This window comes from Atractosteus spatula (assembly GCF_055471065.1).
Source record: "Atractosteus spatula isolate fAtrSpa1 chromosome 10 unlocalized genomic scaffold, fAtrSpa1.hap1 SUPER_10_unloc_1, whole genome shotgun sequence".
NCBI lineage: Eukaryota > Metazoa > Chordata > Actinopteri > Semionotiformes > Lepisosteidae > Atractosteus > Atractosteus spatula.
The window spans coordinates 4,782,272-4,916,931 of NW_028296612.1; the positions used below are offsets into that span (position 1 = coordinate 4,782,272).

At 53.6% G+C, this 134,660-nt stretch overlaps 11 protein-coding genes, 1 long non-coding RNA gene and 1 pseudogene across 15 annotated transcripts; 9 read left to right on the top strand and 4 right to left on the bottom strand.

Annotated features, from left to right (window-relative positions):
• Nucleotides 1–4,591: 4,591 nt before the first annotated feature.
• LOC148813564 (uncharacterized) lies at nucleotides 4,592–7,240 on the bottom strand. The gene is made up of 4 exons (XM_088908052.1): nucleotides 7,174–7,240; nucleotides 6,357–6,659; nucleotides 5,231–5,530; nucleotides 4,592–4,701 (listed from the first exon to the last, which is right to left on the bottom strand). The coding sequence occupies exons 1-4, from the start codon at nucleotides 7,238–7,240 to the stop codon at nucleotides 4,592–4,594; spliced, it is 780 nt and encodes a 259-aa protein (XP_088764178.1).
• Nucleotides 7,241–8,203: 963 nt separating this feature from the next.
• Nucleotides 8,204–14,067, bottom strand: LOC148813565 (uncharacterized). Its single transcript, XM_088908053.1, has 5 exons — nucleotides 14,001–14,067; nucleotides 12,397–12,699; nucleotides 11,385–11,684; nucleotides 10,410–10,511; nucleotides 8,204–8,340 (listed from the first exon to the last, which is right to left on the bottom strand). Exons 1-5 carry the CDS (start codon nucleotides 14,065–14,067, stop codon nucleotides 8,204–8,206), a joined length of 909 nt encoding a protein of 302 aa, XP_088764179.1.
• Nucleotides 14,068–14,465: 398 nt separating this feature from the next.
• Nucleotides 14,466–20,187, bottom strand: LOC148813566 (uncharacterized). The gene is made up of 8 exons (XM_088908054.1): nucleotides 20,121–20,187; nucleotides 19,277–19,579; nucleotides 18,272–18,571; nucleotides 17,556–17,747; nucleotides 17,362–17,463; nucleotides 16,814–16,842; nucleotides 14,705–15,138; nucleotides 14,466–14,481 (listed from the first exon to the last, which is right to left on the bottom strand). The coding sequence occupies exons 1-8, from the start codon at nucleotides 20,185–20,187 to the stop codon at nucleotides 14,466–14,468; spliced, it is 1,443 nt and encodes a 480-aa protein (XP_088764180.1).
• Nucleotides 20,188–20,551: 364 nt separating this feature from the next.
• On the bottom strand, nucleotides 20,552–26,273 carry LOC148813567 (uncharacterized). Its single transcript, XM_088908056.1, has 8 exons — nucleotides 26,207–26,273; nucleotides 25,363–25,665; nucleotides 24,358–24,657; nucleotides 23,642–23,833; nucleotides 23,448–23,549; nucleotides 22,900–22,928; nucleotides 20,791–21,224; nucleotides 20,552–20,567 (listed from the first exon to the last, which is right to left on the bottom strand). Exons 1-8 carry the CDS (start codon nucleotides 26,271–26,273, stop codon nucleotides 20,552–20,554), a joined length of 1,443 nt encoding a protein of 480 aa, XP_088764182.1.
• Nucleotides 26,274–38,966: 12,693 nt separating this feature from the next.
• Nucleotides 38,967–48,494, top strand: LOC148813568 (allograft inflammatory factor 1-like). Its single transcript, XM_088908151.1, has 6 exons — nucleotides 38,967–39,022; nucleotides 43,318–43,379; nucleotides 43,828–43,894; nucleotides 45,161–45,202; nucleotides 47,043–47,205; nucleotides 47,884–48,494. The coding sequence occupies exons 1-6, from the start codon at nucleotides 39,004–39,006 to the stop codon at nucleotides 47,969–47,971; spliced, it is 441 nt and encodes a 146-aa protein (XP_088764277.1). The 5' UTR covers nucleotides 38,967–39,003; the 3' UTR covers nucleotides 47,972–48,494.
• A 1,294-nt stretch (nucleotides 48,495–49,788) lies between these two features.
• On the top strand, nucleotides 49,789–78,970 carry prrc2a (proline-rich coiled-coil 2A). 3 transcript variants are annotated; one of them, XM_088908153.1, is made up of 17 exons: nucleotides 49,789–50,217; nucleotides 59,527–59,702; nucleotides 61,853–62,030; nucleotides 62,126–62,222; nucleotides 62,899–62,973; nucleotides 63,880–64,033; nucleotides 66,380–66,603; nucleotides 67,355–67,437; nucleotides 67,531–67,682; nucleotides 69,855–69,960; nucleotides 70,564–70,726; nucleotides 71,163–71,276; nucleotides 71,990–72,593; nucleotides 73,354–73,544; nucleotides 73,956–74,262; nucleotides 74,352–74,556; nucleotides 75,104–78,970. In XM_088908153.1, the coding sequence occupies exons 2-17, from the start codon at nucleotides 59,588–59,590 to the stop codon at nucleotides 77,934–77,936; spliced, it is 5,601 nt and encodes a 1,866-aa protein (XP_088764279.1). In that variant the 5' UTR covers nucleotides 49,789–50,217; nucleotides 59,527–59,587; the 3' UTR covers nucleotides 77,937–78,970. The 3 variants fall into 3 exon arrangements, with proteins under 3 accessions (XP_088764279.1, XP_088764278.1, XP_088764280.1); XM_088908152.1 differs by having other exon boundaries at nucleotides 49,790–50,409; XM_088908154.1 differs by having other exon boundaries at nucleotides 49,791–50,409; nucleotides 62,899–62,974; nucleotides 63,890–64,033.
• Nucleotides 78,971–82,003: 3,033 nt separating this feature from the next.
• LOC148813570 (uncharacterized) lies at nucleotides 82,004–89,226 on the top strand. Its single transcript, XM_088908057.1, has 7 exons — nucleotides 82,004–82,070; nucleotides 83,265–83,570; nucleotides 84,843–85,148; nucleotides 85,860–86,153; nucleotides 86,564–86,638; nucleotides 87,297–87,407; nucleotides 89,035–89,226. Exons 1-7 carry the CDS (start codon nucleotides 82,004–82,006, stop codon nucleotides 89,079–89,081), a joined length of 1,206 nt encoding a protein of 401 aa, XP_088764183.1. The 3' UTR covers nucleotides 89,082–89,226.
• A 2,053-nt stretch (nucleotides 89,227–91,279) lies between these two features.
• LOC148813571 (uncharacterized) lies at nucleotides 91,280–96,405 on the top strand. The gene is made up of 4 exons (XM_088908058.1): nucleotides 91,280–93,060; nucleotides 94,300–94,626; nucleotides 96,045–96,336; nucleotides 96,387–96,405. The coding sequence occupies exons 1-4, from the start codon at nucleotides 92,658–92,660 to the stop codon at nucleotides 96,403–96,405; spliced, it is 1,041 nt and encodes a 346-aa protein (XP_088764184.1). The 5' UTR covers nucleotides 91,280–92,657.
• A 47-nt stretch (nucleotides 96,406–96,452) lies between these two features.
• Nucleotides 96,453–98,081, top strand: LOC148813572 (uncharacterized). The gene is made up of 3 exons (XR_016086217.1): nucleotides 96,453–96,563; nucleotides 97,065–97,090; nucleotides 97,798–98,081. It is a non-coding gene; the product is annotated as an uncharacterized LOC148813572 (long non-coding RNA).
• Nucleotides 98,082–99,735: 1,654 nt separating this feature from the next.
• On the top strand, nucleotides 99,736–110,204 carry LOC148813573 (uncharacterized). 2 transcript variants are annotated; one of them, XM_088908169.1, is made up of 8 exons: nucleotides 99,736–99,882; nucleotides 104,763–105,074; nucleotides 105,311–105,592; nucleotides 106,039–106,077; nucleotides 106,193–106,225; nucleotides 107,355–107,492; nucleotides 108,208–108,272; nucleotides 108,780–110,204. In XM_088908169.1, the coding sequence occupies exons 1-8, from the start codon at nucleotides 99,810–99,812 to the stop codon at nucleotides 108,915–108,917; spliced, it is 1,080 nt and encodes a 359-aa protein (XP_088764295.1). In that variant the 5' UTR covers nucleotides 99,736–99,809; the 3' UTR covers nucleotides 108,918–110,204. The 2 variants fall into 2 exon arrangements, with proteins under 2 accessions (XP_088764295.1, XP_088764297.1); XM_088908171.1 differs by lacking the exon at nucleotides 106,193–106,225.
• A 3,441-nt stretch (nucleotides 110,205–113,645) lies between these two features.
• Nucleotides 113,646–126,265, top strand: LOC148813574 (uncharacterized). Its single transcript, XM_088908166.1, has 8 exons — nucleotides 113,646–113,740; nucleotides 118,217–118,525; nucleotides 119,057–119,359; nucleotides 119,885–120,196; nucleotides 121,504–121,782; nucleotides 122,408–122,524; nucleotides 123,888–123,949; nucleotides 124,416–126,265. Exons 1-8 carry the CDS (start codon nucleotides 113,677–113,679, stop codon nucleotides 124,554–124,556), a joined length of 1,587 nt encoding a protein of 528 aa, XP_088764292.1. The 5' UTR covers nucleotides 113,646–113,676; the 3' UTR covers nucleotides 124,557–126,265.
• A 1,231-nt stretch (nucleotides 126,266–127,496) lies between these two features.
• LOC148813575 (uncharacterized) lies at nucleotides 127,497–133,303 on the top strand. The gene is made up of 7 exons (XM_088908383.1): nucleotides 127,497–127,654; nucleotides 128,658–128,963; nucleotides 129,362–129,664; nucleotides 129,988–130,299; nucleotides 130,581–130,859; nucleotides 131,335–131,448; nucleotides 132,063–133,303. Exons 1-7 carry the CDS (start codon nucleotides 127,576–127,578, stop codon nucleotides 132,101–132,103), a joined length of 1,434 nt encoding a protein of 477 aa, XP_088764509.1. The 5' UTR covers nucleotides 127,497–127,575; the 3' UTR covers nucleotides 132,104–133,303.
• A 1,292-nt stretch (nucleotides 133,304–134,595) lies between these two features.
• The window catches only part of LOC148813576 (uncharacterized), a 3,212-nt pseudogene continuing 3,147 nt past the window's right edge, over nucleotides 134,596–134,660 (top strand).

The window sequence follows — 134,660 nt, forward strand, 5'->3', positions numbered from 1 at the left end:
CAAACGCATGTAATTCAACTTTATTTGTCATCATGCCTCCACTGGTGCATTGTATAGTGAAAAGTGTCTCTCAGGAGTCTCGCAGGTGCAGTACAGAAACAGGACAGCAGACAGTAACACAATAACAATAACAGTGTAAACAGCAGTACAGCATTGCACAAGCAGCAGCATGATTCTCACGTTTTTCGACACGACGAGCTTCACTCAACGTGAAAAGACCGACTTGTTGAACTGGCTTAGAAAGACCATCACACCCTGCACCGTCGGGTGACAGGTTCTGTCAGGTCCCCTGATGACCAGCTCACATCGATCGCTCCACACGCTGGGGACAGGACTTCAAATAGCACTTCCTGCGCCGAGCTGCTGCGCACCGCGGTTCCACATTCTCTCAGCGCCGGTTCTCACGCAGGAGGGAGGCTCTTACCTGTGCTGAGGTGAGCAGTGTTGAGTAGCAGCACCAGCAGCAGTCCTCTCTCAGTGTCCACACTCATTCTCACCCTGTCCCTGTGATCACTCTCTGCTCTGTATCTCTCCAGGACAAGCACAGCGCCTCAGAGTGAGAGTCAGTGTCTTATACTGAGAGCTGTGACGTGATTTCCCTTACACTGCTGGGCCTGAGTCTCTTTTAAATTGAGTGTGAAGCATGTTCAGACAAATATGGTAAAGACAGCACACTTCCGTGTTCTACACACCCAGCCTCTGTCTCACACTTGGTTAATAGGTTCATTGTCGCTGGTCTTTTAATGAGATTAGTGATCATGTTCACCACTGAATCTCAGAGTCACTGACTTATCACTGTCAGTACTGGGACACAGAATCACTGAACACCATCAGTACCGAGACACAGAGTCACTAAACACTATCAGCACTGAGACACAGAGTCACTGAACACAGGCCATCAGCACTGAGACACAGAGTCAGGGAACACATCTCTACTGAGACACAGAGTCACTGAACACTATCAGCACTTAGACATAGAGTCACTGAACACTATCAGCACTGTGACACAGAGTCACTGAACACCATCTCCACTGAGACACAGAGTCATTGAACACCATCAGCACTGAGACACAGGGTCACTAAACACTATCAGCACTGAGACACAGAGTCACTGATCACATGCCATCAGCACTGGGACACAGAGTCAGGGAACACATCTCTACTGAGACACAGAGTCACTAAACACTATCAGCACTTAGACATAGAGTCACTGAACACCATCTCCACTGAGACACAGAGTCACTGAACACACACCATCAGCACTGAGACACAGGGTCACTGAACACATATCCACTGAGATACAGTCACTGTACACACCATCAATAAGCATCGTCTCACTTGAGATAGAGTCAACTAAACACAGCAACCACTGGAACAGTGACTGAACACAGTTTATCCCCCTGGGAAAGAGTCAGTGTGTCTGAAATACAGCAGCAAGAGGTTCTGTACATCTCCAGGTACAACAGCTCCATCTGAGCTGAAGACAGTCTCTGGGCTTCATTTTCACAAAGAAACCAGACGAATTCTCTCTCCTCTCTCCAGGGTGTGGAATCCAGGCCCGTCTCGCTCCTCCTGTTGCTGCTGTCTGACTGATCCAGGGTCTTGTCCAGCCTCTTCCCCGGGGAGACGGGTGACAGTGAGTGTTTCAGCCCCTCGTCCCCTCTCGTCTCTGGTCCTGCTGGCGGGTCACTGGGAAGGACTCTGCTGGTGAGGAGAGGGAGCAGGGCTGCTGTCCAGAGCTGCTGAGAGACACTTCTCCCCCTGAGCTGGACCAGCAGAACCAGGCTCTAGGGCCGCCGGGCCCCGCTGGGAGCCCAGGAGCTCTGGGGAGACAGTGTTTGTGGAGTTTGGGGCATTTAACCTGTTTCTGTTTCTGTCCGTCCTGTGAGAGTCGGTGAGGAGCTGAACCCACAGGAAACGACCTCAGTGGCCCCGTGACCAGTCTGCACACATCCTGCGTCTATAAATACCCTTTAATAACACTGATGTCTCTCATCGCTGACGCACCTTTCCAAAGAGCAGGAGGCTGTGCAGAAAAAGTACGAGAAAAACTCAACCAAGAGCCCCCAGGTTTATACGGGTCGGGTGAAGGGCGATCAGACACAGGCCCTGGTGCAACAGGTGGGAAAGGTTTTGAGTTTGGATTTGAAGAGAGTCAGAGAGTTTGTCTCAGAGTCTGAGGATGGAAGAGAGAGATCAGATCACTTTATCAGCCCTGTACAATGTCTTGCATGAGGAACGTGTCTTCTCCCAGACCCCAGCCTGCTCTCCATGAGACACACAGACAGGGAGAGAAGCTGGGGGTCCGAGCGCAGGGTTGGGCATTTATACAGCACCCCTGGAGCAGCTGGGGTGAAGGGCCTTGCTCAGGGGCCCAACGGAGTAGGATTCCTCTGCTGGCCGCAGGATTTGAACCTGCAACCTCCCAGCCACAGGCGCAGATCCTGAGCCACAGAGCCACCACACCACCCTCTCTTTTTAAGGACACCCCTCTCCCAGAGCTCCTCTTGACAGACTGTGAAACAGCGACAGAAAGCTCGTATTCCTGCCGGCACAACAGCCTCTACCTGTTCACACTCTACAGCACCGGTCACATCGAACCCACAGGAAGGGGAGGGAGATCAAACAGACCTTTATTGTTTTAACATCACTCTGTTTCAGTCTCACCAGTCCTGAGTTCCAGTGCTGCTGCTCACAGGGCTGAGCTGTGGGGGTGCGAGAGCTCCTCTCTGCTCACAGCCCCGACTCCGATCTGTATCAGGGAGCCCCTCAAGTCCTGTCCTCACACAGACATCGGACCTCTGTCTCTCCTCGTCTGTTCAGACGTTACAGCCCTTGAAAACGCTCTCCGCTGTGAGATCACTGTCAGTTCCTGCTTCCTGTGGTCGGTCTATCTAAACATGTGAGAGGTCAGCATTTCTCCTGTGACACTGACCTCTGTCTTTACTATTGAAGTTCTCTGTCACTCCTCACCGGAAGTCTGATTTAAGAGCTGCAGAAACCACTGCAGTATCTACTCCCCCTGGAGAGGAGGGCAGAGAGGCTGTGTGTGTGTGTGTGTGTAAGTGTGTGTAAACACTGTGACTCGGTGTCAGCTAGCTGTGTGTGTCCTTGGGCCCTACTGCTGTATGAGGGCTGGGGGCGACAGTATACATCCACAGCTACAGCCTGACCAAGTGACACCAGCTGACACACGTTCCTGGTCAAGGTCGTGGTTTAATCAGAGTGTGAACAGAGCAGAGACCCAGCCCAGAATTCAAGTGAAAACACAAGGCTCAGACCTCCCACGCCAACATCCCTTCATGAGACTCCCGAGTCTGAACACAGTCTAGTTAAAGACACTGAGGGGTCACTGATACTGTCTGCTGTTCACTGGTATCTGACTGATTAGTCACCTAGTGCCCCCTAGTGTCCAAGAGAAGAATAAGGTGTCACAACACTGCCTGTGCTGACTTCATATTTTAGTTTACATATTGCTATTTAAAATGCACTTGACAGGAATTCAGCTCAGCTCAGAGGGAACACGGGCCTCTAACATCCTTTCTCTTCGTTTATCACAGTCGGGACCGGACCTCCAGTTCCACCTCAGGAGACGAGTCTTCTGTAGGGAGAATCAGATCAGACTGTAGTCAGCAGGAGGATCACCACCACCTGACAAACTGAAGCTGATGGACTGAGACTGAGAGTCCCCGGTGAGAAATTCAAGCACAATTTGCTCTGTTACTGGAGTTTACAGGCTGTGAACAGACCTGCTCTAGACTGACTCCACTGATCTGTTACTGGAGTTTACAGCCTGTTAACAGACCTGCTCTAGACTGACTCCACTGCTCCGTTACTGGAGTTTACAGCCTGTGGACAGACCTGCTCTCGACTGACTCCACTGCTTTGTTACTGGAGTTTACAGGCTGTGAACAGACCTGCTCTAGACTGACTCCACTGCTCTCTTACTGGAGTTTACAGCCTGCGGACGGACCTTCTCTGGACTGACTCCACTGCTCTGTTATTGGAGTTTACAGCCTGTGGACGGACCTGCTCTAGACTGACTCCACTGCTCTGTTACTGGAGTTTACAGCCTGTGGACGGACCTGCTCTAGACTGACTCTACTGCTCCGTTACTGGAGTTTACAGCCTGTGGACAGACCTGCTCTAGACTGACTCCACTGCTCTGTTACTGGAGTTTAAAGCCTGTGGACGGACCTGCTCTAGACTGACTCCACTGCTGTGTTACTGGAGTTTACAGCCTGTGGACAGACCTGCTCTAGACTGACTCCGCTGCTCTGTTACTGGAGTTTACAGCCTGTGAACGGACCTGCTCCAGACTGACTCCACTGCTCTGTTACTTGCCTGTGAGTTTGCTGTTCCTCCTCTTGGTATAGATAGTGACTCCAATGACCAGAGGGATGATCAGGACAATGAGGAAAGTGGTCAGTCTCAGTGCCAGCTCGACTACAGATGATATAATAGAGCACAGATAAGACTAATGAATCAGAGCATTCAGAGCTGTCCTCTGTCTGGGATTAAGAATGAGGGGTCATTACCTACTGTAGAGGGAGGTTTTCCTGGAGTTGTAGGAGTTGTGGTTGGAGTTGTTCTAGAAGTTGAGGTTGGAGTTATTGTAGGAGATGTGGCTTGAATTGTTGTTGCAGTTGTAGGAGTTGTGGTTGGAGTTGTTGTAGAATTTGGTGCAGTCGTTTTCGTTGCCTTGTCTGTGAAGAAACACAGGTGTAGTGAGAACCACACAGAACAGACTCTTTTCTCTTGATGGTGTGTGCTTGTCAAATTGTTCTAGAGTCTAAACCCTGCTGTGTGTCCTCCAGCACTTGAGAATGAAGCCCACGTTCCTGCACCCCTCTCAAGACAACGCCCACATCATTCTCCTCGTGTCAGTGTGCTCTGGTATGAGACAGGCTCACTCTCAGGGACTGAAGGAAATCTGTTTCTCCAGCAGAGGATTAAGGGCTGCGTGGGTTCTGCAGTGTGAAAAATGATAGCAGACCTGTATTGTGTTTTAGAGGTACAGTAAGTGAATTCTTTGTGAATCCCTTACTATACCACAGGAACACAATGTTAATTGTCAAATGATTGACGGTGTTGTTATCTTTAATACTTCTTGTATTCTGCACTTTAGAAATCAACAATTTTGGCAACTCATTTTGGCATATTTTGTTGTATGTTAACAAGAATTAAATAGTTATTTCTGCACTCTGTCCAGGAGTCATACAATCTGTACCTGTGAGCAGAGTGGAGTATCTGTGTGTGAACTTCACTGCTCCCTCCTGTGTTACATCACATCTCCACTGCCTGCTGTGGTCTGAGGGCTGCAGTCTCAAAGTCAGATAGGAGCTGCAGGGAGAGGAGCTGATCTGGTATCTGTCTCCCTGCAGCTCAGCTCCTGTCTTAGTCACCCAGATCACTTTAAGTGGTCTTTGTAGGTATGAGAGACAGAGTGCAGGACCCCGATAAATGTCCAGGAGACAGTGCAGAGTCACAGTGCTGCCGGTCCTCAGCTCCACCCCTGGAGAGACTTGAACTGGGAAACAGAGAGACAAGATCACAGGTCACAGAGCAGGACTGACTCAGGGCTGAGCAGAGAGGACAGAGCAGCTTGTCTGTCAAATATGGCAACTTTTGGTGACTTAAATTCTTAATAAAAAACAACTCAGAGGAACAGAAAAGGGCTTTGGAGCTAAAAACTTGAAAAACTCTCTGTGGTTTTGAGTTTTGCTCCTTTGCTGGTGTGTGTGAACTGTCCCAGTTTGCGGACTGACTGTCTTGTTGTGTCACCAATCGCACACGCCTCGGTACAAAGACACACCACCAGGAATTCCTGCACTGTCTGTGTGTTTACTGAACGTGTTTGCTGTAAGAGGAGTTTTAAAATAAGAATAAAATAAAACCAATGTTTGTTTGAACGCAGCTTGGAGCAAACATGGTGTCTGAGGAGGGACACAGGCTGGCTGAGAAGTCTCTGCTCCCCTGTGTCAGCGTTTGTCATATCCCTGTTAAAAAGACACAGTAATGAAGCTTGTGCTTCACTGCCTCCACTGATGTTTTCAGGATAGTTCACAGTTTCTGATAATTTCCCAGCAGAGACACTGGCAGTAAATTACTGTGCAGAAGAGCCAGAGAGTACAGATCGTACAGGCTCTCTCCTTGCTCCTGTCCACTGACCCACTGTCCAAAGAGTCTTCTCATACTGACTTATTTTACTTCTTGGAAAGTGTCTGATTGTGTGTTAATGCTCTCTGGACGCTGGGTAACCAGTAGAATATTGTTTTGTTTTCAAAGACACAAAACCTGGAACTATAGTACAAATATTTTTGAGATTCAGCAGTATGAAACTGACAGAGACTTACTGGTGAGGAGGGACAGATAGACAGGAGAATTCTCTCCTTGTTTCTGTCCCTTGACATACTGCTGACAGACATACTGTCCAGTGTCCTGTGTGCTGAGAGTGTGGACGTGCAGAGAGCAGCCAGACCCCAGACTCACTCTCCCTGGCTTCTGGTCTCTGATCCTCCCCAGATAAACCAGTTCAACAGCTGCTCTCTGAGGTCTGGACATGAAGACCCATGTAGTTGTGGAACAGTCTGTCCTGATCACTCCTCTACAGGGCAGAGTGACACTCCCTCCCACAGTGGAGAAAAACACAGTAACACCTGGGGGAAAAGATTCGTGAAAAGACCCATTAAAAGAGAAATGGTACAGTGAGTCATTCTGGTCAGTAGAGGTCTCTGTTGAATACCAAGCTCTATAAAAATAATACACGTTCAAGTACTGTACTCTGAGGGGATTTTACAAGCAGTAGCCCGATTCTCTCTTTATCCTCAACTCTTTCCAAAACAGAGAGCTTCATGAAACACACAATTCTATGACAAGACCTGCTGTTTGATGAGCTGAGATACAGCATCACAATCTTTACCAGCAGACTACAGCTTCTGACTGTCTGTACCACAGAGATGGTCAGCTCATGTTCCTCCACAGTTGCAATGACGAATTAGCCAGTAAAATAATAATGTTCAGCACCTCTCGAGTCTGGTACTGATCTGCTCACATCGATCGCTGCACACGCTGGGGACAGGACTTCAAATAGCACTTCCTGCGCCGAGCTGCTGCACACCGCGGTTCCTCATTCTCTCAGCGCCGGTACTCACGCAGGAGGGAGGCTCTTACCTGTGCTGAGGTGAGCAGTGTTGAGTAGCAGCAGCAGCAGCAGTCCTCTCTCAGTGTCCACACTCATTCTCACCCTGTCCCTGTGATCACTCTCTGCTCTGTATCTCTCCAGGACAAGCACAGCGCCTCAGAGTGAGAGTCAGTGTCTTATACTGAGAGCTGTGACGTGATTTCCCTTACACTGCTGGGCCTGAGTCTCTTTTAAATTGAGTGTGAAGCATGTTCAGACAAATATGGTAAAGACAGCACACTTCCGTGTTCTACACACCCAGCCTCTATCTCACACTTGGTTAATAGGTTCATTGTCGCTGGTCTTTTAATGAGATTAGTGATCACGTTCACCACTGAATCTCAGAGTCACTGACTTATCACTGTCAGCACTGGGACACAGAATCACTGAACACCATCAGTACCGAGACACAGAGTCACTAAACACTATCAGCACTGAGACACAGAGTCACTGAACACAGGCCATCAGCACTGAGACACAGAGTCAGGGAACACATCTCTACTGAGACACAGAGTCACTGAACACTATCAGCACTTAGACACAGAGTCACTGAACACATCTCTACTGAGACACAGAGTCATTGAACACCATCAGCACTGAGACACAGGGTCACTGAACACGTATCCACCGAGATACAGTCACTGTACACACTATCAATAAGCATCGTCTCACTTGAGATAGAGTCAACTAAACACAGCAACCACTGAAACAGTCACTGAACACAGTTTATCCCCCTGGGAAAGAGTCAGTGTGTCTGAAATACAGCAGCAAGAGGTTCTGTACATCTCCAGGTACAACAGCTCCAGCTGAGCTGAAGACGGTCTCTGGGCTTCATTTTCACAAAGAAAGCAGACGAATTCTCTCTCCTCTCTCCAGGGTGTGGAATCCAGGCCCGTCTCGCTCCTCCTGTTGCTGCTGTCTGACTGATCCAGGGTCTTGTCCAGCCTCTTCCCCGGGGAGACGGGTGACAGTGAGTGTTTCAGCCCCTCGTCCCCTCTCGTCTCTGGTCCTGCTGGCGGGTCACTGGGAAGGACTCTGCTGGTGAGGAGAGGGAGCAGGGCTGCTGTCCAGAGCTGCTGAGAGACACTTCTCCCCCTGAGCTGGACCAGCAGAACCAGGCTCTCGGGCCGCCGGGCCCCGCTGGGAGCCCAGGAGCTCTGGGGAGACAGTGTTTGTGGAGTTTGGGGCATTTCAACCTGTTTCTGTTTCTGTCCGTCCTGTGAGAGTCGGTGAGGAGCTGAACCCACAGGAAACGACCTCAGTGGCCCCGTGACCAGTCTGCACACATCCTGCGTCTATAAATACACTTTAATAACAGTGATGTCTCTCATCGCTGACGCACCTTTCCAAAGAGCAGGAGGCTGTGCAGAAAAAGTACGAGAAAAACTCAACCAAGAGCCCCCAGGTTTATACGGGTCGGGTGAAGGGCGATCAGACACAGGCCCTGGTGCAACAGGTGGGAAAGGTTTTGAGTTTGGATTTGAAGAGAGTCAAAGAGTTTGTCTCAGAGTCTGAGGATGGAAGAGAGAGATCAGATCTCTTTATCGGCCCTGTACAATGTCTTGCATGAGGAATGTGTCTTCTCCCAGACCCCAGCCTGAGCCCCAGAGTCACCACACCACCCTCTCTTTTTAAGGACACCCCTCTCCCAGAGCTGCTCTTGACAGACTGTGAAACAGCGACAGGAAGCTCGTATTCCTGCCGGCACAACAGCCTCTACCTGTTCACACTCTACAGCACCGGTCACATCGAACCCACAGGAAGGGGAGGGAGATCAAACAGACCTTTATTGTTTTAACATCACTCTGTTTCAGTCTCACCAGTCCTGAGTTCCAGTGCTGCTGCTCACAGGGCTGAGCTGTGGGGGTGTGAGAGCTCCTATCTGCTCACAGCCCTGATTCCGATCTGTATCAGGGAGCCCCTCAAGTCCTGTCCTCACACAGACATCGGACCTCTGTCTCTCCTCGTCTGTTCAGACGTTACAGCCCTTGAAAACGCTCTCCGCTGTGAGATCACTGTCAGTTCCTGCTTCCTGTGGTCGGTCTATCTAAACATGTGAGGGGTCAGCATGTCTCCTGTGACACTGACCTCTGTCTTTATTATTGAAGTTCTCTGTCACTCCTCACCGGAAGTCCGATTTAAGAGCTACAGAAACCACTGCAGTATCTACTCCCCCTGGAGAGGAGGGCAGAGAGGCTGTGTGTATGTGTGTGCAGACACTGTGACTCGGGGTTAACTAGCTGTGTGTGTCCTTGGGGCCTGCTGCTGTTTGAGGGCTGGGGCTGACAGTATACATCCACAGCTACAGCCTGACATAGTGACACCAGCTGACACACGTTCCTGGTCGAGGTCGTGGTTTAATCAGAGTGTGAACAGAGACTCCGAGTCTGAACACAGTCTAGTTAAAGACACTGAGGGGTCACCGATACTGTCTGCTGTTCACTGGGACCGGACCTCAAGTTCCACCTCAGGAGACGAGTCTTCTGTAGGGAGAATCAGATCAGACTCTAGTCAGCAGGAGTATCACCATCACCTGACAAACTGAAGCTGATGGACCGAGACTGAGCATCCCTGGTGAGAATTTCAAGCACAATTTGCTCTGTTACTGGAGTTTACAGCCTGTGGACGGACCTGCTCTAGACTGACTCCACTGCTCTGTTACTGGAGTTTACAGCCTGTAAACAGACCTGCTCTAGACTGACTCCACTACTCCGTTACTGGAGTTTACAGCCTGTGGACGGACCTGCTCTAGACTGACTCCACTGCTCCGTTACTGGAGTTTACAGCCTGTGAACGGACCTGCTCTAGACTGACTCCACTGCTCTGTTACTGGAGTTTACAGCCTCTGAACAGACCTGCTCTAGACTGACTCCACTGCTCCGTTACTGGAGTTTACAGCCTGTGGACAGACCTGCTCTAGACTGACTCCACTGCTCCGTTACTGGAGTTTACAGCCGGTGGACGGACCTGCTCTAGACTGACTCCACTGCTCCGTTACTGGAGTTTACAGCCGGTGGACGGACCTGTTCTAGACTGACTCCACTGCTCGGTTACTGGAGTTTACAGCCGGTGGACGGACCTGCTCTAGATTGACTCCACTGCTCCATTACTGGAGTTTCCAGCCTGTGGACGGACCTGCTCTAGGCTGACTCCACTGCTCTGTTACTGGAGTTTAAAGCCTGTGGACAGACCTGCTCTAGACTGACTCCACTGCTCTGTTACTTGCCTGTGAGTTTACTGTTCCTCCTCTTGGTATAGATAGTGACTCCAATGACCAGAGGGATGATCAGGACAATGAGGAAAGTGGTCAGTCTCAGTGCCAGCTCGACTACAGGTGATATAATAGAGCACAGATAAGACTAATGAATCAGAGCATTCAGAGCTGTCCTCTGTCTGGGATTAAGAATGAGGGGTCATTACCTACTGTAGATGGAGTTTTTCCTGGAGTTGTAGGAGTTGTGGTTGGAGTTGTTTTAGAAGTTGTGGTTGAAGTTGTTGTAGAAGTTGATTTAGTCGTTTTAGTTGCTTTGTCTGTGAAAATACACAGGTGTAGTGAGAACCACACAGAACAGACTCTTTTCTCTTGATGGTGTTTGTTTGTCGAGCTGTTCTAGAGTCTAAACCCTCCTGTGTGTCCTCCAGCACATGAGAATGAAGCCCACGTTCCTGCACCCCTCTCAAGGCAACGCCCACATCATTCTCCTCGTGTCAGTGTGCTCTGGTACGAGACAGGCTCACTCTCTGGGACTGAAGGAAATCTGTTTCTCCAGCAGAGGATTAAGGGCTGCGTGGGTTCTGCAGTGTGCAAAATGACAGCAGACCTGTATTGTGTTTTAGAGGTACAGTAAGTGAATTCTTTGTGAATCCCTTACTATACCACAGGAACACAATGTTGATTGTCAAATGATTGACGGTGTTGTTATCTTTAATACTTTTTGTATTCTGCACTTTAGAAATCAACAATTTTGGCAACTCATTTTGGCACATTTTGTCGTATGTTAACAAGAATTAAATAGTTATTTCTGCACTCTGTCCAGGAGTCATACAGTCTGTACCTGTGAGCAGAGTGGAGTATCTGTGTGTGAACGTCACTGCTCCCTCCTGTGTTACATCACATCTCCACTGCCTGCTGTGGTCTGAGGGCTGCAGTCTCACAGTCACACAGAGGAACAGACAGACAAGCACCAGCAGCAGACTGTACCTGTGAGCAGAGTGGAGTATCTGTGTGTGAACTTCACTGCTCCCTCCTGTGTTACATTACATCTCCACTGCCTGCTGTGGTCTGAGGGCTGGAGCTTCACAGTTAGATAGGAGCTGCAGGGAGAGGAGCTGATCTGGTATCTGTCTCCCTGCAGCTCAGCTCCTGTCTCAGTCACCCAGATCACTTTAATTGATGCTTGTAGGTATGAGAGACAGAGTGCAGGACCCCGATAAATGTCCAGGAGACAGTGCAGAGTCACAGTGCTGCCGGTCCTCAGCTCTGCCCCTGGAGAGACTTGAACTGGGAAACAGAGAGACAAGATCACAGGTCACAGAGCAGGACTGACTCAGGGCTGAGCAGAGAGGACAGAGCTGTTGGCCCCTGAGGAGCACAGGGAGGACTGAGAGCCTCTTCTGCAGACATCTGTCCTGCTGCACAGTGTTCTCCACCTCAGCACACAGTAGCACTTAGTGCAGAGTTTACAGACCACCCCGTATCTGGAGGGCCCAACAAACTGAGCACAGGCTTCTATGTTCAGAGTGAGTGAGAATAGTCCGTTTGCTGGTAGTGTAGTATCAGGGAACAGTGCAGTCAGTGAGCACCAGTTTAAAGACAGTGTTGCACAGATACTCCAGGTTACAGATCCTTTATCAGTCTGATTTCCATGTCTTGTCTGAAGCAGTGCAGAGTACTTCAGTAATTCACAGATTATCTTGCTAATGTGATCTAAAAGTGAAGCTCATGTTTCTATACTTGTGTTATCTTGGACACAGAGGTGACCTCTTAAAGGTTTGTTTTGGTTTCCATTGAGAGCTCTCACGAATTCAGGGATTTTAAGTTAGAAGGGGTTTCAGTGCAAGAGAATAATTGTATTACATTATGATCCAACTGTGTTTTTAACTCGTGTGTTAGGCTGTGTTACAATTAAAATTCTGCTTCAGAACCACAAAACCTATTTGAATGATCAGAAATGTATTTGAGATTCTGCAGTATGAAACTGACAGAGACTTACTGGTGAGGAGGGACAGATAGACAGGAGAATCCCCTCCTTGTTTCTGTCCCTTGACAAACTGCCAACAGGAGTACAGTCCAGCGTCCTGTGTGCTGAGAGTGTGGACGTGCAGAGAGCAGTCAGACCCCAGACTCACTCTTCCTGGCTTCTGGTCTCTGATCCTCCCCAGAGTAACCAGTTCAACAGCTGCTCTCTGAGGTCTGGACCTGAAGAGCCATGTAGTTGTGGAACAGTCTGTCCTGATCACTCCTCTACAGGGCAGAGTGACACTTCCTCCCACAGTGGAGAAAAACACAGTGACACCTGGGGGAAGAAAATTAAATAATTAAATTCTCAATAATGTGTTAGTGTGAGAAAGTGACACAGTCTGTGATCAGTAACTGTGGGGCTCACTTCCCTGCCACTCAGATCCCTAAGAATTAATTAGGGTCAATTAAACTCTGTCTGATCTACTGAATCACACTGACGATCAGACTGCAGTGTGTGTCTCCTCTCTGTCTGATCTACCGAATCACACTGACAATCAGACTGCAGTGTGTCTTCTCTCTGTCTGATCTACTGAATCACACTGACGATCAGACTGCAGTGTGTGTCTCCTCTCTGTCTGATCTACTGAATCACACTGACGATCAGACTGCAGTGTGTGTCTTCTCTCTGTCTGATCTGCTGAATCACACTGACGATCAGATTGCAGTGTGTCTTCTCTCTGTCTGATCTGCTGAATCACACTGACGATCAGACTGCAGTGTGTGTCTTCCCTCTGTCTGATCTACTGAATCACACTGACGATCAGACTGCAGTGTGTGTCTTCTCTCTGTCTGATCTACTGAATCACACTGACGATCAGACTGCAGTGTGTGTCTCCTCTCTGTCTGATCTACTGAATCACACTGACGATCAGACTGCAGTGTGTGTCTCCTGTCTGTCTGATCTGCTGAATCACACTGACGATCAGACTGCAGTGTGTCTTCTCTCTGTCTGATCTACTGAATCACACTGACGATCAGACTGCAGTGTGTGTCTTCTCTCTGTCTGATCTACTGAATCACACTGACGATCAGACTGCAGTGTGTGTCTTCTGTCTGATCTACTGAATCACACTGACGATCAGACTGCAGTGTGTGTCTTCTCTCTGTCTGATCTACTGAATCACACTGACGATCAGACTGCAGTGTGTGTCTTCTCTCTGTCTGATCTACTGAATCACACTGACGATCAGACTGCAGTGTGTGTCTCCTCTCTGTCTGATCTACTGAATCACACTGACGATCAGACTGCAGTGTGTGTCTTCTCTCTGTCTGATCTACTGAATCACACTGACGATCAGACTGCAGTGTGTCTTCTCTCTGTCTGATCTACTGAATCACACTGACGATCAGACTGCAGTGTGTGTCTCCTCTCTGTCTGATCTACTGAATCACACTGACGATCAGACTGCAGTGTGTGTCTCCTCTCTGTCTGATCTACTGAATCACACTGACGATCAGACTGCAGTGTGTGTCTCCTCTCTGTCTGATCTACTGAATCACACTGACGATCAGACTGCAGTGTGTGTCTTGTACCTGTCCTGTGAGGTGCAGTGTGTTGAGGAGGGAGGCTCTTACCTGTGCTGAGGTGAGCAGTGTTGAGTAGCAGCACCAGCAGCAGTCCTCTCTCAGTGTCCACACTCATTCTCACCCTGTCCCTGTGATCACTCTCTGCTCTGTATCTCTCCAGGACAAGTACAACGCCTCAGAGTGTGAGAGTCAGTGTCTTATTCTGAGAGCTGTGATGCAATTTCCCTTACACTGCTGGGCCTGAGTTTTTTTAAATTGAGTGTGAAGCATGTTCAGACAAATATGGTAAAGACAGCACACTTCCGTGTTCTACACACCCAGCCTCTATCTCACACTTGGTTAATAGGTTCATTGTCGCTGGTCTTTTACTGAGATTAGTGATCACGTTCACCACTGAATCTCAGAGTCACTGACTGATCACTGTCAGCACTGGGATACAGAATCACTGAACACCATCAGTACTGAGACACACAGTCACTAAACACTATCAGCACTGAGACATAGAGTCACTGATCACACGCCATCAGCACTGGGACACAGAGTCACTGAACACACGCCATCAGCACTGGGACACAGAGTCACTGAACACGTATCCACTGAGATACAGTCACTGTACACACCATCAATAAGCATTGTCTCACTTGAGATAGAGTCAACTAAACACAGCAACCACTGGAACAGTCACTGAACACAGTTTATCCCCCTGGGAAAGAGTCAGTGTGTCTGAAATACAGCAGCAAGAGGTTCTGTACATCTCCAGGTACAACAGCTCCAGCTGAGCTGAAGACGGTCTCTGGGCTTCATTTTCACAAAGAAACCAGACGAATTCTCTCTCCTCTCTCCAGGGTGTGGAATCCAGGCCCGTCTCGCTCCTCCTGTTGCTGCTGTCTGACTGATCCAGGGTCTTGTCCAGCCTCTTCCCCGGGGAGACGGGTGACAGTGAGTGTTTCAGCCCCTCGTCCCCTCTCGTCTCTGGTCCTGCTGGCGGGTCACTGGGAAGTACTCTGCTGGTGAGGAGAGGGAGCAGGGCTGCTGTCCAGAGCTGCTGAGAGACACTTCTCCCCCTGAGCTGGACCAGCAGAACCAGGCTCTCGGGCCGCCGGGCCCCGCTGGGAGCCCAGGAGCTCTGGGGAGACAGTGTTTGTGGAGTTTGGGGCATTTCAACCTGTTTCTGTTTCTCTCCGTCCTGTGAGAGTCGGTGAGGAGCTGAACCCACAGGAAACGACCTCAGTGGCCCCGTGACCAGTCTGCACACATCCTGCGTCTATAAATACTCTTTAATAACAGTGATGTCTCTCATCGCTGACGCACCTTTCCAAAGAGCAGGAGGCTGTGCAGAAAAAGTACGAGAAAAACTCAACCAAGAGCCCCCAGGTTTATACGGGTCGGGTGAAGGGCGATCAGACACAGGCCCTGGTGCAACAGGTGGGAAAGGTTTTGAGTTTGGATTCGAAGAGAGTCAGAGAGTTTGTCTCAGAGTCTGAGGATGGAAGAGAGAGATCAGATCTCTTTATCGGCCCTGTACAATGTCTTGCATGAGGAATGTGTCTTCTCCCAGACCCCAGCCTGCTCTCCATGAGACACACAGACAGGGAGAGAAGCTGGGGGTCAGAGCGCAGGGTCAGCCATTGATACAGCACCCCTGGAGCAGCTGGGTTGAAGGGCCTTGCTCAGGGTCCCAACGGAGTAGGATTCCTCTGCCGGCCGCAGGATTTGAACCGGCATCCTCCCAGCCACAGGCGCAGATCCTGAGCCCCAGAGTCACCACACCACCCTCTCTTTTTAAGGACACCCCTCTCCCAGAGCTCCTCTTGACAGACTGTGAAACAGCAACAGGAAGCTCGTATTCCTGCCGGCACAACAGCCTCTACCTGTTCACACTCTACAGCACCGGTCACATCGAACCCACAGGAAGGGGAGGGAGATCAAACAGACCTTTATTGTTTTAACATCACTCTGTTTCAGTCTCACCAGTCCTGAGATCTAGTGCTGCTGCTCACTTGGCTGAACTGTGGGGGTGCAAGAGCTCCTCTCTGCTCACAGCCCTGACTCCGATCTGTATCAGGGAGCCCCTCAAGTCCTGTCCTCACACAGACATCGGACCTCTGTCTCTCCTCGTCTGTTCAGACGTTACAGCCCTTGAAAACGCTCTCCGCTGTGAGATCACTGTCAGTTCCAGTGGTCAGTCTATCTAAACATGTGAGAGGTCAGCATGTCTCCTGTGACACTGACCTCTGTCTTTATTATTGAAGTTCTCTGTCACTCCTCACCGGAAGTCTGATTTAAGAGCTGCAGAAACCACTGCAGTATCTACTCCCCCTGGAGAGGACGGCAGACAGGCTGTGTGTGTGTGTATGTGTGTGCAGACACTGTGACTCGGGGTTAACTAGCTGTGTGTGTCCTTGGGCCCTGCTGCTGTTTGAGGGCTGGGGCTGACAGTATACATCCACAGCTACAGCCTGACATAGTGACACCAGCTGACACACGTTCCTGGTCGAGGTCGTGGTTTAATCAGAGTGTGAACAGAGCAGAGACCCAGCCCGGAATTCAAGTGAAAACACAGGGCTCAGACCTCACACGCCAACATCCCTTCATGAGACTCCGAGTCTGAACACAGTCTAGTTAAAGACACTGAGGGGTCACTGATACTGTCTGCTGTTCACTGGTATCTGACTGATTAGTCACCTAGTGCCCCCTGGTGTCCAAGAGAAGAATAAGGTCTCAGAACACTGCCTGAGCTGACTTCATATTTTAGTTTACATATTGCTATTTAAAATGCACTTGACAGGAATTCAGCTCAGCTCAGAGGAACACGGGCCTCTAACATCCTTTCTCTTCGTTTATCACAGTCGGGACCGGACCTCCAGTTCCACCTCAGGAGACGAGTCTTCTGTAGGGAGAATCAGATCAGACTGTAGTCAGCAGGAGGATCACCACCACCTGACAAACTGAAGCTGATGGACTGAGACTGAGAGTCCCTGGTGAGAAATTCAAGCACAATTTGCTCTGTTACTGGAGTTTACAGCCTGTGAACAGACCTGCTCTAGACTGACTCCACTGCTCCGTTACTGGAGTTTACAGCCTGTGGACAGACCTGCTCTAGACTGACTCCACTGCTCTGTTACTGGAGTTTACAGCCTGTGAACAGACCTGCTCTAGGCTGACTCCACTGCTCCGTTACTGGAGTTTACAGCCTGTGGATGGACCTTCTCTGGACCGACTCCACTGCTCCGTTACTGGAGTTTACAGCCTGTGGACGGACCTGCTCTGGACTGACTCCACTGCTCCGTTACTGGAGTTTACAGCGTGTGGACGGACCTGCTCTAGACTGACTCCACTGCTCCGTTACTGGAGTTTACAGCCTGTGGACGGACCTTCTCTGGACTGACTCCACTGCTCTGTTACTTGCCTGTGAGTTTGCTGTTCCTCCTCTTGGTATAGATAGTGACTCCAATGACCAGAGGGATGATCAGGACAAGGAGGAAAGTGGTCAGTCTCAGTGCCAGCTCGACTACAGATGATATAATAGAGCACAGATAAGACTAATGAATCAGAGCACTCAGAGCTGTCCTCTGTCTGGGATTGAGAATGAGGGGTCATTACCTACTGTAGATGGAGTTTTTCCTGGAGTTGTAGGAGTTGTGGTTGGAGTTGTTCTAGAAGTTGAGGTTGGAGTTGTTGTAGGAGATGTGGCTGGAATTGTTGTTGGAGTTGTAGGAGTTGTGGTTGGAGTTGTTTTAGAAGGTGTGGTTGGAGTTGTTGTAGAAGTTGATTCAGTCGTTTTAGTTGCTTTGTCTGTGCAAAAACACAGGTGTAGTGAGAACCACACAGAACAGACTCTTTTCTCTTGATGGTGTTTGTTTGTCGAGCTGTTCTAGAGTCTAAACCCTGCTGTGTGTCCTCCAGCACTTGAGAATGAAGCCCACGTTCCTGCACCCCTCTCAAGGCAACGCCCTCATCATTCTCCTCGTGTCAGTGTGCTCTGGTACGAGACAGGCTCACTCTCAGGGACTGAAGGAAATCTGTTTCTCCAGCAGAGGATTAAGGGCTGCGTGAGTTATGCAGTGTGCAAAATGACAGCAGACCTGTATTGTGTTTTAGAGGTACAGTAAGTGAATTCTTTGTGAATCCCTTACTATACCACAGGAACACAATGTTAATTGTTAAATGATTGACGGTGTTGTTATCTTTAATACTTGTTGTATTCTGCACTTTAGAAATCAACAATTTTGGCAACTCATTTTGGCACATTTTGTCGTATGTTAATAAGAATTAAATAGTTATTTCTGCACTCTGTCCAGGAGTCATACAATCTGTACCTGTGAGCAAAGTGGAGTATCTGTGTGTGAACGTCACTGCTCCCTCCTGTGTTACATCACATCTCCACTGCCTGCTGTGGTCTGAGGGCTGCAGTCTCACAGTCAGTGTGGAGCTGCAGGGAGAGGAGCTGATCTGGTATCTGTCTCCCTGCAGCTCAGCTCCTGTCTCAGTCACCCAGATCACTTTAATTGATCCTTGTAGGTATGAGAGACAGAGTGCAGGACCCCGATAAGTGTCCAGGAGACAGTGTAGAGTCACAGTGCTGCCGGTCCTGAGCTCTGCCCCTGGAGAGACTTGAACTGGGAAACAGAGAGACAAGATCACAGGTCACAGAGCAGGACTGACTCAGGCTGAGCAGAGAGGACAGAGCTGTTGGCCCCTGAGGAGCACAGGAAGGACTGAGAGCCTCTTCTGCAGACATCTGTCCTGCTGCACAGTGTTCTCCACCTCAGCACACAGTAGCACTTAGTGCAGAGTTTACAGACCACCCCCTATCTGGAGGGCCCAACAAACTGAGCACAGGCTTCTATGTTCAGAGTGAGTGAGAATAGTCCGTTTGCTGGTAGTGTAGTATCAGGGAACAGTGCAGTCAGTGAGCACCAGTTTAAAGACAGTGTTGCACAGATACTCCAGGTTACAGATCCTTTATCAGTGTGATTTCCATGTCTTGTCTGTAGCAGTGCAGAGTACTTCAGTAATTCACAGATTATCTTGCTAATGTGATCTAAAAGTGAAGCTCATTTTTTATACCTGTGTTATCTTAGACAGAGGTGACCTTTTAAAGGTTTGTTTTGGTTTCCATTGAGAGCTCTCACGCATTCAGGGATTTTAAGTTAGAAGGGGTTTCAGTGCAAGAGAATAATTTTATTACATTATGATCCAACTGTGTTTTTAACTCATGTGTTGGCTGTTGGCATTAAAATTCTGCTTCAAAAACACAAAACCTATTTGAATGATCAGAAATGTATTTGAGATTCGGCGGTATGAAACTGACAGAGACTTACTGGTGAGGAGGGACAGATAGACATGAGAATCTTGTCCTTGCTGCTGGTCATTGACAAACTGCTGACAGGTGTACAGTCCAGCGTCCTGTGTGCTGAGAGTGTGGACGTGCAGAGAGCAGTCAGACCCCAGACTCACTCTCCCTGGCTCCAGGTCTCTGATCTTTCCAAGATTAACCAGTTCAACAGCTGTTCTCTGAGATCTGGACCTGAAGACCCATGTAGTTGTGGAACAGTCTGTCCTGATCACTCCTCTACAGGGCAGAGTGACACTCCCTCCCACAGTGGAGAAAAACACAGTGACACCTGGAGGAAGAAAATTAAATAATTAAATTCTCAATAATCTGTTAGTGTGAGAAACTGACACAGTCTGTGGTCAGTAACTGTGGGGCTCACTTCCCTGCCACTCAGATCCCTAAGAATTAATTAGGGTCAATTAAACTCTGTCTGATCTACTGAATCACACTGACGATCAGACTGCAGTGTGTGTCTTCTCTCTGATCTACTGAATCACACTGACGATCAGACTGCAGTGTGTGTCTTCTCTCTGATCTACTGAATCACACTGACGATCAGACTGCAGTGTGTGTCTCCTCTCTTATCTGCTGAATCACACTGACGATCAGACTGCAGTGTGTGTCTTGTACCTGTCTGATCTACTGAATCACACTGACGATCAGACTGCAGAGTGTGTCTTCTCTCTGTTTGATCTACTGAATCACACTGACGATCAGACTGCAGTGTGTGTCTCCTCTCTTATCTGCTGAATCACACTGACTATCAGACTGCAGTGTGTGTCTTGTACCTGTCCTGTGAGGTGCAGTGTGTTGAGGAGGGAGGCTCTTACCTGTGCTGAGGTGAGCAGTGTTGAGTAGCAGCACCAGCAGCAGTCCTCTCTCAGTGTCCACACTCATTCTCACCCTGTCCCTGTGATCACTCTCTGCTCTGTATCTCTCCAGGACAAGCACAGCGCCTCAGAGTGAGAGTCAGTGTCTTATACTGAGAGCTGTGACGCAATTTCCCTTACACTGCTGGGCCTGAGTTTTTTTAAATTGAGTGTGAAGCATGTTCAGACAAATATGGTAAAGACAGCACACTTCCGTGTTCTACACACCCAGCCTCTATCTCACACTTGGTTAATAGGTTCATTGTCGCTGGTCTTTTAATGAGATTAGTGATCACGTTCACCACTGAATCTCAGAGTCACTGACTGATCACTGTCAGCACTGGGACACAGAATCACTGAACACCATCAGCACTGAGACACAGAGTCACTGATCACACGCCATCAGCACTGGGACACAGAGTCACTGAACACACGCCATCAGCACTGGGACACAGAGTCACTGAACACGTATCCACTGAGATACAGTCACTGTACACACCATCAATAAGCATTGTCTCACTTGAGATAGAGTCAACTAAACACAGCAACCACTGGAACAGTCACTGAACACAGTTTATCCCCCTGGGAAAGAGTCAGTGTGTCTGAAATACAGCAGCAAGAGGTTCTGTACATCTCCAGGTACAACAGCTCCAGCTGAGCTGAAGACGGTCTCTGGGCTTCATTTTCACAAAGAAACCAGACGAATTCTCTCTCCTCTCTCCAGGGTGTGGAATCCAGGCCCGTCTCGCTCCTCCTGTTGCTGCTGTCTGACTGATCCAGGGTCTTGTCCAGCCTCTTCCCCGGGGAGACGGGTGACAGTGAGTGTTTCAGCCCCTCGTCCCCTCTCGTCTCTGGTCCTGCTGGCGGGTCACTGGGAAGGACTCTGCTGGTGAGGAGAGGGAGCAGGGCTGCTGTCCAGAGCTGCTGAGAGACACTTCTCCCCCTGAGCTGGACCAGCAGAACCAGGCTCTCGGGCCGCCGGGCCCCGCTGGGAGCCCAGGAGCTCTGGGGAGACAGTGTTTGTGGAGTTTGGGGCATTTCAACCTGTTTCTGTTTCTGTCCGTCCTGTGAGAGTCGGTGAGGAGCTGAACCCACAGGAAACGACCTCAGTGGCCCCGTGACCAGTCTGCACACATCCTGCGTCTATAAATACTCTTTAATAACAGTGATGTCTCTCATCGCTGACGCACCTTTCCAAAGAGCAGGAGGCTGTGCAGAAAAAGTACGAGAAAAACTCAACCAAGAGCCCCCAGGTTTATACGGGTCGGGTGAAGGGCGATCAGACACAGGCCCTGGTGCAACAGGTGGGAAAGGTTTTGAGTTTGGATTCGAAGAGAGTCAGAGAGTTTGTCTCAGAGTCTGAGGATGGAAGAGAGAGATCAGATCTCTTTATCGGCCCTGTACAATGTCTTGCATGAGGAATGTGTCTTCTCCCAGACCCCAGCCTGCTCTCCATGAGACACACAGACAGGGAGAGAAGCTGGGGGTCAGAGCGCAGGGTCAGCCATTGATACAGCACCCCTGGAGCAGCTGGGTTGAAGGGCCTTGCTCAGGGTCCCAACGGAGTAGGATTCCTCTGCCGGCCGCAGGATTTGAACCGGCATCCTCCCAGCCACAGGCGCAGATCCTGAGCCCCAGAGTCACCACACCACCCTCTCTTTTTAAGGACACCCCTCTCCCAGAGCTCCTCTTGACAGACTGTGAAACAGCGACAGGAAGCTCGTATTCCTGCCGGCACAACAGCCTCTACCTGTTCACACTCTACAGCACCGGTCACATCGAACCCACAGGAAGGGGAGGGAGATCAAACAGACCTTTATTGTTTTAACATCACTCTGTTTCAGTCTCACCAGTCCTGAGATCTAGTGCTGCTGCTCACTTGGCTGAACTGTAGGGGTGCAAGAGCTCCTCTCTGCTCACAGCCCTGACTCCGATCTGTATCAGGGAGCCCCTCAAGTCCTGTCCTCACACAGACATCGGACCTCTGTCTCTCCTCGTCTGTTCAGACGTTACAGCCCTTGAAAACGCTCTCCGCTGTGAGATCACTGTCAGTTCCAGTGGTCAGTCTATCTAAACATGTGAGGGGTCAGCATGTCTCCTGTGACACTGACCTCTGTCTTTATTATTGAAGTTCTCTGTCACTCCTCACCGGAAGTCTGATTTAAGAGCTGCAGAAACCACTGCAGTATCTACTCCCCCTGGAGAGGACGGCAGACAGGCTGTGTGTGTGTGTATGTGTGTGCAGACACTGTGACTCGGGGTTAACTAGCTGTGTGTGTCCTTGGGCCCTGCTGCTGTTTGAGGGCTGGGGCTGACAGTATACATCCACAGCTACAGCCTGACATAGTGACACCAGCTGACACACGTTCCTGGTCGAGGTCGTGGTTTAATCAGAGTGTGAACAGAGCAGAGACCCAGCCTGGAATTCAAGTGAAAACACAGGGCTCAGACCTCACACGCCAACATCCCTTCATGAGACTCCGAGTCTGAACACAGTCTAGTTAAAGACACTGAGGGGTCACTGATACTGTCTGCTGTTCACTGGTATCTGACTGATTAGTCACCTAGTGCCCCCTGGTGTCCAAGAGAAGAATAAGGTCTCAGAACACTGCCTGAGCTGACTTCATATTTTAGTTTACATATTGCTATTTAAAATGCACTTGACAGGAATTCAGCTCAGCTCAGAGGAACACGGGCCTCTAACATCCTTTCTCTTCGTTTATCACAGTCGGGACCGGACCTCCAGTTCCACCTCAGGAGACGAGTCTTCTGTAGGGAGAATCAGATCAGACTGTAGTCAGCAGGAGGATCACCACCACCTGACAAACTGAAGCTGATGGACTGAGACTGAGAGTCCCTGGTGAGAAATTCAAGCACAATTTGCTCTGTTACTGGAGTTTACAGCCTGTGAACAGACCTGCTCTAGACTGACTCCACTGCTCCGTTACTGGAGTTTACAGCCTGTGGACAGACCTGCTCTAGACTGACTCCACTGCTCTGTTACTGGAGTTTACAGCCTGTGAACAGACCTGCTCTAGGCTGACTCCACTGCTCCGTTACTGGAGTTTACAGCCTGTGGATGGACCTTCTCTGGACCGACTCCACTGCTCCGTTACTGGAGTTTACAGCCTGTGGACGGACCTGCTCTGGACTGACTCCACTGCTCCGTTACTGGAGTTTACAGCGTGTGGACGGACCTGCTCTAGACTGACTCCACTGCTCCGTTACTGGAGTTTACAGCCTGTGGACGGACCTTCTCTGGACTGACTCCACTGCTCTGTTACTTGCCTGTGAGTTTGCTGTTCCTCCTCTTGGTATAGATAGTGACTCCAATGACCAGAGGGATGATCAGGACAAGGAGGAAAGTGGTCAGTCTCAGTGCCAGCTCGACTACAGATGATATAATAGAGCACAGATAAGACTAATGAATCAGAGCACTCAGAGCTGTCCTCTGTCTGGGATTGAGAATGAGGGGTCATTACCTACTGTAGATGGAGTTTTTCCTGGAGTTGTAGGAGTTGTGGTTGGAGTTGTTCTAGAAGTTGAGGTTGGAGTTGTTGTAGGAGATGTGGCTGGAATTGTTGTTGGAGTTGTAGGAGTTGTGGTTGGAGTTGTTTTAGAAGGTGTGGTTGGAGTTGTTGTAGAAGTTGATTCAGTCGTTTTAGTTGCTTTGTCTGTGCAAAAACACAGGTGTAGTGAGAACCACACAGAACAGACTCTTTTCTCTTGATGGTGTTTGTTTGTCGAGCTGTTCTAGAGTCTAAACCCTGCTGTGTGTCCTCCAGCACTTGAGAATGAAGCCCACGTTCCTGCACCCCTCTCAAGGCAACGCCCACATCATTCTCCTCGTGTCAGTGTGCTCTGGTACGAGACAGGCTCACTCTCAGGGACTGAAGGAAATCTGTTTCTCCAGCAGAGGATTAAGGGCTGCGTGAGTTATGCAGTGTGCAAAATGACAGCAGACCTGTATTGTGTTTTAGAGGTACAGTAAGTGAATTCTTTGTGAATCCCTTACTATACCACAGGAACACAATGTTAATTGTTAAATGATTGACGGTGTTGTTATCTTTAATACTTGTTGTATTCTGCACTTTAGAAATCAACAATTTTGGCAACTCATTTTGGCACATTTTGTCGTATGTTAATAAGAATTAAATAGTTATTTCTGCACTCTGTCCAGGAGTCATACAATCTGTACCTGTGAGCAAAGTGGAGTATGTGTGTGTGAACGTCACTGCTCCCTCCTGTGTTACATCACATCTCCACTGCCTGCTGTGGTCTGAGGGCTGCAGTCTCACAGTCAGTGTGGAGCTGCAGGGAGAGGAGCTGATCTGGTATCTGTCTCCCTGCAGCTCAGCTCCTGTCTCAGTCACCCAGATCACTTTAATTGATCCTTGTAGGTATGAGAGACAGAGTGCAGGACCCCGATAAGTGTCCAGGAGACAGTGTAGAGTCACAGTGCTGCCGGTCCTGAGCTCTGCCCCTGGAGAGACTTGAACTGGGAAACAGAGAGACAAGATCACAGGTCACAGAGCAGGACTGACTCAGGCTGAGCAGAGAGGACAGAGCTGTTGGCCCCTGAGGAGCACAGGAAGGACTGAGAGCCTCTTCTGCAGACATCTGTCCTGCTGCACAGTGTTCTCCACCTCAGCACACAGTAGCACTTAGTGCAGAGTTTACAGACCACCCCCTATCTGGAGGGCCCAACAAACTGAGCACAGGCTTCTATGTTCAGAGTGAGTGAGAATAGTCCGTTTGCTGGTAGTGTAGTATCAGGGAACAGTGCAGTCAGTGAGCACCAGTTTAAAGACAGTGTTGCACAGATACTCCAGGTTACAGATCCTTTATCAGTGTGATTTCCATGTCTTGTCTGTAGCAGTGCAGAGTACTTCAGTAATTCACAGATTATCTTGCTAATGTGATCTAAAAGTGAAGCTCATTTTTTATACCTGTGTTATCTTAGACAGAGGTGACCTTTTAAAGGTTTGTTTTGGTTTCCATTGAGAGCTCTCACGCATTCAGGGATTTTAAGTTAGAAGGGGTTTCAGTGCAAGAGAATAATTTTATTACATTATGATCCAACTGTGTTTTTAATTCATGTGTTGGCTGTTGGCATTCAAATTCTGCTTCAAAAACACAAAACCTATTTGAATGATCAGAAATGTATTTGAGATTTGGCGGTATGAAACTGACAGAGACTTACTGGTGAGGAGGGACAGATAGACATGAGAATCTTGTCCTTGCTGCTGGTCATTGACAAACTGCTGACAGGTGTACAGTCCAGCGTCCTGTGTGCTGAGAGTGTGGACGTGCAGAGAGCAGTCAGACCCCAGACTCACTCTCCCTGGCTCCAGGTCTCTGATCTTTCCAAGATTAACCAGTTCAACAGCTGTTCTCTGAGATCTGGACCTGAAGACCCATGTAGTTGTGGAACAGTCTGTCCTGATCACTCCTCTACAGGGCAGAGTGACACTCCCTCCCACAGTGGAGAAAAACACAGTGACACCTGGAGGAAGAAAATTAAATAATTAAATTCTCAATAATCTGTTAGTGTGAGAAACTGACACAGTCTGTGGTCAGTAACTGTGGGGCTCACTTCCCTGCCACTCAGATCCCTAAGAATTAATTAGGGTCAATTAAACTCTGTCTGATCTACTGAATCACACTGACGATCAGACTGCAGTGTGTGTCTTCTCTCTGATCTACTGAATCACACTGACGATCAGACTGCAGTGTGTGTCTTCTCTCTGATCTACTGAATCACACTGACGATCAGACTGCAGTGTGTGTCTCCTCTCTTATCTGCTGAATCACACTGACGATCAGACTGCAGTGTGTGTCTTGTACCTGTCTGATCTACTGAATCACACTGACGATCAGACTGCAGAGTGTGTCTTCTCTCTGTTTGATCTACTGAATCACACTGACGATCAGACTGCAGTGTGTGTCTCCTCTCTTATCTGCTGAATCACACTGACGATCAGACTGCAGTGTGTGTCTTGTACCTGTCCTGTGAGGTGCAGTGTGTTGAGGAGGGAGGCTCTTACCTGTGCTGAGGTGAGCAGTGTTGAGTAGCAGCACCAGCAGCAGTCCTCTCTCAGTGTCCACACTCATTCTCACCCTGTCCCTGTGATCACTCTCTGCTCTGTATCTCTCCAGGACAAGCACAGCGCCTCAGAGTGAGAGTCAGTGTCTTATACTGAGAGCTGTGACGCAATTTCCCTTACACTGCTGGGCCTGAGTTTTTTTAAATTGAGTGTGAAGCATGTTCAGACAAATATGGTAAAGACAGCACACTTCCGTGTTCTACACACCCAGCCTCTATCTCACACTTGGTTAATAGGTTCATTGTCGCTGGTCTTTTAATGAGATTTGTGATCACGTTCACCACTGAATCTCAGAGTCACTGACTTATCACTGTCAGCACTGGGACACAGAATCACTGAACACCATCAGTACCGAGACACAGAGTCACTAAACACTATCAGCACTGAGACATAGAGTCACTGAACATACGCCACCAGCACTGGGACACAGAGTCATTGAACACCACCAGCACTGAGACACAGAGTCAGTGAACACATCTCTACTGAGACACAGAATCACTTAACACTATCAGCACTTAGACATAGAGACACTGATCACACGCCATTAGCACTGGGACACAGAGTCACTGATCACACGCCATTAGCACTGGGACACAGAGTCAGGGAACACATCTCCACTGAGACACAGAGTCACTAAACACTATCAGCACTTAGACATAGAGTCACTGAACACTATCAGCACTGTGACACAGAGTCACTGAACACCATCTCCACTGAGACACAGAATCACTGAACACACACCATCAGCACTGAGACACAGAATCACTGAACACATATCCACTGAGATACAGTCACTGTACACACCATCAATAAGCATCATCTCACTTGAGATAGAGTCAACTGAACACAGCAACCACTGAAACAGTGACTGAACACAGTTTATCCCCCTGAGAAAGAGTCAGTGTGTCTGAAATACAGCAGCAAGAGGTTCTGTACATCTCCAGGTACAACAGCTCCAGCTGAGCTGAAGACGGTCTCTGGGCTTCATTTTCACAAAGAAACCAGACGAATTCTCTCTCCTCTCTCCAGGGTGTGGAATCCAGGCCCGTCTCGCTCCTCCTGTTGCTGCTGTCTGACTGATCCAGGGTCTTGTCCAGCCTCTTCCCCGGGGAGACGGGTGACAGGGAGTGTTTCAGCCCCTCGTCCCCTCTCGTCTCTGGTCCTGCTGGCGGGTCACTGGGAAGGACTCTGCTGGTGAGGAGAGGGAGCAGGGCTGCTGTCCAGAGCTGCTGAGAGACACTTCTCCCCCTGAGCTGGACCAGCAGAACCAGGCTCTCGGGCCGCCGGGCCCCGCTGGAGCCCAGGAGCTCTGGGGAGACAGTGTTTGTGGAGTTTGGGGCATTTCAACCTGTTTCTGTTTCTGTCCGTCCTGTGAGAGTCGGTGAGGAGCTGAACCCACAGGAAACGACCTCAGTGGCCCCGTGACCAGTCTGCACACATCCTGCGTCTATAAATACACTTTAATAACAGTGATGTCTCTCATCGCTGACGCACCTTTCCAAAGAGCAGGAGGCTGTGCAGAAAAAGTACGAGAAAAACTCAACCAAGAGCCCCCAGGTTTATACGGGTCGGGTGAAGGGCGATCAGACACAGGCCCTGGTGCAACAGGTGGGAAAGGTTTTGAGTTTGGATTTAAAGAGAGTCAGAGAGTTTGTCTCAGAGTCTGAGGATGGAAGAGAGAGATCAGATCTCTTTATCAGCCCTGTACAATGTCTTGCATGAGGAACGTGTCTTCTCCCAGACCCCAGCCTGCTCTCCATGAGACACACAGACAGGGAGAGAAGCTGGGGGTCAGAGCGCATGGTCGGCCATTTATACGGCACCCCTGGAGCAGCTGGGGTGAAGGGCCTTGCTCAGGGGCCCAACGGAGTAGGATTCCTCTGCCGGCCGCAGGATTTGAACCAGCATCCTCCCAGCCACAGGCGCAGATCCTGAGCCCCAGAGTCACCACACCACCCTCTCTTTTTAAGGACACACCTCTCCCAGAGCTCCTCTTGACAGACTGTGAAACAGCGACAGGAAGCTTGTATTCCTGCCGGCACAACAGCCTCTACCTGTTCACACTCTACAGCACCGGTCACATCGAACCCACAGGAAGGGGAGGGAGATCAAACAGACCTTTATTGTTTTAACATCACTCTGTTTCAGTCTCACCAGTCCTGAGATCCAGTGCTGCTGCTCACAGGGCTGAACTGTGGGGGTGTGAGAGCTCCTCTCTGCTCACAGCCCCGACTCCGATCTGTATCAGGGAGCCCCTCAAGTCCTGTCCTCACACAGACATCGGACCTCTGTCTCTCCTCGTCTGTTCAGACGTTACAGCCCTTGAAAACGCTCTCCGCTGTGAGATCACTGTCAGTTCATGCTTCCTGTGGTCAGTCTATCTAAACATGTGAGAGGTTAGCATGTCTCCTGTGACACTGACCTCTGTCCTTATTATTGAAGTTCTCTGTCACTCCTCACCGAAAGTCTGATTTAAGAGCTGCAGAAACCACTGCAGTATCCACTCCCCCTGGAGAGGAAGGCAGAGAGGCTGTCTGTGTGTGTGTATCTGTGTGCAGACACTGTGACTCGGGGTTAACTAGCTGTGTGTGTCCTTGGGCCCTGCTGCTGTTTGAGGGCTGGGGCTGACAGTATACATCCACAGCTACAGCCTGACCAAGTGACACCAGCTGACACACATTCCTGGTCGAGGTCGTGGTTTAATCAGAGTGTGAACAGAGCAGAGACCCAGCCCGGAATTCAAGTGAAAACACAGGGTTCAGACCTCACACGCCAACATCCCTTCATGAGACTCCGAGTCTGAACACAGTCTAGTTAAAGACACTGAGGGGTCACTGATACTGTCTGCTGTTCACTGGTATCTGACTGATTAGTCACCTAGTGCCCCCTAGTGTCCAAGAGAAGAATAAGGTCTCACAACACTGCCTGTGCTGACTTCATATTTTAGTTTACATATTGCTATTTAAAATGCACTTGACAGGAATTCAGCTCAGCTCAGAGGGAACACGGGCCTCTAACATCCTTTCTCTTCGTTTATCACAGTCGGGACCGGACCTCCAGTTCCACCTCAGGAGACGAGTCTTCTGTAGGGAGAATCAGATCAGACTGTAGTCAGCAGGAGGATCACCACCACCTGACAAACTGAAGCTGATGGACTGAGACTGAGAGTCCCTGGTGAGAATTTCAAGCACAATTTGCTCTGTTACTGGAGTTTACAGCCTGTGAACAGACCTGCTCTAGACTGACTCCACTGCTCTGTTACTGGAGTTTACAGCCTGTGGACGGACCTGCTCTACACTGACTCCACTGCTCCGTTACTGGAGTTTACAGCCTGTGAACGGACCTGCTCTAGACCGACTCCACTGCTCCGTTACTGAAGTTTACAGCCTGTGGACGGACCTGCTCTACACTGACTCCACTGCTCCGTTACTGGAGTTTACAGCCTGTGAACGGACCTGCTCTAGACTGACTCCACTGCTCCGTTACTGGAGTTTACAGCCTGTGGACGGACCTGCTCTAGACTGACTCCACTGCTCCGTTACTGGAGTTTACAGCCTGTGGACGGACCTGCTCTAGACTGACTCCACTGCTCCGTTACTGGAGTTTACAGCCTGTGGACAGACCTGCTCTAGACTGACTCCACTGCTCCGTTACTGGAGTTTACAGCCTGTGGACGGACCTGCTCTAGACTGACTCCACTGCTCCGTTACTGGAGTTTACAGCCTGTGAACGGACCTGCTCTAGACTGACTCCACTGCTCCGTTACTGGAGTTTACAGCCTGTGGACGGACCTGCTCTAGACTGACTCCACTGCTCCGTTACTGGAGTTTACAGCCTGTGGACGGACCTGCTCTAGACTGACTCCACTGCTCTGTTACTGGAGTTTACAGCCTGTGGACGGACCTGCTCTAGGCTGACTCCACTGCTCCGTTACTGGAGTTTACAGCCTGTGGACAGACCTTCTCTGGACTGACTCCACTGCTCTGTTACTTGCCTGTGAGTTTGCTGTTCCTCCTCTTGGTATAGATAGTGACTCCAATGACCAGAGGGATGATCAGGACAAGGAGGAAAGTGGTCAGTCTCAGTGCCAGCTCGACTATAGGTGATATAATAGAGCACAGATAAGACTAATGAATCAGAGCATTCAGAGCTGTCCTCTGTCTGGGATTAAGAATGAGGGGTCATTACCTACTGTAGATGGAGTTTTTCCTGGAGTTGTAGGAGTTGTGGTTGGAGTTGTTTTAGAAGGTGTAGTTGGAGGTGTTGTAGAAGTTGATTCAGTCGTTTTAGTTGCTTTGTCTGTGAAAAAAACACAGGTGTAGTGAGAACCACACAGAACAGACTCTTTTCTCTTGATGGTGTTTGTTTGTCGAGCTGTTCTAGAGTCTAAACCCTCCTGTGTGTCCTCCAGCACTTGAGAATGAAGCCCACGTTCCTGCACCCCTCTCAAGGCAACGCCCTCATCATTCTCCTCGTGTCAGTGTGCTCTGGTACGAGACAGGCTCACTCTCAGGGACTGAAGGAAATCTGTTTCTCCAGCAGAGGATTAAGGGCTGCGTGGGTTCTGCAGTGTGCAAAATGACAGCAGACCTGTATTGTGTTTTAGAGGTACAGTAAGTGAATTCTTTGTGAATCCCTTACTATACCACAGGAACACAATGTTAATTGTTAAATGATTGACGGTGTTGTTATCTTTAATACTTGTTGTATTCTGCACTTTAGAAATCAACAATTTTGGCAACTCATTTTGGCACATTTTGTCGTATGTTAACAAGAATTAAATAGTTATTTCTGCACTCTGTCCAGGAGTCATACAATCTGTACCTGTGAGCAGAGTGGAGTATCTGTGTGTGACCTTCACTGCTCCCTCCTGTGTCAGACCACATCTCCACTGCCGGCTGTGGTCTGAGGGCTGCAGTCTCACAGTCACACAGAGGAACAGACAGACAAGCACCAGCAGCAGACTGTACCTGTGAGCAGAGTGGAGTATCTGTGTGTGAACTTCACTGCTCCCTCCTGTGTTACATCACATCTCCACTGCCTGCTGTGGTCTGAGGGCTGGAGCTTCACAGTTAGATAGGAGCTGCAGGGAGAGGAGCTGATCTGGTATCTGTCTCCCTGCAGCTCAGCTCCTGTCTCAGTCACCCAGATCACTGTATAAGAGTGTAGGTATGAGAGACAGTGTCCAGGACCCCAGTAAGTGTCCAGGAGACAGTGCAGAGTCACAGTGCTGCCGGTCTTCAGCTCTGCCCCTGGAGAGACTTGAACTGGGAAACAGAGAGACAAGATCACAGGTCACAGAGCAGGACTGACTCAGGGCTGAGCAGCGAGGACAGAGCTGGTTCTCTGGCAAATATGGCAACTTTTGGTGACTTAAATTCTTACTAAAAAACAACTCAGAGGAACAGAAAAGGGCTTTAGAGATAAAAACTCTCTGTGGTTTTGAGTTTTGCCCCTTTGCTGGTGTGTGTGAACTGTCCCAGTTTGCGGACTGACTGTCTTGTTGTGTCACCGATCGCACACGCCTCAGTACAAAGACACACCACCAGGAATTCCTGCACTGTCTGTGTGTTTACTGAACGCGTTCGTTGTAAGAGGAGTTTTAAAATAAGAATAAAATAAAACCGCTGTTTGTTTGAACGCAGCTTGGAGCAACCCTAACACACCCTACCCCTAACACAGTGCACTGAGACACTGGCAGACAGGCTGGCTGAGAAGTCTCTGCTCCCCTGTGTCAGCGTTTGTCATATCCCTGTTAAAAAGACACAGTAATGAAGCTCGTGCTTCACTGCCTCCACTGATGTTTTCAGGATAGTTCACAGTTTCTGATAATTTCCCAGCAGAGACACTGGCAGTAAATTACTGTGCAGAAGAGCCAGAGAGTACAGATCGTACAGGCTCTCTCCTTGCTCCTTTCCACTGACCCACTGTCCAACGAGTCTTCTCATGCAGACTTATTTTACTTCTTGGAAAGTGTCTGATTGTGTGTTAATGCTCTCTGGATGCTGGGTAACCAGTAGAATTTTGTTTTCAAAGACACAAAACCTGGAACTATGGTACAAATATTTTTGAGATTCGGCAGTATGAAACTGACAGAGACTTACTGGTGAGGAGGGACAGATAGACAGGAGAATTCTCTCCTTGTTTCTGTCCATTGACATACTGCTGACAGGAGTACAGTCCAATGTCCTGTGTGCTGAGAGTGTGGACGTGCAGAGAGCAGTCAGACCCCAGACTCACTCTCCCTGGCTTCTGGTCTCTGATCCTCCCCAGAGTAACCAGTTCAACAGCTGTTCTCTGAGTTCTGGACCTGAAGACCCATGTAGTTGTGGAACAGTCTGTCCTGATCACTCCTCTACAGGACAGAGTGACACTCCCTCCCACAGTGGAGAACACATCGGGGACAACACCTGGGGGAAGAAAATGAAATAATTAAATTCTCAATAATCTGTCAGAGTGAGACACTGAGAGTCTGTGGTCAGTAACTGTGGGGTTCACTTCCCTGCCACTCCGATCCCTAAGAATTAATTAGGGTCAATTAAACTCTGTCTGATCTACTGAATCACACTGACGATCAGACTGCAGTGTGTGTCTTCTCTCTGTCTGATCTACTGAATCAGAGTGACGATCAGACTGCAGTGTGTCTTCTCTCTGTCTGATCTATTGAATCACACTGACGATCAGACTGCAGTGTGTGTCTTCTCTCTGTCTGATCTACTGAATCACACTGACGATCAGACTGCAGTATGTGTCTCCTCTCTGTCTGATCTACTGAATCACACTGACGATCAGACTGCAGCGTGTGTCTTCTCTCTGTCTGATCTACTGAATCACACTGACGATCAGACTGCAGTGTGTGTCTTCTCTCTGTCTGATCTACTGAATCACACTGACGATCAGACTGCAGTGTGTCTCTCCTCTCTGTCTGATCTACTGAATCACACTGACGATCAGACTGCAGTGTGTGTCTCCTCTCTGTCTGATCTACTGAATCACACTGACGATCAGACTGCAGTGTGTGTCTTCTCTCTGTCTGATCTACTGAATCACACTGACAATCAGACTGCAGTGTCTTCTCTCTGTCTGATCTACTGAATCACACTGACGATCAGACTGCAGTGTGTGTCTTCTCTCTGTCTGATCTACTGAATCACACTGACGATCAGACTGCAGTGTGTGTCTTCTCTCTGTCTGATCTACTGAATCACACTGACGATCAGACTGCAGTGTGTCTTCTCTCTGTCTGATCTACTGAATCACACTGACGATCAGACTGCAGTGTGTGTCTTCTCTCTGTCTGATCTACTGAATCACACTGACGATCAGACTGCAGTGTGTGTCTTCTCTCTGTCTGATCTACTGAATCACACTGACGATCAGACTGCAGTGTGTGTCTCCTCTCTGTCTGATCTACTGAATCACACTGACGATCAGACTGCAGTGTGTGTCTTCTCTCTGTCTGATCTACTGAATCACACTGACGATCAGACTGCAGTGTGTGCGTCTTCTCTCTGTCTGATCTACTGAATCACACTGACGATCAGACTGCAGTGTGTCTTCTCTCTGTCTGATCTACTGAATCACACTGACGATCAGACTGCAGTGTGTGTCTTCTCTCTGTCTGATCTACTGAATCACACTGACGATCAGACTGCAGTGTGTGTCTTGTACCTGTCCTGTGAGGTGCAGTGTGTTGAGGAGGGAGGCTCTTACCTGCGCTGAGGTGAGCAGTGTTGAGTAGCAGCAGCAGCAGCAGTCCTCTCTCAGTGTCCACACTCATTCTCACCCTGTCCCTGTGATCACTCTCTGCTCTGTATCTCTCCAGGACAAGCACAGCGCCTCAAAGTGTGAGAGTCGGTGTCTTATACTGAGAGCTGTGACGCAATTTCCCTTACACTGCTGGGCTGTGGAGTGGTTTTTAAACTCGGTGCGAAGGGGCTCAACTCTGCTTCCTTCTCTTTTAAGATCATGTTTTGTATGTTTCTTCTAAAAGTGTTAGTGTATTATAGTTGAATAGACGCAGGTCTGTGTTTAAAAGCTGCCTCTACAGGCAGGGGTTACAGAGGAGAGGTTGACTGCAGAGGCTAACAGTTCAGGACGAACGGCAGCGCTGTGGGTGTTGTGTCGTACTGAACACGTGTGCTGCACAGGGTTACTGAACGCACACCATCGTTACAGAGATGGAGTCACCCAGCAGCTCCATCGCCCTCCCCCCGGAGCCCAGCAGGTGTGAGCCCGGCCAGTACCTGGAGGGGAGACTCCTGGGGGAAAAACTAAGGCTGCTGCTGGGAGAGGTGTCAGTGGGGCCAGCAGGGGGCGCTCTCACCCTGCTGGTCCTGGAGGGGTCAGTGTGTGTGTCCAGTCCTGGTCTTCTTTGTGAGTCAGGGAAGAATGAGAATTGATCCCTCTCTCTCTCTCTCTCTCGCTCTGACACACAGTCACTGCCTGCCTGAAATCATAGCAGGAGTCTCGCTGCCCTGCTCTGACAGCACACCCGGCGTGCGTGCGTGTCTATAAGCAGAGGCATCCGGTGTGGTCTGGGAGCGATCGTTAGTGCGTCCGTGAATAGAGACTGAGGTGAGAATTCAGCGCCCAGGCTCACTGATAGCCTGACCTCAGGAAGCATGTCCTGAGAACGGGCAGAGTTCTCACAGACGTTTTTAGAGCGCTGCACCGGGTCTCAGACCACGCCGAGGAGGAAGACTCACAGGAACTCAGTTCAGCACTCTGGACAGCTCCACACTCGTCACTCCTCGCACGTCTGGAGCTCTTCTCTGGACCCCCCCCTCCGAGCTCTGTGCAGTAACGGGGATCCCCTCCCCCGCCCCACCAGCGTGTACCCCCACCTGCATGATGCGCCACACACAGCAGCTCTCAGAGGGATGGAGCCAGTTCAGAGAGGGGGGTGATTAGGAGGCCATGATGGGTAAAGACCAGGGGGGGGTATTTGGCCAGGACACTGGGGTGACACCCCTACTCTTCTCGAGAGACACCCCGGGATTGTTAATGAGCACAGAGAGTCAGGACCTCGGTTTGACGTCTCATCCGAAGGACGGCGCCTGTTTACAGTCCAGTGTCCCCGTCACTATACTGGGGCATCAGGACCCACACAGACCGCTGCAGACACACACTCCAGGACCAGGACTGGACAGCCCTGCTGCAGAAACACTAACTGACCCCTCCAGGACCAGGACTGGACACGCTGACTGACCCCTCCAGGACCAGGACTGGACACACTGACTGGCCCCTCCAGGACCAGGACTGGACAGCCCTGCTTTAAAGACCCCTGGAGACTCTGCAGACACACACACACTGACCCCTCCAGGACCAGGACTGGACAGCCCTGCTTTAAAGACCCCTGGAGACTCTGCAGACACACACACACTGACCCCTCCAGGACCAGGACTGGACAGCCCTGCTTTAAAGACCCCTGGAGACTCTGCAGACACACACACACACTGACCCCTCCAGGACCAGGACTGGACAGCCCTGCTTTAAAGACTCCTGGAGACTCTGCAGACACACACACACTGACCCCTCCAGGACCAGGACTGGACAGCCCTGCTTTAAAGACTCCTGGAGACTCTGCAGACACACACACACACTGACCCCTCCAGGACCAGGACTGGACAGCCCTGCTTTAAAGACCCCTGGGGACTCTGCAGACACACACACACACAGTGACCCCTCCAGGACCAGGACTGGACACACTGACTGGCCCCTCCACAGACAAGAGATCCAAAATCAGTCAGGACCTCGATGACGAGGCATGCGTTTCCCCTGTGTGTCCAGCAGGGGGCAGCGATACCACATTAAGTCGTTTTCTTTCTTCCTTCGTCTTCTGTCTCCTGTCTGTCCCTCTACGCTCAGGTCCGACATCCGCCCAGCCCGGATCCCAGCCCCCCCCCCCCCGGCCAGTCCGTCTGTCCGCGGCGCAGGGGACCGGCTCCTCGTGGACACGACTCCGCTGGGGGGCAGACGTGGACACTGGAGACAGGGGCGCCCACGCAGGAGGGGGGCGGACCTCCCCTGAGCTGACTCCGAGAGCCCCGCGCCGACGGGCCTGTTCCCCGTGTGTGCGCCGCCTGTGGCTGGGAGGTTGCCGGTTCGAATCCCGTGGCTGGCAGAGGAATCCTACTCCGTTGGGCCCCCGAGCGAGACCCTTCACCCCAGCTGCTCCAGGGGCGCCGGATAAATGGCTGACCCTGCGCTCTGACCCCCAGCTTCTCTCCCTGTCTGTGTGTCTCATGGAGAGCAGGCTGGGGTCTGTGAAAAGACACAGTCCTCATGCAAGACGTTGTACAGGGTCGATAAAGTGGTCTGATCTGACCTGACTGTGAGCCTCACTTGACTCGACCTGCAGTGGCGCTTGTGGCCACCAGGGGGCGCGCCGGAGCCCCGACATCTGAGACGGCTGCTCGTCCTGCAGCGGCGTCGGTCGCTGTGATAGCAGTTGTTGCTCTTGTTGACTTGTTCTTACATGCCAGGCAGAGATTCTGGAGTCAGGACTGTACAGATGGTGACGTCACAGTGATAATAGAGATCGTGATATTCTCTCTTCTCGGTGTGTCTGTATGAACCCCTCTCTCTCTCAGTGCAGTGTTCATGTACTGGAGTGTCCAGTCAGTGTGTGTGTATGAACCCCTCTCTCTCTCAGTGCAGTGTTCATGTACTGGAGTGTCCAGTCAGTGTGTGTGTATGAACCCCTCTCTCTCTCAGTGCAGTGTTCATGTACTGGAGTGTCCAGTCAGTGTGTGTGTGAACCCCTCTCTCTCTCAGTGCAGTGTTCATGTACTGGAGTGTCCAGTCAGTGTGTGTGTATGAACCCGTCTCTCTCTCAGTGCAGTGTTCATGTACTGGAGTGTCCAGTCAGTGTGTGTGTATGAACCCCTCTCTCTCTCAGTGCAGTGTTCATGTACTGGAGTGTCCAGTCAGTGTGTGTGTATGAACCCCTCTCTCTCTCAGTGCAGTGTTCATGTACTGGAGTGTCCAGTCAGTGTGTGTGTATGAACCCCTCTCTCTCTCAGTGCAGTGTTCATGTACTGGAGTGTCCAGTCAGTGTGTCTGTATGAACCCCTCTCTCTCTCAGTGCAGTGTTCATGTACTGGAGTGTCCAGTCAGTGTGTGTGTATGAACCCCTCTCTCTCTCAGTGCAGTGTTCATGTACTGGAGTGTCCAGTCAGTGTGTGTATGAACCCCTCTCTCTCTCAGTGCAGTGTTCATGTACTGGAGTGTCCAGTCAGTGTGTGTATGAACCCCTCTCTCTCTCAGTGCAGTGTTAATGTACTGGAGTGTCCAGTCAGTGTGTGTGTATGAACCCCTCTCTCTCTCAGTGCAGTGTTCATGTACTGGAGTGTCCAGTCAGTGTGTGTGTATGAACCCCTCTCTCTCTCAGTGCAGTGTTCATGTACTGGAGTGTCCAGTCAGTGTGTCTGTATGAACCCCTCTCTCTCTCAGTGCAGTGTTCATGTACTGGAGTGTCCAGTCAGTGTGTGTGTATGAACCCCTCTCTCTCTCAGTGCAGTGTTCATGTACTGGAGTGTCCAGTCAGTGTGTGTGTATGAACCCCTCTCTCTCTCAGTGCAGTGTTCATGTACTGGAGTGTCCAGTCAGTGTGTCTGTATGAACCCCTCTCTCTCTCTCTCAGTGCAGTGTTCATGTACTGGAGTGTCCAGTCAGTGTGTGTGTATGAACCCCTCTCTCTCTCAGTGCAGTGTTCATGTACTGGAGTGTCCAGTCAGTGTGTGTGTATGAACCCCTCTCTCTCTCAGTGCAGTGTTCATGTACTGGAGTGTCCAGTCAGTGTGTGTATGAACCCCTCTCTCTCTCAGTGCAGTGTTCATGTACTGGAGTGTCCAATCAGTGTGTGTGTATGAACCCCCCTCTCTCTCAGTGCAGTGTTAATGTACTGGAGTGTCCAGTCAGTGTGTGTGTATGAACCCCTCTCTCTCTCAGTGCAGTGTTCATGTACTGGAGTGTCCAGTCAGTGTGTGTATGAACCCCTCTCTCTCTCAGTGCAGTGTTCATGTACTGGAGTGTCCAGTCAGTGTGTGTGTATGAACCCCTCTCTCTCTCTCAGTGCAGTGTTCATGTACTGGAGTGTCCAGTCAGTGTGTGTGTATGAACCCCTCTCTCTCTCAGTGCAGTGTTCATGTACTGGAGTGTCCAGTCAGTGTGTGTATGAACCCCTCTCTCTCTCAGTGCAGTGTTCATGTACTGGAGTGTCCAGTCAGTGTGTCTGTATGAACCCCTCTCTCTCTCGGTGCAGTGTTCATGTACTGGAGTGTCCAGTCAGTGTGTGTGTATGAACCCCTCTCTCTCTCAGTGCAGTGTTCATGTACTGGAGTGTCCAGTCAGTGTGTGTGTATGAACCCCTCTCTCTCTCTCAGTGCAGTGTTCATGTACTGGAGTGTCCAGTCAGTGTGTGTGTATGAACCCCTCTCTCTCTCAGTGCAGTGTTCATGTACTGGAGTGTCCAGTCAGTGTGTGTGTATGAACCCCTCTCTCTCTGAGTGCAGTGTTCATGTACTGGAGTGTCCAGTCAGTGTGTCTGTTATTAATAACTAATTAAGGTGCACACTGAAATTCATTCCAACACACAAAATGACCTAAAAAACTGACACACACACACACAGATGATCTCAAACAGACCCATTCGCGCACGCACGCCCTGCTCGCACACTTCCTCAATCTCAGTGCTCCTCGTGAGAGGACTACTTCCTCACTCCCCGACAGCCATGAGCAGAGACGCACAGGGTGAGTGTGGCTCTCTAAACCTCCTCTGATCGCCCTGTCCGTGTCCCGCCTGCTGCTGCTGCTGCTGCTGCTGCTCGGCGGATCTGTGTCTGTGTGTCCGTGTGTCTGGAGATCTCTGTCACGTCAATGTGTGTCTGTGTGTCTGGAGCCCTGTGTCTGTGTGTCTGTATGTGACTGTAGCTCTGTGTGTCTGTGTGTCTGTAGCTCTGTGTGTCCGTGTATCTGGAGATCTCTGTCACGTTGATGTGTGTCTGTGTGTCTGGAGCCCTGTGTCTGTGTGTCTGTATGTGACTGTAGCTCTGTGTGTCTGTAGCTCTGTGTGTCTGTGGGTCTGTGTCTCTGTGTCCGTATGTGCGTATAGCTCAGTGTGTTTGTGTGTCTGTGTCTCTGTGTCTCTGTGTGTCTGTAGCTCAGTGTGTCTGTGTGTCCGTAGCTCTGTGTGTTTGTGTGTCTGTGTCTCTATGTGTCTGTAGCTCAGTGTGTCTGCATGTGTAGCTCTGTGTCTCTGTGTGTGTGTTTAGCTCTGTGTCTGTGTCCCCGTGTGTTTGTGTAGTTCTGTGTCTCTGTGTGTCCGTGTGTGTGTGTAGTGCAGTGTCTCTGTGTGTCCGTGTGTGTGTGTAGCACAGTGTCTCTGTGCTGGTAGTTCCTCCTCTCTGCTCTGTAAACCCAGCGAGCTCTTCACACTGTGCTCTTGCCCACTGCTGTCTTGACATTCCTGCTTGCCATACTGCGTGACAGTCGAGGTGCTGGGCTGATGGTACACACACACTGACTCTCTCTCACACCTACAGCCGCCAGCACTGAGCACTGCAGACCGGTACTGAACACGGCTGACCAGTACTGAACACGGCAGGCCAGTACTGAATGCTGCAGGCCAGTACTGAACACAGCAGGCCAGTACTGAATGCTGCAGGCCAGTACTGAACACAGCAGGCCAGTACTGAATGCTGCAGGTCAGTACTGAATACAGCAGGCCAGGCCAGTACTGAACACTGCAGGCCAGTACTGAATGCTGCAGACCAGCACTGAACACGGCAGGCCAGTACTAAATGCTGCAGACCACCACTGAACACGGCAGGCCAGTACTGAATGCTGCAGGCCAGTACTGAACACAGCAGGCCAGTACTGAATGCTGCAGGTCAGAACTGAATACAGCAGGCCATGCCAGTACTGAATGCTACAGACCAGGCCAGTACTGAACACTGCAGGCCAGTACTGAATGCTGCAGACCAGCACTGAACATGGCTGACCAGTACTGAATGCTGCAGGCCAGTACTGAACACAGCAGGCCAGTACTGAATGCTGCAGGCCAGTACTGAACACAGCAGGCCAGGCCAGTACTGAACGCTACAGACCAGGTCAGTACTGAACGCTGCAGGGCAGGCAGGACAGGGGCTGGGGGTGAGAGGCAGGGCCTGAGCCGTGTGTCTGCTCCGCGGGTGAGCGCGCGTCGTGATTACAGGAATGTGGCTGTTCCTCTTCCTCTTTCTCTTTGCTGTGTGGGGGTGAGCTGTGGGGAAGCTCTGCACAGCTCCCTCCTCCGCTGTGTCCAGTACTGAACACTGCAGGCCAGGCCAGTCCTGAGCACTGCAAGCTAGGACAGTCCTGATCACTGCAGGCCAGTACTGACCACTGCAGGCCAGGACAGTCCTGAACACTGCAAGCAAGTACTGACCACTGCAGGTTAGTACAGGCCAGTACTGACCACTGCAGGCCAGGATAGTCCTGAACACTGCAAGCTAGTACTGACCACTGCAGGCTAGTACAGGCCAGTACTGACCACTGCAGGCCAGGACAGTCCTGAGCACTGCAAGCTAGTACTGACCACTGCAGGCCAGTACTGACCACTGCAGGCCAGGACAGTCCTGAACACTGCAGGCCAGTACTGACCACTGCAGGCCAGGACAGTCCTGAACCCTGCAAGCTAGTACTGACCACTGCAGGCTAGTACAGGCCAGTACTGACCACTGCAGGCCAGTACTGACCACTGCAGGCCAGGACAGTCCTGAACAATGCAGGCCAGTACTGACCACTGCAGGCCAGGACAGTCCTGAACACTGCAGGCCAGTACTGACCACTGCAGGCCAGGACAGTCCTGAACAGTGCAGGCTAGTACTGACCACTGCAGGTTAGTACAGGCCAGTACTGACCACTGCAGGCCAGGACAGTCCTGAACACTGCAAGCTAGTACTGACCACTGCAGGCCAGTACTGACCACTGCAGGCCAGGACAGTCCTGAACACTGCAGGCCAGTCCTGAGCACTGCAAGCTAGGACAGTCCTGAACACTGCAGGCTAGTACTGATCACTGCAGGCCAGGACAGTCCTGAACACTGCAGGCTAGTACTGACCACTGCAGGCTAGTACAGGCCAGTACTGACCACTGCAGGCCTGGACAGTCCTGAACACTGCAGGCCAGTACTGAACGCTGCAGGCCAGGCCAGTCCTGAGCACTGCAAGCTAGGACAGTCCTGAACACTGCAGGCTTGTACTGACCACTGCAGGCTAGTACAGGCCAGTACTGACCACTGCAGGCCAGGACAGTCCTGAACACTGCAGGCCAGTACTGACCACTGCAGGCTAGTACAGGCCAGTACTGACCACTGCAGGTCAGGACAGTCCTGAACACTGCAGGCCAGTACTGACCACTGCAGGCTAGTACAGGCCAGTACTGACCACTGCAGGCCAGTTCTGAACACTGCAGGCCAGGACAGTCCAATACTGCTCACTAAAACCAATCCAGTGTAGTACTGTCTTCTACAGACCAGTCCAGGACAGCACGATTACAATAATCCACTACCTTGTATAGACACACACACACACCTGTACAGACTCTTATTGGACACACTGTATAGACACACACACACACTCCTGTACAGACTCTTATCGGACACACCGTATAGACACACACACACTCCTGTACAGACTCTTATTGGACACACTGTATAGACACACACACACTCCTGTACAGACTCTTACTGGACACACTGTATAGACACACACACACTCCTGTACAGACTCTTACTGGACACACTGTATAGACACACACACTCCTGTACAGACTCTTATTGGACACACTGTATAGACACACACACTCCTGTACAGACTCTTACTGGACACACTGTATAGACACACACACACACACACACACACACACACACACACACTCCTGTACAGACTCTTACTGGACACACTGTATAGACACACACACACTCCTGTACAGACTCTTACTGGACACACTGTATAGACACACACACTCCTGTACAGACTCTTATTGGACACACTGTATAGACACACACACTCCTGTACAGACTCTTATTGGACACACTGTATAGACACACACACACACTCCTGTACAGACTCTTATTGGACACACTGTATAGACACACACACACACACTCCTGTACAGACTCTTATTGGACACACTGTGTGTTTGCACGTGCTGGGGAGGAGGGGGTCTCTGCGCAGTGGGAGTGTTGAGCATGCTGTGAACACGAAGCCGCTGAGTCTATATACGGACTGAGACACTGAGGTGCTGCACCTCGCAGGAAGTCCCTGCATGACCACTTCTGTTTATAGCGCCGGGCGTGTGTTTCTGTATGTGTCAGAGTGCGTGCGGCTGCGTGTGTTTGACAGTGTAGTCTGGTGTGTGTCAGTGTGTGACAGATAGAGACAGTGAGAGAGACTTGGCTGTCCAGAGAGGCCCAGTTCGGTGACCACAGGAAGAGACCCATGCAAACACAGGGGAGAACACGCATGCAATTGCTATGAATTTTCCTGCCCCGTGTTCCAGCTCCGTGTTCCTGGTCCGTGCTCCTGCCCCGTGTTCCTGCTTCTGCTCCATGTTCATGCTCTGTGTTCCGTGTTCCTGCTCCGTGTTCCTGCTCTGTGTTCCTGCCCCGTGTTCCTGACCCGTGTTCCTACCCTGTGTTCCTGCTCCGTGTTCCTGCTCCTGCTCCATGTTCATGTTCTGTGTTCCGTGTTCCTGCTCCGTGTTCCTGCTCCTGCTCCGTGTTCATGCTCTGTGTTCCGTGTTCCTGCCCCGTGTTCCTGCTCCTGCTCCATGTTCATGCTCTGTGTTCCGTGTTCCTGCTCCGTGTTCCTGCTCTGTGTTCTGTGTTCCTGCAGCTCAGTAGCTCCTCGCTCTGGGCAGTAAAGATGCTTGAAGCAGAGCCCGGGACACGAGAGACTTTCTCTGGGACCCGTGTCCTGAAGTCGGCGCCGAGACTCCTCCTGGGACACGGCTGTCCCTCCAGGACCCGGGTTTTTACCGGACTGGGATTGTCTCTCCTCCAGGTGGGAAAGCCTTCGGGATCCTGAAATCCCAGCAGGAGGAGAAGCTGGAGGCCATCAACAAGGTCTGTGTGTGTGTGTGTGTGTGTGTGTGTGTGAGAGAGACAGGAGTGTCGTTCTCTGTCTGTGTGTGTGTGTGACAGTGGTGTCTGTCTCTGTGACTCTGTGACTCTGTGTCTCTGTGTCTCTGTGACTCTGTGACTCTGTGACTCTCGGTCTCAGTGTCTCAGCTGTGACAGTGGTGTCTGTCTCTGTGTCTCTGTATCTCTGTGACTCTGTGACTCTGTGTCTCTCGGTCTCAGTGTCTCAGCTGTGACAGTGGTGTCTGTCTCTGTGTCTCGGTCTTAGTGTCTCAGCTGTGACAGTGGTGTCTGTCTCTGTGTCTCTGTATCTCTGTGTCTCTGTGACTGTGTCTCTCGGTCTCAGTGTCTCAGCTGTGACAGTGGTGTCTGTCTCTGTGTCTCGGTCTCAGTGTCTCAGCTGTGACAGTGGCGTCTGTCTCTTGTTCTAAAGGAATTTCTTGACAGTCCTAAATATGCTGACGAAGAGGACCTTGAAGACAAGCTGGAGACCTTCAAGCGTGAGTAGTGGTGCGATTTGGCCGGTCAGTCAGTGTGTCAGAGCGTCAGAGCGTCAGTGTGTCAGACTGTCAGTGTGTCAGAGCGTCAGTGTGTCAGTGTGACAGTCAGGCAGTGTGCCAGAGTGTCAGAGTGTCAGTGTGTCAGAGCGTCAGTGTGTCAGTGTGACAGTCAGTCAGTGTGTCAGAGCATCAGTGTGTCAGACGGTCAGTGTGCCAGTGTGACAGTCAGGCAGAGCGTCAGTGTGTCAGTGTGCCAGACGGTCAGTGTGTCAGTATGACAGTCAGGCAGAGCGTCAGAGCGTCAGTGTGCCAGACGGTCAGTGTGTCAGTATGACAGTCAGGCAGAGCGTCAGAGCGTCAGTGTGTCAGACGGTCAGTGTGCCAGTGTGACAGTCAGGCAGAGCGTCAGTGTGTCAGTGTGACAGTCAGGCAGTGTGTCAGAGCGTCAGTGTGTCAGTGTGACAGTCAGGCAGAGCGTCAGAGTGTCAGAGTGTCAGTGTGCCAGATGGTCAGTGTGCCAGACGGTCAGTGTGACAGTCAGTCAGAGTGTCAGAGTGTCAGAGTGTCAGTGTGCCAGATGGTCAGTGTGCCAGACGGTCAGTGTGACAGTCAGTCAGAGTGTCAGAGTGTCAGAGTGTCAGAGCGTCAGTGTGCCAGTGTGACAGTCAGGCAGAGCGTCAGAGTGTCAGAGTGTCAGAGCGTCAGTGTGACAGTCAGGCAGTGTGCCAGAGTGTCAGACAGTCAGTGTGTCAGATGGTCAGTGTGCCAGACGGTCAGTGTGACAGTCAGTCAGAGTTTCAGAGCGTCAGTGTGCCAGAGCGTCAGTGTGCCAGTGTGACAGTCAGGCAGAGCGTCAGAGTGTCAGAGCGTCAGAGTGTCAGAGTGTCAGAGCGTCAGTGTGACAGTCAGGCAGAGCGTCAGAGTGTCAGAGCGTCAGAGTGTCAGTGTGTCAGTGTGTCAGAGCGTCAGTGTGACAGTCAGGCAGAGCGTCAGAGTGTCAGAGCGTCAGTGTGTCAGAGCGTCAGTGTGCCAGTGTGACAGTCAGGCAGAGCGTCAGAGCGTCAGAGTGTCAGAGTGTCAGAGCGTCAGTGTGACAGTCAGGCAGAGCGTCAGAGTGTCAGAGCGTCAGAGTGTCAGTGTGTCAGTGTGTCAGAGCGTCAGTGTGCCAGTCAGGCAGAGCGTCAGAGTGTCAGAGCGTCAGTGTGTCAGAGTGTCAGCTACCCCCCCCCCCCGCTCTCACCAGACCCTGTGTGTTTTGTCTTACAGAGAAATACATGGAGTTCGACCTGAATGACCAGGGAGAAATCGGTAACTGAGCCCCCTAATCCAGCCCCTGACCCTGTCAGCCCCCGCAGCCTTCTCCTGCACTAATCCACTAACACACATCAGAAACGAGAAAGACTACAAACGTGTCTGAATTCTGCTGCGCGTTTCAACCGCAAACGCGGGAGAGAGAGAGAGAGAGAGAGACTCTGCTGCCGCCTGCTGTTCCAGTCCCGCTACTGCAGGACGTTTTGGGTTTTTGCCGTGGTCGTGCTGCCCCCTGGCGGACAAGGTGCGGCACAGCGGCCCCGTCAGACCGCAGGCGGGGAACGGGGCAGCTGAGACTCCACGTTTCCCCGCCCTTTTGTAAAAAAAACTCTTTTTTTTAAATATTTAAAAAATTCCTCTTGCGCTTGCCTCGGTTCCTCCGGGATTTATTTAGCAGGAAACCCCGTTAATAGTTACCAGAGATGTTATTGACAGAGTGGCTTTCCTGCCAAGACTAAAGTCGCAGAAATATAAAAGTCCATTACAATATAGGCGAGATTGATAAAAAGCACAGTAAAATAGGAAACCAGAATAAAACAATATGTCTTCTTGTAAAAAAGAAAACTAATTCATGAGAGAACATTCATTAAGCTCGAGTGAGCTTAAAGTGTTCTGTATTATCTGAGTGTCTGTGTGAACCCCTCTCTCTCTCAGTGCAGTGTTCATGTACTGGAGTGTCCAGTCAGTGTGTGTGTATGAACCCCTCTCTCTCTCAGTGCAGTGTTCATGTACTGGAGTGTCCAGTCAGTGTGTGTGTATGAACCCCTCTCTCTCTCAGTGCAGTGTTCATGTACTGGAGTGTCCAGTCAGTGTGTGTGTATGAACCCCTCTCTCTCTCAGTGCAGTGTTCATGTACTGGAGTGTCCAGTCAGTGTGTGTGTATGAACCCCTCTCTCTCTCAGTGCAGTGTTCATGTACTGGAGTGTCCAGTCAGTGTGTGTGTATGAACCCCTCTCTCTCTCAGTGCAGTGTTCATGTACTGGAGTGTCCAGTCAGTGTGTGTGTATAAACCCCTCTCTCTCTCAGTGCAGTGTTCATGTACTGGAGTGTCCAGTCAGTGTGTGTGTATGAACCCCTCTCTCTCTCAGTGCAGTGTTCATGTACTGGAGTGTCCAGTCAGTGTGTGTGTATGAACCCCTCTCTCTCTCAGTGCAGTGTTCATGTACTGGAGTGTCCAGTCAGTGTGTGTGTATGAACCCCTCTCTCTCTCAGTGCAGTGTTCATGTACTGGAGTGTCCAGTCAGTGTGTGTGTATGAACCCCTCTCTCTCTCAGTGCAGTGTTCATGTACTGGAGTGTCCAGTCAGTGTGTCTGTATGAACCCCTCTCTCTCTCAGTGCAGTGTTCATGTACTGGAGTGTCCAGTCAGTGTGTGTGTATGAACCCCTCTCTCTCTCAGTGCAGTGCAGTGTTCATGTACTGGAGTGTCCAGTCAGTGTGTCTGTATGAACCCCTCTCTCTCTCAGTGCAGTGTTCATGTACTGGAGTGTCCAGTCAGTGTGTCTGTATGAACCCCTCTCTCTCTCAGTGCAGTGTTCATGTACTGGAGTGTCCAGTCAGTGTGTCTGTATGAACCCCTCTCTCTCTCAGTGCAGTGTTCATGTACTGGAGTGTCCAGTCAGTGTGTGTGTATGAACCCCTCTCTCTCTCAGTGCAGTGTTCATGTACTGGAGTGTCCAGTCAGTGTGTCTGTATGAACCCCTCTCTCTCTCAGTGCAGTGTTCATGTACTGGAGTGTCCAGTCAGTGTGTGTGTATGAACCCCTCTCTCTCTCAGTGCAGTGTTCATGTACTGGAGTGTCCAGTCAGGGTGTCTGTATGAACCCCTCTCTCTCTCAGATCTGATGGGTCTCAAGAGGATGCTGGAGAAGCTGGGTGTGGCCAAGACTCACCTGGAGCTGAAGAAGATTTTGACAGAGGTGACAGGAGGGGTCAGTGAGACCATCGATTACAAGGACTTCCTGGTGATGATGCTGGGCAAGAAATCAGCTATCCTGAGACTGTGAGTGCAGTGTGTCTGTCTGTGTGTCTGTGTGTCTGTCTGTGTGTCTGTCAGTGTGTCAGTGTGTCTGTCTGTGTGTCAGTGTGTCTGTCTGACACAAAGACAGACACATCGACACACAGTGTGTCAGAGAGTCAGTCAGAGTGTCAGGCAGAGTCAGTCAGAGTGTCAGAGTGTCAGAGAGTCAGTCAGTCAGTGTGTCAGAGTGTCAGTGTGTCAGTCAGAGTGTCAGTGAGAGTGTCAGAGAGTCAGAGTGTCAGTGTGTCAGAGTGTCAGTGAGAGTGTCAGAGAGTCAGAGTGTCAGTGTGTCAGAGAGTCAGTGAGAGTGTCAGAGTGTCAGTGTCAGTGTGTCAGAGAGTCAGTGAGAGTGTCAGAGAGTCAGTCAGTGTGCCAGAGAGTCAGTCAGAGTGTCAGAGAGTGTCAGTCAGTGTGTCAGAGAGTCAGTGAGAGTGTCAGTCAGTCAGAGTGTCAGAGAGTCAGTCAGTGTGTCAGAGTCAGTGTGTCAGAGAGTCAGTCAGAGTGTCAGAGAGTGTCAGTCAGTGTGTCAGAGAGTCAGTGAGAGTGTCAGAGTGTCAGAGAGTCAGAGAGAGTGTCAGAGTGTCAGTGTGTCAGTGAGAGTGTCAGAGTGTCAGTGTGTCAGTGAGAGTGTCAGAGTGACGCCTGTGTTTCGCTCTGCAGGATCCTGATGTTTGAGGACAAGTCCAAAGAACAGGAAGTGAAGCCCAGTGGGCCCCCACCCCGGAAGACCTTCTCTGACCTCCCCTGACCCCTGACCCCTGACCCCAACCCCTCACCCTCCAGCCATCCCCACACCCACCCCCCCCCCCCCGCTTCCAGATAACCCGCACACCCCCAGACTCAGACCTCCCAATTGCCGCTGAGCCCTCTCCTGCTCCTTGCGCCAGCCTTCCCGACCAGCGGGGGGCGCTGCTGTCCCCCCCCACCCCGACCCGCCAGGGCGCCCCGCCGGGCGTCCTCCTCCGCGCGGCCGCAGTGCCTGCCGGTCGGCGGTCCGGCGGATCTCCTGTCCCACGGCGGGGGGGGTCGGGCAGGTCACTCGATCACTGTGACCCCCCCCCCAGTCCAGACCCTGAGCCCCAGAACTCACCGCCTGCTTCGCCCCTCTGGAGACCCTGGGGGAACAGGCAGAGGACCCCCCCCCACACCGCGGCAACTCGCAGAGGGAAAACGCCATTTCGCTAGACGCGCGACGATCTGAGACGCCGAACTGAGAAGACTGTGCTGCAGCACGGAGGTCTGTGGAGAATAAAGACGGTTTGGCTGAACAAGGCTCGTTTTCCTGACTCCCAGCGGGTTGTGCTCAACATGCAGCAGCTCACACTGACACTGTCGGCTTTCACACTCACAGGCACCGGCCCCGCCTGGGTGAGATCAGAAACGTCACGCACAGGAGGAGCCCTTACTGCCTCTGTAGCTCAGTAGCTAATTAATCAACGATGCAGAAGAGAGGCCAGGGTATCGGCTTCAACCACAGGGCTGGGCAGCTTGTTCCCCACCCCCTCTGTGTACAGAACAGCCTCCTGTCCTGACTGGAGGAGCTCACCCAGCTGTGTCTGTGTGAGAGAAGCCAGGGTATCGGCTTCAACCACAGGGCTGGACAGCTTGTTCCCCACCCCCACCCCCCTCTGTGTACAGCAGAGCCTCCTGTCCTGACTGGAGGAGCTCACCCAGCTGTGTCTGTGTGAGAGAAGCCAGGGTATCGGCTTCAACCACAGGGCTGGGCAGCTTGTTCCCCACCCCTGCCCCTCTCTGTGTACAGAAGAGCCTCCTGTCCTGACTGGAGGAGCTCACCCAGCTGTGTCTGGAGAGAAGCCAGGGTATCGGCTTCAACCACAGGGCTGGGCAGCTTGTTCCCCGCCCCCACCCCCCTCTGTGTACAGCAGAGCCTCCTGTCCTGACTGGAGGAGCTCACCCAGCTGTGTCTGGAGAGAAGCCGGGGTATCAGCTTCAACCACAGGGCTGGGCAGCTTGTTCCCCACCCCCACCCCCCTCTGTGTACAGTAGAGCCTCCTGTCCTGACTGGAGGAGCTCACCCAGCTGTGTCTGGAGAGGAGCCAGGGTATCGGCTTCAACCACTGGGCTGGGTAGCTTGTTCCCCACCCCCACCCCCCTCTGTGTACAGAAGAGCCACCTCTTCCCCCTGCCTTTTGTCAAACGCACCCCCCCCGTGGAGGGCTGAACTTAATTAATCGCATTTATTTTCCTCTCAAACACGAAAGACCACCCACTCCGCTTCCTAAATGACAGAACAGAGAGAGAGAGAACGCAGGAGCGGGAGGGAGGCGTCATCTGAACGCAGCGCAAAGCCCCTCCCCCTTCGCCGCCCCGACGTGGCCCCCGATTGGCTGGCGGGCGGGCGGCCTGGCGACGGCGTCGTCCACGCCCCGGCGACGCGCCTGCCCGCCCCCGGCCCGCTGATTGGCTCGCACCGGGGCGGCGCCCCGCCCCTTCCGGCTCCCCTCCTCCCACCCCCCCCTGCGCGGCGCCGTCTCCCAGTAGCCGTTGGCGGCTCTCCTGTGCTGACGGACCCCGTCTCTCTGCTCCGAGCGCCGGTTTTTTTTTAATTTTTACCCCAATTTTTTTTTTCTCCAGTTTGAGGGGGGTCTTTTCACCTCCTTTCTCCCTCCCACCCCCCGCCCCCCACCACCACCACGTTTTCCCTCATTCCACAAAAAACACGAATCGTTTTCTCGTTGTTGTTTTATTTTTTAAAAGTGGGTTTTCTCCTCAGGAGGAGGAGGAGGAGGAGGAGGAGCAAAATAATTTTAAAAAAAAAGACGACGAAGAAACGGCCTCTCTCTCCCCCCCTGTCGGAGGTGGAAACAAAAAAAAAATAAGAGAGAGCGAAAGAGAGAGAGAGAGAGGAAAAAAGGCCGGCTTGATTTTTTTTTTTGTATGATTTCTTTCGTTACGCGAGGTGGTTTTCGGACGAGCGGTGGGAGCGGCCGGGCTCTCGGCGGCAGTATTAGCGGTATTAGTAGTATTCTTCTGGTAATTATTATCATCATTCTTATTATCTGAAATAAGAGACACGAGGAGCAGCGTCCAGCCCCGGAGACCGCAGCAGCAGCAGCAGCAGCAGCAGCAGCAGGACGACCCGCTCTCTCCCTCTCTCTCCTCACCCCGACTCTCCCTCTCGCCCCGCCGGAGGCCGGACCCACGCAGAGCCCGGGACGAGGCCAGGTGGGTGCCGCGGGGTGTCGTGTCGTGTCTCCTGGCGGGGTGTGTGTGTGTGTGTGTGTGTGGTGGTGGGGGGGTCTCCGCTCCTGCTCCTTCTCCTGCTCCTGCTGCCCGGCTGTGTTTCGATGACAGGCCCGGGGATGGAGAGATGGAGGGAGGGTGGGGGTCTCTCTCACGCTTTCTCTTTTGGGGGTGCAGGGTGAGAGAGAGAGAGAGAGAGAGGGATGGAGGGGTTGAGGATGAGGGGAAGCGAGGGATCATCCTCTCCTCTCTCCTCTCTGGCTGGCTGGCCGGCCGGTCGGTCGGTTGGTTGTTGTGGCTGCTGCTGCTGCTGCTGCTGTAGCGCCGCCATCTTGTCGCGACCCGGTGGGGGTTTCGTGTCGCCGACATGCGAGGTCGGTGGTGGTGGTGGTGGTGGGGCTGGTGGTGTTGGGGGGTACTGGGGGTTACTCGTGAGAGGAGATGGGGAGGGGGGTGGTGTGTGGGGAGGATGGTCACCCCCCCTCTCTCTCTCTCTCTCTCTCACCTCTCCGGCCGGTTTGTTGCTGCGGCTGAGCCGCCATGTTGTCGTGACCCGAGCCGGTGTGTGTGTGTGTGTTTTTTTGGGGGGGGGGGGGGGTTCATGTCGCCGACAGACGCGCGGATGGAGATGGGGTATCGGGTGACGAGTCACCCCCTCTTTGCCCTGTCCTCCTTCTCCTTTTCCGGGGTGTCGATCGCCCTGTCCGGACTGGGGGGGGGGGGGGGGGCCCTGGTTATGAAACAGCAGCCCTACTGATCCCCCCCTCCTCCTCCTCCTCCTCTCTCTCCTCCCGGGCCGGGATGGGGATGGGGGGGGTCGGAACCGGGCCGGATCCTGTTCGCCAGTGGCCGGTGGGCATCATTCACAGCGATCGGGAGGAGGAGGAGGAGGGGTGGCGGCCGGGAGGGAGGGAGGGAGGATAGGCTGGCCGGTTCGGTCCGGTCCAGTCCCGGTTCGGTGTGGTATTACCAGGGGGTGACCCCTCCCCCCCCCCCCCCCATTGGGGCTTCGGGGTGCAGTGTGTGTGTTAGTGCGAGTTTGATCTTGTTTGCACGGTGTGAAACAGGTGCGTGTAGCTCTCTCTCTGTCGTGCGGTGTCGTTATATAACCGAACCGGTACCGGCGCCGGCGGAGGAAAGACGGGTTAGTGTGTCGGGTGTGTGTGTGTGTGTGTGTGTGTTTTATTTGGATTTTTTTATTTGTAATGGCGAACCTACCGGAACCCCCCCACCCACTCTCTCTCTCTCCCTTTGGCTGGGTCCGGCTCGGTCCGGTCCGGTCCGGTCCGGCCCGGCCCGGCCCGCGGCTCGACCCCCGTCCCCCGTGACCGTGACCGCGGCGTGGCTGCTGGGATTTGTGTGTTGCTGTGTGGGTTTGTGTTCGGTTTGGTTCTTGCGACAGGCTCGGGGGGAGGGGGGGGGGTGGTGAGTTGTTGGTGGTGGGGGAGGCGGCTGCAGACGGAGTAGGCCTCATGCGAAGCACCGGCCTTTCCTGCGTCCTCTCCCCGGCTGCGGGGAGGGGCAGGGGGACAGCGGGCCTGCTCTCGCCCCGCGTCCCCTCTCTCGGTGGGGAGGTGTTTTCGCCTCTCCTCGGCCCGTGTGTGTGTGACCGGTGTCTCTCCATGCCTGGGGTTGGGTTGCGTGGGAGAAAGTGGCGCAGCGGGCCGGACGGACATGGCGCTCGGATGAGCTCTTAGACATTTACTGAACACAGTGTCTCCTGTCCCAGCCTGAGGAGCAGTGAGCCTGTCTCTCAATAATAATAATACAGTGTGTGATCTCCTGTCCCAGCCTGAGGAACAGACAGTGAGCCTGTCTCTCAATAATAATAATACAGTGTGTGATCTCCTGTCCCAGCCTGAGGAACAGTGAGCCTGTCTCTCAATAATAATAATACAGTGTGTGATCTCCTGTCCCAGCCTGAGGAACAGACAGTGAGCCTGTCTCTCAATAATAATAATACAGTATGTGATCTCCTGTCCCAGCCTGAGGAACAGACAGTGAGCCTGTCTCTCGATAATAATAATACAGCGTGTGATCTCCTGTCCCAGCCTGAGGAACAGACAGTGAGCCTGTCTCTCAATAATAATAATACAGTGTGTGATCTCCTGTCCCAGCCTGAGGAACAGTGAGCCTGTCTCTCAATAATAATAATACAGTGTGTGACCTCCTGTCCCAGCCTGAGGAACAGACAGTGAGCCTGTCTCTCAATAATAATAATACAGTGTGTGATCTCCTGTCCTAGCCTGAGGAGCAGTGAGCCTGTCTCTCAATAATAATAATAATAATAATACAGTGTGTGACCTCCTGTCCCAGCCTGAGGAACAGTGAGCCCGTCTCTCAATAATAATAATAATAATAATACTAATAATAATAATAATACAGTGTGTGACCTCCTGTCCCAGCCTGAGGAACAGTGAGCCCGTCTCTCAATAATAATAATACAGTGTGTGATCTCCTGTCCCAGCCTGAGGAACAGACAGTGAGCCTGTCTCTCAATAATAATAATACAGTGTGTGATCTCCTGTCCCAGCCTGAGGAACAGACAGTGAGCCTGTCTCTCAATAATAATAATACAGTGTGTGATCTCCTGTCCCAGCCTGAGGAACAGACAGTGAGCCCGTCTCTCAATAATAATACAGTGTGTGATCTCCTGTCCCAGCCTGAGGAACAGTGAGCCTGTCTCTCAATAATAATAATACAGTGTGTGATCTCCTGTCCCAGCCTGAGGAACAGACAGTGAGCCTGTCTCTCAATAATAATAATACAGCGTGTGATCTCCTGTCCCATCCTGAGGCACAGACAGTGAGCCTGTCTCTCAATAATAATAATAATACAGCGTGTGATCTCCTGTCCCAGCCTGAGGAACAGACAGTGAGCCTGTCTCTCAATAATAATAATACAGCGTGTGATCTCCTGTCCCAGCCTGAGGAACAGACAGTGCGCCTGTCTCTCAATAATAATAATACAGTGTGTGATCTCCTGTCCCAGCCTGAGGAGCAGTGAGCCTGTCTCTCAATAATAATAATACAGTGTGTGATCTCCTGTCCCAGCCTGAGGAACAGACAGTGAGCCTGTCTCTCAATAATAATAATACAGTGTGTGATCTCCTGTCCCAGCCTGAGGAACAGTGAGCCTGTCTCTCAATAATAATAATACAGTGTGTGATCTCCTGTCCCAGCCTGAGGAACAGTGAGCCTGTCTCTCAATAATAATAATACAGTGTGTGATCTCCTGTCCCATCCTGAGGAACAGACAGTGAGCCTGTCTCTCAATAATAATACAGTGTGTGATCTCCTGTCCCATCCTGAGGAACAGACAGTGAGCCTGTCTCTCAATAATAATAATACAGCGTGTGATCTCCTGTCCCAGCCTGAGGAACAGACAGTGAGCCTGTCTCTCAATAATAATAATACAGTGTGTGATCTCCTGTCCCAGCCTGAGGAACAGACAGTGAGCCTGTCTCTCAATAATAATAATACAGTGTGTGATCTCCTGTCCCAGCCTGAGGAACAGTGAGCCTGTCTCTCAATAATAATAATACAGTGTGTGATCTCCTGTCCCAGCCTGAGGAACAGACAGTGAGCCCGTCTCTCAATAATAATAATACAGTGTGTGATCTGTCCCAGCCTGAGGAACAGACAGTGAGCCTGTCTCTCAATAATAATAATACAGTGTGTGATCTCCTGTTCCAGCCTGAGGAACAGTGAGTCTGTCTCTCGATAATAATAATACAGTGTGTGATCTCCTGTCCCATCCTGAGGAACAGACAGTGAGCCTGTCTTTCAATAATAATAATACAGCGTGTGATCTCCTGTCCCATCCTGAGGAACAGACAGTGAGCCTGTCTTTCAATAATAATAATACAGCGTGTGATCTCCTGTCCCAGCCTGAGGAACAGACAGTGAGCCTGTCTCTCAATAATATAATAATACAGTGTGTGATCTCCTGTCCCAGCCTGAGGAACAGACAGTGAGCCTGTCTCTCAGTAATAATAATACAGTGTGTGATCTCCTGTCCCAGCCTGAGGAACAGACAGTGAGCCTGTCTCTCAATAATAATAATAATACAGTGTGTGATCTCCTGTCCCAGCCTGAGGAACAGACAGTGAGCCTGTCTCTCAATAATAATAATACAGTGTGTGATCTCCTGTCCCAGCCTGAGGAGCAGACAGTGAGCTTTTCTCTCAATAATACTGTATGGTATCTTGTCTCTGTCTGTCTGTAGTGTCTGTGAATGCCCAGTACTGTGTTTGCATTGTAAATGCCTTTAAATGTTGTGCAGATTGCATCTGCGCTGGCATCGGTCCTGCCAGCAGAGCTCTTTGAATTTGAATTTGCTGAGACTTTGTCATCTCTGCTGGGGCTGCAGGTGAAGAGTTCATGTGATGCCTTTCGCGATGGCCCACCTGCAGCCTCAGGGTGTGAGAAGGGGGGAGACTTCAGACACGCAGCGCAGCCTTTCCTTTTGAGGGCGCTGTCTGCTGTGTGGTTAGGGGTGAGGCCTTCGTCAGCTAGCAGAGTAGTGATACCGAGATTCAGCATTGAGGATTCAGCTGCTGTGCTCACAGAGCAATAAGCTGTAAGAATTTGTTGTCTCTCTTTCTGGTCTGGAGCGGTTTAGCCTCTCTCAGGTTCCCCATGACCCTACTGGTGCAGCATTTTCTCTCTGGGATCTGTGTGCGGTGGGGCTGTTAGTCTTTGTTTTGACAGACACAGCTGGGTGAGCTCCTCCAGTCAGGAAGGAGGCTCTTCTGTACACAGAGGTGGGTGGGGGTGGGGAACAGGCTGCCCAGCCCTGTGGATGAAGCCGATACCCCAGCTTCTCTCCAGACACAGCTGGGTGAGCTCCTCCAGTCAGGACAGGAGGCTCTACTGTACACAGAGGGGGGTGGGGGTGGGGAACAAGCTGCCCAGCCTATTTAAAAGAATGTATGTGCATGAGACTGTGTGTATTTGTGTAGTGTCTGGAGAGCGTGTGCGTGGACTGTGTGTGTATTTGTGTAGTGTCTGGAGATCGTGTGCGTGGACTGTGTGTGTATTTGTGTGGTGTCTGCAGATTGTGTGTGTAGTTACGGGAGTGTGTGTGTAGTTACTGGAGAGTGTGTGTGTGAGGGTGTGTTTTTATTGTGTGACCTGTGTGTGTAGTTACAGGAGTGTGTGTGACCTGTGTGTGTAGTTACAGGAGGGTGTGTTTTTATTGTGTGTGTGTGTGTGTGTGACCCGTTTGTGTAGTTACTGGAGTGTGTGTGTGAGGGTGTGTTTTTATTGTGTGTGTGTGTGTGTGTGTGTGTGTGACCTGTGTGTGTAGTTACAGGAGTGTGTGTGTGAGGGTGTGTTTTTATTGTGTGTGTGTAGTTACAGGAGTGTGTGTGACCTGTGTGTGTAGTTACAGGAGTGTGTGTGTGAGGGTGTGTTTTTATTGTGTGTGTGACCCGTGTGTGTAGTTACAGGAGTGTGTGTGACCTGTGTGTGTAGTTACAGGAGTGTGTGTGACCTGTGTGTGTAGTTACAGGAGGGTGTGTTTTTATTGTGTGTGTGTGTGTGTGACCCGTTTGTGTAGTTACTGGAGTGTGTGTGTGAGGGTGTGTTTTTATTGTGTGTGTGTGTGTGTGTGTGACCTGTGTGTGTAGTTACAGGAGTGTGTGTGTGAGGGTGTGTTTTTATTGTGTGTGTGTAGTTACAGGAGTGTGTGTGACCTGTGTGTGTAGTTACAGGAGTGTGTGTGTGAGGGTGTGTTTTTATTGTGTGTGTGACCCGTGTGTGTAGTTACAGGAGTGTGTGTGACCTGTGTGTGTAGTTACAGGAGTGTGTGTGTGAGGGTGTGTTTTTATTGTGTGTGTGTGTGTGTGTGTGTGTGACCCGTTTGTGTAGTTACTGGAGTGTGTGTGTGAGGGTGTGTTTTTATTGTGTGTGTGTGTGTGTGTGACCTGTGTGTGTAGTTACAGGAGTGTGTGTGTGAGGGTGTGTTTTTATTGTGTGTGTGTAGTTACAGGAGTGTGTGTGACCTGTGTGTGTAGTTACAGGAGTGTGTGTGTGAGGGTGTGTTTTTATTGTGTGTGTGACCCGTGTGTGTAGTTACAGGAGTGTGTGTGACCTGTGTGTGTAGTTACAGGAGTGTGTGTGTGAGGGTGTGTTTTTATTGTGTGACCTGTGTGTGTAGTTACAGGAGTGTGTGTGACCTGTGTGTGTAGTTACAGGAGGGTGTGTTTTTATTGTGTGTGTGTGTGTGTGACCCGTTTGTGTAGTTACTGGAGTGTGTGTGTGAGGGTGTGTTTTTATTGTGTGTGTGTGTGTGACCTGTGTGTGTAGTTACAGTAGTGTGTGTGTGAGGGTGTGTTTTTATTGTGTGTGTGTGTGTGTGTGTGACCTGTGTGTGTAGTTACTGGAGTGTGTGTGTGAGGGTGTGTTTTTATTGTGTGTGTGACCTGTGTGTGTAGTTACTGGAGTGTGTGTGACCTGTGTGTGTAGTTACAGGAGTGTGTGTGTGAGGGTGTGTTTTTATTGTGTGTGTGACCCGTGTGTGTAGTTACAGGAGTGTGTGTGACCTGTGTGTGTAGTTACAGGAGTGTGTGTGTGAGGGTGTGTTTTTATTGTGTGACCTGTGTGTGTAGTTACAGGAGTGTGTGTGACCTGTGTGTGTAGTTACAGGAGGGTGTGTTTTTATTGTGTGTGTGTGTGTGACCCGTTTGTGTAGTTACTGGAGTGTGTGTGTGAGGGTGTGTTTTTATTGTGTGTGTGTGTGTGTGTGTGACCTGTGTGTGTAGTTACAGGAGTGTGTGTGTGAGGGTGTGTTTTTATTGTGTGTGTGTAGTTACAGGAGTGTGTGTGACCTGTGTGTGTAGTTACAGGAGTGTGTGTGTGAGGGTGTGTTTTTATTGTGTGTGTGACCCGTGTGTGTAGTTACTGGAGTGTGTGTGACCTGTGTGTGTAGTTACAGGAGTGTGTGTGTGAGGGTGTGTTTTTATTGTGTGTGTGTGTGTGTGTGTGTGTGTGTGAGTGACCTGTGTGTGTAGTTACAGGAGTGTGTGTGACCTGTGTGTGTAGTTACAGGAGGGTGTGTTTTTATTGTGTGTGTGTGTGTGTGACCCGTTTGTGTAGTTACTGGAGTGTGTGTGTGAGGGTGTGTTTTTATTGTGTGTGTGTGTGTGACCTGTGTGTGTAGTTACAGTAGTGTGTGTGTGAGGGTGTGTTTTTATTGTGTGTGTGTGTGTGTGTGTGACCTGTGTGTGTAGTTACTGGAGTGTGTGTGTGAGGGTGTGTTTTTATTGTGTGTGTGTGTGTGACCTGTGTGTGTAGTTACAGGAGTGTGTGTGTGAGGGTGTGTTTTTATTGTGTGTGTGTAGTTACAGGAGTGTGTGTGACCTGTGTGTGTAGTTACAGGAGTGTGTGTGTGAGGGTGTGTTTTTATTGTGTGTGAGACCTGTGTGTGTAGTTACTGGAGTGTGTGTGACCTGTGTGTGTAGTTACTGGAGTGTGTGTGTGAGGGTGTGTTTTTATTGTGTGTGTGACCTGTGTGTGTAGTTACAGGAGTGTGTGTGACCTGTGTGTGTAGTTACAGGAGTGTGTGTGTGAGGGTGTGTTTTTATTGTGTGTGTGACCTGTGTGTGTAGTTACAGGAGTGTGTGTGACCTGTGTGTGTAGTTACTGGAGTGTGTGTGTGACCTGTGTGTGTAGTTACAGGAGTGTGTGTGTGAGGGTGTGTTTTTATTGTGTGTGTGACCTGTGTGTGTAGTTACAGGAGTGTGTGTGACCTGTGTGTGTAGTTACTGGAGTGTGTGTGACCTGTGTGTGTAGTTACTGGAGTGTGTGTGTGACCTGTGTGTGTAGTTACTGGAGTGTGTGTGACCTGTGTGTGTAGTTACTGGAGTGTGTGTGTGACCTGTGTGTGTAGTTACAGGAGTGTGTGTGACCTGTGTGTGTGTAGTTACAGGAGTGTGTGTGACCTGTGTGTGTAGTTACTGGAGTGTGTGTGTGACCTGTGTGTGTGTAGTTACAGGAGTGTGTGTGACCTGTGTGTGTAGTTACTGGAGTGTGTGTGTGACCTGTGTGTGTAGTTACAGGAGTGTGTGTGACCTGTGTGTGTAGTTACTGGAGTGTGTGTGACCTGTGTGTGTAGTTACAGGAGTGTGTGTGTGAGGGTGTGTTTTTATTGTGTGTGTGACCTGTGTGTGTGTAGTTACTGGAGTGTGTGTGACCTGTGTGTGTAGTTACTGGAGTGTGTGTGTGACCTGTGTGTGTAGTTACTGGAGTGTGTGTGTGAGGGTGTGTTTTTATTGTGTGTGTGACCTGTGTGTGTAGTTACTGGAGTGTGTGTGACCTGTGTGTGTAGTTACTGGAGTGTGTGTGTGAGGGTGTGTTTTTATTGTGTGACCTGTGTGTGTAGTTACAGGAGTGTGTGTGTGAGGGTGTGTTTTTATTGTGTGACCTGTGTGTGTAGTTACAGGAGTGTGTGTGACCTGTGTGTGTAGTTACTGGAGTGTGTGTGTGAGGGTGTGTTTTTATTGTGTGTGTGACCCGTGTGTGTAGTTACTGGAGTGTGTGTGACCTGTGTGTGTAGTTACTGGAGTGTGTGTGTGACCTGTGTGTGTGTAGTTACTGGAGTGTGTGTGACCTGTGTGTGTAGTTACAGGAGTGTGTGTGACCTGTGTGTGTAGTTACAGGAGTGTGTGTGTGACCTGTGTGTGTAGTTACTGGAGTGTGTGTGACCTGTGTGTGTAGTTACTGGAGTGTGTGTGTGAGGGTGTGTTTTTATTGTGTGTGTGACCTGTGTGTGTAGTTACTGGAGTGTGTGTGTGACCTGTGTGTGTAGTTACAGGAGTGTGTGTGACCTGTGTGTGTAGTTACTGGAGTGTGTACACACACCAGCGAGCGCGTCAGTGGTCGACTCCTGTCCGACGGGCCTTCCTGCTGCGGCTGCCCTGGGGACGGACCTCTCTCCTCCCTGGGGTGGGGTGGGTGCAGGAGCTGGAGAACATCGCTCCGCGAGCTGGAGGGGTGCGCTTGCTTCTCGATCCGGTGGGCCTGGGCGGCTCCGGTCCGACCCGTTTCGGGCGCCTGGTTAACATCCCCCCCCCGTCTCTCTCTCTCTCTCGCGCAGACAGAGGCAGAGTTCCCTGGTGGTCTCAGGCCTTCACCGTACTCAATGACCCTCCAGCGCGATGACAGAGCGGTCTGGGCAAACAGCAAAGGGGAAGGATGGCAAAACCAAGTACTCGTCCCTCAACCTGTTTGACACGTACAAAGGGAAGACTCTAGAGACCCAGAAACCCATCGGTGAGCCCCCCCTCTCTCACTCTCTCGCTTAGTGCAGTGTTCATGTACTGGAGTGTCCAGTCAGTGTGTGTGTATGAACCCCTCTCTCTCTCAGTGCAGTGTTCATGTACTGGAGTGTCCAGTCAGTGTGTGTGTATGAACCCCTCTCTCCCTCAGTGCAGTGTTCATGTACTGGAGTGTCCAGTCAGTGTGTGTGTATGAACCCCTCTCTCCCTCAGTGCAGTGTTCATGTACTGGAGTGTCCAGTCAGTGTGTGTGTATGAACCCCTCTCTCTCTCAGTGCAGTGTTCATGTACTGGAGTGTCCAGTCAGTGTGTGTGTATGAACCCCTCTCTCTCTCAGTGCAGTGTTCATGTACTGGAGTGTCCAGTCAGTGTGTGTGTGTATGAACCCCTCTCTCTCTCAGTGCAGTGTTCATGTACTGGAGTGTCCAGTCAGTGTGTCTGTATGAACCCCTCTCTCTCTCAGTGCAGTGTTCATGTACTGGAGTGTCCAGTCAGTGTGTGTGTATGAACCCCTCTCTCTCTCAGTGCAGTGTTAATGGACTGGAGTGTCCAGTCAGTGTGTCTGTATGAACCCCTCTCTCTCTCAGTGCAGTGTTCATGTACTGGAGTGTCCAGTCAGTGTGTCTGTATGAACCCCTCTCTCTCTCAGTGCAGTGTTCATGTACTGGAGTGTCCAGTCAGTGTGTGTGTATGAACCCCTCTCTCTCTCAGTGCAGTGTTCATGTACTGGAGTGTCCAGTCAGTGTGTGTGTATGAACCCCTCTCTCTCTCAGTGCAGTGTTCATGTACTGGAGTGTCCAGTCAGTGTGTCTGTATGAACCCCTCTCTCTCTCAGTGCAGTGTTCATGTACTGGAGTGTCCAGTCAGTGTGTGTGTATGAACCCCTCTCTCTCTCAGTGCAGTGTTCATGTACTGGAGTGTCCAGTCAGTGTGTGTGTATGAACCCCTCTCTCCCTCAGTGCAGTGTTCATGTACTGGAGTGTCCAGTCAGTGTGTGTGTATGAACCCCTCTCTCCCTCAGTGCAGTGTTCATGTACTGGAGTGTCCAGTCAGTGTGTGTGTATGAACCCCTCTCTCTCTCAGTGCAGTGTTCATGTACTGGAGTGTCCAGTCAGTGTGTGTGTATGAACCCCTCTCTCTCTCAGTGCAGTGTTCATGTACTGGAGTGTCCAGTCAGTGTGTGTGTATGAACCCCTCTCTCTCTCAGTGCAGTGTTCATGTACTGGAGTGTCCAGTCAGTGTGTGTGTATGAACCCCTCTCTCTCTCAGTGCAGTGTTCATGTACTGGAGTGTCCAGTCAGTGTGTCTGTATGAACCCCTCTCTCTCTCAGTGCAGTGTTCATGTACTGGAGTGTCCAGTCAGTGTGTGTGTATGAACCCCTCTCTCTCTCAGTGCAGTGTTAATGGACTGGAGTGTCCAGTCAGTGTGTCTGTATGAACCCCTCTCTCTCTCAGTGCAGTGTTCATGTACTGGAGTGTCCAGTCAGTGTGTGTGTATGAACCCCTCTCTCTCTCAGTGCAGTGTTCATGTACTGGAGTGTCCAGTCAGTGTGTGTGTATGAACCCCCCTCTCTCTCAGTGCAGTGTTCATGTACTGGAGTGTCCAGTCAGTGTGTCTGTATGAACCCCTCTCTCTCTCAGTGCAGTGTTCATGTACTGGAGTGTCCAGTCAGTGTGTCTGTATGAACCCCTCTCTCTCTCAGTGCAGTGTTCATGTACTGGAGTGTCCAGTCAGTGTGTGTGTATGAACCCCTCTCTCTCTCAGTGCAGTGTTCATGTACTGGAGTGTCCAGTCAGTGTGTGTGTATGAACCCCTCTCTCTCTCAGTGCAGTGTTCATGTACTGGAGTGTCCAGTCAGTGTGTGTGTATGAACCCCTCTCTCTCTCAGTGCAGTGTTCATGTACTGGAGTGTCCAGTCAGTGTGTCTGTATGAACCCCTCTCTCTCTCAGTGCAGTGTTCATGTACTGGAGTGTCCAGTCAGTGTGTGTGTATGAACCCCTCTCTCTCTCAGTGCAGTGTTCATGTACTGGAGTGTCCAGTCAGTGTGTGTGTATGAACCCCTCTCTCTCTCAGTGCAGTGTTCATGTACTGGAGTGTCCAGTCAGGGTGTCGGTGTGAACCCCTCTCTCTCTCTGCGCCCCAGTTCCCCCCCGTCATGGCCTGCAGAGTCTTGGTAAAGTTGCCTCAGCCCGGCGCATGCCCCCCCCGGCCAACCTGCCCAGTCTGAAAGCCGAGAACAAAGGGAACGACCCCAACGTCTCGCTGGTGCCCAAAGACGGATCAGGATGGGCAAGCAAGCAGGAATCTGCCGACCCAAAGAGGTGAGCCCGGCGCCGGCCCGCCTGCGGGGAGCCCCCGTGAACCCCTCCCCCCCGACACGCCCCCCCTGACACGCCCGTGCCTTCTCTGTCCGCAGTACCGATGCGTCGCCAGCTCCGCTGCCGGAGTCGCAGCTGCCTGCGGCTTCACCGACGCCTGTAGCGACCCAGCAGAAGCCACCCCCACCCCCAGAGGTACGGTCTCGCCGCCCTGTACCCCAGAGGTGCAGCAGTGCGCCACCCTCTGCTCTGCACGCTGCTCTGTATTCCAGAGGTACAGTAACGCCACCCTGTACCCCACACACACCGCCCTGTACCCCAGAGGTGCAGCAGTGCGCCACCCTCTGCTCCGCACGCTGCTCTGTATCCCAGAGGTACAGTAACGCCACCCTGTACCCCACACACACCGCCCTGTACCCCAGAGGTGCAGCAGTACGCCACCCTCTGCTCCGCACGCTGCTCTGTATTCCAGAGGTACAGTAGCATAGCCTCCTGTACCCCAGAGGTACAGTAGTACACCGCCCTCTACTACACACTCCCACCCCCAGGGGTACAGTAACGCCGCCCTGTACCCCAGAGGTACAGTAACACCGCCCTCTACTACACACTCCCACCCCCAGGGGTACAGTAACACCGCCCTCTACCCCACACACACACCGCCCTGTCCCCCAGGGGTACAGTAACACCGCCGTCTACCCCACACACACACCGCCCTGTCCCCCAGGGGTACAGTAACACCGCCCTCTACCCCACACACACACACCGCCCTGTCCCCCAGGGGTACAGTAACACCGCCCTCTACCCCACACACACCGCCCTGTCCCCCAGGGGTACAGTAGCAGCCCCCTGACTGTGCTGCTGTGTGTTCCAGGCCCAGGCTGCAGCCCTGGCAGGAGGGGGAAGGTCCTGGGCTCAGGCCAGTGTTACACCTGGAGCTCAAGGAGATGGTGAGTGGAGCTCGGCCTCATGGGAGCCAGGACTGCTGCTCCTCTTACTGGGGCAGTGTCTGTGTCCATCTCTCTCTCTCCAAGTCTGCCTGTGTCCCTCTCCCTCTCCCTCTCTCTGTCTGGGGGGGTGCCCGTCTCTCTCTCGCTCTCTCTCTCCGGGTCTGCCTGTGTCTGTCTCTCTCTCTCTCTGGCTCTGTCTGAGGGGGTGACTGTCTGTCTCTCTCTCCGGGCCTGCCTGTGTCTGTGTCTCTCTCTCTCTGGCTCTGTCTGAGGGGGTGACTGTCTGTGTCTGTGTCTCTCTCTCTCCTGGTCTGTCTGTGTCTCTCTCTCTCCTGGTCTGTCTGTGTCTCTCTCTCTCTGGCTCTGTCTGAGGGGGTGACTGTCTGTGTCTCTCTCTCTGGCTCTGTCTGAGGGGGTGCCCGTCTCTCTCTCTCCGGGTCTGCCTGTGTCTGTCTCTCTCTCTCTCTGGCTCTGTCTGAGGGGGTGACTGTCTTGTGTCTCTCTCCGGGCCTGCCTGTGTCTGTGTCTCTCTCTCTCCTGGTCTGTCTGTGTCTCTCTCTCTCTGGCTCTGTCTGAGGGGGTGACTGTCTGTCTCTCTCTCCGGGCCTGCCTGCCTGTGTCTGTGTCTCTCTCTCTCCTGGTCTGTCTGTGTCTCTCCCTCTCTGGCTCTGTCTGAGGGGGTGCCCGTCTCTCTCTCTCCGGGTCTGCCTGTGTCTGTGTCTCTCTCTCTGGCTCTGTCTGAGGGGGTGACTGTCTGTCTCTCTCTCCGGGCCTGCCTGCCTGTGTCTGTGTCATTCTCTCTCCTGGTCTGTCTGTGTCTCTCCCTCTCTGGCTCTGTCTGAGGGGGTGCCCGTCTCTCCCTCTCTGGCTCTGTCTGAGGGGGTGCCCGTCTCTCTCTCTCTCTCGGCCCGGCAGGTGGAAAGGCATCAAGCCGACCGTCGCCATTCTCTCGCGAGGAATTTCCCACCCTGCAGGCGGCTGGAGACCAGGACAGAGCTGGCAGAGAACGGGACACTACAGATCAGTGGTATGGGCCCGGACCAAGCCTCCGCCCCCAGAGTGAGTCCCCCATCCGCCTCCGTCAGCTCCAGCTCGGTTCAAGAGGCTCGCTGTTCCTCAGGCTGAGACAGGAGATCACACACTGTATTATTATTATTGAGAGACAGGCTCACTGTCTGTTCCTCAGGCTGGGACAGGAGATCACACACTGTATTATTATTATTGAGAGACAGGCTCACTGTCTGTTCCTCAGGCTGGGACAGGAGATCACACACTGTATTTTTATTATTGAGAGACAGGCTCACTGTCTGTTCCTCAGGCTGGGACAGGAGATCACACACTGTATTTTTATTATTGAGAGACAGGCTCACTGTCTGTTCCTCAGGCTGGGACAGGAGATCACACACTGTATTATTATTATTGAGAGACAGACTCACTGTTCCTCAGGCAGGGACAGGAGATCACACACTGTATTATTATTATTGAGAGACGGGCTCAGTGTCTGTTCCTCAGGCTGGGACAGGAGATCACACACTGTATTATTATTATTGAGAGACAGGCTCACTGTCTGTTCCTCAGGCTGGGACAGGAGATCACACACTGGATTATTATTATTGAGAGACAGGCTCACTGTCTGTTCCTCAGGCTGGGACAGGAGATCACACACTGTATTATTATTATTGAGAGACAGACTCACTGTTCCTCAGGCTGGGACAGGAGATCACACACTGTATTATTATTATTGAGAGACAGGCTCACTGTCTGTTCCTCAGGCTGGGACAGGAGATCACACACTGGATTATTATTATTGAGAGACAGGCTCACTGTCTGTTCCTCAGGCTGGGACAGGAGATCACACACTGTAGTATTATTATTGAGAGACAGGCTCACTGTTCCTCAGGCTGGGACAGGAGATCACACACTGTATTATTATTATTGAGAGACAGGCTCACTGTCTGTTCCTCAGGCTGGGACAGGAGATCACACGCTGTATTATTATTATTGAGAGACAGGCTCACTGTCTGTTCCTCAGGCTGGGACAGGAGATCACACACTGTATTATTATTATTGAGAGACAGGCTCACTGTCTGTTCCTCAGGCTGGGACAGGAGATCACACACTGTATTTTTATTATTGAGAGACAGGCTCACTGTCTGTTCCTCAGGCTGGGACAGGAGATCACACACTGTATTATTATTATTGAGAGACAGGCTCACTGTCTGTTCCTCAGGCTGGGACAGGAGATCACACACTGTATTATTATTATTGAGAGACAGGCTCACTGTCTGTTCCTCAGGCTGGGACAGGAGATCACACACTGTATTATTATTATTGAGAGACAGGCTCGCTGTCTGTTCCTCAGGCTGGGACAGGAGATCACACACTGTATTATTATTATTGAGAGACGGGCTTACTGTTCCTCAGGCTGGGACAGGAGATCACACGCTGTATTATTATTATTGAGAGACAGGCTCACTGTTCCTCAGGCTGGGACAGGAGATCACACACTGTATTATTATTATTGAGAGACGGGCTCACTGTCTGTTCCTCAGGCTGGGACAGGAGATCACACACTGTATTATTATTATTGAGAGACAGGCTCACTGTCTGTTCCTCAGGCTGGGACAGGAGATCACACACTATATTATTATTATTGAGAGACAGGCTCACTGTCTGCTCCTCAGGCTGGGACAGGAGATCACACACTGTATTATTATTATTGAGAGACAGGCTCACTGTCTGTTCCTCAGGCTGGGACAGGAGATCACACACTGTATTATTATTATTGAGAGACAGGCTCACTGTCTGTTTCTCAGGCTGAGACAGGAGATCACACACTGTATTATTATTATTGAGAGACGGGCTCACTGTCTGTTCCTCAGGCTGGGACAGGAGATCACACACTGTATTATTATTATTATTGAGAGACAGGCTCACTGTTCCTCAGGCTGGGACAGGAGATCTCACACTGTATTATTATTATTGATAGACGGGCTCACTGTCTGTTCCTCAGGCTGGGACAGGAGATCACACACTGTATTATTATTATTGAGAGACAGGCTCACTGTCTGTTCCTCAGGCTGGGACAGGAGATCACACACTGTATTATTATTATTGAGAGACAGGCTCACTGTCTGTTCCTCAGGCTGGGGCAGGAGACCACACACTGTATTATTATTATTGAGAGACAGGCTCACTGTCTATTCCTCAGGCTGGGACAGGAGATCACGCACTGGGCTGCCAGTTCAGTAGGATTGGGCCCTGTTGTGATTGTGGCAGCTGTGGGAATTCTGGGATGAGCTGTGTCGATCCGGGGAAGGCTGTTTCTCTGATCCCAGAGTGCGTCTCACGGTGCCGTCGGTCCAGTGTGGTCACTCCCCCTCTTGCCCTCTCTGTCTCTCTCAGATGTGACCAGTTGGCGGGAGGGTGGGGGCCGTGCTCTCAACGCCGCGGCCCTGCCCGGGGAGGGGGGCCAGGAGGGGGGCCAGGAGGGGGCCCCCCCCTCGGCTGCACAGCCGCCGCCGGCGCAACACCCCCCTAGGAACCCCCCCGCCAGCGGCGCGCTGCCCCTCCCCCAGCCGCCCGTGCCCCCGCAGTTCTCGGCCTACCGCGGGATGATGCCTCCGTTCGTAAGTGAACTGGTCTCTGCCTCTGCCTCTGTGTGTCTGCGGGTGTCTGCCTCTGTCTCTGTGTGTCTACGGGTGTCTGCCTCTGTCTCTGTGTGTCTACGGGTGTCTGCCTCTGCCTCTGTGTGTCTACGGGTGTCTGCCTCTGCCTCTGTGTGTCTACGGGTGTCTGCCTCTGCCTCTGTGTCTCTCTGTGTGTCTGCGGGTCTCTGCCTCTGCCTCTGCTCTGTGTCTCTCTGTGTCTCTGCGGGTGTCTGCCAGACACAGCTGGAGACACATGTCTCTGTGTCTCTGCGGGTGTCTGCCTCTGCCTCTGTGTCTCTGCGGGTGTCTGCCAGTGTCTCTGCGGGTATCTGCCAGTGTCTCTGCGGGTGTCTGCCTCTCTCTCTGCCTCTCTCTCTGCCTCTCTCTCTGCGTCTCTCTCTGCGTCTCTCTCTGCGTCTCTCTCTGCGTCTCTCTCTGCGTCTCTGCCTCTGTCTGCCTCTGCTCTGTGTCTCTCTGTGGGTGTCTGCCAATGTCTCTGTGTGTCTGCGGGTGTCTGCCTCTGCCTCTGTGTCTCTGCGGGTGTCTGCCTCTGCCTCTGTGCCTCTGTGTCTCTGCGGGTGTCTGCCAGTGTCTCTGTGCCTCTGTGTCTCTGCGGGTGTCTGCCAGTGTCTCTGTGTCTCTGCGGGTGTCTGTCTGTCTGCCTGCCTGTCTCTGTCTGAAACAGCTGGTATTAAACCCCTCTCTCCCCTCCCCCCCCGTCTTCTTGCAGATGTACCCCCCGTACCTGCCGTTCCCCCCGCCCTATGGTCCCCAGGGGCCCTACAGATACCCCACACCTGCTGAAGCCCCCAGGTAAGAAAGGGCAGCCGCTGATGTTGTGGTTCTGGGGGTCTCCCCGGTCACGCTGCCTGTGCTGCTGTGTTAACCCCCCCTCCCCGCCCGCAGGTTCTCCCGGGCCCAGGGCGGCGGCGGCGGCGGCGGTCCGTGCCCCCAGCCCGGGCGGGGGGCGGAGGCGGTGAAGCGCCCGTCCATCCTCAAGCAGGACGACCTCAAGGAGCTGGACGAGCTGGACCACGACGGGGACGAGGGCTGGGCCGGTAGGTGCCCCCTCCTTCTGCTTCGACTCCTTGACCCCCCCCCCCCCCCCGTGACCCCCGGCTGAGCTCCTGTCCGCTGGTCCCCATCAGCTGCCCCATAGTCCCCTGGGGCTAGAGGATATCTGCTCAGGTCACTGCAGTTACAATCGATGCATCAGTTAGGCGAGGAGATCATCACGTTTTCCTGACGTTAGTGATGAGGAACAGAGCGTTTTACCAGGAAAGAAGCTGACATTTCAGCAGCCCAGCAAGGCAGGGACTAAAAGGATAAACCTGATCTGTGTGCAGTGGGGCCGCTGGCGCAGAACGATCGCTGTGCGTCTCCCAGGTGGGGTTACTGCTCCAGAACGATCGCTGTGCGTCTCCCAGGTGGGGTTACTGCTCCAGAACGATCGCTGTGCGTCACCCAGGTGGGGTTACTGGTGCAGACTGATCGCTGTGCATCTCCCAGGTGGGGTTACTGGTGCAGACTGATCGCTGTGCGTCTCCCAGGTGGGGTTACTGGTGCAGAACGATCGCTGTGTGTCTCCCTGGTGGGGTTACTGCTCCAGAACGATCGCTGTGCGTCTCCCAGGTGGGGTTACTGCTCCAGAACGATCGATGTGCGTCTCCCAGGTGGGGTTACTGCTCCAGAACGATCGCTGTGCGTCTCCCAGGTGGGGTTACTGCTACAGAACGATTGCTGTGCGTCTCCCAGGTGGGGTTACTGCTCCAGAACGATCGCTGTGCGTCTCCCAGGTGGGGTTACTGTTCCAGAACGATCGTTGAGCGTCTCCCAGGTGGGGTTACTGCTCCAGAACGATCGCTGTGCGTCTCCCAGGTGGGGTTACTGGTGCAGAACGATCGTTGAGCGTCTCCCAGGTGGGGTTACTGCTCCAGAACGATCGCTGTGCGTCTCCCAGGTGGGGTTACTGTTCCAGAACGATCGTTGAGCGTCTCCCAGGTGGGGTTACTGCTCCAGAACGATCGCTGTGCGTCTCCCAGGTGGGGTTACTGCTCCAGAACGATCGCTGTGCGTCTCCCAGGTGGGGTTACTGCTCCAGAACGATTGCTGTGCGTCTCCCAGGTGGGGTTACTGCTCCAGAACGATCGCTGTGCGTCTCCCAGGTGGGGTTACTGCTCCAGAACGATCGCTGTGCGTCTCCCAGGTGGGGTTACTGCTCCAGAACGATCGTTGAGCGTCTCCCAGGTGGGGTTACTGCTCCAGAACGATCGCTGTGCGTCTCCCAGGTGGGGTTACTGGTGCAGAACGATCGCTGAGCGTCTCCCAGGTGGGGTTACTGGTGCAGACTGATCGCTGTGCGTCTCCCAGGTGGGGTTATTGCTCCAGAACGATTGCTGTGCGTCTCCCAGGTGGGGTTACTGCTCCAGAACGATCGCTGTGCGTCTCCCAGGTGGGGTTACTGCTCCAGAACGATCGATGAGCGTCTCCCAGGTGGGGTTACTGGTGCAGAACGATCGCTGAGCGTCTCCCAGGTGGGGTTACTGGTGCAGAACGATCGCTGAGCGTCTCCCAGGTGGGGTTACTGCTCCAGAACGATCGTTGAGCATCTCCCAGGTGGGGTTACTGCTCCAGAACGATCGCTGTGCGTCTCCCAGGTGGGGTTACTGGTGCAGAACGATCGCTGTGTGTCTCCCAGGTGGGGTTACTGGTGCAGAGTGATCGCTGTGCGTCTCCCAGGTGGGGTTACTGCTCCAGAACGATCGTTGAGCGTCTCCCAGGTGGGGTTACTGCTCCAGAACGATCGCTGTGCGTCTCCCAGGTGGGGTAACTGGTGCAGAACGATCGCTGTGTGTCTCCCAGGTGGGGTTACTGGTGCAGAGTGATCGCTGTGCGTCTCCCAGGTGGGGTTACTGGTGCACAATGATCGCTGTGCGTCTCCCAGGTGGGGTTACTGGTGCACAATGATCGCTGTGCGTCTCCCAGGTGGGGTTAGTGGTGCAGGAGAATCGCTGTTATTTTCAGTGAGTCCCCTTCAGTGTGTCAAGTGCTTTAGAGTTACGCGGTAGTTTTGAAGCCCTGTAGCTGTTTCCGTACTGCTGGTGTATTTGGTGGCGCGAACGCGGAGCGGGTGTCTCGGGGGGCTGGGGGCTGGGGGCTGGCGGCTGCTCTCGGCGGCGGCCGGTGTCGGAGGCGTGAGAGCTCACCCGAGCGCGGCTCTGTCCCCGCAGGCGCCCACGAGGAGATCGACTACTCCGCCAAGCTGAAGTTCAGCGACGACGAGGGAGACGAGGAGCCCGAGGAGGACAAGGCCGACGGCCAGAAGAACTGCACCTGGTGAGGGGGTGGGGGGGGCAGAGGGGTGAGAGTCGGAGAGAGGGAGAGGGGTCAGATAGAGAGGGAGGGAGAGGGGTGAGAGAGCGAGACAGATGGGGGGGGTTGTTAGTGGGAGGGGAGGGGTTAGAGGCAGGGAAGGGAGGGGTTAGGGTGTGAAGAGGGAGGGGTTAGAGAGGGGGGAGGGGTTAGATGCAGGGAGGGGAGGGGTTAGGGTGTAAAGAGGGAGGGGTTAGAGAGGGGGGAGGGGTTAGAGGCAGGGAGGGGAAGGGTTAGGGTGTGAAGAGGGAGGGGTTAGAGAGGGGGGTTAGGGTGTGAAGAGGAAGGGGTTAGAGAGGGGGGAGGGGTTAGGGTGTGAAGAGGGAGGGGTTAGAGAGGGGGGGGTTAGAGGGAGGGAGGAGAGGGGTGAGAGAGACGGGGGGGAGGGGTTAGGGAGTGAGGGGAGGGGTTGTTAGAGGGTGGGGAGGGGTTAGATGAGGGGATGAGTAGGTGAGAGGGGTGGTGGAGGAGGAGGAGTGTCGAGGGGGGGAGAATGAGAGAGTCACAGACACTGGTGGGCTGTGATGTTCCAGCTGTGCCTGACCCCTGACCCCTCTCCCCCTGCAGGGACTCCCAGGAGCAGCGGCCTCAGAACGGCACCCGGCCGCGGGGCTCGGACAGCGGCGGGGACACCCGGCGCACCCCGCCCTCCGAGGAGCCACCCCCCAGCAAGACGGCCTGGGCCGAGGACGGGGGAGGCGGCTGGGGCCCAGGCGGCAACAGCTACCAGGTACGGGGGGCGACGCCGGCGCTGTACCCCCCTCTCTGCACCCCCACACACCTGTACCCCACTCTCTGCACACTGCACCCCGTCTTCCTTGTATCCTGTCTCTTCTGCCCCCCTCTCCCCCAGCAGTGCCCAGCAGGTATCTCGCCTCGCACCGGGGCGAGAGAAACGCGTTTCTTCACCTGGCCCTGTGTTGGGATGTTTTTGGGGTGAGCTGCCTCTTCTGTTTCGGGGCTCCACAGCAGTAAATAAACAAGTGAAACGCGACGGACCGCTCCACTCGGCGAGCGCGCTTTCGTCTGCGTCGAGTCCTGGCCCTTGTGCGTCCTCGAAATCCGTGTGTGGGGGCGTTGTCTCGGAGGAATAGTGTCCTCCAGCCCCCTCCTGTGGTGTACCCCGCTCCCCGGCGCTCTGTAACTCTCTGTCTCTGCCCCCCCAGGGTCGGCGGCCGGCGGCCCCCGGCGCCCGCGAGCAGAACGCCACGCCCCCCCCTGCTCCGCCGGGTCCCCTGATGGGCCAGGGCCCCTGCGGCTACTACAGGCAGGCCCCGCAGGTAAGGGGTCGGGGGTCAGGGGTCAGGGGTCAGGGGCTGTGCGGCTCTCTGGGGGGTCTTGGCATCCAGTGTGATTTGAGGAGGGAGGGGTGTGTGTGTGTGATCATGTGTTGTAGGGGGTGTGTGTGTGTGTGTGATTGAGAGAGGGTGTGTGTGTGATCATGTGTTGTAGGGGGTTGGTGTGTGTGATTGAGAGAGGGTGTGTGATCTGGGAGGTGTGTGTGTGATCATGTGTTGTAGGGGGTTGTGTGTTATTGAGGGGAGGTGTGTGTGTGATCATGTGTTGTAGGGGGTTGGTGTGTGTGATTAAGAGAGGGTGTGTGTGTGATCATGTGTTGTAGGGGGTTGGTGTGTGTGATTAAGAGAGGGTGTGTGTGTGATCATGTGTTGTAGGGGGTTGGTGTGTGTGTGATCATGTGTTGTAGGGGGTGTGTGTGTGTGTTTCGAGGTGTGTGTGTGTGATCATGTGTTGTGGGGGTGTGTGTGTGTGTTTCGAGGTGTGTGTCTGTGATCATGTGTTGTAGGGGGTGTGTGTGTGTGTGTGTTTCGAGGTGTGTGTGATCATGTGTTGTAGGGGGTGTGTGTGTGTGTTTCGAGGTGTGTGTGTGTGATCTGGGGGGTAACTGTGTGTCTGCTCATGTCAGGACAGACTCCTCACTCTCTCACCCCCCTCTCCCCTCTCCTCCGTCTCCCTCGTGTTCGCTCGCCCCCAGACCGGCCCGGCGCCCCCCCAGAAGCCCCCACCGCCGCCGGCGGGGCCCCCCCAGGGGCCGCAGCAGCAGCAGCAGCAGCAGCAGCAGCAGCCGCCGCCGCCCCCCCAGCCGGGCCCGGCGGAGGACGAGGACGAGACGTGGCGCCAGCGGCGCAAGCAGTCGTCGTCGGAGATCTCGGCGGCGGTGGAGCGGGCGCGGCGGCGGCGGGAGGAGGAGGAGCGGCGCATGCAGGAGGAGCGGCGGGCGGCCTGCGCCGAGAAGCTCAAGCGGCTGGACGAGAAGGAGAAGCTGCAGCAGCAGCAGCAGCAGCAGCAGCAGCAGCAGCACCAGCAGGGCGGCGCCAAAGCGCAGCCGCCGCCGACGACCGCCCCGGCCTCCGCCCCGGCCACCCCCTCCTCCCCCCCCTCCTCCTCCTCCTCCTCCTCCTCCTCCTCCTCGGGGGCGCCCGGCCCCCCCCAGCCGCCCTCGGCCGCGGCCGCCAGCCAGCCGCCCTCCCCCGGGGCAGAAACTGAGGAGCAGCAGCAGCAGCAGCAGCAGCAGCACAACAGCGGCGGCGGCAACAGGCAGAGAGCAGGGAGCAACAGCAGCTACGACTCCAGCACTGGTGAGACCCCCACCCACCATGCCAGGCAGAGATTCTGGAGTCAGGACTGTACAGATGGTGACGTCACAGTGATAATAGAGATCGTGATATTCTCTCTTCTCGGTGTGTCTGTATGAACCCCTCTCTCTCTCAGTGCAGTGTTCATGTACTGGAGTGTCCAGTCAGTGTGTGTGTATGAACCCCTCTCTCTCTCAGTGCAGTGTTCATGTACTGGAGTGTCCAGTCAGTGTGTCTGTATGAACCCCTCTCTCTCTCAGTGCAGTGTTCATGTACTGGAGTGTCCAGTCAGTGTGTGTGTATGAACCCCTCTCTCTCTCAGTGCAGTGTTCATGTACTGGAGTGTCCAGTCAGGGTGTCTGTATGAACCCCTCTCTCTCTCAGTGCAGTGTTCATGTACTGGAGTGTCCAGTCAGTGTGTCTGTATGAACCCCTCTCTCTCTCTCAGTGCAGTGTTCATGTACTGGAGTGTCCAGTCAGTGTGTGTGTATGAACCCCTCTCTCTCTCAGTGCAGTGTTCATGTACTGGAGTGTCCAGTCAGTGTGTCTGTATGAACCCCTCTCTCTCAGTGCAGTGTTCATGTACTGGAGTGTCCAGTCAGTGTGTCTGTATGAACCCCTCTCTCTCTCAGTGCAGTGTTCATGTACTGGAGTGTCCAGTCAGTGTGTCTGTATGAACCCCTCTCTCTCTCAGTGCAGTGTTCATGTACTGGAGTGTCCAGTCAGTGTGTCTGTATGAACCCCTCTCTCTCTCTCTCTCCAGAGTCCCAGCAGGGCGCCCTGTCCTCTGTGCAGGCCGATGCCGGCGAGGTGAAGGACGAGGGGTTCGGGGTCAGGGCTGCGGAGGGGTCGAAGGTGGAGCCCCTGGGGTCAGGAGGTCGGCAGCCCCCGTCCTCGCAGGGCTTCTCCAAGTTCCAGAAGTCGCTGCCGCCCCGTTTCCAGAGGCAGCAGCAGGTGAGTTCGAACTGGGTTGATGTGGAAGAGCCCCCTTCTTACTGTGTAGAAAGCCCTGCGTGCCTTCTCCCCCAGTGCCTTCACTGCCAGCTCCAGACTCCCAGACGAGCCCATAGTCAGACCCGCGGTGCCCAGTGTGTGTGGCTGGGAGTGTGCTCCAGTGTGTTGTTGTTGAGTCTGAAGTGGTACTTGTTTCCCCGAGGTCTGGCTTTCTTCTGGAAAACCATGACTAACCTCTGTCTCCTCTCCCGTCTCTGTCTCCTCTCCCGTCTCTCTCTCCTGTCTCCCCTCTCCCCTCTCTGTCTCTCTCCCCTCTCTGTCTCTCTCCCCTCTCTGTCTCTCTCCCCTCTCCTCTCTCTGTCTCTGTCTCTGTGTCTGTCTCTGTCTCTGTCTCCCCTCTCTGTCTCTCAGGAGCAGCTCTTGAAACAGCAGCAGTGGCAGCAGCAGCAGCAGCAGCACAGCCAGGTGGCCCAGAGCCAGCTGACCCCGCCCGGCCCCTCCCCGGGGCCCCTGCCCCCGCAGGGCGCCCCCAAGCAGCAGCAGCCGCAGCAGCAGCAGCAGCCCCCCATGTACCCCCCCGGCTCCATCGGCCGCCCGCCGCCCCTGCCCATGAACTTCGACCCCCGCTGGATGATGATGACACCCTACATGGACCCCCGCATGATGCAGGGCCGCCCGCCCCCCCTGGACTACTACCCTCCCAGCATGCACCCCTCAGGTGAGCCCCTGTCCCCTGAGCCCCCCCCCCGGCGCCGCTCGTTACCCCTGCGTGTCAGTACTCACCCCCCCCCCCCCCTGTCTCTCCAGGCTTGATGGGGCGCGAGCGCTCCGACAGCGGGGGGTCGGGCTCGGACCAGTTCGATAGGCACCCCTCCCTGCTGCGCGACCGGGGGACGCCCCCCATGGACCCCAAGCTGGCCTGGGGCCCCGACGTGTTCGGGCCCCCCCAGGAGGGCCGGCCCCTGGGGTCCCCCCTGAGGCAGAAGCACGAGGAGGATGACAAAGGTCCCAGGTGAGGGGGAAGGGGGGCATGATGGGCAGAGAAGGGCATGATGGGAGGAAGAGAGGAGGCGCATACAGTGCGAGTGGGAGAGGAGAGGGGCATGATGGGAAGAGAGCAGGAGGGCTACATTGCTAGTGGGAGGAGAGAGGGGCATGATGGGAAGAGAGCAGGAGGGCTACAGTGCGAGTGGGAGAGGAGAGGGGCATGATGGGAAGAGAGCAGGAGGGCTACTTTGCTAGTGGGAGGAGAGAGGGGCATGATGGGAAGAGAGCAGGAGGGCTACAGTGCGAGTGGGAGAGGAGAGGGGCATGATGGGAGGAGAGCAGGAGGGCTACAGTGCGAGTGGGAGAGGAGAGGGGCATGATGGGAGGAGAGCAGGAGGGCTACAGTGCGAGTGGGAGAGGAGAGGGGCATGATGGGAAGAGAGCAGGAGGGCTACAGTGCGAGTGGGGAGGGAGAGGGGCATGATGGGAGGAGAGCAGGAGGGCTCCGGTGCTGCGCGAGAGGAAGATGGCGGGAGAAACGGTAGACACGGCCTCTCTCTGGTTCCTCACAGGAGCGACACCCCTCCGGTCCGCCTGAGGGACGGGGGACCCCTGCAGCAGCAGCAGCAGCAGCCGCCGCCGGCAGCGCCCCAGACCGCGGGCCCCTCCGCCCACACCCCGCCCCCCCACCACCCCGCCCACCCGCAGTCCTACCTGGGCGGCAGCCGGGGCTTCCAGCCCTTCCCCGAGAACGGGGCGCGGGGCCCCCCGCAGCGGGCGGGAGGGGGGGCGCACCGCTTCGGCCACGGCGACGAAGACCCCCGGGGGGCCACGCCGCCCGTCTGGGGCTCCGGCGGCCTCCCCCACCCCCACCCTCACGCGGGGCACTACGGGCACGACCGGAACGGGCGCCCCGCCCCCGACGTCCCGCGGGAGCCGGCCGGCCAGCCGCCGCCGCCGCCCCCCGCCCACCTTCCTCACCTCCACCATCATCCTCAGCCGGCGGCGCCGCCGCCCCACCTCCTCCCCCAGCAGCACCCCCGCAGGGCGGAGAACGGCAGGGACCCCGGGAAGAAGCCGGCCCCCGAGCCGGGCTCCGCCGCCCCGTCCTCCTCCTCCTCCTCCTCCTCCTCCTCCTCTTCCTCGGCGGCCAGAGACGACAAGGCCCCCCAGCAGCAGCAGCAGCAGCAGCAGCAGCAGCGTCATGAGGACGCGGGCGGCGGCAGCAGGAAGCAGGACAAGGCGGCGCCGGCCCGGGTCTCCCCCCCCGCCGCCGCCGCCGCCGCCCCCCCTCACCACAAGCCCCAGCGCGGGGGGGGCCGGGAGCACAAGACCGAGACCCACTGGGGGCCCCGCTCCGGGGGCCGCAAGGGCGGGGGCGGGGGCGGCGAGGAGGCGGGCGCGGAGAGGGCTCTCGCCCAGCAGCAGCAGCAGCAGCAGCAGGGCCGGCGCGCGGGCCCCATCAAGAGGCCCATCCTGAAGGAGCTGAAGAGGGAGGCGCCCGCGGAGGGGGAGCCGAGATCCGGGGACCCCCAGGCCAAGCCAGCTGCGGGCGGCGACCCCCTCCCCGGCAAGGACGAGGCCCCCCGCCCCAGGAACGGCGCCAAGGAGAAGGAGAGGCCGGGCAAGGCGCCCCGAGACGGCGGCGGCGGCGGCGGAGGGGAGCAGGGGTACCCCGCTTCCCGCCGGGAGAGGGAGCGCTCCTACGAGCAGGCGGGCTCCTACCACCCCGCCCGGGGCAGCCGGGCCTCCCGGGGCAGGAGCGGGGAGTTCTACGGCCGCGGCCGGGGGTACCGGGGCGGCTACAGCGCGGGGGGCGGCGGCGGCGGCGGCGGCGGCGGCCAGGGCCGGGCCGGGGGCAGGAGCGGCGCGTACCCGCCCGGCGGCCCGGACCCCAGCTCGCACAAGGCCGAGGGCGGCGGCGCCGGAGGAGGAGGAGGCAGGCCCAACCCGGGCCGCGCCCGCAACCGCAGCGAGACCAGGAGTGAGGGCTCGGAGTACGAGGAGGTGCCCAAGCGCCGGCGGCAGAGGGGCTCGGAGACGGGCAGCGAGAGCGCGGCCAGCGACCTGGCGCAGTCGGACAAGGAGGACCGCAAGCCGAAGGGCGGGGCGGCGGACGGCAATCCCACCGCCGCCACCAACAGCAGCAGCAACAGCGGCGCCTTTCCCGCCGGCCGGGCGCCCCAGGGCAGGGTGTTCACCCCCCGGGGCGTCCCGTCCCGCCGGGGCCGGGGGGGAGGAGGGGGAGGAGGAGGGGGCAGCTACAGGGGAGGCGCCCCCGGAAGCCGGCAGGCCTCTTCCTCCTCGGCCTCGCAGGCCGGCGGCTGGCCCTCCAAGTCCTCGTCGTCGTCGAAGACGAAGCAGCAGCAGCAGGCGGGCCCCTCCGCCGCGCCGCCGAAGGAGGGCAAGGGGGAGAGGCGGGAGAAACAGCCGGATCCGCAGCCTAGCCAGAACCCCAGCCAGGGCCCGGGCCCGCCTCCGAACCAGAACCAGAACCCGGCGCCGGCGGCGGCGGCGTCCGCCCCCCAGCCGCCCGCTCCGCCAAGCCTGGACAACGGGGAAGGGGCTCCGGCCGGCCCCGCGGCCCCCCCGCCCGCCGCGGGCTTCCCCGCCCGGCCCCTCGACAGGCCCCCGCGCCGCCGGCGCCACGGCCGGGCCCAGCACCAGCAGGACAAGCCCCCGCGCTTCCGGCGCCTGAGGCAGGAGCGCGAGAACGCGGCCCGGATGAACGGCGCCGTGGGGGGCCAGCCGCAGCCCGCGCCGCCGCCGGCACCGGCCGGGCCTCCTCACAATCCTCCTCCGCCGCCGCTGGCGCTGCCGCAGGAGAAGGCCGAGACGCCCGCGGCGCCCGCGCCCGGCCCCCACCACGGCGCCAACAACGGCCACGGGCACCTCAACAGCCACCACTACCCGCCGCCCCCCCACGGACACCCCCACCGGGAGCCCGCGGGCACCAAGTCCCCGGACCTGTCCAACCAGAACTCGGACCAGGCCAACGAGGAGTGGGAGACGGCGTCGGAGAGCAGCGACTTCGCCGAGCACCGCGAGCGGGAGGGGGGGGGAGGGGGAGGAGGGGGCAGAGCGTTCCACCCCCACCCCCACCACCACCACCACCACCCCCATCACCACCACCCCGCGGGGGGCGGCCGGGCCGGCGGGGGGGACCCCTCGTCCAGGGACGCGGCGGCGAAGCGCAGCTTCTCCAGCCAGCGGCCCGGGATGGAGCGGCAGAGCCGCAGAGGGGCTCCCGGGGGAGGGGGGGGAGGAGGAGGGGGAGGAGGAAGAGGGCCCCGGGGGACAGCTGGAGGCCCCGGCGGCGGCGGCGGCGGTAGCCGTGGAGACAAGCGTAGCAACGGCGGCGGCGGCGCCGCGAACAGCTGGCCCTCGTCGCGAAACAGGAAGTAGGGCCGGCCGGGTTTTCCCCCTTCAAAGGGCTGTGAACCTTGAGGGGGAGATGGGGGTGAACCTCCCCCCCCCCCCCCCGCCCCCGCGTATCCACCCCCTAGTGTCCGTGCTGTCGAACCCGCGGCCGTCTCGTCTCCCTTCTCTGCGGTCTCCCCGAGTTGTAAGGAGGTACCCCCCCCCCCCCAGCTCACATTCCTCGCTCTCCGTCTCGGCTCGCTCGCTCCCTCGCCCCCCGGACTGCGCCCCGCTCGGCCCCGGAGCTGGGGCGCCTCCCGAGCTCGCCTGGAGGGCCGGTCGAGAGGAGAATGACCGGGGGAGACAGTGGGAGAGTCCGGGGGAGTGGGTGGGGGGGGGTTTCTACTCTGGCTGCGTGTCTATTGGTTCAGGGAGGGGCCGTGGCCTGGGGGGGGGAGTTCTTTTTCCTCCTGGACTTCCTCCACGTCGCCGGGCCACCCGGGAAAAACGGATCCCGTCCCAAAGTTCCTCCGGACTGCTCCCCTCCTGGCGAGACCAGGCTCCCCCCCTCCTTCCCTCTGCCGAGAGAGAGAGAGAGAGAGAGGGAGGGGTTCTCCCGCGGTCCGGGTGGGTTTTTTTGAACGGCAGGATTTTGAGTTAGTCTGGCCAGCCTGCCCCCCCCCCCCCTCCACCGGGGGCAGGGGAGGGGGGTTAGTAATCGAGTACTCGGCACGGGGAAGGCCGTGCTCCGGGGGGCGCTGGGAAGCTCGTCTGTGGGGCGTGGCGAGGGGGGGGGGGCACTCGGTTTGAGAATTCCACCCGCCCCAGTGGGGGGCCGTGGTGCGGTCAAGCAGGTCCGTGACACTCTCACTCACACACACACACACACACACACACACGTGTGCGCGCGTGCGCTGAAGCGCGTTCCTGGCCCCCCCCCCCCCTGCATTCCTCTCCCCCTCCACGCAGAGTCGCTGTTATTTTTATCACGTTCAAGGGAGCAATGTATGAGCAGAGAAGTGTCTTATTGTAATAATTAAAAAGAAAGTTAAATAAAAAAAATCTTGTTTTAATGGAAAGCCCGCTTCCTCTGTGGTGTTTTTTTCTCCTCCTCCTCCTCCTCTTCCTGGTCCCTGATCCCGTGTGAGTTATCGTTTCTGTTAACGGCGGAAGAGAAGGACGGTTGTGTCCAGATGTTCCTGCCAGACACGTTGCTTCACTGATGGCCCCTGCCCAGACGTTGGGACATCGTTTCCTTCTTCTTGAGTGTAGGTTGGATGTAAGCAGAGCTGTTGCAGTAACCTCTCACCAGACCGTGGCGTGCGTGTTGGGGAGAGAGAGAGGGTGTGGGGGGGGGAGAGAATGGGTGTGGACGCTGGGAGAGGACTGCTGCTGGTGCCGCTACTCAACACTGCTCACCTCAGCACAGGCGAGAGCCTCCCTCCTGCGTGAGAAACGGCACTGAGAGATTCGAGGACCTGCGGTGTGCAGCAGCTCGGCGCAGGAAGTGCTAACTAGACTGTGTTCGGGCTCGGGAGTGTCATGAAGGGATGTTGGCGTGTGAGGTCTGAGCCCTGTGTTTTCACTTGAATTCCGGGCTGGGTCTCTGCTCTGTTCACACTCTGATTAAACCACGACCTCGACCAGGAACGTGTGTCAGCTGGTGTCACTATGTCAGGCTGTAGCTGTGGATGTATACTGTCAGCCCCAGCCCTCATACAGCAGCAGGGCCCAAGGACACACACAGCTAGTTAACCCCGAGTCACAGTGTCCACACACACACACACACACCTCTCTGCCCTCCTCTCCAGGGGGAGTAGATACTGCAGTGGTTTCTGCAGCTCTTAAATCAGACTTCCGGTGAGGAGTGACAGAGAACTTCAATAATAAAGACAGAGGTCAGTGTCACAGGAGACATGCTGACCCCTCACATGTTTAGATAGACCGACCACAGGAAGCAGGAACTGACAGTGATCTCACAGCCGAGAGCGTTTTCAAGGGCTGTAAAGTCTGAACAGACGAGGAGAGACAGAGGTCCGATGTCTGTGTGAGGACAGGACTTGAGGGGCTCCCTGATACAGATCGGAGTCAGGGCTGTGAGCAGAGAGCAGCTCTCGCACCCCCACAGTTCAGCCCTGTGAGCAGCAGCACTGGAACTCAGGACTAGTGAGACTGAAACAGAGTGATGTTAAAACAATAAAGGTCTGTTTGATCTCCCTCCCCTTCCTGTGGGTTCGATGTGACCGGTGCTGTAGTGAGTGTGAACAGGTAGAGGCTGTTGTGCCGGCAGGAATACGAGCTTCCTGTCGCTGTTTCACAGTCTGTCGAGAGGGGTGTCCTTAAAAAGAGAGGGCGGTGCAGTGGCTCTGTGGCTCAGGATCTGCGCCAGTGGCTGGGAGGTTGCAGGTTCAAATCCCGTTGCCGGCAGAGGAATCCTACTCCGTTGGGCCCCTGAGCAAGGCCCTTCACCCCAGCTGCACCAGGGGTGCTGTATAATTGTCTGACCCTGCGCTCTGACCCCCAGCTTCTCTCTCTCCCTGTCTGTGTGTCTCATGGAGAGCAGGCTGGGGTCTGGGAGAAGACACGTTCCTCATGCAGGAAATTGTACAGGGCCGATAAAGAGATCTGATCTCTCTCTTCCATCCTCAGACTCTGAGACAAACTCTCGGACTCTCTTCAAATCCAAACTCAAAACCTTTCCCACCTGTTGCACCAGGGCCTGTGTCTGATCGCCCTTCACCCGACCCGTATAAACCTGGGGGCTCTTGGTTGAGTTTTTCTCTTACTTTTTCTGCACAGCGTCCTGCTCTTTGGAAAGGTGCTTCAGCGATGAGAGACATCACTGTTATTAAAGGGTATTTATAGACGCAGGATGTGTGCAGACTGGTCACGGGGCCACTGAGGTCGTTTCCTGTGGGTTCAGCTCCTCACCGACTCTCATAGGACGGACAGAAACAGAAACAGGTTAAAATGCCCCAAACTCCACAAACACTGTCTCCCCAGAGCTCCTTGGTTCCCAGCGGGGCCCGGCGGCCCTAGAGCCTGGTTCTGCTGGTCCAGCTCAGGGGGAGAAGTGTCTCTCAGCAGCTCTGGACAGCAGCCCTGCTCCCTCTCCTCACCAGCAGAGTCCTTCCCAGTGACCCGCCAGCAGGACCAGAGACGAGAGGGGACGAGGGGCTGAAACACTCACTGTCACCCGTCTCCCCGGGGAAGAGGCTGGACAAGACCCTGGATCAGTCAGACAGCAGCAACAGGAGGAGCGAGACGGGCCTGGATTCCACACCCTGGAGAGAGGAGAGAGAATTCGTCTGGTTTCTTTGTGAAAATGAAGCCCAGAGACCGTCTTCAGCTCAGCTGGAGCTGTTGTACCTGGAGATGTACAGAACCTCTTGCTGCTGTATTTCAGACACACTGACTCTTTCCCAGGGGGATAAACTGTGTTCAGTGACTGTTTCAGTGGTTGCTGTGTTCAGTTGACTCTATCTCAAGTGAGATGATGCTTATTGATGGTGTGTACAGGGACTGTATCTCAGTGGATACGCGTTTAGTGACCCTGTGTCTCAGTGCTGATGGTGTTCACTGACTCTGTGTCCCAGTGCTGATGGCGTGTGTTCAGTGACTCTGTGTCTCAGTGCTGATAGTGTTTAGTGACTCTGTCTCAGTAGAGATGTGTTCCCTGACTCTGTTTCCCAGTGCTGATGGCGTGTGTTCAGTGACTCTGTGTCCCAGTGCTGATGGCGTGTGATCAGTGACTCTGTGTCTCAGTGCTGATGGTGTTCAGTGATTCTGTGTCCCAGTGCTGACAGTGATCAGTCAGTGACTCTGAGATTCAGTGGTGAACATGATCACTGATCTCATTAAAAGACCAGCGACAATGAACCTATTAACCAAGTGTGAGACAGAGGCTGGGTGTGTAGAACACGGAAGTGTGCTGTCTTTACCATATTTGTCTGAACATGCTTCACACTGAATCTAAAAGAGACTCAGGCCCAGCAGTGTAAGGGAAATTGCGTCACAGCTCTCAGTATAAGACACTGACTCTCACACTCTGAGGCGCTGTGCTTGTCCTGGAGAGATACAGAGCAGAGAGTGATCACAGGGACAGGGTGAGAATGAGTGTGGACACTGAGAGAGGACTGCTGCTGGTGCTGCTACTCAACACTGCTCACCTCAGCACAGGTAAGAGCCTCCCTCCTCAACACACTGCACCTCACAGGACAGGTACGGAGAAGACACACACTGCAGTCTGATCGTCAGTGTGATTCAGTAGATCAGACAGAGAGGAGACACACACTGCAGTCTGTTCGTCAGTGTGATTCAGTAGATCAGACAGAGAGGAGACACACACTGCAGTCTGATCGTCAGTGCGATTCAGTAGATCAGACAGAGAGAAGACACACACTGCAGTCTGATCGTCAGTGTGATTCAGTAGATCAGACAGAGAGGAGACACACACTGCAGTCTGATCGTCAGTGTGATTCAGTAGATCAGACAGAGAGGAGACACACTGCAGTCTGATCGTCAGTGTGATTCAGTAGATCAGACAGAGAGGAGACACACTGCAGTCTGATCGTCAGTGTGATTCAGTAGATCAGACAGAGAGAAGACACACACTGCAGTCTGATCGTCAGTGTGATTCAGTAGATCAGACAGAGAGGAGACACACTGCAGTCTGATCGTCAGTGTGATTCAGTAGATCAGACAGAGAGGAGACACACACTGCAGTCTGATCGTCAGTGTAATTCAGCAGATCAGAGAGAAGACACACACTGCAGTCTGATCGTCAGTGTGATTCAGTAGATCAGACAGAGAGAAGACACACACTGCAGTCTGATCGTCAGTGTGATTCAGTAGATCAGACAGAGAGAAGACACACACTGCAGTCTGATCGTCAGTGTGATTCAGCAGATCAGACAGAGAGAAGACACACACTGCAGTCTGATCGTCAGTGTGATTCAGCAGATCAGACAGAGAGGAGACACACACTGCAGTGTGATTGTCAGTGTGATTCAGTAGATAAGACAGAGAGGAGACACACTGCAGTCTGCTCGTCAGTGTGATTCAGTAGATCAGACAGAGAGAAGACATACTGCAGTCTGATCGTCAGTGTGATTCAGTAGATCAGACAGAGAGGAGACACACACTGCAGTCTGATCGTCAGTGTGATTCAGTAGATCAGACAGAGAGAAGACACATACTGCAGTCTGATCGTCAGTGTGGATTCAGTAGATCAGACAGAGCTTAATTGAGCCTAATTAATTCTTAGGGATCTGAGTGGCAGGGAAGTGAGCCCCACAGTTACTGACCACAGACTCTCAGTGTCTCACTCTGACAGATTATTGAGAATTGAATTTCTTCATTTCCTTCCCCCAGGTGTTGTCCCCAATGTGTTCTCCACTGTGGGAGGGAATGTCACTCTCCCCTGTAGAGGAGTGAACAGGACAGACTGTTCCACAACTACATGGCTCTTCAGCTACAGATCTCAGAGAGCAGCTGTTGAACTGGTTACTCTGGGGAGGATCAGAGACCAGGAGCCAGGGAGAGTGAGTCTGGGGTCTGACTGCTCTCTGCACGTCCACACTCTCAGCACACAGGACACTGGACTGTATATCTGTCAGCAGTTTGTCAAGGGACAGAAACAAGGAGAGGATTCTCGTGTCTATCTGTCCCTCCTCACCAGTAAGTCTCTGTCAGTTTCATACCGCCGAATCTCAAATACATTTCTGATCATTGAAATAGGTTTTGTGTTTCTGAAGCAGAATTTTAATGGTAACACAGCCAACACATGAGTTTACATGACAGAGAGGAGACACACACTGCAGTCTGATCGTCAGTGTGATTCAGTAGATCAGACAGAGAGGAGACACACACTGCAGTCTGATCGTCAGTGTGATTCAGCAGATCAGACAGAGAGAAGACACACTGCAGTCTGATCGTCACTCTGATTCAGTAGATCAGACAGAGAGAAGACACACACTACAGTCTGATCGTCAGTGTGATTCAGTAGATCAGACAGAGAGGAGACACACACTGCAGTCTGATCTTCAGTGTGATTCAGTAGATCAGACAGAGAGAAGACACACACTACAGTCTGATCGTCAGTGTGATTCAGTAGATCACACAGAGAGGAGACACACTCTGCAGTCTGATCGTCAGTGTGATTCAGTAGATCAGACAGAGAGGAGACACACACTGCAGTCTGATCGTCAGTGTGATTCAGTAGATCAGACAGAGAGGAGACACACACTGCAGTCTGATCGTCAGTGTGATTCAGTAGATCAGACAGAGAGAAGACACACACTGCAGTCTGATCGTCAGTGTGATTCAGTAGATCACACAGAGAGGAGACACACTCTGCAGTCTGATCGTCAGTGTGATTCAGTAGATCAGACAGAGAGGAGACACACACTGCAGTCTGATCGTCAGTGTGATTCAGCAGATCAGACAGAGAGAAGACACACACTGCAGTCTGATCGTCAGTGTGATTCAGTAGATCAGACAAAGAGGAGACACACACTGCAGTCTGATCGTCAGTGTGATTCAGTAGATCAGAGAGGAGACACACACTGCAGTCTGATCGTCAGTGTGATTCAGCAGATCAGAGAGAGAAGACACACTGCAGTGTGATTGTCAGTGTGATTCAGTAGATAAGACAGAGAGGAGACACACTGCAGTCTGCTCGTCAGTGTGATTCAGTAGATCAGACAGAGAGAAGACACACACTGCAGTCTGATCGTCAGTGTGGATTCAGTAGATCAGACAGAGAGGAGACACACACTGCAGTCTGATCGTCAGTGTGGATTCAGTAGATCAGACAGAGCTTAATTGAGCCTTATTAATTCTTAGGGATCTGAGTGGCAGGGAAGTGAGCCCCACAGTTACTGACCACAGACTGTGTCAGTTTCGCACACTAACAGATGAGAATTGAATTTCTTCATTTTCTTCCCCCAGGTGTTGTCCCCAATGTGTTCTCCACTGTGGGAGGGAGTGTCACTCTCCCCTGTAGAGGAGTGAACAGGACAGACTGTTCCACAACTACATGGCTCTTCGTGTCCAGATCTCTGACAGCAGCTGTTGAACTGGTTAATCTTGGAAAGATCAGAGACCAGGAGCCAGGGAGAGTGAGTCTGGGGTCTGACTGCTCTCTGCACGTCCACACTCTCAGCACACAGGACACTGGACTGTACATCTGTCAGCAGTATGTCAATGACCAGCAGCAAGGACAGGATTCTCATGTCTATCTGTCCCTCCTCACCAGTAAGTCTCTGTCAGTTTCATACCGCCGAATCTCAAATACATTTCTGATCATTCAAACAGGTTTTGTGTTTCTGAAGCAGAATTTTAATGGTAACACAGCCAACACATGAGTTTAAAACACAGTTGGATCATAATGTAATAAAATTATTCTCTTGCACTGAAACCCCTTCTAACTTAAAAGCCCTGAATTCGTGAGAGCTCTCAATGGAAACCAAAACAAACCTTTAAAAGGTCACCTCTGTGTCCAAGATAACACAGGTATAGAAACATGAGCTTCACTTTTAGATCACATTAGCAAGATAATCTGTGAATTGCTGAAGTACTCTGCACTGCTTCAGACAAGACATGGAAATCACAATGATAAAGGATCTGTAACCTGGAGTATCTGTGCAACACTGTCTTTAAACTGGTGCTCACTGACTGCACTGTTCCCTGATACTACACTACCAGCAAACGGACTATTCTCACTCACTCTGAACATAGAAGCCTGTGCTCAGTTTGTTGGGCCCTCCAGATACGGGGTGGTCTGTAAACTCTGCACTAAGTGCTACTGTGTGCTGAGGTGGAGAACACTGTGCAGCAGGACAGATGTCTGCAGAAGAGGCTCTCAGTCCTTTCTGTGCTCCTCAGGGGCCAACAGCTCTGTCCTCTCTGCTCAGCCCTGAGTCAGTCCTGCTCTGTGACCTGTGATCTTGTCTCTCTGTTTCCCAGTTCAAGTCTCTCCAGGGGCAGAGCTGAGGACCGGCAGCACTGTGACTCTGCACTGTCTCCTGGACACTTATCAGGGTCCTGAACTCTCATACCTACAAGCATCAATTAAAGTGATCTGGGTGACTGAGACAGGAGCTGAGCTGCAGGGAGACAGATACCAGATCAGCTCCTCTCCCTGCAGCTCCACACTGACTGTGAGACTGCAGCCCTCAGACCACAGCAGGCAGTGGAGATGTGATGTAACACAGGAGGGAGCAGTGAAGTTCACACACAGATACTCCACTCTGCTCACAGGTAGTCTGCTGCTGACGGGGGCTTGTCTGTCTGTTCCTCTGTGTGACTGTGAGACTGCAGCCCTCAGACCACAGCCGGCAGGGGAGATGTGATCTAACACAGGAGGGAGCAGTGAAGTTCACACAGATTGTCCTTCATATTGTGTGTAGCATTAAGCAAACCCTCATTTTCACTGTTCGTACTAAGAAACTGGGCTGCCAGTTCAGCGGAGTTCCCTCCTCCCTCTCCCAGTAGGATTGGGAGTTGTTGTGATTGTGGCAGGTGTGGGAATTCAGGGATTAGATATTCTCTCTCTGTTTTTCCTCGGTTGCTGTCTGGCCGGAGCTGCGCCAGTGTCACAGACAAGGCACCTCGAGGGTCGACATCTGTATCTAAGGGGAAACCCGTGTCCCCTGTGTGTTTCTTCCCAGACTTCGTAGCGACAACAGCTCCTGCTGCCTCTCCAACTGCTCCTGCTGCAACACCAACAGCTCCTCCTGCAGCAGGTGCTTGAGATAGAGAATATCCTGCTCTCTCTCACTCTGTCCATCCTTCTCTCCTCCTCCAGTCTCTCTCACTCTGTCTGTCCATCCTGCTCTCCCCCTCCAGTCTCTCACTGTCTGTCCATTCTCCTCTCCTCCTTCAGTCTCTCTCTCACTGTCTGTCCATCCTCCTCTCCTCCTCCAGTCTCTCTCTCACTGTCTGTCCATCCTCCTCTCCTCCTCCAGTCTCTCTCACTGTCTGTCCATTCTCCTCTCCTCCTCCAGTCTCTCTCACTGTCTGTCCATTCTCCTCTCCTCCTCCAGTCTCTCTCTCACTGTCTGCCCATCCTCCTCTCCTCCTCCAGTCTCTCTCTCTCACTGTCTGTCCATCCTCCTCTCCTCCTCCAGTGTCATTGTGGGAAAGTGTCAGCCCCTACTTTATGCAACCTTATTTGCAAACACACCAGAAAATTAAATATTTAATCTTTTTTTTAGGTTTTAGGTTTTTAATGTTATTACCTTTTCTTAAAATACATGTTTACAGTAACTCTAATAGCTACTGACGTTGCAGGTTTGGGATAACAGGATATATTGATCCTGCTTCAAGCACGTGGAAGAAATGATCATGATTATGTCAAACCAATCAAAGTAAATTATATTGTTCTCTGACACTTCTTTCCAGGCTCAGCAGTGAAGCTGGCAGTGCGAGTGGTGGTTTTCCTTGTTGTCCTGATCATCCCTCTGATCTTTGGGGTCATCATTTATACCAAGAGGAGGAACAGTAAACTCACAGGCAAGTAACAGAGCAGTGGAGTCAGTCTAGAGCAGGTCTATCCACAGGCTGTAAACTCAAGTAATGGAGCAGTGGAGTCAGTCTAGAGCAGGTCCGTCCACAGGCTGTAAACTCCAGTAACAGATCAGTGGAGTCAGTCTAGAGCAGGTCCGTCCACAGGCTGTAAACTCCAGTAACAGAGCAGTGGAGTCAGTCTAGAGCAGGTCTGTCCACAGGCTGTAAACTCCAGTAACAGAGCAGTGGAGTCAGTCTAGAGCAGGTCTATCCACAGGCTGTAAACTCAAGTAATGGAGCAGTGGAGTCAGTCTAGAGCAGGTCCGTCCACAGGCTGTAAACTCCAGTAACAGATCAGTGGAGTCAGTCTAGAGCAGGTCCGTCCACAGGCTGTAAACTCCAGTAACGGAGCAGTGGAGACAGTCTAGAGCAGGTGTGTCCAGAGGCTGTAAACTCCAGTAACAGAGCAGTGGAGTCAGTCTAGAGCAGGTCAGTCCAGTAAAGTCCAGTAACAGAGCAGTGGAGTCAGTCTAGAGCAGGTCTGTCCACAGGCTGCAAACTCCAGTAACAGAGCAGTGGAGTCAGTCTAGAGCAGGTCTGTCCACAGGCTGTAAACTCCAGTAACAGAGCAGTGGAGTCAGTCTAGAGCAGGTCTATCCACAGGCTGTAAACTCAAGTAATGGAGCAGTGGAGTCAGTCTAGAGCAGGTCTGTCCACAGGCTGTAAACTCCAGTAACAGAGCAGTGGAGTCAGTCTAGAGCAGGTCTGTCCACAGGCTGTAAACTCCAGTAACAGAGCAGTGGAGACAGTCTAGAGCAGGTGTGTCCAGAGGCTGTAAACTCCAGTAACAGAGCAGTGGAGTCAGTCTAGAGCAGGTCTGTTCACAGGCTGTAAACTCCGGTAACGGAGCAGTGGAGACAGTCTAGAGCAGGTGTGTCCAGAGGCTGTAAACTCCAGTAACAGAGCAGTGGAGTCAGTCTAGAGCAGGTTTGTCCACAGGCTGTAAACTCCAGTAACAGAGCAGTGGAGTCAGTCTAGAGCAGGTCTGTCCACAGGCTGTAAACTCCAGTAACAGAGCAGTGGAGTCAGTCTAGAGCAGGTCTGTTCACAGGCTGTAAACTCCAGTAACGGAGCAGTGGAGACAGTCTAGAGCAGGTGTGTCCAGAGGCTGTAAACTCCAGTAACGGAGCAGTGGAGACAGTCTAGAGCAGGTGTGTCCAAAGGCTGTAAACTCCAGTAACAGAGCAGTGGAGTCAGTCTAGAGCAGGTCTGTCCAGTAAAGTCCAGTAACAGAGCAGTGGAGTCAGTCTAGAGCAGGTCTGTCCACAGGCTGTAAACTCCAGTAACAGAGCAGTGGAGTCAGTCTAGAGCAGGTCTGTCCACAGGCTGTAAACTCCAGTAACAGAGCAGTGGAGTCAGTCTAGAGCAGGTCTATCCACAGGCTGTAAACTCAAGTAATGGAGCAGTGGAGTCAGTCTAGAGCAGGTCTGTCCACAGGCTGTAAACTCCAGTAACAGACCAAATTGTGCTTGAATTTCTCACCAGGGACTCTCAGTCTCAGTCCATCAGCTTCAGTTTGTCAGGTGGTGGTGATCCTCCTGCTGACTACAGTCTGATCTGATTCTCCCTACAGAAGACTCGTCTCCTGAGGTGGAACTGGAGGTCCGGTCCCGACTGTGATAAACGAAGAGAAAGGATGTTAGAGGCCCGTGTTCCCTCTGAGCTGAGCTGAATTCCTGTCAAGTGCATTTTAAATAGCAATATGTATTCTAAAATATGAAGTCAGCTCAGGCAGTGTTGTGACACCTTATTCTTCTCTTGGACACCAGGGGGCACTAGGTGACTAATCAGTCAGATACCAGTGAACAGCAGACAGTATCAGTGACCCCTCAGTGTCTTTAACTAGACTGTGTTCAGACTCGGAGTCTCTGTTCACACTCTGATTAAACCAAGACCTTGAACAGGAAGGTGTGTACCTGTTGTATACTGTCAGCCCCAGCCCTCATACAGCAGCAGGTCCCAAGGACACACACAGCTAGCTAACCCCGAGTCACAGTGTCTGCACACACATACACACAGCCTCTCTGCCCTGCTCTATAGGGGGAGTAGATACTGCAGTGGTTTCTGCCGCTCTTAAATCGGACTTCCGGTGATGTGTGACAGTGTGACAGAGATCTTCAGGCTGCACACAGGAAGCAGGCTGTGATCTCTTTAGAGAGCTGTGTGTGTTACCTGCTCTGATCTGGGCCTCCTGGTGAACAGAGCTGGACTGGACCTGCAGAACCACAGGAATGGCTGACGCCGGAGTCTCTGATGCTGCCGCGTCTCGCTGGGGTCTGGGATCTGCTGAGGAAGACTCCGCGTGTCTCTCTCTCTCTCTCTCTCGTCACGGCTCCGCGCCCCGGGAGGCGGGAACGCGGCGCACGGCGCTCACAGAACCGCTGCGTTCGTAACACGGGCCACCGCTGCGCAGGGCCGCCCAAGAAGCTCTCCTTCCCAGTGCAGGTGGTGAAGCGGGCGCGGCGGTCAGCGAGATCTGGGTTCGAAGATCTCAGGGGGGGCGCTGTCTGGGTGGAGTTTGCGTGTTCCCTCCAGGTTCGTGTGGGTTTCCCTCTGGGTGCTCCTCTCTCCGAACCTCAGGGCTGTACTGCTCCGGCCAGCTGAGGAGGTGATGGGCGTCTGAAGGACCTTTTCTAGGCTGTGACTCGGAGACCAGCGACGACCGTCACCCTTACCCACTTGGCGCTGGTCTCCCCGTCCCCTTTTAAGGCCCACGGGCGGAGTGGACACATTAAGGACAGCGCGACCAACAGGTTTGATCGTGGGGAAAAAAAACATCCCGTTTGTGTAGACGTAAAAATAGGCACATCGAAAAACAAGCACACAGAAACGCCGATTAACACCGACCTGCCTTAAAATCATTCACCGCGGTGTGTTACCAGCGATAACCTTCCACCTTGAGCCACAGGCAACAGAGTTACAGCCAGCAGCCACATCACCCTGCAACTCACAACTGGCAGCCCCACTGAAGCCCAGCAGGTGGGAGCCTGGTCAGTACCTGGAGGGGAGACTCCTGGGAAAAACTAAGGTTGCTGCTGGGAGAGGTGTGAGTGGGGCCAACAGGGGGCGCTCTCACCCTGCGGTCTGTGTGGGTCCTGATGCCCCAGTATAGTGACGGGGACACTGGACAGTAAACAGGTGCCGTCCTTCGGATGAGACGTCAAACCGAGGTCCTGACTCTCTGTGGTCATTAAAAATCCCAGGGTGTTTCTTGACAAGAGTAGGGGTGTTACCCCAGTGTCCTGGTCAAATTTCCCATTGGCCCTCATCAATCACGGCCTCCTAATCACCCCCCTCTCTGAACTGGCTCCATCCCTCTGCTCTCCTCCCCACTGAGTGAGAGCTGCTGTGTGGGGAGCGTTCTGGCGCACTGTGGCTGCCGTCGCATCATCCAGGTGGGGCTGCACACTGGTGGTGGTGGAGGGGATCCCCATGACCTGTAAAGCGCTTTGAGTGGAGTGTCCAGAAAAGCGCTATATAAGTGTAAGCAATTAATTAATTAATTAATTAATTAATTAATTAATTAATTAATTACTGCAGTCTGGCTGAGCATTAGAGGACATGGTCCCTCTCCGCTGACTCGCTGAGACAATAGCTCTTGTATCTCATCCTCTTCGACAGTTTGTTGTTGCTTCCATTTGAACAACATCACAACAGTTGCAGTTGCTATAAAAAATAAAACAACATATTGGACGAGAAAGATAAAAAAGGGACAGGATGGTGTCATTTCCTCTTCCTTCAGACAACGGAACCGTGTTCTCATAGCACAGGGGGGCCGCGGGGAGCATTTAGTGGGACGGACAGGAAGTCACAGTTCTATCCCAGCTGTCACTGCTTCTGGGATAAAAGGAGAATAAATAGCATGTGCATGGAGATGAAGATTTCATTTTTTAGCTGAACTATAATCTTAAATGTGCATACAGATATATAGAGAGTTGAGTGTGAACGCTGTGCTACAGTGTGTGTGCGTGGGAATGAATGTATATGTGTAACAGTGTGTGTTGCAGTGTGTGTAGCAGCATGTACGAGTGTGTGTAACAGTGTATGTAGATGTGTGAAGCAGCATGTACGAGTGTGTGTGTAACTGTGTGTAGCAGTGTATGTTGCAGTGTGTACGAGCGTGTGTAACAGTGTACATAGATGTGTGTAGCAGTGTATGTTGCAGTGTGTATGAGCGTGTGTAACAGTGTACATAGATGTGTGTAGCAGCGTGCATTAGTGTGTGTGTAACTGTGTGTAGCAGTGTATGTTGCAGTGTGTACGAGTGTGTGTAAAACTGTACATAGATGTGTGCAGTAGTGTATGTTGCAGTGTGTACAAGTGTGTGTAGCAGTGTATGTTGCAGTGTGTACGAGTGTGTGTAACAGTGTACATAGATGTGTGTAGCAGTGTATGTTGCAGTGTGTACGAGTGTGTGTAGCAGTGTATGTTGCAGTGTGTATGAGTGTGTGTAACAGTGTACATAGATGTGTGTTGCAGTGTGTACGAGTGTGTGTAGCAGTGTATGTTGCAGTGTGTACGAGTGTGTGTATAACAGTGTGTGTAGCAGCGTATATAGATGTGTTTAGCAGCGTGTGTAGCAGTGTATGTTGCAGTGTGTACGAGTGTGTGTAACAGTGTACATAGATGTGTGTAGCAGTGTATGTTGCAGTGTGTACGAGTGTGTGTAGCAGTGTACATAGATGTGTGTAGCAGTGTATGTTGCAGTGTGTACGAGTGTGTGTAGCAGTGTACATAGATGTGTGTAGCAGTGTATGTTGCAGTGTGTACGAGTGTGTGTAGCAGTGTACATAGATGTGTGTAGCAGTGTATGTTGCAGTGTGTACGAGTGTGTGTAGCAGTGTATGTTGCAGTGTGTACGACTGTGTGTAGCAGTGTACATAGATGTGTGTAGCAGTGTATGTTGCAGTGTGTACGACTGTGTGTAGCAGTGTACATAGATGTGTGTAGCAGTGTATGTTGCAGTGTGTACGACTGTGTGTAGCAGTGTACATAGATGTGTGTAGCAGTGTATGTTGCAGTGTGTACGACTGTGTAGCAGTGTACATAGATGTGTGTAGCAGTGTATGTTGCAGTGTGTACGACTGTGTGTAGCAGTGTACATAGATGTGTGTAGCAGTGTATGTTGCAGTGTGTACGACTGTGTGTAGCAGTGTATGTTGCAGTGTGTACGAGTGTGTGTAACAGTGTACATAGATGTGTGTAGCAGTGTATGTTGCAGTGTGTACGAGCGTGTGTAGCAGTGTATGTTGCAGTGTGTACGAGTGTGAGTGTCTGGGGGTCGATCCCTCTGTACAGAGCCTCCCTCCCCCAGGCCGAGGGGTGCAGGACGCTGCGGGGAGCCAGCAGGGCTCAGGGCTCGGGGCGCGGCCTCCTCCCGCAGGAAGTGAGCCAGCAGGGCCGTGTCACTTCCTGCGCACGAGCCCAGCCCAGAATAGCCCTGCCACGCAGCGTGGAGCGGCGACGATGGCGCGTGCGGCGGGCCCTGCCCTGCGTCTCCCTGTCTGGCTCTGGCTCTGGCTCTGGGTCGTGGTCGGGGTCGGGGCGCCGAGCTCGGGAAGGGGATCCGGCCGGGAGCTGGGAGCGGAGGATCCATCCGGTAAGCAGAGCCTGGGCTGGGCTGGGGATGGGAGCAGGGAATGGGAGCGCCAGCCAGGCTGTGTGAAGACCCCGGCTCCCGACTCGCCGGGCAGGGAGACCAGACGGCGTCTCCGGTCACGGCCGCAGGTGCGGTCACCCCCTTGTATCAGGGCGCGTCTCCCTTCTCTCCTGCAGCTGCTGCCATAGGGCCAGTGTGTCTCCCTTCTCCCCTCCTGCTCCTGTAATGCAGTGTCCCCTTTCTCAGGTGGTCCTGTGACACAGTATCTGGGTGTCTCCTTTCTCTCGAGCCGGTCCCATCCCGCAGTGCCTGTGTGTGTGTGTCTCCCCTCTCTCTCGAGCCTCTCCCATACCCCAGCGCCTGTGTGTCTCCCCTCTCTCGAGCTGCTCCCATACCCCAGCTCCTGTGTCTCCCCTCTCTCTCGAGCTGCTCCCGTCCACCAGCGCCTGTGTGTCTCCCCTCTCTCGAGCCTCTCCCATCCCCCAGCGCCTGTGTGTCTCCCATCCCCCAGCGCCTGTGTGTCTCCCATCCCCCAGCGCCTGTGTGTCTCCCATCCCCCAGCGCCTGTCTCTCTCTGCGTCCCTCGGGGCTGAAAGGGGAAGTCTCTCTGCTCTCAGGCGAGAGACTGTTTCCAGGACCGATACCTTGTGGGTTTCTCGGTTTCGGTCTTCGAAGTTCACCTTCCTTCCCCTGTGAACCACAGTCCGCCCTGCTGGCGGCTCGTGGCTCACTGGTCCGGGATCTGGGGCTCGGGAGACAGAGCCCCCCCAACTCCCCCCCTCCCCAGCTCTGTGAGGGAAACACTCCTGAAACCAGCACAGAGGAAGAGACCAGAGACTGAAACACTCATCACCGCACTGTTCAGGCAGGGCTGTGTGGAGTTACGGGGTGTGTGGAGTACAGGCTGTGTGGATTTTGGGGTGTATGGAGTACGGGCTGTGTGGAGTTTGGGGTGTATGCAGTACGGGCTGTGTGGAGTACGGGCTGTGTGGATTTTGGGGTGTATGCAGTACGGGCTGTGTGGATTGTGGAGTGTGTCGAGTTTGGGGTGTATGGACTACGGGCTGTGTGGATTTTGGGGTGTGTGGTGTTACAGGGTGTGTGGTGACCTCGCCGGCCCTGTCCCCCAGGGGTGCCTGTCCGCTCCCCTCGGCCCTGCCAGCAGTGACACCCCACAGGCCCCCCCCCACCGGACCGGAGCCGGGCGCTCACCCTCCCTCTCCCCTCTGGCCCCCGCAGGCGAGATCGAGCAGGCGTTCGGGGCGGAGGGCGGGCCCCTCTCCCTGCCCTGCTCCGCCCCCGGGACCCTGGGGCCCGGGGAGAGGCTGGAGTGGTTCTTCAGGGGAGACCCGGGGTCCCCCGGGGAGACGCTCTTCAGCCTGTCCCCCGAGGGCCGGGTCGCCGCCGTCGGGCCGAAGGGGGCGCCGGGATCCAAGATGGCGCCCGATTCCTCGCTGGCGATCGCCTCCGTCTCCGCGAGGCACGCCGGGTACTACCAGTGCTCGCGGTACAGCGGCTCCACCCTGGTGCGGGCGCACCGGCGCGTGATCCTCCGCGTCTTGCAGGGTGAGCCAGGACCGACCGTCGCCCCTGCTGCTCCCCCCCGCGGGAAGAGCCGGGAGAGGTGTCCTCATCCCCTCAGTGAGGTCTCTATTCATCTTGCCAGCAGCCATCTCACCCTGCAGCTCCCCACTGGCTGGGAGAGGTGTGAGTGGGGCCAGCAGGGGGCGCTCTCACCCAGCTCACAGCCCCACTGGAGCCCAGCAGGTGTGAGCCTGGCCAGTACCTGGAGGGGAGACTCCTGGGAGGGGAGCTGAGGCTGCTGCTGGGAGAGGTGTGAGTGGGGCCAGCAGGGGGCGCTCTCACCCAGCTCACAGCCCCACTGGAGCCCAGCAGGGGGAGCCTGGCCAGTACCTGGAGGGGAGACTCCTGGGAGGAGAGCTGAGGCTGCTGCTGGAGGAGGTGTGAGTGGGGCCAGCAGGGGGCACTCTCACCCAGCTCACAGCCCCACTGGAGCCCAGCAGGTGTGAGCCTGGCCAGTACCTGGAGGGGAGACTCCTGGGAGGGGAGCTGAGGCTGCTGCTGGGAGAGGGGTTAGTGGGGCCAGCAGGGGGCGCTCTCACCCTGTGGTCTGTGTGGGTCCTGATGCCCCAGTATAGTGAAGGGGGACACTGGACTGTAAACAGGCGCTGTCCTTCGGATGAGACGTAAAACCGAGGTCCTGACTCTCTGTGCTCATTAACAATCCTGGGGTGTCTCTCGAGAAGAGTAGGGGTGTTACCCCAGTGTCCTGGTCAAATACCCCCCTGGTCTTTAGCCATCATGGCCTCCTAATCACCCCCCTCTCTGAACTGGCCTCATCCCTCTGCTCTCCTCCCCACTGAGAGCTGCTGTGTGGGGAGCGTTCTGGTGCACTATGGCCCCAGGTGGGGCTGCACATTGGTGGTGGCGGAGGGGATCCCCATGACCTGTAAAGCGCTTTGAGTGGAGTGTCCAGAAAAGCGCTATAGAAGTGTAAGACATTATTATTATTATATTGCAATATGGGAAAGAGCCGTCACCCGTCTGTGCAGACAGTGAAGGCTGATTCAAAAGCAAGCAGGGAGAGCCCTTGTTTTAGATCTTGTTTTAAGCTGATGCAACGCTTCAAGGACAGGCGAAGCAGGCATTTTCCAGTCCTTAGAGGTTTCTGCTTTTAAGCAAAGAAGACCAGTCCTTCAAACAGCTTCTCATCCTCCCTTCTTCAAGCAGCAGAGGTAAACAGTATTAAAACACCCCGCGCCCCCGACGAGCTGGGCGCCATCACACTTTGTTCTAAGGATCCAGCTGCTTCTGCAGCACAGCTCTGCCCATAAAACGACATTTTTCGGGATAAAACGACTTTCCAGTGCACCTGTCTCCCCTCTTCACCCCCCCATCTCCCCTCTCCTCCCCGGAGGAGCTGCGAGACTCCTCATGAGCACAGTCGGTCTCGAATGTTTCAGTGAGGTCGGACCCGACCGAAGAGCTGCAGGGGGGCCCCGGTGTGGCGCTGGCCTGCTCTCTCACCTGTGACCCCGCCTGCGACGGGGGCGCCCGGCTGGTCTGGAGGGACGGCTCCGGGCGCCCCCTGCAGGGCGGCGCCAGCGAGCGGCTCGGCAACGCCCTCGTTTCCCGGCTGAGCCTCCCCGAGCCCCCGGGCTCCCGGAGCGTCCAGTGCAGCGCGGCGAGGGATGGAGAGGACCTGGTGACCGTCGAGTACGGCCTCGGAGTGACGCGCACAGGTCAGCTCGTTGTGCAAGCTCTCCGCTGGTGTCCTCTCTCCCCTCGCTCTGCCCCTGGCGCAGTGTGGAAGACCGGAGCTGAGGAGGACATCTCCCGTTGTGCCGGTTTTCCAACGTCCTCTCCCCTTGTCTGTCCAGGCTCGCCAGCGATCCCCGTAGCGGCAGGCGTGTGTGTCCTGGTTCTGCTGGTCAGTGCAGTGGGAGTGGTCATCTACATGAGGAGGACCAAGAGACAGAGGGGTCAGTGTGTGTGTGTCTCTGTGATGATCACAGTGTCCAGTGTGCTGGTCAGTGCAGTGGGACTGGTCATCTACATGAGACGGAGGGGTCAGTGTGTGTGTGTGGAGGTGTGTGAGTGTGTCTGTAGTGACCAGTGTCCAGTGTGCTGGTCAGTGCAGTGGGAGTGGTCATTATCATGAGACAGAGGGGTCAGTGTGTGTGTGTGGAGGTGTGTGAGTGTCTCTGTGATGAGCATAGTGTCCAGTGTGCTGGTCAGTGCAGTGGGAGTGGTCATTATCATGAGACAGGGGGGTCAGTGTGTGTGTGTGTCTGTAGTGACCAGTGTCCAGTGTGCTCGTGGGAGTGGTCATCTGCGTGAGCCAAGAGTAATCCATTTTTGCGAGCAGAGTGGGCGATGTGTGGGCGTGCCTGTGTGAGGAGGATGAGGAGGATCTCCTCGGACTCTGTGAGTAAGAGGAGGTGTTTCCTCGTCCAATGGCTTTCTTCCTCGCTGTGTTCCAGGTGGCTGTGAGTCTGCTGATGACGTGGTAAGAGACTCGTCTCTAACTAACTCACTCGACTGATTGACTTTGACTTTGTTAATGATCCCTTTTCATTGACCATCTATCAGTCCTCACTGATTGGCACTCGGAGCTCGAGCAAACAGGCTATCATTCCTCGCTGAGCCTCACAGACTAGCTATCGATCACAGCGAGATAGACGAGCTACCCAGCTGACTGGGGGAATAAGCACATGACCGACTGAAAGACCGACTCACTCACTCGCTAGCTCACGATGACCCTGGTCTAGCCCAGCGGCTGGGACAATTCAAGTCCGATAAAGTTCTGCGAGGAAGGTGGCATTTCGGAGGGCTTGTCCCGAGATCCGAGACGTTTCAGAAAGCTCTGTGAGGAAGATGGCATTTCGGAGAGCTTGTCCCGAAATCCGAGACGTTTCAGGAAGTTCTGTGAGGAAGATGGCAGATCAGGGAGCTTGTCCTGAGATCCCAGACGTTTCAGGAAGTTCTGTGAGCAAGATGGCAGATCAGGGAGCTTGTCCCGAGATCCCAGATGTTTCAGAAAGGTTTCAGAAAGTTCTGTGAGAAAGACGGCATTTCGGAGAGCTTATCCTGAAATCCGAGATGTTTCAGAAAGTTCTGTGAGGAAGTCGGAGAGCCCGTCAGCCCCGCGATGCTGCCCTTAGATCTCCTTGACCACCTGAAACCCATTTTCCGCAAACACCTCCTCCTCCCCAGATTCACGTCTACGATGTCTGTGGGGAGACGGAGTACGCCCTGGTGACCCCCAACAGCGGCGTGGAGGGACGGGCGGGAGGGCAGCCGGCGAGCGACCCCGTCTACTCCCTGATCTCCGCGGTCAACTAGAGCCGCCGCAGTGATACCCCCTGACCACCGGGGGGCGAACTCTCCACGATCCCAGACCACGCAGAGCGGCCCGGTATCATTCTATCACTCCATGCAATTAGTATCAATAAGTATTGTAGCCTGATGTTAATTAAATGTTAACATTACTGTCCCATGTATTATAGTGCAGTGTGGTTATTATTCAGGATTCAAAGGGAATGGTCTGTCTCACCTGGTGCGTCTCTGCCTTAATATTTTCATATCCAGATCGTTCGGTAGTTAATAGCGAATTGATCTCAGGAACTCATCCACCCTGAGCAAAGAAGACCCAGCTGTGTCTGTGTGAGAGAAGCCCCAGGGTATCAGCTTCAACCACAGGGCTGGGCAGTTTGTTCCACACCCCCACCCCCCTCTGTGTACAGCAGAGCCTCCTGTCCTGACTGGAGGAGCTCACCCAGCTGTGTCTGGAGAGAAGCCAGGGTATCGGCTTCAACCACAGGGCTGGGCAGCCTGTTCCCCACCCCCGCCCCCCTCTGTGTAAAGGAGCCCCTTCCTGTCCCCAGGGAAGCCGACAAGATGGGCGGATGAAGGACGAAAGCTGGGTGTTTTTTCCCGCCCACCCTGTGTGGAAACATCTGAGTTTCTGTCTGTTAAGCCACAGGACCGATGAGCTCAGCCTCCTGTTCCTCTTCCTCGCGCTGCACGTGAGAGTGTGGGTCTGTCAGCCTCCGGTTCCTCTCTCCGGCTCTGACGAAGCACCGCAGGGCCCTGTGTCTACGCGTTACCTGATAAACACAGCTGCAGGAACCCCGAGAGTTTAATTCAGCAGTGTGCGAGAGTGTCTTGGGTGTGCGAGTGTGCACTGATTGTGTGTCTGTGCACTGATTGTGTGAGTGTTTATTGAACAAGCGTGCACTGTTTGTGTGAGTATGCACTGACTGAGTGAGGATTGAATGTGCGAGTGTACGGATTGTGTGAGTGTGGATTTAGTGTGGAAGTGTGCACTGTTTGTGTGTGTGAATTGAGTGTGTGTATTGATTGAGTGTGCTCTGTGTGTGTGTGAATTGAGTGTGTGTGTATTGATTGAGTGTGCTCTGTGGGAGTGTGAATTGAGTGTGTGTGTGTATTGATTGAGTGTGCTCTGTGTGTGTGTGAATTGAGTGTGTGTGTGTATCGATTGAGTGTGCTCTGTGTGAGTGTGAATTGAATGTGTGTGTGTATTGATTGAGTGTGCTCTGTGTGTGTGTGAATTGAGTGTGTGTGTATTGATTGAGTGTGCTCTGTGTGAGTGTGAATTGAGTGTGTGTGTATTGATTGAGTGTGCTCTGTGTGAGTGTGAATGGAGTGTGTGTGTATTGATTGAGTGTGCTCTGTGTGAGTGTGAATGGAGTGTGTGTGTGTATTGATTGAGTGTGCTCTGTGTGAGTGTGAATGGAGTGTGTGTGTATTGATTGAGTGTGCTCTGTGTGAGTGTGAATGGAGAGTGTGTGTACTGCGTGCGTGTGTATCTTGCGTCAGTGTGCCTTGCGTGTGTGGGTGTGAATTGTGAGACCGTGTATTGCATGCGTGCAGTGTGACCCGCGTGAGCAGTGGGCAGACAGAGCGCTGTGTGTGTCCGCTCAGCTGACCGGCAGCTGGACAGCACGCAGCCCTGGTGCAAGAGAGAGGCGGAGGGGCCGGGAGAGGAGGAGAGCTCCGCGCTGACCGGACCCGACCAGCGCACGGCTTTCTGCTGCTGCTGCGGTGGTCTTCTTCTCACGCTCACTCTGCTCTGCGCAGCAAGGCAGGAAACGTGCCCTGCAACATCACCACTTCTCCTTTTCAGAAATAGATCACATCGTCACTGACGGCTCTTCCTGCCTGCCTGCAGAGAGGAAAGGACAGCGGTCCGAGGCAGAGGGGACATGGGGATCTCTGCAGTCCGTCACCTGGTGCTGGCCTGTCTCTGCGTCTGGAGCCCCCCGCTGGGAACAGAGGGTGAGTGTGTGTGAGTGAGTGTGTGTTTTTGAGTGTGCGAGCGAGTGTACTTGAGTCTGAGCGAGTTTGAGCAAGTGTACGGGAGTGTGAGTGAGTGAATGGATAAGCGAGTGTGATTGAGTGTGCCTACATGTGAGTGAGTGTGAACAAGTGTACTTTAGTGTTAGCGAGTTTGTGTGAGTGTGCTTGAGTGTATGAGTGTGCGAGCGAGTGTGCTTGAGTGTGAGCGAGTGTGCTTGAGTGTCTTTTGTGTGTGTGAGCGAGTGTACATGAGTGTGAGTGAGTGAATGGATAAGCGAGTGTGATTGAGTGTGCCTACATGTGAGTGAGTGTGAACAAGTGTACTTTAGTGTTAGTGAGTTTGTGTGAGTGTGCTTGAGTGTATGAGTGTGCGAGCGAGTGTACTTGAGTGTGAGTGAGTGTGAGCAAGTCTACACGGGTGTGAGCAAGTGTACTTTAGTGTGAGTGAGTGTGTGTCAGTGTGAGCAAGTGTGTTCGAATTTATCTTGAGTGTGAGTGTGAGCTAGTGTGTTTGTGTGTGTGTGCATGAGTGTGTAAGTGCGAGAGTGTGAGTGAATGAATAAGTGAGTGTGATTGAGTGTGCTTGCATGTGAGCGAGTGTGAGCGAGTGTACTTGAGTGTGAGCGAGTGTGTGAGTGAGTCTGATTGTGAGTGTGAACAAGTTTTCTTGAGTGTGTGTGTGTGCACGAGTGAGCGTGCTTGAGTGTGAGCGAGTGTGTTTGAATGTGCTTGAGTGTGACTGTGAGCGAGTGTGTGTGACTGTGAGCGAGTGTGTTTGAGTGTGTGAGTGTGTGCACAAGTGAATGTGCCTGAGCGTGTAAGTGCGAGAGTGCCCCAGCTCTCGCTGGCAGCCGACGCAGAGGATTCGAACCCTCTCAGGGTGTCACTGCAGTCAGGGATCAGATGTCAGGAGCTGGAGTCTGACCCACGGGCGTCGCACCTGTGTCAAGCTCAGTGACCGACAGTGATTAAAGTGTTATAGTAATAATGAGTCTCGATCAGTTCCTGGGGGGTCACCTGCTGGTCTTCAGTCCACCCTGGACTCTGAATGGCTTCATTCAAATCAGTTGTTCTCTTAACTGGTCAATATATGACAATATATAGTATCAGCATTATTACTGTACTGCTACAAATACTGCAGTAGACGACTGATCTAGACCAAGACCAGCTTGATTGAACTGTTACTAGAGATTTACTACACTGCTACAAATACTGCAGTAGACGACTGATCTAGACCAGCTTGATTGAACTGTTACTAGAGATTTACTACACTGCTACAAATACTGCAGTAGACGACTGATCTAGACCAGCTTGATTGAACTGTTACTAGAGATTTACTACACTGCTACAAATACTGCAGTAGACGACTGATCTAGACCAGCTTGATTGAACTGTTACTAGAGATTTACTACACTGCTACAAATACTGCACTAGACGACTGATCTAGACCAGCTTGATTGAACTGTTACTAGAGATTTACTACACTGCTACAAATACTGCACTAGACGACTGATCTAGACCAGCTTGATTGAACTGTTACTAGAGATTTACTACACTGCTACAAATACTGCACTAGACGACTGATCTAGACCAGCTTGATGAACTGTTACTAGAGATTTACTACACTGCTACAAATACTGCAGTAGACGACTGATCTAGACCAAGACCAGCCTGATTGAACTGTTACTAGAGATTTACTACACTGCTACAAATACTGCACTAGACGACTGATCTAGACCAAGACCAGCTTGATTGAACTGTTACTAGAGATTTACTACACTGCTACAAATACTGCACTAGACGACTGATCTAGACCAGCTTGATTGAACTGTTACTAGAGATTTACTACACTGCTACAAATACTGCACTAGACGACTGATCTAGACCAGCTTGATTGAACTGTTACTAGAGATTTACTACACTGCTACAAATACTGCAGTAGACGACTGATCTAGACCAAGACCAGCTTGATTGAACTGTTACTAGAGATTTACTACACTGCTACAAATACTGCAGTAGACGACTGATCTAGACCAGCTTGATTGAACTGTTACTAGAGATTTACTACACTGCTACAAATACTGCACTAGACGACTGATCTAGACCAAGACCAGCTTGATTGAACTGTTACTAGAGATTTACTACACTGCTACAAATACTGCACTAGACGACTGATCTAGACCAGCTTGATTGAACTGTTACTAGAGATTTACTACACTGCTACAAATACTGCAGTAGACGACTGATCTGGGTTTGTTCAAGTGGACTGTTATTTGTTAAGTGAATACTGTCAGTACTCGAGATTTAGTGAGCTGCTACAGATGATGTAATGGACACTTAACTAGTCCGCCTCACTCAAAAAGAAGAAGAGAATGAAGGAATGAGGAAGTGCGTGAAAGAACGAAATAGGATGCTGACGTTAGACAAGCAGGAGAGATATGATCGCCGGGTGAATTAGCACGGTTTCATCAAAATAGAAACACATCCTGAGCTTCTGTCATCAGAATGGAAACACACCCGGGGCTGAGGCGGAGAGTCTGCAGCCCTGTCAGCAACAGCAGATCTGCTGTGAGCACAACGAAGTAGGAAACTGAGCTGGAAGGCATGACCCCCCCCTTCTAGGCTGAACACCCTGATACTGGGCTTCGTCTCAGACCTGCTCTCTGTTATTGAAGACTTACAGTAGAGGATATCTGCTCAGGTCAGTGCAGTTACAATCGATGCATCAGTTAGGCGAGGAGATCATCACAGAAACGCAGCTCAGGCCCCCCAGGAACGTTTTCCTGACGTTAGTGATGAGGAGCAGAGCATGTTACCAGGAAAGAAGCTCACATTTCAGCAGCCCAGCAAGGCAGGGACTAAAAGGATAAACCTGATCTGTGTGCAGTGGGGCCGCTGGCGCAGAACGATCGCTGTGCGTCTCCCAGGTGGAGTTACTGGTGCAGAACGATCGCTGTGCGTCTCCCAGGTGGAGTTACTGGTGCAGACTGATCGCTGTGCGTCTCCCAGGTGGGGTTACTGGTGCAGACTGATCGCTGTGTGTCTCCCTGGTGGGGTTACTGCTCCAGAACGATCGCTGTGCGTCTCCCAGGTGGGGTTACTGCTCCAAACGATCGCTGTGCGTCTCCCAGGTGGGGGCGCTGGTGCAGAACGATCACTGTGCGTCTCCCAGGTGGGGTTACTGCTCCAGAACGATCGCTGTGCGTCTCCCAGGTGGGGTTACTGGTGCAGACTGATCGCTGTGCGTCTCCCAGGTGGAGTTAATGGTGCACAATGATCGCTGTGCGTCTCCCAGGTGGGGTTACTGCTCCAGAACGATCGCTGTGCGTCTCCCAGGTGGGGTTACTGGTGCAGAACGATCACTGTGCGTCTCCCAGGTGGGGTTACTGGTGCAGAATGATCGCTGTGCGTCTCCCAGGTGGGGTTACTGGTGCAGACTGATCGCTGTGCGTCTCCCAGGTGGGGTTACTGCTCCAGAACGATCACTGTGCGTCTCCCAGGTGGGGTCACTGGTGCAGAACAATTGCTGTACGTCTCCCAGGTGGGGTTACTGGTGCAGAACGATCACTGTGCGTCTCCTAGGTGGGGTTACTGCTCCAGAATGATCACTGTGCGTCTCCCAGGTGGGGTCACTGGTGCAGAACGATTGCTGTGCGTCTCCCAGGTGGGGTTACTGGTGCAGAACGATCACTGTGAGTCTCCCAGGTGGGGTTACTGCTCCAGAATGATCACTGTGCGTCTCCCAGGTGGGGCCACTGGTGCAGAACGATCTCTGTGCGTCTCCCAGGTGGGGGCACTGGTGCAGAACGATTGCTGTACGTCTCCCAGGTGGGGTTACTAGTGTAGAACAATTGCTGTGCATCTCCCAGGTGGGGTTACTGCTCCAGAGTGATCGCTGTGCGTCTCCCAGGTGGGGTTACTGGTGCAGACTGATTGCTGAGAGTCTCCCAGGTAGGGTTACTGGTGCAGACTGACCGCTGTGCTTCTCCCAGGTGGGGTTACTGCTCCAGAATGATCACTGTGCGTCTCCCAGATGGGGTTACTGGTGCAGAACGATCACTGTGCGTCTCCCAGGTGGGGTTACTGCTCCAGAATGATCACTGTGCGTCTCCCAGGTGGGGTCACTGGTGCAGAACAATTGCTGTGCGTCTCCCAGGTGGGGTTACTGCTCCAGAATGATCACTGTGCGTCTCCCAGATGGGGTTACTGGTGCAGAACGATCACTGTGCGTCTCCCAGGTGGGGTTACTGGTGCAGAACGATTGCTGTGCATCTCCCAGGTGGGGCCACTGGTGCAGAACAATTGCTGTGCGTCTCCCAGGTGGGGTTACTGCTCCAGAATGATCACTGTGCGTCTCCCAGATGGGGTTACTGCTCCAGAATGATCACTGTGCGTCTCCCAGATGGGGTTACTGGTGCAGAACCATCGCTGTGCGTCTCCCAGGTGGGGTTACTGGTGCAGACTGATCGCTGTGCATCTCCCAGGTGGGGCTGAAGTTCAATGTTGGAAGTGGGTCCCCTCCTGTGTGTAAAGATCTTTGAGATGTGGAATGAAAATAATAATTATTAATAATTATTAGAAATTATTATCAGTATTGAAGACTGGAGTAAAGTGTGAGTACTGTGTGGGGTGTTGTATCAGAGAGAGGAGGTGGGAGGTGTTGTGGTATCAAGTGTGAAAGGAGACACAGTGGAAGGTGTTGTGGTGTCAGCAGCGAAAGGAGACACAGTGGGAGGTGTGGTGGTATCAGCAGTGAAAGGAGACACAGTGGGAGGTGTGGTGGTGTCAGCAGTGAAAGGAGACACAGTGGGAGGTGTGGTGGTGTCAGGTGTTACTGTTGTGTTATTTTCTCTCCTCAGGTGTGACTCTGTACTCCACTGTGGGGGGGTCAGTCATCATGTCCTGTCAGGGGTCCAGAGACTATCAGAAGTATTACTTTGAGTGGCTCTTTCATCACAAATCTGAGGTGCCAGTGGGGATAGTAAACAGTGAACATCAGATCACAGTCAGAGACCCAGAAAGAGCCCAGAGAATGAGTGTGGGGTCTGACTGGTCTCTGCACATCCACAGTCTCAACACTCAGGACACTGGACAGTACATCTGTGAGCAGTATGTCAATGGACAGTATTATGGACCTGGACGCACCACTGTTGATCTCTACCTGCTGTCCAGTAAGTCTGAGGACCTGAGGACGTGTCTTTCTGTTTCAGTCAGTCTCCATTTACTGTCCCCTCTGTCTCTCCAGCCCAGTGCTGGTCCTGATGAGTACAGTCAGGAATCTGCAGGTCTTCTGTCTCTCTGTCTGTCCTTCCTGTGCTCTGATCTGCTGTCTGGACTCATTGATCATGTCAGTGTGTGAAACAGTGTCTGTCCCTGTGCTGAAGACACATGCGATGTCATTCTGCAGTCTCTGCCAGTCCCTCTGGAGGATTGAAGACAGACACAATCCTCACTCTCCAGTGTGGTCTGGACTGTGGGGGAGGGTTTCGAAGCTGTGCTGGGGAGCCTGCTGATGTCCAAGTGACCTGGGAGAGTGACCACATGGACACAGTGGACATTAGCCAGGACAGATATTTCAGCAGCTTGTCAATGAAGCTGCAGAGTTCAGACCACATGAGGACCAGGACATGTGTACTGAGAGAGAGAGGAGTGATGAAGACCTCTGATACCTACACCATTCACCTCACAGGTAGGGTATTATTGTGAGAGTGAGACAGGCCTGATACCTACACCATTCACCTCACAGGTAGGGTATTATTGTGAGAGTGAGACAGGCCTGATACCTACACCAGTCTCCTCACAGGTAGGGTATTATTGTGAGAGTGAGACAGACCTGATACCTACACCAGTCTCCTCACAGGTAGGGTATTATTGTGAGAGTGAAACAGACCTGATACCTACACCAGTCTCCCCCCAGGTAGGGTATTATTGTGAGAGTGAGACAGGCCTGATACCTACACCAGTCTCCTCACAGGTAGGGTATTATTGTGAGAGTGAGACAGGCCTGATACCTACACCAGTCTCCTCACAGGTAGGGTATTATTGTGAGAGTGAGACAGACCTGATACCTACACCAGTCTCCTCACAGGTAGGGTATTATTGTGAGAGTGAGACATCTCTCTTTCTTTGTTCCAGATGTTCATACTGGAGACACAAAACTGAGCCCGGATTCAGGTGAGCAGGTTCTGCTCATTAGCACACAGTCCTCTGTCTCAGATTGTCTTTTTTGAACATCCGAGAGGAATCTCACAGGGATGGGCAAATCTCTTATCTCCTCCTTCTTTTTCAGGCGATGTTGGATCTAAAGCCCCACCTAGAGAAGGTTAGAGAGACTCAGTTTCTTTTCATATGACTCGGTTTTGACCAAGGAATGACTGAATAAATGAGCACTTAGAGAAGGAGAGGGAGGCACCACTAGTCCAATTGGTAATTAGTAGATAATCCCATCCAGCTGTGTCTGGAGAGAAGCCAGGGTATCGGCTTCAACAACAGGGCTGGGCGGCTTGTTCCACACCCCCACCCCCCTCTGTGTAAAGGAGAGATAGGTGAAATAGTGAAGTTTTTCTGCTCTTTCAGTGTTTGAATCAATGTAGTTCACTCCCTTCAGACTGAAGAGACTCAGTTCCTGCAGCCTGTCAGTGTGGGACACCCCCTTCAGACTAAAGAGACTCCGTTCCCTCAGCCTGTCAGTGCATGTCAATCCCTTCAGACTGAAGAGACTCAGTTCCCTCAGCTTGTCAGTGTGGGACACTCCCTTCAGACTGAAGAGACTCAGTTCCTCCAGCCTGTCAGTGCGGGACACTCCCTTCAGACTGAAGAGACTCAGTTCCTCCAGCCCGTCAGTGTGGGACACTCCCTTCAGACTGAAGAGACTCAGTTCCCTCAGCCCGTCAGTGTGGGACACTCCCTTCAGACTGAAGAGACTCAGTTCCTCCAGCCTGTCAGTGCGGGACACTCCCTTCAGACTGAAGAGACTCAGTTCCTCCAGCCCGTCAGTGTGGGACACTCCCTTCAGACTGAAGAGACTCAGTTCCCTCAGCCTGTCAGTGCGGGACACTCCCTTCAGACTGAAGAGACTCAGTTCCCTCAGCCTGTCAGTGTGGGACACTCCCTTCAGACTGAAGAGACTCAGTTCCTCCGGCCTGTCAGTGCACGTCAATCCCTTCAGCTCCAGGATGCTCCTGTGGGAATCCCAGGAAGCTTCCTTGCTGCCCCTCATTCCGAAGCACAGTCTGTAAGGAAATGCCCCTGATGTCGGTCCTTCCCTCTGCGATCTGCTGGGGGCGTCTCTCTCCCCACCCCCCGGTGCGACAGGCCGAACTCCCCGGTCTCCCAGGCTGCAGCCCGGAGACGCCGTCTCCGCGCCGTTTTCCCTCGGGACGCAGAAATGTCCCCGGCAGGTCCTGAAACCGTCACGGCCTCCCCCCAACCGTCGATCCCGTTTTTTTCAGCATCCGGCGACCACTTCCTAGAGAAGACCTCGGCGGCCGTCGCCGGCGCCTTCTGCGCTCTGCTGGCGGTCCTCGTGGTGGTCTTCCTCCTGATGAAGAGGAGGAGGAGGGGGGGGAGGAGGATGGCGGCGAGCGCAGGTCGGTCCCTCTCTTCTTACTGCGCGCTCTGCAGGGCTCTGGCCCTGTCCGGTCTGACGCGTTCTAACGTTGGACATTTCGAACAGTGGACGTCCCTGGCTTTAACGTGCGATCGGATCGGCGTCTCGGCCTTTCCTGCGGCCCTGGGGGAAGTTCAAAGTTCAAAGGTCGGAGTTCAAAGGTCAGAGTTTGGAGGTCGGAGGACAGAGGTCAGGGGTCAGAGGTCAGAGGGGCCACGCCGTCATGGGCCCCTCCAGTCAGAATCCAGTCTTCACTGTAAAATTAAACGGGACTTCGAGACTAAAAAGAAACCCACCTAAACTAAAAGATTCCATTTATTTTAAACCTGAGGCACTTTAAGAACGAGCGAAACTAAAAGCTTTAAGCTCATTTTTATACAGATAATCGAAGCCGCTCGACCACAGCGTGCCTCACACTAATCCTGCTTTAGTGGACTCCAAGAAAGACCGATTCTAGTCACAGTTTAGTTGACCAGCCTGAATTAAAAGTGGGTGACCAGTAAGTGACTGGGACTAATTCCGTCTTGACTGCGGACGCGATGGGATCGGTGCCTGCTGTGGTGACGGCGGTGTGTGTGTGTGTGTGTGTGTGTGTGTGGCCCTCCGGCTGCTGCGATCAGGCCCCTCTGACCCCTGGGCCTGGCCGGAGGTGTGGAGGAGCTGTGCTCTCATGCCCCTCGCTCTCCGCCCGGCAGGTCCGGGAGTCTGCGTGACGACGGAAGAAGACCTCGTCGTCTACGCCAGCCCCACCGAGCCCATGGTAACCGTCCGCACCCCCCTCCTGCCTGCCCGCCTGCCCGCCTGCCTGCCTGCCTGCCTGCCCGCCTGCCCGCCTGCCCGCCTGTCTTCTGAACCCTCCCCCTGCTTCTCATCACCCAGCCCTGGGTCCGAGCAGTGTGGTGATAAAACTGAGGTCCTGACTCTCCCTGGTCGTTCAAAATCCCGGGGTGTCTCTCGAGAAGAGTAGGGGTGTAACCCTGGTGTCCAGGTCAGATTTCCCCCCTGGTCTTTACCCATCATGGCCTCCTAATCACCCCCCATCTCTGAACTGGCTTCACCCCTCTGCTCTCCTCCCCCCTGAGAGCTGCTGTGTGAGGCATCATCCAGGTGGGGCCGCACACTGGTGGCGGTAGTGGGATTTCCCATCACCTGTAAAGAGCTCTGAGCGGAGGGTCCGGAAGAGCGCTATGGTGGCGTGAGGAGTTTATCGTTGGTAGCGATATCGGAACTTCTCTCCCCTGACTTCTCTCTGTCCGTCTCTCTGCAGGAGCAGACCTCTTCCGCCCCCGGTGGCGATGAGGTCAACTACACCAGCGTGACCTTCAGGGACAAGAAAAGGGGCAGAAGTGGCCAGGCTGTGCCCGAGGACGGCGCCGCCATCATTTACTCTGACCTCAGGCGATAGGGGAGGGGGGGGGGGGTTGTAGTTACAAGGAGCTGCCACAAGAGGGCGCTCTGCTTTGCTGCAGATGACTTCTATACACACCTCCGGCGATGCACATATATGTACACAGAAACAAACAGCGATGGACACAGAGCTGCCCGGGGACAGAGAGGGACAGAAACTGGAAGGAGGGGTGAACGCCCATGCAGAGAGAGAGTCCTACGGCAAGCGGCGGCACGGGCTCCGCCCACACCCAGACCAAACCAGCCGCCCACAGATGATCACAGAGTCGCATCACCCGAACGCACAGCTGTGCAGGTACTTCTGCCTGGGCTCCAGGGAGAACTTGAGGACCGCTCAGAGGGCCTGGCCCCACCTCGTTTCACAGGTGTGTAAATCACGCACTCGCCTGGACAGGAGGAATCTGCAGCCGAAGCTGGATTTAGAATCAGACTTGCGTCCCCAAATAAATGATTAATTCATGCTGAATAAGTGGAGGGCTTGGCCTAGCACCGCTACAACATATGTTACGGCACACGTGCTGCTGAGAAATTTACAGCTCTGCGCCCGTTTTCCTGTAAATGCCAGGGAAGGCAACTCTGTAGGAGTGATCCGAGAATAAAAAAACACCTTCTTCCAATCATGCTAACAAATTCCAGTGTCTCTTCAGCGAAGTGATTTAGCGGCTCAGAGGTTCAGTAGTCGTGAGAAAGTGGTTTCAGTAGCTCTGAGGTTTGGCTGTTCAGTGATTCTTTGACTCAGTGGTTCAGTGGTCCAGTGATTCTTTGACTCAGTGGTCCAGTGGTTCAGTGATTCTTTGACTCAGTGGTCCAGTGGTCCAGTGACTCTTTGACTCAGTGGTCCAGTGGTTCAGTGATTCTTTGTCTCAGTGGTCCAGTGGTTCAGTAGTCCAGTGGTTCAGTGATTCTTTGACTCAGTGCTCCAGTGACTCTTTGACTCAGTGGTCCAGTGGTTCAGTGATTCTTTGTCTCAGTGGTCCAGTGGTTCAGTAGTCCAGTGGTTCAGTGATTCTCTGACTCAGTGGTCCAGTGGTTTAGTGGTCCAGTGGTCCAGTGATTCTCTGACTCAGTGGTTCAGTGATGGCTCATGATTGTGCCAGAACCTGCAGAACTAAGTCTCAGCCCGTGGTGATGCCTGTCTCCTGGGACTGTTCCCCTTCGCCGGTCAGAAAGGGGACTCGCACCCTGGGCTATCCTGTCCGTCTGCAGTGTAAATACCTTCTGCAGTGTAAAAACTGTAAATGTAAGAAAATAAATAAAAAAAGCTTAAGATAAAGCAGAATGGAAAGAGAAGGTTTCTGTTTCACTTTTTGCACCTCCGCTCATTAAACTGCACTGTGAGGAGTCTCAACTTGGAGAAGATGGCTGGGCAGCTTGTTCCCCACCCCCACCACCCTCTGTGTACAGTAGAGCCTCCTGTCCTGACTGGAGGATCTCCCCCAGCTGTGTCTGGAGAGAAGCCAGGGTATCGGCTTCAACCACAGGGCTGGGCAGCTTGTTCCCCACCCCCACCCCCCTCTGCGTACAGAAGAGCCTCCTGTCCTGACTGGAGGAGCTCACCCAGCTGTGTCTGGAGAGAAGCCAGGGTATCGGCTTCAACCACAGGGCTGGACAGCTTGTTCCCCACCCCCACCCCCCTCTGTGTACAGCAGAGCCTCCTGTCCTGACTGGAGGAGTTTACCCAGCTGTGTCTGTGTGAGAGAAGCCAGGGTATCGGCTTCAACCACAGGGTTGGGCAGCCTGTTCCCCACCCCCACCCCCCTCTGCGTACAGAAGAGCCTCCTGTCCTGACTGGAGGGGCTCACCCAGCTGTGTCTGTGCGAGAGAAGCCAGCTCTCGAGTTATTAATGCGCTTCTGCCTGTGCCCTCTGGTTTTGAGTTGAAACAAACCCTCTGGTGTTCAGAAGGATCACCCTTTCAGCTGTGCGTTCAGACCATTTCCTGTTTGTCACACATCTGAGCCGGTGTAGATGTGTTGGCCAGGTCGTGCTGCAGCAGGGAGCTGCCCTGAATCGCGCTGCAGGACGGGGAGGATGAGGACCGAGCCGGGGTCTGCCCCCCCCCCCCCCCCCCCACCTCTCGGCTCGGCGAGTCGAGGCGCGACAGGAAGCGCGTCAGAGACTGCCTGCCCCGCGGCTCAGCGGCTCAGATCTTCCCGTCCTGCTCGGAAGACACCCGGCGATGGCGTCTCTCCTCTCCTCTCCGGCCCTCCTGGTCTCCCTCCTGGTCCCTCTCCTGGCCCGGCTCCCGGGAGGCGGCAGAGAAGAAGAAGGTGAGTCCTGGTCCCTGAGGCTCCCGCTCCTGGGGTCGGGGGGTCGGGGGTCGGGGGTCGGCCTCGCAGACTTCAGAAGAGAGGCGTCTCTTTGAGGCCCCTGTGATCTTGGAGGAACAGAGAGGCAGAGGGTGGGTGGGGGGCGGGCTGGAGAGACAGAGCAGGCCTGGCCGGTCGCTCGCAAAGGCGTTAATGACGACGCCACCCAGGCGGGTGAACAAGTCGACACAAAAACTGGAAAGGGTGGCGAGGGTGCGTTTAAAACCCAGACCGTCACACACGTCTTTACACCGAAGGCGGTGGGAGTGGGGGACAAACTGCCCAGCCGTGGGGTTGAAGTCGGCTCAGCCGGATCGGATCGGATCTGCGGACCGATGGGATACTAACGACCAGTCAGGCTCGCTGGACTCTGTGTGCGTTTGCGGTTCCTGAACCACGCAGCTTCGTAGCGATGAAGGTGCTCTTGATCGGCACGGTGCTCTTTAACTCCTGCGACACTACCTCAGTCACTGCCCCCCGATCTACTACCCTCTCTCTCTCTATATATATATCCACACTATTGACATATCCGTGTACTGCATCATCTCTGCAGTAGGGCAACATAGGCTCGTCTAGAATTATTCCAGTCTCTTCCGGGACCTGTATCTTCTTCCTCCTCCGCGCCCTGCTCTTTGGGCAGCAGCTACAATCACCCCCTCCCCCCCCAGCCCCCCGAAGCTGTAAATAAACAGGAAGTCGTCTGTCTCCTTGAAGAGCAGCAGATTTAGGACTTGAAAGACCAGGGCGTTCTCGAAAGGTTAACAACATTTTTTTTTGGGTGGGGGTGGGGGTGAGGGGGGCAGGTCTTTGCCATGAACTCATTAGCCGACGTGTTTTTTTCAGCAAAAACGAATTCGTTTTGCATCAGACTCGACCGGGAGAAGAAGGTTGTTTGTTTGTTTGTTTGTTTGTGTGTTTTCGGGGCGCGGGAGGTGACGTAGCGAGATCCTGAACAGTAAGTCAATAGCAGCTCGTCAGTCCAGCTCCAGAATTCACCCGCTCTGGACCCTGGAGCTGTCCCGAGAGAGGAGGACGTGAAGAAGACCTCCGATCTGCCTCCCTCCTCTTGCGACGGCGACGAAGGTGCAAAATGACGTCTGTCATCCATCGCTCCGCCTCCGGGCATCGACACGTGTGGAACCGACACGGGCTCCGTGGGGAGGAGGTTCAGCCCACGTGGCGTGGGCGTCTCATTCCGGTGCAAATGACCGTGATCATTCTGCACACTTCACGGACGGCGAACCTGCCGGGGAGGAGGGGTGGAGATCGGTTCCGTCCCCGCCGACTCGAACGGGCGCAGCCGGCCGGTGTTCGCCAGGGTCAGTCTTAGCCAGTTTGGGGGGGGGTGGGGATCTTGACCCCCCTGGGGGGGAGGGTGGTCAAAACGGGGTGCTGGTTTGTCCCACGCACTCGTCGAGCAAGCAGCACCGCCGTCATGACCGGCTGCGAAAATCGCGTCGTCAGAGTCGTTCTTGAGAGGGCGCGTCTGCTCAGCCAGGGACTGGAAACGACGCGTCGCCCCCCCGTTACTCAAATCGCCCCTTGTGCGCGCAGGTCAGAGCCGGGCGGTGCGGTCGGGTCCGTGTTCCTCATTTTAAGAAGAGCACGTCGTCTTTTTTTTTTTTTTTTTTACTGTTCTGACAGCGGGGTGAGGAGCTCTTCGCCGGTCGGCCGCTACCGGGCTAAAACCCCCCCCCCTCTTCTCTCTCGCCTCCCGTTCCCGAGACCGGCCGCAGCGCCTCAGACCAGAACCGGACCCGAGCGGCGTCTTGCCGCGTAAGGCGTGAACAAGGGATCAGGTGAGGGGTCTGTTCCCTGCTGGGGAGAAGAAAAAAAAAAGAAGAAAGAAAACGCAACGTGTTCAGGTGTGAAGAAGGAGGCTCCGCGGCCGAAACGTTGTGTTGTCTTCACCTTTTCTCTCTTCTTCAGGTGTGAAGAGAAAAAGAAAACGTTGTGTTTCCTTCACACCCGAAGAAGGCCGGTCCGTTTTGCACATTGATTCTGGTTCCGGGGACCGGTCCGTCTTGCTCTTCGATCCTGGCTCCGGAGATCTGCGCTTTCCCGTGATTCTGACCTTGAGGACCGGCCCGGTTTGGCATCGCGTTCTGGTGCCGGGGGTGGGGTGTGGGGGGGGGGGGACAGAGGAACTGGAGCGTCGCCCATCGTGCACTGCGGCAGACACGCGTGTCGGCGGGGCGGGGGGGGGCGCGCCCCCTCTCCCAGGGGTCGGGCGATTCGGACCCACGCCCCCGCGGAGGGGAGGGGAGGGGAGGGGGGGGGTCAGGGACGGCGGGGCGTGTGACTGGCGCATGAGGCAGGCCCGGCCTTGCGCAACGCAGGAAGAGGAGGTTCTGTCTTCCCTCCCCACGCAGAGAGAGGGACGGGGCCACTTCTCCCTTCTGTCTGTGCCGTCCGGTCGCTGGGTCCCGGAGGCTCCCGCCAGCCGGCGATGGGCCCCCCGCCCCCTCTGCTCTGCCTGCTCCTGGCCTGCGCGCCGGGGCTCCGCGTGGGAGGTGAGTCGGGGCGGGGCGGGTCAGAGCCTTGGAGTCAGGGAGGAGTCCGGTTGTGTGAGTGTGTGTGTGTCTGTGTGTGTGTGTGTCCTGTGATGGACTGGTGTTCTGTCCAGGGTGTGTGAGTGTGTGTGTCCTGTGATGGACTGGTGTTCTGTCCAGGGTGTGTGAGTGTGTGTGTCCTGTGATGGACTGGTGTCCTGTCCAGGGTGTGTGAGTGTGTATGTGTGTCCTGTGATGGACTGGTGTCCTGTCCAGGGTGTGTGTGTGTGTCCCCTGTGATGGACCGGTGTCCTGTCCAGGGTGTGTGTGTGTGTGTCCTGTGATGGACTGGTGTCCTGTCCAGGGTGTGTGTGTGTGTGTCTGTGTGTCCTGTGACGGACTGGTGTCCTGTCCAGGGTGTGTGAGTGTGTGTGTGTCCTGTGATGGACTGGTGTCCTGTCCAGGGTGTGTGAGTGTGTGTGTGTGTGTCCTGTGATGGACTGGTGTCCTGTCCAGGGTGTGTGAGTGTGTGTGTGTCCTGTGACGGACTGGTGTCCTGTCCAGGTGTGTGTGTGTGTGTGTGTGTGTGTGTGTGTGTGTGTGTGTCCTGTGACGGACTGGTGTCCTGTTCAGGGTGTGTGTGTGTGTGTGTCTGTGTGTCCTGTGTTGGACTGGTGTCCTGTCCAGGGTGAACCTGTCTTGTGCCTGTTGCATGCTGGCCTGTTGGAAACAGTGTTCAGTGGACGGACGGGCAGATACAGGTGCAGGTGCCGCTGTGTCTAATATCTGGGACACCTGGGCCCTGTCTGAGCAAGAGGCAGCAGTTCGGAACAAGGGGGTGCCTGTGAGGGACAGGAGGGTCAGCTCTGGGCCCTGACCGACGTCTCGACAATAGGTCGTTTCGTCCTGTCGCTCCGAGGGTAGTGCGCGCTGGCCGGGACTGCGAGGGCAGCTGGCGACGGTTAGGATGTTGCCACCCCTGCCCTCTGCCGGTTTCGTCACTTCCTCTTCTGCCGAGCAGGGCTGGCTGGTCTCGCTGACTCACTGCGGGGGATACAGGGCAGCTGCTGTCCGCGCACACTGCTACACTGCAGCACTGCAGCACTGCAACACGCACAGCGTTCTGACACACTGAGACACTGCACTGCGCACAATCCCTCCTCTCCAATCTGCTGATCACCTCCTCCACACTCCTGCTCACACTGACACCTGGAGATCTACAGTCTACTGATCACCTCCTCCACACTGCTGTTCACACTGACACCTGGAGATCTACAGTACTGATCACCTCCTCCACACTCCTGCTCACACTGACACCTGGAGATCTACAGTACTGATCACCTCCTCCACACTCCTGCTCACACTGACACCTGGAGATCTACAGTCTACTGATCACCTCCTCCACACTCCTGCTCACACTGACACCTGGAGATCTACAGTCTACTGATCACCTCCTCCACACTCCTGTTCACACTGACACCTGGAGATCTACAGTCTACTGATCACCTCCTTCACACTCCTGTTCACACTGACACCTGGAGATCTACAGTACTGATCACCTCCTCCACACTCCTGTTCACACTGACACCTGGAGATCTACAGTACTGATCACCTCCTCCACACTCCTGTTCACACTGACACCTGGAGATCTACAGTCTACTGATCACCTCCTTCACACTCCTGTTCACACTGACACCTGGAGATCTACAGTACTGATCACCTCCTCCACACTCCTGTTCACACTGACACCTGGAGATCTACAGTACTGATCACCTCCTCCACACTCCTGCTCACACTGACACCTGGAGATCTACAGTACTGATCACCTCCTCCACACTCCTGTTCACACTGACACCTGGAGATCTACAGTCTACTGATCACCTCCTCCACACTCCTGTTCACACTGACACCTGGAGATCTACAGTCTACTGATCACCTTCTCCACACTCCTGCTCACACTGACACCTGGAGATCTACAGTACTGATCACCTCCTCCACACTCCTGCTCACACTGACACCTGGAGATCTACAGTACTGATCACCTCCTCCACACTCCTGCTCACACTGACACCTGGAGATCTACAGTCTACTGATCACCTCCTCCACACTCCTGCTCACACTGACACCTGGAGATCTACAGTACTGATCACCTCCTCCACACTCCTGCTCACACTGACACCTGGAGATCTACAGTACTGATCACCTCCTCCACACTCCTGCTCACACTGACACCTTGAGATCTACAGTCTACTGATCACCTCCTCCACACTCCTGCTCACACTGACACCTGGAGATCTACAGTCTACTGATCACCTCCTCCACACTCCTGCTCACACTGACACCTGGAGATCTACAGTCTACTGATCACCTCCTCCACACTCCTGCTCACACTGACATCAGGAGATCTACTGTACAGTGTACTGATCACCTCCTCCACACTCCTGCTCACACTGACACCTGGAGATCTACAGTACTGATCACCTCCTCCACACTCCTGCTCACACTGACATCAGGAGATCTACTGTACAGTGTACTGATCACCTCCTCCACACTCCTGCTCACACTGACACCTGGAGATCTACAGTACTGATCACCTCCTCCACACTCCTGCTCACACTGACACCTGGAGATCTACAGTACTGATCACCTCCTCCACACTCCTGCTCACACTGACACCTGGAGATCTACAGTCTACTGATCACCTCCTCCACACTCCTGCTCACACTGACACCTTGAGATCTACAGTCTACTTATCACCTCCTCCACACTCCTGCTCACACTGACACCTGGAGATCTACAGTACTGATCACCTCCTCCACACTCCTGCTCACACTGACACCTGGAGATCTACAGTACTGATCGCCTCCTCCACACCCCTGCTCACACTGACACCTGGAGACCTACAGTGTACTTATCACCTCCTCCACACTCCTGCTCACACTGACACCTGGAGATCTACAGTACTGATCACCTCCTCCACACTCCTGCTCACACTGACACCTGGAGATCTACAGTACTGATCACCTCCTCCACACTCCTGCTCACACTGACACCTTGAGATCTACAGTCTACTTATCACCTCCTCCACACTCCTGCTCACACTGACACCTGGAGATCTACAGTACTGATCACCTCCTCCACACTCCTGCTCACACTGACACCTGGAGATCTACAGTACTGATCGCCTCCTCCACACCCCTGCTCACACTGACACCTGGAGACCTACAGTGTACTTATCACCTCCTCCACACTCCTGCTCACACTGACACCTGGAGATCTACAGTACTGATCACCTCCTCCACACTCCTGCTCACACTGACACCTGGAGATCTACAGTACTGGTCACCTCCTCCACACTCCTGCTCACACTGACACCTGGAGATCTACAGTCTACTGATCACCTCCTCCACACTCCTGCTCACACTGACATCAGGAGATCTACTGTACAGTGTACTGATCACCTCCTCCACACTCCTGCTCACACTGACACCTGGAGATCTACTGTACAGTCTACTGATCACCTTCTCCACATTCCTGCTCACACTGACATCAGGAGATCTACTGTACAGTGTACTGATCACCTCCTCCACACTCCTGCTCACACTGGCACCTGGAGATCTACTGTACAGTGTACTGATCACCTCCTCCACACTCCTGTTCACACTGACACCTGGAGATCTACAGTACTGATCACCTCCTCCACACTCCTGCTCACACTGGCACCTGGAGATCTACAGTCTACTGATCACCTCCTCCACACTCCTGCTCACACTGACACCTGGAGATCTACAGTACTGATCACCTCCTCCACACTCCTGTTCACACTGACACCTGGAGATCTACAGTACTGGTCACCTCCTCCACACTCCTGCTCACACTGACACCTGGAGATCTACAGTCTACTGATCACCTCCTCCACACTCCTGTTCACACTGACACCTGGAGATCTACAGTCTACTGATCACCTCCTCCACACTCCTGCTCACACTGACACCTGGAGATCTACAGTCTACTGATCACCTTCTCCACACTCCTGCTCACACTGACACCTGGAGATCTACAGTACTGATAACCTCCTCCACACTCCTGCTCACACTGACACCTGGAGATCTACAGTCTACTGATAACCTCCTCCAGACTCCTGCTCACACTGACACCTGGAGATCTACAGTGTACTGATCACCTCCTCCACACTCCTGTTCACACTGACACCTGGAGATCTACAGTACTGATCACCTCCTCCACACTCCTGCTCACACTGACACCTGGAGATCTACAGTGTACTGATCACCTCCACACTCCTGCTCACACTGACACCTGGAGACCTACAGTCTACTGATCACCTCCTCCACACTCCTGCTCACACTGACACCTGGAGATCTACAGTACTGATCACCTCCTCCACACTCCTGCTCACACTGACACCTGGAGATCTACAGTACTGATCACCTTCTCCACACTCCTGTTGACAGTGTTTTGTCTCTGCTTTCTCTCCAGGTATGATCATTTACTCTGTTGGTGGTGGTAGAGTAAGTCTTCCCTGTGAACATTTTGAAGGATATTCCAACTCCATTATTTTCTGGGTCTTCAAACAAACATTTTTTGTAGTACCTATTGAACTGACAAGAGATAAGATGATCACAGTCAGAGACCCAGAGAGAGCAGGGAGACTGCGTGTGGGGCCAGACTGGTATCTACACATCGGACCTCTCAAGCCTCAGGACTCTGGACTGTACACCTGTCAGCAGTACGTTGGTAGAGAGTATTACCGATCTGGGACAACAGCCACTCTCTACCTGCTCTCCTGTAAGAACATCGTTCTCGGTGTCTGTGTCCATGTGGAGCTCAGTTTACATCTCTCTCTCTCTCTCTCTCTCTCTCTCTCTCTCTCCCCTGCCTCTCCTTCACTCATCTGTGTCTCTCTTTCCCTTCTGATAATCAAAACCTCTTGTTGACAATTGACAACGCCTTGAAGACAATTGAAGGGTTTAGATGATGATTGAGAGGTATTGATGATGATAGGGAGGTCTGGGTGTTGGTTGAAGTGTGTTGATGATGATCGGAAGGTATTGATGACTGAAAGTTCTTTAAAAATAATGAATAATGAAAGATCATTAACAATTAAAAGATAATGATGATGATCAGGAAGGTCTGGGTGTTGATTGAAGGGTATTGATGATGATCGGAAGGTTTGATTGAACCTTCAATCGGAAGATGATTGAAAGTTCTTGACGGTGATTAATGATTGGAAGGTATTGATGATGATGATGATGATCGGAAGGGTATTGATGATGATTGAAGGGTATTGATGAGAAGCTCCATGTGCTCTTTCCTCAGTGACAGCCTCTCCCTCTGGGAACCTGCGGACCGGCAGTGTGCTGACCCTCAGGTGTGGGCTGGACTGTGGAGCTGGACTGGGAAGCTGCTCCAGGGTTCCCGAGGGACTGACTGTGTCCTGGCGGAGAGATCGGGATCTCGTGGGGAAGGTGGAGACGGGCAGATTCCAGATCAGAGATTTCAGGACATACAGTCAGCTCTCAGTGACTCTGCAGAGATCAGATCACAACAAGAACTGGGTCTGTGTGCTGGCGAAAGGAACCGAGCTCATGACCTACGATACCTTCACCTCTGTACTCACAGGTGGGCGCGGAGCTGTCAAATTCTCCTCCTCCTCATCTTCTTCATCTTGCAGGTCATGTCCCAGTTCTGCCTCTTTGATTTCCCTGACCTGTTGCGACCTTGTTCTCCGATACTGTGTTCTCACATGACCCCTGTCCTCATTTTTTCACGTTTGTGTCCTTTTCTTCATTAAGACATCGTGGTTTCCTCTGTTTCTCTGCTGCCTGGGGTCCGTTCGGTCACCTACCCAAGCTCCAGGCCACAGAGAGAACTGCTGGACACTAGGACAGCAGGAGTGGACACTGTCCCTCTGGGGCGAGGGGAGAGACTGGAGTGGGTTGGTCTTGAAAGTGTGGGAGTGTCTCAGTGTGTCCCTGCTCTTCCTCCACAGATTAGACCCAGGACCTGTACAGCAGTGGGAGAGTACTGCTGGACACTAGGACAGCAGGAGTGGACACTGTCCCTCTGGGGCGAGGGGAGAGACTGGAGTGGGTTGGTCTTGAAAGTGTGGGAGTGTCTCAGTGTGTTCCTGCTCTTCCTCCACAGATTACACCCAGGACCTGTACAGCAGTGTGGGACAATTCCTGCAGCTGCCCTGTGTGGACACCGTCCATCTGGGACGAGGGGACAGACTGCAGTGGAGCTTCAGAAGATCTGGCACCATCGCCTACCAGACCCTGTTCACGTTACTGGAGAACGGAAGTCGGATCACGGGGACAGAGGTGGACGGGGAAAGAGTGGACATGACGGTCAACTCCTCCCTGCTGATACGCAGCGTCCAGACGGGGGACAGCGGAGACTACATGTGTCTCCAGAACAAGGAGAACCTTCAGGAGATCCAGCTCAACACCTTGTCAGGTCAGGAGCCTCTGCCCTCACTGTAATTTGTCCTTTGGATCCTGCTGCTGGTCATCTGTGTTCATCCGAGTGCGGATTGTGTCCTGACAGACGTGAGCTACCGGCTGCAGTCATATCGTCCTCTTTGTTTATGTCTGTTGTGTGAGGACCAGGGGGAAGGGTCATTTATATCCTGTTTCCTGATGTAGCTCGCCTGCGTCTCCTTGCATAGGCCCTTTCCAGCAGCGGGTCAGCTGGTACTCCTGAGATATAGATGGCGGCCATCTTGCTCAGGTCTATATCGAGTCTGTTAAGCGTTTCGTTCCGGAAATACCGGTTCTAAATGACCCTGGTCCTCTTACAACTGTGAAGGCCTTTCCTGCAAATAGGTTTGCGTTTATTATTTCGTCTTGTAGTGTTATATAGTTGTATTTGCGAGCGATGTATACAACGTCCTATTTCTGTTGTACGCTGAGGAGTTACCAGCCTGGTCTGACAGGTATAGTACAGTATAGGGGAGGGGCGAATATCTTTTGTTTTACTGCACCTGTGAGTGAACTGTAGGACACGCCATTTTCCTCCAGAAATGAAACTAACAGATCAAGTTCAGTGACACACTGCAGCTTGGAATCCTGACTCCCTCGTGATGTCTGGGTGGCTTCTGGGCTGTCCAGTTGTTTTAGCAACTGTTTTAGGACGGTACCTGAGGACACTGCTCTGAGAGTGAAGTGTGTCCCTTAGTCATCACAGGGCTCTTCAATGAGCAAAGTGCAGTGTCTTAATAAATCCCAAGTGTTCTTCCAAACAGGAGCTGGCCCGTTTTCCTTACAGACATGGACACCTGGTCACCCCCCAGTTATCGGAGTCTCCACTATCACAAGGCAGGACAGGAGACACAGTGAGAGAGAGGAGATCACAGGGAGTCCCTCAGTCATAAACACACACAGCAGGACAGGAGACACAGTGAGAGAGAGGAGATCACAGGGAGTCCCTCAGTCATAAACACACACAGCAGGACAGGAGACACAGTGAGAGGAGATCACAGGGAACCCCTCAGTCATAAACACACACAGCAGGACAGGAGACACAGTGAGAGAGAGGAGAGCGCAGGAAGCCCCTCAGTCATAAACACACACAGCAGGACAGGAGACACAGCGAGAGAGAGGAGATCACAGACAGCCCCTCAGTCATAAACACACACAGCAGGACAGGAGACACAGTGAGAGAGAGGAGATCACAGACAGCTGTCTCTCCATGAGACACACAGTTAGGGAGAGGGCCTGGGGTCAGAGTGCACTGTGTGTTTAGTGCTGTGCTGTTTATTCCAGTGAGCTCAGACCCCTCTGGAGCGGTGCAGAGGGGCTCCAACGTCACCCTGACCTGCCTCCTCACCTGTTCCTCTGCCTGTGATAAAACCACCCAGCTGCTCTGGAGGAACAGTACCGGGGACAGCCTGCAGGGCGGCGCCAGTGAGCGCACTGGGAATACAGTCAGCTCCACCGTTGTTCTTGAGCCGCAGAGTTTTGAGAGGATGCAGTGCAGCGTGATGGGAGACAGAGCACACGGGGTCTCCCAGGAGTGGACCATCAGAGTCTTGCTGGAACAAGGTGATCCTGCGTCGGTCTCCAGCAGTTAGATTTGCTGCTGCTGCTCTTCTGTCAGATGGCTGCAGACTCTGTCTTCACCGAGAGTATAAAAAACTCTCTTTGTTTTGTGTGTTTTCCAGCAAGCAACAGGCACAATACACACACTCACACACCCTGGACAGGACACCAGTCCATCAAGGACACACTCACACACACACACACACACACCCTGGACAGGACACCAGTCCATCACAGGACACACACACGCACACCCTGGACAGGACACCAGTCCATCACAGGTCACACACACACACACACACACACACACACACACACACCCTGGACAGGACACCAGTCCATCACAGGACACACTCGCACCAGGGCCAGTTTTCCCAGAAGCCCACGAACCCGCCCGCAGGTCTTCGGACTGTGGGAGGCATCAGGAGCCCCCAGAGTGAACCCATGTGTGTGTGTGTGTGTGTGTGTGTGTGGGGGGGGGGGACATGCAAACTCCCCACAGACAGTGCCGCTGGTCCAGAACTGAGCCCCGAGCCTCGGCACTGTGAAGCAGCAGGGTCTTCATACTGCTCACCCTACGAGCTGCTGGGTCAGTGCCTGAGGGATTTCCACACTTTCACTGTGACAGAGGTCCCGGACGAGTTCCCTGTGGCGACTGCGGTGTCGGTGGCTGGAGTCTTCTGTGCGCTGCTGGTCCTCGCCATCGTCGCCTTCCTCCTGATCAAGAGGAGGCACAGCAGGGCAGGTGAGCGCCTCCCTGCCGTGGCCTTCCAAGGTCGAAGGTCAGAGGTCAGGCCTGGGTTCGGTGTGCGTGCAGAGGGAGTGGGGTCCTGAGGAAGAGCAGGGCAGCTCCGTGCATCTGGGGCGTGGCCTTCCAGGTCGAAGGTCAGAGGTCAGGGCAGGTGCACTGAGATGCACAACTTGGTGCCTGCGTGCAGAGGGAGTGGGGTCCTGAGGAAGAGCAGGGCAGCTCCGTGCCTCTCGGGCGTGGCCTTCCAGGTCGAAGGTCAGAGGTCAGGCCTGGGTTCGGCGTGCGTGCAGAGGGAGTGGGGTCCTGAGGAAGAGCAGGGCAGCTCCGTGCCTCTCGGGCGTGGCCTTCCAGGTCGAAGGTCAGAGGTCAGGCCTGGGTTCGGTGTGCGTGCAGAGGGAGTGGGGTCCTGAGGAAGAGCAGGGCAGCTCCGTGCATCTGGGGCGTGGCCTTCCAGGTCGAAGGTCAGAGGTCAGGGCAGGTGCACTGAGATGCACAACTTGGTGCCTGCGTGCAGAGGGAGTGGGGTCCTGAGGAAGAGCAGGGCAGCTCCGTGCCTCTCGGGCGTGGCCTTCCAGGTCGAAGGTCAGAGGTCAGGCCTGGGTTTGGCGTGCGTGCAGAGGGAGTGGGGTCCTGAGGAAGAGCAGGGCAGCTCCGTGCCTCTCGGGCGTGGCCTTCCAGGTCGAAGGTCAGAGGTCAGGCCTGGGTTCGGCGTGCCTGCAGAGGGAGTGGGGTCCTGAGGAAGAGCAGGGCAGCTCCGTGCCTCTCGGGCGTGGCCTTCCAGGTCGAAGGTCAGAGGTCAGGCCTGGGTTCGGCGTGCCTGCAGAGGGAGTGGGGTCCTGAGGAAGAGCAGGGCAGCTCCGTGCCTCTCGGGCGTGGCCTTCCAGGTCGAAGGTCAGAGGTCAGGCCTGGGTTCGGCGTGCCTGCAGAGGGAGTGGGGTCCTGAGGAAGAGCAGGGCAGCTCCGTGCCTCTGGGGCGTGGCCTTCCAGGTCGAAGGTCAGAGGTCAGGGCAGGTGCACTGAGATGCACAGCTAGGTGCCACCGCGTCTACAGAGTATCGGGGTACGACGATGGCAGACAGCCGGGCCGGCAGGACCGGACGGTACCCCCCCCCCAGAGTTCTGGGGTGCCTGCAGTCGGGTCGCCCTGAGAGCCGATGAGAACCGGACTCGGGTCGTTCCGGGTCGGGCGGGCAGGCTCCCGGAGAGTGATGGAGGTCACGGCGTGAGCCGCGGAGGATAGGACTGACCTTCCGGAGCGACGCGAGATCCCCACAGCACCGTGACCGGTGGTCCTGGTGTCCCGGCTGATTCCGAGCTGCGAGCTGTGCTCTCATGCCCCTCGCTCTCCGCCCGGCAGGTCCGGGAGTCTGCGTGACGACGGAAGAAGACCTCGTCTACGCCAGCCCCACCGAGCCCACGGTAACCGTCCGCACCCCCCTCCTGTCTGCCTGTCTGCCTGTCTGCCTGTCTGCCTGCCTGTCTGCCTGCCTGCCTGCCTGTCTGCCTGCCCGTCTGCCTGCCCGTCTGCCTGCCTGCCCGCCTGCCTGCCCGTCTGCCTGCCTGCCCGTCTGCCTGCCCGTCTGCCTGCCCGCCCGCCTGCCCGCCCGCCTGCCCGCCTGCCCGCCTGCCCGCCTGCCCGCCTGCCTGCCCGCCTGCCCGCCTGCCCGCCTGCCTGTCTGCCTGCCTGTCTGCCTGCCTGCCTGCCTGTCTTCCCTGAGCATCACTGCTGACCTCATCCCGCTGGGAGTCGAGCCAGGAGAGCTTCCCGGTCATCGTTCGGGATCGTTCCTGCAGCTGCAGCTGCTGCGGCGGTGATTCCTCGCTCCGGCTGAGCTCCTGTTGAACCCCTCTCTCCCTCTCCCTCCCTCTCCCCGCGCTCGTCCAGAGCTCTCCTGTCCTGGGCGGCGAGGACGTCCACTACGCCAGCGTGGCCTTCCAGGCCAAGAGAAGAGAACCTGGGAGAGGACAGGTCCTGCCCGAGGACAGCGACGCCGTTATTTACTCTGACATCAGAGGAGGGAGGTAGACAGCGCGGTGTCTCGCTCGAGACACCACCAGGGGGCGCTGTGGACCCCCCAAACCTCCCGACTGGCTCCCACTGACGAGAGAGAGAGATGTGGACACAAGCAGAGACGCACAACGATGTAGGAGCGCAAACACGTGCTGTTACAACACCAGGCCCCCACACACACACACACGCAAAAACCACGCAAAGAAACGCACACATACACACAAAAACCCAAAATGCATACTGACGTGTACGATATTGTGCTTTGAGAATCCTTGTATGTGGCTATAGAATATACAGAGGTGTGTGTATATATATAGTGGTACAGTATGACAGTATATAAGGACCTATAGGAGATGAGCTGTATATAGGAGATGTAGAGCTGTAGAAGATACAGAGGTACAGTATGACAGTATATAAGTACCTATAGAAGATGTAGCGCTGTAGAAGATAAAGAGGTACAGTATTATAGTATATAAGGACCTATAGGAGATATGCTGTATATAGGAGATGTAGAGCTGTAGAAGATACAGAGGTACAGTATGACAGTATATAAGTACCTATAGGAGATGAGCTGTATATAAGAGATGTAGAGCTGTAGAAGATATAGTGGTACGGTATTACAGTATATAATTACCTATAGGAGATGTAGAGCTGTAGAAGATAAAGAGGTACAGTATTACAGTATACAAGTACCTATAGGAGATGAGCTGTATACTGTATAGAAGATGTAGAGCTGTAGAAGATATAGTGGTACAGTATGATAGTAAATAAGTACCTATAGGAGATGTTCTGTATATAGAAGATGTAGAGCTGTAGAAGATATAGAGGTACAGTATGACAGTATCTCTATAGGAGTAGTACCTATAGGAGATGTAGAGCTGTAGAAGATATAGAGGTACGGTATGACAGTATCTCTATAGGAGTAGTACCTATAGGAGATGTAGAGCTGTAGAAGATGTAGAGGTACAGTATGACAGTATCTCTATAGGAGTAGTACCTATAGGAGATGTAGAGCTGTAGAAGATATAGAGGTACAGTATGACAGTATCTCTATAGGAGTAGTACCTATGGGAGATGTAGAGCTGTAGAAGATATAGAGGTACAGTATGACAGTATCTCTATAGGAGTAGTACCTATAGGAGATGTAGAGCTGTAGAAGATATAGAGGTACGGTATGACAGTATCTCTATAGGAGTAGTACCTATAGGAGATGTAGAGCTGTAGAAGATGTAGAGGTACAGTATGACAGTATCTCTATAGGAGTAGTACCTATAGGAGATGTAGAGCTGTAGAAGATGTAGAGGTACAGTATGACAGTATCTCTATAGGAGTAGTACCTATAGGAGATGTAGAGCTGTAGAAGATGTAGAGGTACAGTATGACAGTATCTCTATAGGAGTAGTACCTATGGGAGATGTAGAGCTGTAGAAGATGTAGAGGTACAGTATGACAGTATCTCTATAGGAGTAGTACCTATAGGAGATGTATTGCCGGTTTGTGGAGTGATTGTAAGAGCTGTGAATTGTGAAAATGACCTGTAAGCTCAGTGAACGGGCTGCCTGTATTTCGAAGCCCGCCAGAAAGAGAAGTGTTTGTGCTGGACGTTTGTATTTTCAAACTGTTCAGGCTCTGACTGTACCTGCTTGTTCCTACTTCCCATTAAATTGACGGTGTTCGAACCCGTGCCTCCTCTCCGTGCGTCTTCTGGGACTCCAGGGCACCTGGAATGGATCTTGGTCACTCCCGTGCCTCTCATTGTCATGGTTACTAATCCTGGCACTGTCACAGTAACTAATAGCTTCCTGTCACATCCCACCATTGTCATGGTAACTGATCTTTTCCTGTCACATCCCACCATTGTCATGGTAACTGATCTTTTCCTGTCTCATCCCACAATTGTCATGGTAACTGATCTTTTCCTGTCTCATCCCAGCATTGTCACGGTAACAAATCCTGGTCTGTCTCACCCCGACATCATCACGGTAACTAATCTCATCCAGGCGTTGTCGTGGTAACCAATCTCCTCCTGACGTTGTCACGGAAACGAGCCCCACACTGTTGTCTTTGTTGTGCAACAGTGTGTGTCTCACCTGTTACAGCGCAGAGGTGTTCAGTACTGGAGACACCGTGCTGTCTTCTCTGTTGTGCCACAGTGTGTTTTTATGACACACAACACAGAGATGAAGAAGTGGAGACACTTTGTCATCTGCATTGTGCAACAGGGCACTCGGAAGACTCGAGGAAACAGAGAACTAACTAACGCACTGAGTTGTGCTTGAGAGTCTCTCACTTATTGTGTGTGTGAGAGCCTGTGTCAGGGGTTGTGTGTTAGTAGCTGTGTGTGTGAGAGAGAGGCACTGTCGGTGATTTTGTGTGTGTGTGTGTGAGAGACATTGTCAGTGATTGTGTGTGGTTCTGAGTCTTGCATTCCTTCCTGCCATTGTGAAACACTGTGCTCAGATTTCACTCAAGATGCAGCAGCACGGAAACACACTACACACACAACCCCCCCCAGGAGAACTGAGACTGTGTGTATGTGTGTATGTGTGTCATTATGTGATTAATTGCACTGTTGACAGAAGAGCAGTAGGAACAGGCACCTCTGAGGCTCAGGCAGGAGAGGCGTCTGGCTCTGTGGCCACCCAGCTGTCCCTGGGACTCCTTGTAGGTTTGCTGGGGGCTTCAGCCAGGCAAGGTGACCTCAGAGGGGGCACACCGGCGCCCCCTGGGGCTGGCTGTTCGCCTGTGGACCCTGCAGCACGTTCGATGAGGGCTGCTCCTGAACTCCCGCGGGCGCCGACGGGGGCCGTGTGCTCAGTGGGGCTCCCGGGTGGGAGAAACTGTGGAGAGAGGAGCCCCCAGCCCCCCCCCCCCCCCCAGCTGGAGCGCGTCTCGGCTGTCGCTCTGCTGCGCACGTGGGTCCGGGGAGGCGCAGGAAGTGTGCGGTCAGCAGTGTCCACATCTGCGTTCTCTGTGCTGAGCTGCAGTCGTTGACATCCTTCCTCTTGGACGGCCGCGCTGTGGAGAGACGAGGATGGACCTCCTGCTCCGGGCTTCGTCCCTCATCCCCCTGCTCTCCCTCCTGGCCTGGACTCCGGGACTGGGGGTGGAAGGTGAGTCTTGGGTTCGAGGGGGGGGGTCTGTGTCTCAGCCCTCAGATGAAGGGTGTTCTGGGAGGTGTTGTGGTATCAGATGTGAAAGGAGACACAGTGGGAGGTGTTGTGGTATCAGGTGTGATAGGAGACACAGTTGGAGGTGTTGTGGTATCAGGAGTGAAAGGAGACAGTTGGAGGTGTTGTGGTGTCAGCAGTGAAAGGAGACGCAGTGGGAGGTGTTGTGGTGTCAGCAGTGAAAGGAGACACAGTGGGAGGTGTTGTGGTATCAGATGTGAAAGGAGACACAGTGGGAGGTGTTGTGGTATCAGGTGTGATAGGAGACACAGTTGGAGGTGTTGTGGTATCAGGAGTGAAAGGAGACAGTTGGAGGTGTTGTGGTGTCAGCAGTGAAAGGAGACGCAGTGGGAGGTGTTGTGGTGTCAGCAGTGAAAGGAGACGCAGTGGGAGGTGTTGTGGTGTCAGGAGTGAAAGGAGACGCAGTGGGAGGTGTTGTGGTGTCAGGAGTGAAAGGAGACGCAGTGGGAGGTGTTGTGGTATCAGGAGTGAAAGGAGAAGCAGTGGGAGGTGTTGTGGTGTCAGGTGTGAAAGGAGACGCAGTGGGAGGTGTTGTGGTGTCAGGAGTGAAAGGAGACGCAGTGGGAGGTGTTGTGGTATCAGGAGTGAAAGGAGAAGCAGTGGGAGGTGTTGTGGTGTCAGGTGTGAAAGGAGACGCAGTGGGAGGTGTTGTGGTGTCAGGAGTGAAAGGAGACGCAGTGGGAGGTGTTGTGGTATCAGGTGTGAAAGGAGACGCAGTGGGAGGTGTTGTGGTGTCAGGAGTGAAAGGAGACGCAGTGGGAGGTGCTGTGGTATCAGGTGTGAAAGGAGACGCAGTGGGAGGTGCTGTGGTATCAGGTGTGAAAGGAGACGCAGTGGGAGGTGTGGTGGTGTCAGCAGTGAATGGAGACACAGTGGGAGGTGTGGTGATATCAGGTTTAACTGTTGTGTTATTTTCCCTCCCCAGGAGTGACTGTGTACTCCACTGTGGGGGGACCAGTGGCTCTGCCCTGTGAGAATCTGAAAGAGATGAACAGATCGTCTATTCTGTGGGTCTTCAGTCAAAATCCAGAGGCATCCATCGTCCTGAGCAAAGATAAGATGATCACAGTCAGAGACCCAGAGAGAGCAGGGAGACTGCGTGTGGGGCCAGACTGGTCTCTGCACATCCGACCTCTCAAGCCTCAGGACTCTGGACTGTACACCTGTCAGCAGTACGTTGGTAGAGAGTATTATCAACCTGGGACAACAGCCACTCTCTACCTGCTCTCCTGTAAGAACGTCGTTCTCGGTGTCTGTGTCCATGTGGAGCTCAGTTTACATCTCTCCCTCTCTCTCTCTCTCCCTCTCTCTCGCTCTCTCTCCCCCTGCCTCTCCTTCACTCATCTGTGTCTCTCTTTCCCTTCTGATAATCAAAGCCTCTTGTTGACAATTGACAACGCCTTGAAGGGTACAGATGATGATTGAAAGTTCTTGATCATTAACGATTGAAAGATATTGATGATGATTGGAAGGTCTGGGTGTTGATTGAATGGTATTGATGATGATCGGAAGGGTATAGATGATGATTGAAATGTATTGATGATGATTGGAAGGTCTGGGTGTTGATTGAAGGGTATTGATGATGATCGGAAGGGTATTGATGAGAAGCTCCATGTGCTCTTTCCTCAGTGACAGCCTCTCCCTCTGGGAACCTGCGGACCGGCAGTGTGCTGACCCTCAGGTGTGGGCTGGACTGTGGAGCTGGACTGGGAAGCTGCTCCAGGGTTCCCGAGGGACTGACTGTGTCCTGGCGGAGAGATCGGGATCTCGTGCGGAAGGTGGAGACGGGCAGATCCCAGATCAGAGATTTCAGGACATACAGTCAGCTCTCAGTGACTCTGCAGAGATCAGATCACAACAAGAACTGGGTCTGTGCGCTGCTGAAAGGAACCGAGCTCATGACCTACGATACCTTCACCTCTGTACTCACAGGTGGGCGCGGAGCTGTCGATGCCTCCTCTTCCTCCTGCAGATCATGTTCCTGTGAGAGGTCGTTCCACTGACCTCTAACCTCGTTCTCTGCTACCTGAGCTACCCAAACTCCTCTCCACAACCTGGAGTGGGTTGATGTTCAAAGGTGTGTGTCCCTGCTGTCCTTCCACAGATAGCAGGGAGGAGTCTGAACGGTCCTGTGAAATGATTTCTTCAGCACTCCTGTGTGGACACTGTCCCTCTGGGGCGAGGGGAGAGACTGGAGTGGGTTGGTCTTGAAAGTGTGGGAGTGTCTCAGTGTGTCCCTTGCTCTTTCTCCACAGATTACACCCAGGACCTGTACAGCAGTGTGGGACAATTCCTGCAGCTGCCCTGTGTGGACACCGTCCTTCTGGGACGAGGGGACAGACTGCAGTGGAGCTTCAGAAGATCTGGCACCATCGGCTACCGGACCCTGTTCACGTTACTGGAGAACGGAAGTCGGATCACAGGGATGGAGGTGGACAGGGACAGAGTGGACATGGCGGTCAACTCCTCCCTGCTGATACGCAGAGTCCAGACGGGAGACAGCGGAGTCTACCTGTGTCTCCAGAACAAGGACAAACTTCAGGAGATCCAGCTGAACACCTTGTCAGGTCAGGAGACTGCAGATTCAGGATTTCAGATTTTAAACACTGAATAAAAGATAATCTCTTGAGTAGTGACAGGAGACAGCGCAAGGAAGAGGGGAGAGAACAGGAGTCTTTCAGTAATAAACACACACAACAGGACAGGAGACAAAGAGAAAGAGGAGATCACAGAGAGTCCCTCAGTGATCAACACAGCAAGACAGTGAGAGTGTCTCTCAGTGACACTAAGGATAGACCTTAAAGTCTTAACTTTTCCCTTAAATAATTGGCTTTTCTGGTTGATCTAGTGAGTTCAGACCTGCCTGGAGTGATGCATAGGGGCTCCAACGTCACCCTGACCTGCCTCCTCACCTGTTCCTCTGCCTGTGATAAAACCACCCGGCTGCTCTGGAGGAACAGTACCGGGGACAGCCTACAGGGCGGCGCCAGTGAGCGCACCGGGAATACTGTCATCTCCACTGTTGTTCTTGAGCTGCAGAGCTCCAAGAGGATGCAGTGCAGCGTGATGGGAGACAGAGCACACGGGGTCTCCCAGGAGTGGACCATCGGAGTCTCGCTGGAACAAGGTGATTTGTACCATTACAGTAGAGCAATAACTGATGACGCTCTTGACCTAGAGAAGGACACTGGTTGTAACAACAGTCTCTTTCTTTCACTGTCAGCAGCGTAGATACAAGAAGATCATTATATGTAAGTTTTCACTGAAAGACCAGAAAAGTTTTCCCCATTTACAATATTTATGAAGGGCTGAGATTTATTTTTCCAGCAAACCTAATTTAAAACACATCGTCAATTAACACCCACACGTGCACTCATTGTGATTGCAATAGAGAGTACTGTATATACTTTAATGTTTATAGGTTGAATATTAGAAGAAAAAACATCTTTCTGGTGAACACGTAGGAAAAGTGAATTGTTGCTACTGGCAAGATTTTTCCTCTTGTTCTCAGAGTCTAATGTAACGTCCGACCTTTTTCTGTGTAAATCGCCAAACTGCACCTTGACCGTCTCTCACGTTTCTTAAATCCATCCATCCATCAGGTCCAGCGTCGGTACTGTCGCTTGCAGTCAGACTGAGCATTTTCACCATCCTTCTGTTGGTGCCTCTGCTCGTTGGGATTGTCATTTACACCAAAAGGAACAGCAGACTCACAGGCAAGTAACAGAGCAGCGGAGTCAGTCTAGAGCAGGTCTGTCCACAGGCTGTAAACTCCAGTAACAGAGCAGTGGAGTCAGTGTAGAGCAGGTCTGTCCACAGGCTGTAAACTCCAGTAACAGAGCAGTGGAGTCAGTCTAGAGCAGGTCTGTCCACAGGCTGTAAACTCCAGTAACAGAGCAGTGGAGTCAGTCTAGAGCAGGTCCGTCCACAGGCTGTAAACTCCAGTAACGGAGCAGTGGAGTCAGTCTAGAGCAGGTCTGTCCACAGGCTGTAAACTCCAGTAACGGAGCAGTGGAGTCAGTCTAGAGCAGGTCTGTTCACAGGCTGTAAACTCCAGTAACAGAGCAGTGGAGTCAGTCTAGAGCAGGTCTGTTCACAGGCTGTAAACTCCAGTAACAGAGCAGTGGAGTCAGTCTAGAGCAGGTCTGTCCACAGGCTGTAAACTCCAGTAAAGGAGCAGTGGAGTCAGTCTAGAGCAGGTCTGTCCACAGGCTGTAAACTCCAGTAACGGAGCAGTGGTCTGTTGGTGCAGAATGGCCGCTCTGTTTCTGTTTGAATAGAAATGGTTGCTCAACATACCTTACCTTTTTTTATCTTATTCTCCCTGCAGAGGAAGTGTCACCGGGGATAGAGCTCCAACCGCAGCGCTGACTTCCTGTCCGTCCTCCTAACCATTCCCCACTCCCCCTAGTCCCGAGAGAGAATAGTTCCTGTGTGTCTGCCTGAAGAAACGGAAGTTGAGAGCTCTTCATAAACTTCCCTGCTTGTGCGTAATCATCAGTTTTGTTCATTCCTGCGATGCAGCACGAGATGCTGCTGTGAGCTTCAGTGCTGTCGCTCTGGTCCAGCGATGTCCACCACCATCTGTCCAGCTGCCCAGACTCCCGATTCCCATATTCCATCCCTCCGACTCATCGTGATCATCAACGAACTTGTTTATTGACTGTGCTGCTTACAGGTGTGTTCAACTCTGAATTGAGTATTCACCAAACTGACTATCCACTGGACTGACTATCCAACAGACTGGGATCCCACTGGACTGGACTGGATATCCACTGGACTGACGCAGGTCACCCAACGTGAACAGGTTGAACTGCTCTCTATTCCCTGAAATAACTATCCACCCGGTTGGATATTCACTGGGCTGACTGTTCACTCTGCTGACTATCTGTCGAACTGGATATTAATGTTGCTGCATGATCACTGGACTGGATGTTCACTGGACTTCTTATTGGATGAATCTGGTTTCTGGCAGAACTTTTTATTCGAGGGGAATATTACTGTGTGAACTGGTTACCTCTGCAGTGGCTGATCAGTAAAAGCTCGTCTGATTCTCTTTAATATACTTGTCAGCAGCTGTTTGACCTGAGGGTCTGCGCTGCACATCGTTACCTGTCTGAATCGAACACAGCAACACTTACTGTATACAGGTATCTCCTCTTTCAGTACCGACTGGAAAATAAATCAGATTTGTGGAGGTAAAAGCAGAAAGAAAAGTAAAAAATACTCAATTGTTAACGTAGTTATTGATAACTGAGACGGAGCGGTGGCTCTGGGGCTCAGGATCTGTGCCTGTGGCTGGAAGGTTGCCGGTTCGAATCCTGTGGCTGGCAGAGGAATCCTACTCCGTTGGGCCCCTGAGCAAGGCCCTTCACCCCAGCTGCTCCAGGGGCGCTGTATAAATGGCTGAACCTGCGCTCTGACCCCCAGCTTCTCTCCCTGTCTGTGTGTCTCATGGAGAGCAGGCTGGGGTCTGGGAGAAGACACAGTCCTCATGCAAGACATTGTATAGGGTGACTAAAGGGATGTTATGTTATTATTAAAAAATGAATTGTTCTATTCAATGACCTGTATACGTACAGCTGCACTAATAGGTTTTCATAAGAATAAAAACCCTAAACCCAATTCTGTTTTAATAAATAATGCTGTCCCTAAATCTTTCTCCAATCCTAGTCCAAGTTCTGCCTGGAACCCCAGTTCTTAAACCTAATCCTGACTCCTAGTTCTGCCTGAACCCCAAGAGCGGTTCTGGCCCTGAGGCTCAGAGAGACAGACTCTCCGACAGCTGTGTCTCTCCGGCCCAGCGAGACTCGCGAGCGATGTGGTCGGCCCCCGTGCGGCCCCCCTCTCTCGCTGCAGGAAGTCGCTCTCACACGAGCGGCGGCTGTGCGTGCGGGCGAGTGGGGGGGCCCAGAGTCTGAGTGTGGGGGGCCAGTGGACTGGGCTGTTCCTCAGGGGGCAGGACAGACCCCAGGTGTGGCCAGTGTCTTGGCCGGTCTCCTGCCGGCCTGCCTGTCAGTGAGAGTCAGGGGCTGCGGCTGCTCCCGTGACAACACAGGAAGTGCTGCTTTCCACTTCCTGCCCCGGAATAGGCCTATCTTGTCGTCCATCTCCAGCACCTCCTCTCTCCCTCTGATGGGAGAGGAAGCGATGGCCGTCCTGGTCTCCTGTCATGGTCGTGTCAGTGTTTGTGGATCTGTCAGTGATGGGCAGTGGCTCCGATGCGGACATCTTGGAATGAACAGAAATCGTGTCTCCGTCCTGCCATTGTGAGACACTGTGCTCAGATTTCACTCAAGGTGCATCAGCACAGAAACACACACACACACACCCCCGCAGGATGCCTGAGACACTGTGTGTGTGTCTGTGTGTGTGATCATTATCAGTCTACCAGCATGTGATTAATTGCACTGTTGACAGAAGAGCAGTAGGAACAGGCACCTCTGAGGCTCAGGCAGGAGAGGCGTCTGGCTCTGTGGCCACCCAGCTGTCCCTGGGACTCCTTGTAGGTTTGCTGGGGGCTTCAGCCAGGCAAGGTGACCTCAGAGGGGGCACACCGGCGCCCCCTGGGGCTGGCTGTTCGCCTGGGGACCCTGCAGCGCGCTCGATGAGGGCTGCTCCTGAACTCCAGCGGGCGCCGACGGGGGCCGTGTGCTCAGTGGGGCTCCCAGTGGGAGAAACTGTGGAGAGAGGAGCCCCCAGCCCCCCCCCCCCAGCTGGAGCGCGTCTCGGCTGTCGCTCTGCTGCGCACGTGGGTCCGGGGAGGTGCAGGAAGTGTGCGGTCGGCCATATCTGCTGATCGGTGCTGAGCTGCAGCTATTTCTACCCCTCCTCCGTGAAGGAAGAGCAGTAGACAGACGAGGATGGATCTCCTGCTCCGGGCTTCGTCCCTCATCCCCCTGCTCTCCCTCCTGGCCTGGGCTCCGGG

Excerpts from the sequence above, each read along its gene's own strand:
- LOC148813564 (XM_088908052.1), bottom strand. The coding sequence starts at position 7,240 with ATGAGTGTGGACACTGAGAGAGGACTGCTGCTGCTGCTGCTACTCAAC. Across the intron at positions 6,660-7,173 it reads CACTGCTCACCTCAGCACAG|GTGTTACTGTGTTTTTCTCC; the intron begins GTAAGAGCCTCC and ends CTTTTCCCCCAG. Across the intron at positions 5,531-6,356 it reads CTATCTGTCCCTCCTCACCA|TTCAAGTCTCTCCAGGGGTG; the intron begins GTAAGTCTCTGT and ends TCTGTTTCCCAG.
- LOC148813565 (XM_088908053.1), bottom strand. The coding sequence starts at position 14,067 with ATGAGTGTGGACACTGAGAGAGGACTGCTGCTGGTGCTGCTACTCAAC. Across the intron at positions 11,685-12,396 it reads CTATCTGTCCCTCCTCACCA|TTCAAGTCTCTCCAGGGGCA; the intron begins GTAAGTCTCTGT and ends TCTGTTTCCCAG. Across the intron at positions 10,512-11,384 it reads ATACTCCACTCTGCTCACAG|TCGAGCTGGCACTGAGACTG; the intron begins GTACAGTCTGCT and ends TATCACCTGTAG.
- LOC148813566 (XM_088908054.1), bottom strand. The coding sequence starts at position 20,187 with ATGAGTGTGGACACTGAGAGAGGACTGCTGCTGGTGCTGCTACTCAAC. Across the intron at positions 17,464-17,555 it reads AAAAACTCCATCTACAGTAG|TCGAGCTGGCACTGAGACTG; the intron begins GTAATGACCCCT and ends TATCATCTGTAG. Across the intron at positions 15,139-16,813 it reads CTCCTGAGGTGGAACTGGAG|GACGGAGAGAAACAGAAACA; the intron begins GTCCGGTCCCGA and ends CGACTCTCACAG.
- LOC148813567 (XM_088908056.1), bottom strand. The coding sequence starts at position 26,273 with ATGAGTGTGGACACTGAGAGAGGACTGCTGCTGGTGCTGCTACTCAAC. Across the intron at positions 25,666-26,206 it reads CACTGCTCACCTCAGCACAG|GTGTCACTGTGTTTTTCTCC; the intron begins GTAAGAGCCTCC and ends TTCTTCCTCCAG. Across the intron at positions 23,834-24,357 it reads ATACTCCACTTTGCTCACAG|ACAAAGCAACTAAAACGACT; the intron begins GTACAGATTGTA and ends GTTTTTGCACAG.
- LOC148813568 (XM_088908151.1), top strand. Across the intron at positions 45,203-47,042 it reads GAATGACCAGGGAGAAATCG|ATCTGATGGGTCTCAAGAGG; the intron begins GTAACTGAGCCC and ends TCTCTCTCTCAG. Across the intron at positions 47,206-47,883 it reads AAATCAGCTATCCTGAGACT|GATCCTGATGTTTGAGGACA; the intron begins GTGAGTGCAGTG and ends TTCGCTCTGCAG.
- prrc2a (XM_088908153.1), top strand. The coding sequence starts at position 59,588 with ATGACAGAGCGGTCTGGGCAAACAGCAAAGGGGAAGGATGGCAAAACC. Across the intron at positions 62,974-63,879 it reads CACCTGGAGCTCAAGGAGAT|GGCCCGGCAGGTGGAAAGGC; the intron begins GGTGAGTGGAGC and ends TCTCTCTCTCTC. Across the intron at positions 74,263-74,351 it reads TCCCAGCATGCACCCCTCAG|GCTTGATGGGGCGCGAGCGC; the intron begins GTGAGCCCCTGT and ends CTGTCTCTCCAG.
- LOC148813570 (XM_088908057.1), top strand. The coding sequence starts at position 82,004 with ATGAGTGTGGACACTGAGAGAGGACTGCTGCTGGTGCTGCTACTCAAC. Across the intron at positions 85,149-85,859 it reads CTATCTGTCCCTCCTCACCA|TTCAAGTCTCTCCAGGGGCA; the intron begins GTAAGTCTCTGT and ends TCTGTTTCCCAG. Across the intron at positions 86,154-86,563 it reads ATACTCCACTCTGCTCACAG|ACTTCGTAGCGACAACAGCT; the intron begins GTAGTCTGCTGC and ends GTTTCTTCCCAG.
- LOC148813571 (XM_088908058.1), top strand. The coding sequence starts at position 92,658 with ATGTGTGTAGCAGTGTATGTTGCAGTGTGTACGAGCGTGTGTAGCAGT. Across the intron at positions 93,061-94,299 it reads GGGAGCGGAGGATCCATCCG|GCGAGATCGAGCAGGCGTTC; the intron begins GTAAGCAGAGCC and ends TGGCCCCCGCAG. Across the intron at positions 94,627-96,044 it reads GATCCTCCGCGTCTTGCAGG|TGAGGTCGGACCCGACCGAA; the intron begins GTGAGCCAGGAC and ends CGAATGTTTCAG.
- LOC148813573 (XM_088908169.1), top strand. The coding sequence starts at position 99,810 with ATGGGGATCTCTGCAGTCCGTCACCTGGTGCTGGCCTGTCTCTGCGTC. Across the intron at positions 105,075-105,310 it reads TGATCTCTACCTGCTGTCCA|TCTCTGCCAGTCCCTCTGGA; the intron begins GTAAGTCTGAGG and ends GTCATTCTGCAG. Across the intron at positions 108,273-108,779 it reads CCAGCCCCACCGAGCCCATG|GAGCAGACCTCTTCCGCCCC; the intron begins GTAACCGTCCGC and ends GTCTCTCTGCAG.
- LOC148813574 (XM_088908166.1), top strand. The coding sequence starts at position 113,677 with ATGGGCCCCCCGCCCCCTCTGCTCTGCCTGCTCCTGGCCTGCGCGCCG. Across the intron at positions 113,741-118,216 it reads GCCGGGGCTCCGCGTGGGAG|GTATGATCATTTACTCTGTT; the intron begins GTGAGTCGGGGC and ends CTTTCTCTCCAG. Across the intron at positions 121,783-122,407 it reads CAGAGTCTTGCTGGAACAAG|AGGTCCCGGACGAGTTCCCT; the intron begins GTGATCCTGCGT and ends TCACTGTGACAG.
- LOC148813575 (XM_088908383.1), top strand. The coding sequence starts at position 127,576 with ATGGACCTCCTGCTCCGGGCTTCGTCCCTCATCCCCCTGCTCTCCCTC. Across the intron at positions 128,964-129,361 it reads CACTCTCTACCTGCTCTCCT|TGACAGCCTCTCCCTCTGGG; the intron begins GTAAGAACGTCG and ends CTCTTTCCTCAG. Across the intron at positions 129,665-129,987 it reads CTTCACCTCTGTACTCACAG|ATTACACCCAGGACCTGTAC; the intron begins GTGGGCGCGGAG and ends CTTTCTCCACAG.